The following is a 135155-nucleotide window of genomic DNA, read 5'->3' as shown; positions in this document are numbered from 1 at the left end:
TTTTTTTTTTACATTTTTGTTTGTTTTTGACCGAACAGTGTCTGATCTCAGTCTTATCAGTGATCATCTGCAGTAAACCTCCCACACTTGATTGTAGTTAATCTCAGTTATTTTAAAATACAAAACCTCCTCCAGAAAATTGAACTTTTTTAGCTATGGTTTGTGTTTGATGCTTGTGTTTTTACACTTATTATATTATATTATTATATTTATCATGTGCATGTTTTTAATTCTAACAGAACTTCAGCCTTGTTATTAACTAACTTCAGTCTGCACATGATTGATTATAGACGTAAAGGAGAATTATGTGGTTCTATGGATTGTGCTAACTTTGCACACGCTGTTGCAATTGTGCGTGTTGATTCGGGAAAGTGTGCACTGGTGCAACAGACAGTGAAGCCACCAGCTTTCATTTCAAAAGCTTGTGTCTGAGTAAACGTATTATACCAACAGAAATTATACCAACTTTTTCTTTCAGCTGCTATTGTGATTTTGGTGCATGGTAGGTAGAGGAATAAACCAGATGTTAGTGTTATTGTGGGATATGGATATTGTAAAACCCCATAAGTTGTTTTATGTGTTGTATTCGCTGAGCATTTTTTGAGTCAGCCTGTATTGCTAATTTTTGGAAAGTGTTTTAATGCCACAAAATCCTTTAATCTACTGAAGCTGCCCATTATCAGCACACATTTGTTTTTCCAAATCTGGGAAGTTTTCCTCTCAGTTGGCTGGAGAGAGCAGTGACTGCAGCAACACCATGTTAAGTGTCTGCCTCCATCCTTCATGTCTGCTCTTCCTTTTACTCCAGTTGTATCTCATACCTGCTCCTTTAATGTTGAATCAATACTGGGAATGGTTGTAAATCTGTAATTTCGATGCTTTTATATCAGTTGGGTGTTTCAGAAAATGAAAAAATAATTTACCTTTATTTGATACTTCAACTACGTTTTAATTTAACGGTAGGCGAGATGCTTTGTTGGGATTTCATACGTTTCTTGTAGATGTGATCTGGTTGACACTTTTGTAGTATTGTTTAAAGGTGTATGTAGCAAACGTCTGGAGTGACGCTTCTGGTTTGCCATTAATTTTGTGAGTATTTCTGTGTCTGTGCAGTTCATACACTTTTTGTGTTGTGCGTGTCAAGGGAAAGTGGTGTGATTGATTAGACATGTTGTGAACCATGTCTTTGTGACTCAACCGTCCTAGATACCACTATGTACATGTGCACAATGTTTTACCACTTATCCATGAAGAATCCTCTTCCTCCTCCATTTCCTCTTCCTCCCAGGATGTCAGGGTCACATCAAAGGCAAAGCAGTGACCTTTGACCCTGTGACCCCAGTTTAGCAGTTTTACAAGTGAGCAGGGTGAGAATCCATTAGCTACAGCAAGATCATCAACAACAACAACAATGATGACGCTGGATCCAAAACTGTAACAGGATTTTAAATCAAGGGGCTAATGGTGTTGACTTCATAATAATTACATATGTGGCCAAGCAATGTAAAATAATTCAACTGTTATTAACAACATTAAATTGTGACGTGATTATTAATATTATTTTTTGTTAGAATTAAATTAAATTCAAGTGATTATACAAAATTTTGACAGACAGTATCAGATAAGCTCTAATGGCTGCACTGATTACATATCTTTAATAAAGCACCTTTTTTGTCATTATTATTATTTCAAGGACACAATTATTTTGTACCTGAAAACCTGATGAGATTAGATTCAGATCCTTGTTTTCATAACTAATGAAAAATGATAGGCCAAACTGAATGGTGCTTAAAATGCTGAGTGCTGTGTGTGTGCATGCTGTGCGAGTACATTTGTGCTTGTAAATGCGGCTAACCTGCATTTAAAGCAGCCCTCAGCATTGCTCCCTGTTTTTGTCTTTTCACAATGAGTAACTTATCTAAACCATCCCCTCTTTAACACTCAACTTCAACTGCCTATTTATCCATTTTGGGTTGTGTGCAGCCAGTTGTTAGTATTCCAGTACACACCTCAACAAAGCCATTATCATAAAAACACACATTCACATGCAGATGGATTGCTCTTAGCCTCTTAGCTCTGCAGCTAATGGTGCTAGCCACTTAATTAAGGTCACTTATGGACAAACTCTGTTAGCATGGGCACTAATAAGTACTGCCCAGACAATGGGACTATGTGTGAGTGTGAGTGAGTGTGTGTATTGTAATGATATTACGGTGAAGCCTGACCTGCAGTCTCCATTACCTCCAGCTTATTGAGTGGTTTGTTTTGCAGAGTGCCTCTTAGAGGTGGGTATCATTGAAATTTCTCTAGATGGACAACTGGACACTTCAGAAAATGCAACACAATACTGACTATTTTGGGCTGAAGTGTGTGTGTGGCCCTGTTGAGGGGCACCTAGAGACAGAAAAAAGAGATAACTTGTCTGGAGTTTTCTCACCAAAACCCATGTGGAAACTGAATATCCGGCACATCGTTAATTTATAGCCCCCTGCTTTCCTACTCTTCTCCCTCGGCCCTTTTCTCCTGTCCTCCCTTCCGGAGCCTCTCCTCAAGTTGCCTCATCTAAAAACAATTAGTTCCCCCAAGCAGACTGGCCAACCAGTCAGGATAGATTGTGTGTGTGCAGATATATGTGTGTGTGTTGTCCCGCTGGGCAGCGTAACATTGGCCTCTAACATCACCACACAAGACGCTTCCGACGATGTGGTGACCTTTCACTTTTAGCAGCGAGGATGGGAGAGGGGGAAGCACAGGAGAGAGGGGGAGGCAATAAGAAGACCCTGCTGCCCTGACATGAAAGCTTAGTCTGGGACATAGGAAATGACTTTTGGCCTCAGTTAGTACAGTAGGTGTTTAAATCTCACAGTGTCTGGAGTGGCATTCAGCATGGAGGTTGTACAGTGTATGTAGTACCTGGGTATATTAATGCCATATAGAGTGAAAGCTATCATGCCAGAAATGTTTTTGACACTCGATTCATGTGATTATGACCCTCAGCCCGACATGTCATTTGGAAAGTATTTGTCCTAGTTCTGGTTTTTGAAAATCCTCAAATCAAACCGTGTTGCATCCTATGATATATTTATGTAATAATTCCACCATGTAACACCATGTTCTGTTGTATCTTTTTATAACGTAACAGAAAATAATGCAACAATAGCATGTAAAGTAATGTAACAGAAAAGTGTGGTGTAGTTTTAGCATAAGAAGGACACATAAAATACTTGATTTTCATTTGTTACGTTTTTCTGGTTCCACCACTTCCCTGTATATGGAGTTGTATTTATCTAAAAGTTATATTGTTAGAGTCATCCATTAGCCTTACCCCAACCTGCATGTCTTAAAGCCAGAGAACCCAGAGCAAACCGACATAAACATGACGAGAAAACGCAAAGTCCACACAGGATTTGGACCTGAACCTTCTGGCTGTGAGGCATCAGTTCTAACCACTGCTCCACCCATAAACTGTATCATATCATATTTTATTATACTGTTAAAATATTGAGTAAAAGTATGTAACTGTTACCACTTCTGGTATAAAAGTAGTATAAAGGTACTTAACAGAAAAATGGCCCCTGAGGGCTCTAACATCGCATCATTAAATTATTATTACTCGTGCATTGATGTGTAAGCTGCATTTTACTGCTGTAGAAAGTCACTAATTCTGTATAGAGCTGCAGCTAATGATTTTAATTATAGATCTATCTGCTGATCCATGTGTCAGCTGTTATTTTCTGGGTAAAAATTCAAGTGCCCATCACAATTACTCATCAGAATGTGTGTTTTGTCTACCCAAGAATTCAAACCACCGAATCGTTCAAAAGAAGTGAAGAAAAGCAGGAAGTTTGGTCATATTTAAACCACAAAATGTTTGGTCAAATTGTTAAAATTGTATTGCTTTATATTTTGATTTTGATTATTGATTATTTCTATATTATTTTATATATTATGTAGAACTGTATCATATCCTGCAGTACTGTGCTGTATCATATACTGGATTGTTCTTTTTAGAAAACCCAGTTTCACTCATGTGTTCAGCAGCCATTTGCTGAGAGACAGTGACTTATTGCTCCCCAGGTGAAAGCAATTGATTATGTCCTCACAGGGACACTAAAGAACAGCTGTTTCTTTATCTTTCTCCATTCACTTCTGCCTCCAACAAATCTCTCTTTCACCGTCACCACTCTTTTCTCCTGTTTCCCTTCTGTCTTCCTATCCCTCCTCTCCTCTGCATAGATTCTGTCCTGGATCATTTTTACCACCATACGTCTTTTTTTGTCATAGTTCAGGGCAGGGCACCCCCTTTGTTTTTTCTCTCATTTTCAATTGTTTCTGCATTTGTGTTCATGCATCTGCTGCAAGAGCAGTTTATGTGGTGTCATGATCGGGAAGTTCAGAGGCCACATAAATAGTTTTCAGAAGGGCCTAATCCCAGGAGAGAGAGAAATAGAGAACAAGATTATTAGTAAGCCTGAAATTTGAAACTGCACGTGAATTTAAGCTCTTAGCAGCGAGAATGAGCTGCTCCTTCTGTTTCTTTCACTCAATAGCAGCCTGGTATTGAGGCTTAATGCAGAGCGATATTTATATTTGAGACTAGCTAAGAATTCAAAGGTAGCTACACTCTAAAGCCTCTGCTAAGTGTAGTTTAATTAGGGCAGACATTTCTGAGCATGAAAAATGTACAGTAAATGAAAAATTTTGCCTTATGATATTTTTTGCCACACGCATATTAGATTTGCTTTGATACATTTAAATATAATGTCATTTAAACTGGAAATTAGACTTCACAGAGCATCGGAAAACACATTTATTTCATATTACCAATAAGCTTCACCCTAGGATTTCACTGCATTTCAGTATGATTCATTCTCCTGAATGTCCTGCGCTGCTGAAGATTTTGCATTAACAAGGTTCTGCTGGAGATGAAATAGGTGCCCTCGCCTCACACGCAGACTGCATCAGACTGAGGCAGCAATCCCATTTCCAAAAATCCATGTGAAATAGATACGTCAACACAAAACAAGCAGAGAGAGAGGCAGAGGAGATGAAGAGAGGGGGAGATGGGGGTGGGAGGAGATCCTGAGAGAAGGACTGAAGGAAATGGGGGAGATGGGTGGAAGGATAAAAGATGGATTAAGGTTGTGTTTCAGATTGGCAGGAGTGGTTGGTATATGCTGCATGTGTGTGTGTTTAATGTGTGAACAGTAAGCTGAGAGATGTGCGACTTTATTTGTTAGTGTTTTTCCAGCAGCCTGCCATTCCCCATGTCTCAGAAGGAAAAAAAAAAAACTTCTTACCCAACATACTTATCTTTGTGTGTGTGTTTGTGTGTGTGCAAACCTCCTTACATGTGATAATGACAGCTGTAATGCCGGTCTGATATCTACTCAGCTCTGGGACTTCAGTTGCATGTTTGTATCTGTGTATGTGTATGTGTGTGTGTGTGTGTGTGTGTGTTTTTGTACATGTACCTGAAACATGCACTTGGGATACACACGCTTTTAAAAGATCTTTGTGTGAACACAGGAACGTATCAGAGAAGGATAATCTTAAACGTGTGTGTGCGTGTGTGTGTGTGTGTGTGTGTGTGTGTGTGTGTGTGTGTGTGTGCACGCGTGCGTGTGCATATGCGTGCGTGCGTGCAGCAGGGGGAGCACTGTGTGATGAATGGTCTATGACAGGTGTTGGGGATGAGATCTCCAATTATCACACTTTAATACCTTTTTTCCTGTTCGCACATAAACACACCTCAGCGTACAGCAGAGGGGCAATTCAGGAAAGAGCGAAAACGTAGTGAGACAGAAGAATCCAAACAAGAAAGAAAAAATGGGAGTTTTTACATTTATGAACCTGTATCCTTTGTCGGTAAATAACTGTAAACTGTATCACTGCAGTAATTACCAAAACAAAAACTGCTGTTCAATCCCTGTGCAGCACCCAAATAATAGTGTATCAGTCTTTGTAAGTCCACAGTTTCAGACTAGAATCAGAACAGAACCATCAAAAACCTGCACAAATAAATAAATAAAAATTTTAAAAAGCTGTTTTCTGAAAAATGACATATGTTATATTTTGGTTTGGGTCCAGGTGGTATAACATACACCATCTAGGCCAGGAGCCATGTGTAGTTGGATGTTATACATTATGACATACAGATCCAAGACCCTAACCTGGAACCACTTAGGCTGAAAACAATCCAGACCTGGTTGGAGCTCAGCCTCTGGGAGCCGTGAAAACGTCTTCAGTGCTCAATGTTCTCTTTGAACAAATTAAGGTTGAAAAGCTGGAGAAGGAGTAAAATGGCGTATCTGTGTAGCTGTAACGACTTACACAGTATAAATTCAGCCTATGTCAGCCTTGTTTCTGGCTGGCAGGTGTCTGTAGAAATCCTATAAGACCTCAGAAAAAAATCAAACACTAGACTCAAATAACAGACACAGGAGCAATTACTGCTTATGTATATTTTGTGTTGTAGTGTTTGTCATGTCCTGTTATTTTGGTACATTTGTAATAAGAAATATATAAGAAATACGGCTTTGTTCCATAAGAGATTGGAAGTATTTCACAATAAAAGCTGCAGGAGAAACCGTGTTCATCACTGTAAGACCTTTAAAGGAGCACTCCATCAGTTTTACTTATGAAGTTTGCTTTATTGTCATGAGGACTACTTCAGCCTGTGGAAGCAGAAGGATTAGGTCAGGTTTTCAAAATAAATAAATAAAAATAAATAAAGTAACTCATGATTTTATTGGGTTGAGCTTATAACAGGCTGCATTACAAACTGGAGGCGTGGAGTTTGAGCGACATGGGCATTTATGAGGCAGAAGGGGTCAAATAGAAGACATTACTGAATTGCATCATGGGAAATGAAGGATCAAGTGCAAGTTCAGTAAACCGAAGAAGATAAAATATTACCTCAAACAGATCAAGGAAGTGCCACAAACACAAACTTCACATCTTGTTGCAGACACAAATTTAGATCTGAGCTGAGCTTCCTCATTCACATTCATGATGCTCACAGTTGATCTGCTGCTCTACTGTGGAAACCTCTCTTCCTTTTCTTTGCTGTTTCTTCTCCTCCTCCCTTGGTCGCTCTGTATCTACAACATCAGCAAGGTGCCAAATCCAAGCACAGTGACATCATCTAATGGAGACAGGAAGATTGGCACTATTCTCTGCCTGTCCATCATCATCACCATCCTCTAGGAGTGTTTTTCTGCTGTGTTTATCTGCAGCTGTGACTGATGGACAGGTGTGTGTGCTCCGTCCAAAACATACTGTACCAGCATGCACAAATATTTGATTGCTCCTCTATGCTCTTGGCAACCTGTTATTCACTGGAAAATCAATGTTTAGTGATTTTTTATCAATCATAAACAAGGAAAGGCCAGTGATCTTTCTCCTTTTTACTTTCCATAACCAACGATGAATTTCATGTACTCAGTGTATTATGTGTGAATCCAGGTTTAGCTTACTCGTCTGTGCTGTAGACATCCATTATTGACTGAAAATGTGTAAACACACATCAGTGCGCCAAACTCTTGGGTGACACATTTTTTTTCAGACCTTTCTCAAAAAAAGAGCTTGAAAGGGTAGAAATGGCCAAGACTTTTTAAAATAAAGAAGAGTCACCAGCATGATCTCTGCTCTGTAATGGTTTTCTGGATATTCCATAACAACCCATTGTTCTACTGTTAAGATGAACAGTTTACATGGCGCCGGTGACAAAATGCTATGTATTTATAGTATATGTCATTTTCACATTTTAACTTACATGGTGAGCACTTCAGTCATTGTCATACTGTTGATGCTGATGGAGCATTTTTGTTTGAAAATTGAATTAAAGCTCAAACCATTAAAGTATGTATTTGGATGACCAGATTAAACATACAAGACTAAAAACAAACACAGATAGGGCTGACATTCATTTACAGGGCCTTTCAGAAATACTACATTAGCACATAACTCAGCAGTAACTTCCAGCTGATGGCAGCTGCTGACTCTCTACGTGCTTATACTTTAGGGTTTCAAATGAAAGGAAAATAAAGTGTGTTTGTAAAAGTTCTTTTGTGATGCCAGTTGCTTGGTTGTAGTCATTACCTGTTTGTTTTCATGCATAGCTTCAAAAATGTTTGTGATGTGATTTTTGTTTTTTTCTGCAACTTTTAAACTTCAAATATTTAAATATTCAATCAAGAATAATTGTTGTTTTTCTTAAATGTGTTTGCTCATCTGACTGTTGATGAACTGAATGTCTCTTCCTAGTATTTCTAAGTAGACACAAACTAAGTGGAATCTCCTAAATAAGCTTAATTTTGCAGCCTCTGCATGTTTATATAATTATTGCACTTCCAGATTGTGCTTTTTTAAACCTGGAAAATAAATTCCATTCTATATGATTTAAATATACCTATAATAGTTCAATATAATTAATTTGCACAATAAATGAGAAGAAAAACACTGGTAATCACAAAGATAAATCTAAGGTAAATGACAGTGTAGCAGGACTTTAGATTATTTGTTAATTAATGGTTTGATTAATTTTCCAGTTTTCATGTTTTCTTCCTTGAACTTGACTCACAGATTTTGTCAGCCAATTTACAAGTGAGATATTTTTGTGTAACTTATCATCATCAGATACTAGTAATTATTCTCTGTAATTATAATTTTACTATTGTGTTTCTCAACAACTCATCTTAACTTTTCCTAGTTCACTGGTTTCTGTTAGCATGAACAGCAGACAGACATACAGAGCAGAGAGGCAGCATTCACCTCTCTACACTGAATGTGGAAAAATGAGAACCTGATTTTCACTTTGCTCTGTTGCCCCTTTTTGACTTTTTTGCTCCAGCTTTGATTTGGTTGCAGGATTATTTTCTGCAAGGTGTTTATCTAAAGAAGATATATGCAGAAGCGGTAGGGTTAATTAATGTGTCAGGTTATTTGTGAATGGTTATTGGACTGGTGAGACAACATGCAAGATGTGTTCTTTTGTTTATTAGCCTGCTGACAGGAACTGTTATTTTTTTTTTAAGCTCTGGTAGCTTTCATCTTCTGTCTTTATATGATGTTTACTAATGAATTAAACTATAATTCAGCAGTGGTTTGTCTCTTTGCAATGAACACTTTCTGTAAAATGTCCATGGTCTTTTACTAAATGCTTTAAATCTGAAGTAGCTTCAGCTTTTCAAGCTTTTAAGAACTGATTCACTGCTGCAGTCCAGCTACAAACTGTCACTGAATTGGGCCTTTGACACCATAAGATGGAATTTTCTCATGTCTATTCAATCCTGGTCATGTGTTTGCAGTGTTTGTACAGTTCTGTATGTTTTTACAGAAAGTGTGTGTGTGTGTGTGTGTGTGTGTGTGTGTGTTACTGGTGTTTGTGTTACAGTTGGACAAACACGTCACAGGCTCATGAACTGGCCATGATCCATGCTGGTGTGTACAGTATGTTTATCCATGACATGGTGCGTGTCTCCATGTGAGCATGACTGTGTGTTAGTGTAAATGCGTGTGTACATCCCTCAGCACCCATAATGTTTTTTTTTTTAACTCCAGAAAACAGGGGAGGTGAGCTGAGATTTTAGCCCCAGTTTGGGACTCTGACGATGAGGTAGCCAGGCATCCCGCAGGGCCTGTGGCTCCATGTCTGACTCAGGGAACGTTCCAGATCTGTGAAGACACACCCTCCATAGAGAACGGGTTTGTGTTTGTGTGTGTCTGTTTGTGTGTGCATCTCACTGATTAGCCTGACAATCTACATATTGATTTACTGGTCAACGATGTTCCCAGAATGACAGAGACAGATAGATGAGGAGGATGAGAGAGGAGGGAGCTTCATGACAGTAACAATCTATAGAGGGAGAAAGAACAACATGTTTTTCTGTTTGCATGTCTTAGTTTCTTTGGGCAATGACAAGAACAAACTATCACAGAGTTTAGTAATTATGAGCCGCTACCAGACTGTTAAGTGGGTGAGTGCATATCTAACACTTGAAATGTCAACTAACAATGAGTGCAATTTCTTTATTAAAGTGAAAAAAATAAATTTTTTCCATTATTAATCTTTCTGTGCTGTCAATTGTGAAAAGCCTATAAATAAAATATTTCACATGTAAGATAGACATGAATATTTTTAAAAGATGAACAAATAAAAGAAACAACTAAATGTCATGTAAAAAATAAGGAGAAATCATGCAGTTTGCAGCGCAGTCTGCTGAAGTCTTTGTAGAAATAAATTAAACTTGTTCATCTGTATGTTAACGGAGCAGAGGAGCCATTGTTTTGGGCAAAGGATGCTTTTATTGTGTTATTGTGTTATTGTGTATAATGCATTGTTGACTTTAACTCAACAAACACTTCAGTCTTAGATGCAGCATTTGGGTCGAAGTTGCTCTGTTCTTATCCTTAGTTTTGTTTTTTCAGTGCAAACATCTGACATCTCAGAAAAAAACTGCGTAATCAGTGATATTAATAAAGGTTAGAGTGCATTTTCCAGCACCAACACCTGATATTATACATACTGCCCCACCATAGATTATTAAAACCCTTAAATGGATCTGAGCCATCATTTTTTATTACTTCTGCTTCTCCTGCTATGATAAATCTAAATGTCTTCCATGAAATAGGCCTTTTATTATTTGCATTGCCCTGTTTTCCGCTGGATCCATTTAATTAGTCACTGCATTCTCATAAAGACAACTAGAAAATGTCAAAATTCACCAAATATACAATTTAATAAATAATAATTTCATAATAATAAACAGTAGTATTAATAATATAATGCACTTACAATAGCAATGGTATTATATTCTTATATTGTATATAATTGTATTAGATTATTTGACATTTTATAGACAACACCAGTGAGTTGTTTTACAAAATCCATTAGACTTTTTTGTTGGTATGCAATTACAGCATTAAAACTAAAAACTAAACTCTATGCTTTTTACTTTTTAAAGGAAACCATTTGAAAACAAAGAAATACCATTTCAGAGTTTATTCAGAGTTATAGACATGGCTCAGTCAGAGTAAGTCAAGAACAACAACAACCCATTTGTGATCATCCTAATGAATAAGGACAACACTAACAGGACATTCCTGCTTTTTGTGTTTATTATGTTTACATCTGTGTGTGCCTTGCAGTTTGGAGATTCTGCTGTCTTTGACTGTATGCTACCTCGTATTGTTTAAATCCTCCTGGGACCCATAATCCACTGCGTGTCTTAAAACATGTTTGTCTGTCTACATGGGTTTGTATCAGTGGGTACGTGTGTGTTGTTTTTGTGTAGTCCCTTGGTGGCTGTTCCCCTGCTGTAGACGCCTGTTCTGGCGATAGCATTGTCTCCATGTCCAAAGACCTGCCGGCTGCCCTGTTCCGCCACATCTTTATCATGCTAATACAGAGAAAGAAGGAACGAGGGAGGAGGGAGAGTCGAGGAGAAAGAAGGGTGAGGGAGTGATAGCTCGGCAAACAGAGAGAGATGGGGTAATTTTTCCCCTCCTCTCACTCTGTCCTTGTCCTTTCTTTCTCACCATCTCCTCCATTCTCTCCTTCCCCCTCTACTTCCCTTTCTTCTCGTCCCCGCACCCTCTTCATCTGCCGCTTTCTTATCTTCCCCCCTTACTTCTTTGATAATCCCTCCGAACATTGTCTTCATAATTACACACAACAATGATTCCCATCCTTGCAAGAGAAATGTGTGCTGTGCTTAGAGAATATTTCATAGATGAAGACCAGTGTGTGAATTAATAACTAGGTTCTCTCATATAGGCTTCCTTCTGTGTGTGTGTGTGTGTGTTTGAAGGGGGAGCACATAGACCCCAGTGTTGTTTTAACACGACTGTTACATTATGCATGCTGACAGCCCTGTCTGTCCCCATTAAAGGCCCATCTTGTTTCCCCATTATATCTGGTTTCTCTGTTAATAGAGCTCTTTGTGTGGCACTTCCCTTTATTCTGGGCGTGTTACAACAAAAAGGTCAGCGCCGGTACAACCTGCCACACTGTCGAGGCTCGCACGACACCCCGAATGACGACGACTGCACAGTCCTCGTCTCACAGCTCTACTTTTGGAGACATTAATGATGTCTTCTTTTGTTTTGTGCATAGATTAAATTTCTTTCTAATAGGAGGTTTATGAGTTGTAACTCATGTAACTGTAACAGATTATTTTATAGATTGTTACTAACAGTTAATAAGGACACCTATAGGTCAGTAAAGGGAAGCATCAAAACATTTTAATAAACTAGTTTGAGTTGCAGAATAAATGGAGAGTGGATGGTACGAAGCTCTTTGACCCCAGGTACTTTCAACATGAAAAAACATAAAAAGGACATGCGAGAGGCTGCACGGGTGTGGGCTGTTTCTGCTACCAACAAGAAGATGAAACACAACTCAGGATACGTCAGGGCAGCTGACTTAATATTGGCTTCTGCTCTGAGAGAACAACTCTGCAAAGTCTAGAAGATGATGGTGACAATCGGTTCACCCTTAGTCTGGATACACATTCTCATTCAATTCAGTGGGTAATGTGCCCAAACCTTCCACTTTCAAAGTAATTCAGTAGGCGTGTGACCTTGTGACAGCGCAAGAGGTGAAATGTAATTTGGAGCTTTATTCACCCAAAAAACAATGTCCATGACAAGCAATCACTTTAATAACACATTTAGCAGCTTCCCATGAACTGAGAAGTGCTTGAAAGAAACTGAGGCACCATCATGAGACCTGAACATACTGAAGTTACTCAAAAAAAAAAAAAAAAAACACAAAAAGGGGAACATCTACTGTCAAAAAGCTCAAATACAAATACAAGTTGTTTCTTCTGCTGGTAACAACACAAACTAAATTCAGGTTGAATTTTTGTTTCTACTGCAGGTTAGTTGTACATGAGCATCATGTTTTGCACACAGATCTACCCAGTTGACAGTTGACTTGTGTAAAAGAACTGCAGAACAGACTTGATGGACTGTTGCATTTACTCACATTCCTCACTGCCTTATTATAGAAAGAAATAACTCTTGATTAATGATTTTCTTTCTAATAAAACATCATGGTGGCCATTATAAAAGTTTCCTTCATCCATCCACCGAACTCATCAATCAGAAACTGAGCTGAACAGCTAAAATATGAAACATTTGACGTCAAGTTCAATTCCCAAATGAAATAAAGCCACGTCTGTGCATCTTGCCTTATTTTAGTACCCATAATTCTGTGGGTTTGAGGCATATTTGGACACATTTCTATTCCAAATCCTGTCATAACTAGAAAAATGCAGCACAGTATGTGTGTGTTTACATTTGCCTTGAATCCATCAAGCGGTTTAACGTAGCTACTACTTAGAAATCCTCCATCATCACAAATACTCTGGAGTGACTTCATTATAATAACTGTATGAAATAATATCCTGCTCCTGCTGCCATCTTTTCTCTTTATTCTCTACCCTCTTCCTCCCCTTCTGTTTTTTTTTTTTTTTTCCCTGGTACCTTTTTGACCTCCTCGCTTCAATCTTTTCCTCTCCCTCTCTTGCTGGAGTCCACTGTGTGCAGGCCTTTGCCAGTGATCCATGGACGGTAATGGCCATTCCTGCTGCTCCCACAGCACACACCATTAGTACTGGAACACCCAGACGGAGGGCGACAGACAGGGAAGCAAAGAAAGAAAAAGAAAGAAAAAGAGACTCTGAGAAAAAGAGAGACAGATGGAAAGAGGGAATATTTTGGTAAAAATAAGTATAACCATGAATGAAACTGAAAGCATAACAGCATGTGTGTATGGTGCATGGACGTGTGTGAGAGAGAGTGGATAGATCATTTCATGGTCAGGATTAGAGAGGGCCAGGTAAGATATCTTGTTTCCTGTGACCTGCTCATTGCAGGGTTTCCCACACTCATCACTTCACTCTATCACATCTCTCTTGCTGAGATACATATAACATACAGACATCGTTCCTGCCAACCCCCAACACACACACACACACACACAGCATTACATCAGGCACGTCCCAAACCTTCATATGCTGCTGAACTGTAAATCCAAATTATCTCCAAATACCTAATTCATACTATCACTCTCAGTGCATCCGTGGGTGTGTATGTAATGCTATATTCCTGTCACACTGCAAACTTGAGAGATGTGTGTGTTTCCTGTAACTCACCGTGGGTTATGATAACAACCGTTTCTCCTGTCAACAGCCCATAATGTCAGATTTACAGGGTTGCCCCCGGTAACCAGCCGGGCTGGTGTGGCTGAGTGATTCTACATCATCTGTCAGAGCTAGAGAGGCCATCTATCACACACACACTGGTAGTCTCTCACACACGTATCTAATGTGTCTCTCACACAAATCTTCAGTATAACAGGGAGACCATGTTCGCATAAATTACCCAGCACCCTATAGTCTGCTCCTTCCTTTGTCTCTCCCTCAGTCTGAAACTAACTGTCATCACTGGTTTGTGTTTCTTAGCTTGAAATGACCTATGTTCACATGTAGTGCCAAAGCTAGGAAAAGTCATTCTTGCAGAGCAGCAACAATTTGGAGAGAAGAGGTTGAGGTTTATGGTTGGCTGTTCGCTGATTTTGACTGAGGGCTTTAGCTTACATCTCAGGATTGTTCTGCAATTCAAATAGGTCTGGTGCCCTGGTTACTCCAATCTGGTGTTTCCCTGGTTGGAAGCTTTGTAAGTGGGTTTGCAAATAATCACATGATGCAGTGATGAAAATATTCAGATCCTTTATTTAAGTAAAAGTAGCAATGGAGTGTAGAAATACTCTACAGGTACTGCTACAAGTAAAGGTTTTGTGGATTTTCCACCAAAAACAACAAAGTTTTATGATTATATTGTATTTTGTATTATCAGTCATTAGCATCATCAGATAAATCTCACTGAAATATGGTGAAGTCAAATTGTGACGTAGCAGAAAATAAAAACACTAGTGCAAATACGTTAAAGTTGCACCTGCATACGTTATAGTCCTTGGTTAAATGTACTGACATCATCTTCCTACACCAGAGTCAGAACAAAAGCATGAATGACATAGTCATTTTTCTCGCTTGACAGAAATAACATCTTTCAAATTGTCAGAAGTGTAAGTTTACTGCTGCTGCAGCTTCTACACTGAACATGATGTTGACAGGACAGATACGTCAGTCACTTCTGATTGGTTTGGGTGAAATACCACCTCCTCCCAAACAATGAGCTGCTGACATGGCTGAAGAACGAAGTGTAAACAAAAAGGCAGTGGAGTCTGATTGTCAGGCTGTCCGGGCCGTTACTGGCTGCAGCCACTTCCCCAAGCTGTCTGAGCTCTTCTCATTTTCAAATCTCTGTGTTGTCATATCTGATCAATCAACTTTCTCCTCACTGGACTAACCAGCTGTCGCTGGTCTTTTTTTATTGAAAAAAGTGTAAAATAGTATCTAGAACAGTAAACACCAGCTGTTGCTGGTCGCTGTGACGCTCTCATCCATCCACCACATCACTATCACTGGAATCTCCAGAATTTTCTGGAAGATTCAGTTTCAGTTTTACATTTTCCTCCTGTCTGAGCTCAGACAGAAAGTCTCTGGTGATGTTTCAACAAATAATGTTACATATTTCTGATGCATTGATCCTTATTAAAGTCTCTCCTTACCCGTTGATGGTCATGGTGGTGAGCTTTTCTTAACCATAACGATTTTCTTAACCATAACCATAGTCGACTAATCATAACCTTAAGGAAATATTATGGATCAGATATTCACTGTCTATATGTTTGAAAGTTGGCCCTGAAAAAGGACTAGTTGTTGCAGCTTCTTTATTCAAGGCAAATGGCAGCTGTGGTCACATTGGCTTCACAACAATCAGAGATTATTGTAAACATGACCCAGGCTCAAAGAAATGTCAAAGTACGAAAATGTCAGTAGCAGTTTTTTAACAACCTTTTCCTTGTTTCCGTCTCTTTTTGGTGTAGTGAAAGTAGCACACCCTGACTAAACAGTAACAGTTGTGCCTTTCTACTCAGCTAATGTGATCAAAGCTGTGTTCTAACTGTTTTAAATGGGCCTCGCTGGCAGGCGTTTCCACTGATGTGAAACCTGGGGAACATATCAGAGGATTTGATCGTGCACCACATTCACATTCTGACTGTTTAGTTCTTATCACAACACACTATTCTAGATCTGATCTTGATAGACTATTTTAATTCTTATCATAATAGACTATTTCATGCACTGATGCCTTTTTTACTCCTGTGCAGCTGTGATGAGGTGGAATTGGTTTGTTATGCACATATTCTTAGTGTGCCTCGCCGTGCAGCAGGCAGAATTTTATTGTTTTCTCTTGTTGCCTTTTCTTCTCTTTAGTACTTTCACTTTTGTTGAAACAGCAGTGTTGCCCTACTTTGTTGCACTATCTTCAAATGCACGTGTACATGCATACACACAACAACACACATACACACACCCCAAAGGTTAATAGCTGTTGCAGCGGTGACGATCACTGATGATTGTCCACTGAAGCGCAACTGCTGTCTCTTCTAATCTTAAACACACAGTCAACACATGCACACATGCAGTGGGTGAGATGTTTATTGGGTTTTCTGTCGATGAATCTGTCAGCTGGTAATTTCTCCCTCCGTTAAAAGGTAGACAGAGGCGGAGTGGAGATTACCCAGAGTATTAAACAAAGCTTCAGAGGTCTAAGTGCACTGACCATCTTCTGGACCAGTGTGTACCTGTGCTTTAACTTTCACGTCTTAGCCTCTCTTGGCCCATCTCTGTGTGAGACTGATTCTTGGATGTTTAGTTCTACTGGTGGGCCTCAGATTTTACCCTGCAGGCCAACAGTGTTACCACTTTTACTTCTCTGCCCCTTCCTCTTCCTCACACTAATTTAATGTAATAAAATTTTAACTCTAAGTACCCTAACCATCGAGTCTGTAGAGATATTAGTCTGGCAAACATCCACTGAGACTCACACCAATTAATGAGGTAGACCCAGTAACCAGTTTATTAGGTACACCCAGCAAATGCTGTATAATATAGCAATCCTGCAAAAATCCTTCATGAAGGTGAGGATGTGCCCTTGTTCTTGGTGCTGTTTTACAGAGAAGTTAATTCTGCTTTATGAACACATCAGTCTATACCTAGTTTATTTTGGATTAAATGGTTTCCAGCCCTCTCATGTGCTTTTTCCTTCTGATTTTGAAATCAGTTTGAGTTTGATATCCATTTGAATGTTTTCACTTAATTTTCCATTTTCTCCGTTTGTTTTTTCATTTCAAGGGGCATCAGAAGGTGCTGGGGCCCACAAGAATGTGATATTTTCCCTTTTTCTAATTATTATTAAATTGGTGGACACGATTTCATAGCACATCCTGAGGATTACTGGCTGTTCATGTAGTGTTTGTGAGTGCTGGCACAGAGCTGGACCACTTTTACATACCCTCCAGGTAGCTAGTAGGTTTGGACTAAACCACTAATAGGGGATTTCATTCCATACTCCTTTGCATGTAAAATCTAGTTGAAGAAATTGTTATGTTTGAATATATAATTTTGCCCACAAATCACCAAGCTGTTGTTGACCAAATATCTATGCATTAACTTCAAGAAAAGATGTTTTGTCAAAACAGATGTACTCCCCTCTGCTCCCCAAACATGGTAGAACCAGGAAGTATAAATAGACATAAAATAGGCTGCACGTGTTTTTTCTGTGGAGCTGGGCAAAGGTAAGATAACACACAGATGTTGACTTGCTATCAAACAGTAAGCAGCTGTTTTCACTGACCATAAATAAACCTTATTGATAGTTTTGACCTTTGGTGTTGTCCAGTGCTATACTTGCTTTGCTAAACTGCTCCATGTTGTGCAGACAGGTGTGGAACAGGTGTCAGGTGTGGAACAGGTGTCACTGGTAAACATACAGTTTGTCTCTTGAATCAGTTGTTGGCATATTGTCCACTTGGTAAATGTGCTGTCTAACTGGATAAAGCAGCATATAGACAGTTAGCATGCCAGCTAGCTTGGAGAGTGATTGGGACTGCCTAGCTTGTTTGCTAGTGCATAGCTCTCTAGTGCTATCTCACTGTTTACAGGTAGTTTGCCAATGAGCCCTGTCAGCATCACTGTCAACAAGCTGCTAGCAAATTCTATTTCTCCAGGACACGTTTGCTGTCCCACTTTCTGGTGTAACAAGGCCTTAAAGGAAAAGTTTGACAGTTTCTAAAGTCTGTTTTTAAACAGCAGCTTAGTGCCTGTATGCATAGTCTTGTGCATATCATCCGTAAATACTTCAAAACATAAATACTTCCTGTGTGCTTACTCTGTGCTAAATGCATCCTGAACTTGACTGGATCTGATGTTAATGTGAGGCTTAAGCAGTGAGGCTAAACTAAACGATGTGAAAGTATCTTATTGTCTTTTAGGACAGTTGTTGGTAAACAATATCATGCTACCTCTAATGTAAGCATAGGTTGTTTTAAATGGGTAAATGAATCAACAGTAATACTGTTTTTCTAGTGTGAACAGTGGAGGCATAAGTCCAAACTTGACTTTTATGAATCTGTTCTTTGAGATCTGTTCCAAGTCAGAACCAGATTTTTACACTTAAGCCTGTTCACACTGTAAGTGGCTTAAGAATTGACTTCCATTGTTTGGATGAAAAGAGGTTAGGCCATAATGGTAGAACAATTATAACCCATAACAACGTATGTGCACTGCAGTCACCACCTGGGTGTGTGGGATATGTCATAATGTGTTATGTTAGTCACTGCCCCTCTGACAGCTCATGTCAATAGGTGGGTGATACAGCTGTCATCATATTGTGGTGTGAATGAGCTTGGCTCAATTGTGAGTCTGTATATTTGTACTCTGTGTGTGTGTGCGTGTCTGTGTGTCTGTGTGTGTCTGTGTGTCTGCAATCCCAGACGGAAGCCCAGAGGACAGATGGTGGGTTCAGACGCAGACTGACACACCGTAACCAAGCGATTACACACTCGATGACTCCCCCTGAAGAGAGAGAGGGGGCCCGGGGGGAGAAAAAGAAGCAGGCAAGAGTGATATTAGAAGGAGATGGGGGAGAAAGAGAAATAAGGAGGGAGAGAGGGGATCAATGCATGGGAAGTGTGGGATATCTGAGGACAGGAAAAGGTGAAGGGTGTTAAGTTTTTCCATTTACAAAGTCTAAATGTGTAAGTTGGCAAATAGGGACAGAAGTAAATGATGATGAAAAGATTAAGATAAAAGAAAAACAGAAGTTGAAATGAAAGAAGAAAGGGAGGGGTTTGGAGAAGTGGGGTGAAGGACCCTGCACCATTAGTGAGGGAGAAGAAGAGATGGTGAGAAGGGAGGAATGGATGGATAGGAAAACAGGTCTTTAGGGATACCGGATTACATGATAACTAATTAGAGTGAAGGATGTTGGAAACTCCCCTGATGAAACTGATATGTGATTGGTTTGGGGTTTATTCTGCTCACTGAGCTATCATTGCCTCTTTAACACACTTAAACATACACAGACAGTGATGAGGTTTGCTTTTTTTTAAAACTGGTGTGTTTTTATTTGTCACATGACAAATAACTCTAGTATGATTAGTATTGCATAATGCTTTAGTTTTCTGTTTGATCTCCTTTCTTGGAAACAATCCTTATAATTTCCCAAGAATTAGCTGATATTTCTATCTTCAAGGAAGGCCTAACTATTAAGGAAATGGAGACAATGTTAGTTATTAAGCATCAGCTCATTATATGAGTTTTATTAATAAAAAATGACTTCAGTTACAGTAGATTATACTACTGTATCGTGCTGATAAGTAAATGCTTTTATGGTGCATATTAGTTGAATTGCATGCTTATCTGTAGTTGTCAGGCATCAATATATCAACCGAGCGCATAAAAACTACAGCAGCTAAGACTTTCTCACGTTTCCTTTATAATTGACACTACATTACAAAGACCTTTGTAGGAAATAGTCCTGTAATTAACACCTAAATACCAGCTAAGGTTAAGGAAATTATAACAGTTTCCAGGAAATTAGCTGCAAAAAATTTAACCTGCAAAATGAAGTGTTGCCTAATATTGTGTCACAGTAGTACAATGGATGTATGTGAGGAAATACTGATTTTAAAGGACTAACTTTTTTTCTACTAAACACTGTTTACAGCAGTGAGCCAGACTGCAAATTAAAATCCCCAGCACACACACATGCACACACTCACACACAGCACCACCCGAGTCTAGCCCAGCCCAGGTCAGGTCAAGAAGGATCATGGGAAACCATTCCTGTGGCCCTTCTCACCTTTTTCATCTCAGAGCGTCTCAAAAACATCCCAGACATGGGCGCTCTCTGCTTGCCTTCCCTTTCTCTCTGTCCACACATGGACACACAGTTTAAACCTTCCTCCCTTCCCAGCTCTGAAACATGAAAGCCTCAGAGGAAATTGTCACATTACTGTCCAGTGACTCCTTCATTTCTGGACTTCTACAATCAAGTATTCATGTTTTCACTAGTAGAAGAGTAAAGAAAGACTGAGAAGTATGACAAAACTAAATTGACCTGTTTTAATAAAAAGGACTAAAAATACCAGAGGGAAGATAAGTCTGACTAAAACTCACAGTGAAGTTTGACTATGGTGATCTTTGACCATAAAGAAATAACTGACAAAACACAGTATTTCATGATTACCTGACTGACAACCTGTTATGTTCATGTGTGTGAAGTATATTTCAGATTAAACAAATGTTTTTGTTGCTCTTTTTACAGAAAGCGTAAGTAGGAAAATGGCTTTTGGTGTTGCTGTTGAACATTTTCTTTGCATCTTCACATATGCCTATGTGCCATTTCCCAGCATGCATCAGCTCCTTAGAAAAGCAGCAGATTTACCAAATTTGCTTCCTACATGTTGGTACATTTCAGCAGTAATGAAAAGGTTTTTGCCTTCTTTCATCCTAATATAGAATCATTGTGAATCTTTTAATCCAGCCCTGGGTGGACATTTGAAGCTGCTGGAGCAGATATTTACAGACTGAGGGATTAGGAAGATAGCTCTTATTAAAACTGAGTCTTCATCATTTGACTGTCATTCTATTTAATCATTCCTAAATGGACTCATTAAATTCCTCCTCTAAAGTGTTTTCCTCCAAACTCTGTGGCTTTGAGGAGTTACCCACACCCACACCCACACACACACACACTGCATTGACCCAGTCTATGGAGGAGACTTTTATCAAATGTAATTTATCAACTTTTTAATGTGACCAGGACTTGTGATGCAGTTAATTCTCCAAGAAGAATGGTATGAAATTTGTTTTGTTCAATAGCTGTAAATCTAATCAGGTTCCCATCAGCCTCAAACAGGTTTTGTTTAGGGCTAAATCACATGTGTTAGCATGCTGTCAACATAAACCAAGAAGGAAAACTGGAAACTTAGGAGGACCTGCATGATGAATCACATGGCCAACCCAGGCAGCCATGATTTTAGTTTCTATTCTGTTGCATGTTTACTAACAGAGGTGTATTTTGAAATTATAACATAAGGCTGCTAAAGGACCAATAATTATTGGCAAACTGACTGATGCCATTTGGCTGCCTCCATCTGTCACATTACCATCAGCATGTAGGTTGTAGCAGACCTGCTAAATATCACCCTTAACATAGTCATTGTGAGCATTTTAGCATGTAGCATAGGATACAGCTGCTAGTCAGAGACACAGAGAGGGAAATGTTGGTCTGTTGATTGGTCCAGACTGAAAAATCTGTCCACTGATTCATGGTTGCCAGAGGATGAAGCATAATAACGTTTGTTGATCCTATGACTTTTCCTTTGGCACCACGTTTGTGGTGTTTAAATATCTAAATAAATACAGCTGTCGCATGTCACCCTTGAGGTGACCTCTAATAACTTTTATGATTCTTTAAATCAGGTGAATATTAGATTTTATGCTATTGTCAGGTCAGTGACCAAATACCTGCAGAACTAGGGACATTCCTGTCAAACTTACTGAAGCTGTACTTTATATGTAGGACTGATCAGATATTTATTTAATATCAGTAGTTTGGTGAATCATTGGGATGATGTTAGCATTTGAGCACTGCTGTGCCTTAGACTGCAGCTAGCAGGGCTGTTGATGTGCAAATGCTGTAGCTTGAATGGAAATGCTTTTTAAATAACAGTATATTTTAATAACAGAGGCCTCTTGTCCTTTTTCTGCTCTCACCTTCCTCAGTGCTCCTCAAATGTTTTTATTCAAACCTCTCTTAGCCTCACCTGTCTTCTCTACTTTCTATCGCAGCCAAAACGGGTCATTGATGGTTAATAGATTTAGCCACTATACTGGTGGAGAGACAATGAGAGAACCATCAATTTATCCGCCGTTTAACTGCTCCAATCTAACCTCCATAAACTCACCCAGTGAAACTCATTTCTCTGTTTCCTCGCCAATCTGAAAAGCTATCATCTCGCTAATCTTGGGCTTTCAATTCGCCGGGGGACAGGGGGAGTCAGGCCAATCCCAGATCTCGGAGATGATCTGTTAGCCTGGTGTAAATGTTTATAACACGGGGAAATCTCCAGGGTTTATACGTTGATGCACATGCACACATGCACGTCCAGCCACACACATACACACACTTACTTTTTTTTTTTCTTCCTGTGTCTTTCTCTCTCTCTTGCTCTCTCCGGGGCATTTACAGGGATGTGAAAGCTGTTATTGGGCAGGTCAGTGGAGTGGAACTGTCAGATAATAGGCTAGTTACTGTGGCAGCACATGAATGAGGGATGGAACAGAGGAGGGAGACAGAGGGAATAGAAACGCTCAACTCACTCCTTAATCAGAAGGTAAACTGGAAATCTGGAGAGTTTAGACTCCCTGCTGAAACAGACAGAGGAGGGAGGGAGAGAAAGGGGGCAAGAAAAGTAAGTGAGTGAGCGAGATAGTGGATGACAAAGGGAGGAAGACAGAGGCAATGTGAATGTGCATGGAGCAGAGATAAAGATACAGAGAGAGAGTGTATTACCACTCCCCGGGAGCCAGGTGTTTATTTCTCTATTTGTAAATGGTGCCTTCATTACCCAGAGTTCAACAGGAGCAGGCTGAGCTGCAGCTGATTCAAGGTCAGGCTAATAAGACAGCGAATGGGAAGAAAGACAGAAGAAGAAACATAAATTATGTAATGCTCTCTACCACTCCTGCCCCTCTATCCTTGCCATTTCCTATCTGTCTCTGGTTTGCCTCACCCTCTCTCCCCTCCATCCCCTCCCATCGCTGCCTGCTCCACAGGGAACAGCACTCGTCAGACTCTCTCCCACTCTCTCTGATGGAGACTGACAAAGCCTGCTTTGTAGGATGACACTTGTTTGTATGTCTCCATGCATATATCCTCAGTTTGTCTGAAGCATTAGCCATCACTCGAGAAAACCTGTTCGCTGCATATATACACTTAGTTTACCATGTTGTGTTTTTGTGTTTAGGTGTAGTCAAAGTTTAACATCTATTCCCACATGTCCAATGTTCAACTTTTTAACTTTCTGAGAAGATAAACTAGTGTGTGGAAACTTCAGACACATGTATTAGTGATTTGTTAAGGTAGAAATTTCTGAAAAAAAAAGATTGCTGACTGTCTAATGAGCCTTTAGCCACACTATGTACTACACTGTCTGCTTACATAAACTCAATGCTTATTGCTAACAAATGACAATAATGTTATGCCCTAAACCTTTTTTACCTTGTCAAAGCACTTCTCCATCTTTTCAAGGCTATTTCTGTTAAATACAAAGCAAATTTTATTGTAATGTTGTATGATGCATTCTGGCAAAACAAGGACGTCTGCTGGGCTGTTGGGCATTTTAGTTAGTTTATGCATCAAAACTAATTCTCTGCATCCTTTGCTAATGATAAGGATAATTGGCTGTAATTTAACAAGTGTTTACAGTTTAGACATTTCATGAAGAATTCATGAATTAACTACACATTTACGTTTTTTTTGTTTTTGTTTTTTTTTTTAAATGTACTTTTATTTTGCCTCAGTTTGCTTGTAAGGGCATTATTAGGTAAATGAGGGAAGTGTTAATGAATATCAGGGTTCATTTAATAATTGGGGTTTTAGTTTGCATTCAAATTACTTGTCATCCACAATTAAAAACCAAACACTGGAAAAATGGATTCTTCCTTCTCCTCAGAATTAGTGTTGTTGGCCAAGTATGTGTGCACATACAAGGAATACAGGGAAACAACAAAACACAATAATGGTTGGTAAAATAAACATTAAGTATATAGTATGTCTTTGTGCATAAATAAATATAAAAAGCAACAATTATAACTCTTACATGTATATAGTCTAGTAAAACTGCAAATTACAGATGAAAACTGAACAAATAAAAGCACAGAAACAATGGCATCCACTGTGCCAGCCTGCATTTCAATTGACAAACAGTGTGGTTGAGTGGATAAATTGTTTAGACAGACAGACATAGCAGGTTAAACATTTAACACTTGATGCTTTTGTTATCAGACAGATGCACAAGTATAAAATGGTACCGTAATTGCAGGTCATTATGGTGCTTGTCATTGAAGGCCAGCAGTCCTGCTCAGCCTTTTTGCTGGGCGCAGTTCTCTGACCAAAACATACTGAATTTTGTGCACTACCTTTGGCTGTTTTTAAATGAAAGGTACATCAGAAGGAACATCTTTGTTTTTTTGTAAAGCTCCACAATATAACATGAGCAAGCACTTTTGGTGATGGAAATGCCAGTTGAGTTTGGATGTAGGGTACTTTAAATTTGTCCACATCACTGTGTACCTAGGCCTGGTCATTTTCTGACCTAAACAAGCCAACCTACACACATAAACACTCCAGGGCTCAATAAAACACTCAAAACATGCTTGGAGTATAAATCATACTTAGAATGTGAGACTATCTGTGTGCATGTGGGTGTGTAAGATAAGAAAAGATAAGAAAAGCTTCTTTTTTTTTTGATGCACACATGACTATGTGATATTGTAATAATCACACATTCTTTTGATGTCCTGCACTTGAAAAGGGCCCTCAATAGAGCTGTTCTTCAAACTGCTAATCTCTCAAAGGTAGTGAAGAGGAGGCGGAGAGGCAGACGGAAGAAAGAAATGAGTACGGGTGAGGAAGGAACAGGAGAAAGAAAGAGGAGGAGGATGGAAAGCAGGAATGGATGAGGAGATCAGTGTGAAAGAGGCCAGAATAGTGACGAGATGGAGAGAAAGGAGGGCAGAAATGAGAAAATGAATGAGAGGGAAAGTGATAAGAACTCTTTGCTTTTGAACTTGAAGAGCTTAATTTGAAATGTCAGCCCCCATACTTCCCCCCAGTCCTTCCACCTCCTCCCTCTTCCCTGCTGCACTCCCTCTCCTCAGAAGTCCCTGTTGTGCAGTAGTGTGGATTAAAATAATTAAACAGGCTCTGTTTTAATTAAGACAATAAAGCCAGGAGTCTCTAGGTAAGACCTGAGAGAGATTGAGAGAGAAAGCGAGTGAGGGGGATGATAAAGAAGTCTAACGAGAGCGGTGGGGCGATAGGAGGTACAGAGAGAGAGAGATATATTATCTTCATTACCTATCTATCTTGTCTGTTTCTGGGCCTGAGACTTTATTATCACAGTCTAAATAAGTATGTTTGCACTGGTCTTACATGCACCAAAATGTGTGTGTGTGTAGGACAGGTGTTGAGGGCTGCTTGGGTAATGGCTAGGGCCTGTATCTGAGCATGAATGTGTAAATGCATTTATATTTCTTTTCCCTAGACCTCTGGAGTGTGTGTGTGTGTGTGTTTCTGCGTAGCATGTGTGTGCGCATCTTTATTTCGTCTCCCTCTCAGCCCGCTAATGAAATATTTATTTATTTCTCAGAGCGAGGGCGCCGGGTGGCGAGAAACTCAAATGAAATGTCATATCTCATAGTGTCTCCTTGTGAGGAGGGAGACGGAGGGAATAGAAGAACAGAATTGCTATTGAATAATATACGGAGGATTCAGAGGGGAGTGATTACAGGATGAAGAGGGGGGAGATGTGAAGAGTAGGGCGGTGTGAGAGACTGGGAGGACAGGGGAGAAACAAGTCATTCATCTCACATCACTTATTGTTGTGTGTGTAATGTTGCTTCTCTGTCACATCATCGGCCTGCGGTTCTGAGCGTCAGATGTTGAACTCTGGACTGCTGAGCCCACTGTTTGCTGTAGTGCTCACTCACTCACACACACACTAACGTGAGCCACAACAGTGTTTTAACACAACCCATCTAGACACACCAGAGGGACCAGCTACCGCTTATCAAGCAGTAGCTGTTATCATTGCACTGAGAGAAGACACACGCACACACACACACACACACACACACACACACTGGGCTTTACCACCAACCTGGAGATTAGAATTTCTTAATCTTCTCTCAACCCAACTTGTGTTGCACAAACACGCACTAAAACACACTGTGCTGGTTCCTAACAGGATTCCTATGGGACTGCTACAACTTGCAACACATGGCGTCACCTGACAGATGGGAAGTGCCAGCCCAGGATACTGTCCTGTAGTCCTGCAAGGTTGTCTGCTACTGGTAGAAGGTAAACAGACGCACGTAACACAACCTTCCTTAAAAACAACAACAATAACAAACAACAACAAAAAGAAAACATTACTAAATTTTCTGTCTGCTTATTTCTGAAATCCCTTGCGACCTGTTTTGTTACTGTTCCATATTATGTTTCTGAGTTTATATTGCTGCTGCGTCAGTGTACCCTTTGAACTTTAAGTACTTTATATACTAGGGTTAGATAATCTGCAGCAATGCTTCATATTCTAAACATCATTTTGAAGCTTTCACTTCACAGGAGGAGCATGAAAAATGTAATGTAAAAAGTAACCTCAGCTGTGGGACATGTAAAAAGTACTACTAATGAATGTAGTAGAGGGTAAAGTGCAAAGTACAAGTACTTTCAGCTTTGTACTTGTAAATTCATGCTTAGTTAGGTTCCACCAGTGCTATGGAGAAAAATCAGGTAATAGTCGTACAAAAACTGCAATAATCTTTTGTTAAATTAAAAAAAAAATCATTAAAATTCCTTTAAAAACTCATAAAACACAGTCAAACCCACACACACTGTGGTGTATATACAGTAATAATACGTTACAAAGGGAACAGTCAAACTATCAGTGAACATGCAGATTAACTTGCCAATGATAGTGCTACATTACCACCCCTGCCAATCATGTGACTAGCGTCATGCAGATCATAGCAGACTATAGTTCCCCTGAGAGTTACTTAACACGAGCATACCCACTCCCTGGGCCTTTCTCACGACCCGGCATGCAGGTGCAAAAACACACTGATAAACACACAAACTGTAAAAACAAATGCAGGCTAATGACAGGACAGCTGCACTCTGCTCACCAGGGTTCTCTCCATTAAGACTTCAAGGCTTCTTTATGACTTTCCCTTAAGGAGTTAATGTGTCAGGGAGTGAGAGTGGAGGTGTGTCTTTAACGCCTTAGCATTCAATATGGCACGTGTGAGTCAGTTGTCCATCTGCCCAGAGATCTGCAGGACACATAGAGTGAACCAGCACAAAAACAAGTTAAAAAAAACAAAACATCAAGCATAAAGTAAGGTGCATAAAATTGTCAGTTGTTCATATAGAGCTGAAAAATGGAAAATCACCAGATTCCAAATAGCAGAAAAGACAAAAAAAAAAAAAGACTTTTGCAGAAACCCACTGAGCACTTTGCTCTGTTCAAGGAGAGAAGAGAATTAGGACACAGTTTTGGGATTTAAGTGTAGATAAGATACACTACGTTGTTTTTCCTTTATTAGTATTAAAAAAACACAACTCCCTCTAGGATTTTAGTGTAAGATCACCAATAAAATACTGAGGCAATGTTTGTGGCTAAAACGTCAGTCTGAAATGAATTTTGTGGATGAGAATATTGTTGTGCTGTACAAGCCAAGGGCAAGAAATGAGACTGTCACACGTACAATATTCAATAACAAAACCCATCACCCTCTACTGCAGGCCAGCCTGAAAACTATGCCAGTCAGCTATTGACACTTCCTGCAGTAAACCATATTATTTGCAGAGAGGTGAAGCCTTTCAGTTGTAATTTGGTGGAGTCAGATTTCTTTACTTATAATAAGCATTTAAATCATTTTTATGTATGCAGGTGCATTTTCTTAATGTGTGTGTTCTTTAAGGTCTTCTGTGAACTACAATAACCCTAGTTACTACTGTACATACATAAGATTGTTTCACTGAGATGAAATATCACAAGGCGAGTATAAAACAGACAGAGGCTGCATTGCATATTAACACAAAATACACATTACAGAGAAGTAAAATAGGTCTGAGTATACGCTCTAACTAAAGAGTTGCTTAATACGTAATTAGATAGCTCATTTGCCAAATCTAATAACTGAGACAAATTGTTATTAGAAATTTTAACCAGCGCTTTAAATCATCTTGTTGTTTGCCATTAAGCGTATGTGAAGACATGCTTGTCAAATACAGTTCTGACCTTTGGTACTTTGAATAATAATAATCCTGGCCACAAAATGACATTTGAGAATCTCTTTATGTGTTACTACAGTTTTAAGGTATTTGTACTTTACTTCTATTTACTTCTATTTTCTTCTACTTAATACTTTGACTTCACTACATATCAGAAGTATTGTAATACGGTAGCAATATTGTACTTTTTATTCCACTACCTTTATTCAATAACTTTAGTTATGTTTCAGAATCAGATTAATAAAACAAAACACAGTGCAATCATCAGCCTATTGATCACTCTGCCAGTATTATAAAGTCATTCTTATGATAATTATTACATTCAAAATATGTAATTATAATCAGAATCACATAAGGTGGGTAAATCATCTCTAGTTTTACCAGCTCCAACATTAAAATGAAAATAATATTTCATTCATAACTATAATCTAATGGTAGTCTATACATTTGTGTGAAATGTGCCATTCTGCAGAGTCCGAACTTTTAGTACTTCACATATATTTGATGCAAATACCTTTGTAAAAGCTTGTAACTTGAGTATATTTGCAGATTTTTGCACTGTCACTTCTGTGGATTTTTGCTCAGGACAACTTTCCCAACACAAATAGTGTGAAAGTATTTCTTATGCTCCAAAAGTATTTTTTTCAGAAACTGATGTAGCACAAACGGTGTCATCTTTTATAATCAGGGTCACCTTGTACTCAGGCCAGTAGACTGTCCATTGCTGCCAACTTCCAACACAGCTGCTACAGTTGGCACTCAACGTGGACGAACGAGGAAGCAGGGATATGAGCTACAGAGCGTCTGAGCTGTGCGTAATAGCCAATAGCTTCTATCCAAGGCAGCTAAAATATCATGTTCTGTTTACATTTAGGCAATTTTTCAATATTTCCCACCGAAAAGTCCTGGAATTTGTACATTCACCGCCCATGCTCACCCTGACACTGCTGACACAACTCTTGGTTCTCCTGGAAAAACTCTCCAGGATAAATGGTTGCGAGTGAAAGCCTCTTTTCTTATATATGAGCATTAAGACCTTTGACATGACTGAGAGATGTCAATGAACCAAAGACTTTTAACAGCAGTGTATACATTCAACATTTTGATGAATGAGGAGCCTGTGTACAGTGGGTCTCAGCACAGAGATTATCCTCTGCCTGGCTTCAGTCCAGGTGCTGTGGCTCTGGGTGGTACAGGGACTCTTTTTCTATGAAATCACTCTTTCAGGTGAATCTACTGTCAGTGACTCTTTTGCTTTAAAAATGGCTTCATTCAATGATACTTGTGCTTGGAAGGATGTGAGATTGAAATGTTCAGTCCTGCTGTTTGGTCAAATACACTACAGCATGTTGCCTTCTATTTGTTGACATATGCTGGTGTCTGTGCCTGCCTCATGAATAAAGTGAGGCTAGGATACAGCTACACAGAAGGATGGCTTCAGTCTGGTGTGTATAGAAAAGGGCGCAGAGCTAGTAATAGCAGCAGGCATGTGGGAGTGTTTAATGGAGAGTAGAGTAATTTGCGCTTTTTAATGATGATTAGAGGCGGAAATTGGCTCAGATTTACAGTGTCACTCACCATCGAGACAGAGGAGGGAGAAAATAGAATAAAGGCCTCTAAATTGTCTTTTACTCATGTGTGCGCACGTGCACATGTGTGCGAGTATGTGTGTCTGTGCACAGGTGTGAGACAGAGAGAGACCCGTAACGTACAACTGACCCCCCTCACAACACCCATCCACCCACACACCTCCGCTTCCAGAGGAAATGTATCACTTAAACCAACTGCAGCTCAGCTCACAGAACCTAATGAATCTGGACTCAATTTTACGCCTAGCTGCCTTTCCAACTGACACACACACACACACTCTTTCACACTTACACACACTTAAATACTGTGGCAAGCTTACCTATAGCGGGGTGGTTGTCTTTGTAATGTAAAGAGGAAATTGGGAAAGTTTGATTATGGCACTGATTGACAGAAGAGTCTTCACTGTCTTCTCGTCAATGCTTTATTCTCCTTTTGACCTCTACGTTATCCAACAAAAACCTCCTGACATGCAACTCTGTCCCTTCACAGCCCTTCATCTCTTCCTTTAACAGCATCTTTTCTCCACTGATCACATTATTTTTCCAAATTAATAGCATGATGAAAAGTGCAGTGGAATAAAAGGAATGTGCTGAAGTTGGTTTGTACAGTATAAGTACAAAATGCAAAGTCTCTTGTCCATGATAATGTTCTGCCTATAAAAAATGCAGAGTAGTGATGTTCAGAGTGAATCATCTTTTTGTTTACAACTAAATTATGCAGCCGCCAGGTTGACTTCTTATTTGGTGCTTGTTGTGGGAGAGTTTAGTTTTAGTTTCACTTTAGTTTAGTGTAGGTTTAGTTTAGTTTAGTTTTACTTTCACTTTTGTTTAGTTTAGTTTTACTTTAGTTTAGTGTAGGTTTAGTTTAGTTTTACTTTTCTTTTGTTTAGTGTAGGTTTAGTTTAGTTTTACTTTTCTTTTGTTTAGTGTAGGTTTAGTTTAGTTTTACTTTTCTTTTGTTTAGTGTAGGTTTAGTTTTACTTTTCTTTTGTTTAGTGTAGGTTTAGTTTTACTTTAGTTTAGTGTAGGTTTAGTTTTACTTTTACTTTAGTGTAGGTTTAGTTTTACTTTAGTTTAGTGTAGGTTTAGTTTTACTTTAGTTTAGTGTAGGTTTAGTTTTACTTTAGTTTAGTGTAGGTTTAGTTTTACTTTAGTTTAGTGTAGATTTAGTTTTACTTTAGTTTAGTGTAGATTTAGTTTTACTTTAGTTTAGTGTAGGTTTTGTTTAGTTTGAGGTTTAGTTTAGTTAAGCATAGTTTTAATTTAGTTTAGTTTTAGTTTGGCAGTTTGTTCACTCTGTTTACTTATTCATTTCAACAAAAAAAGGATTAACACCGCTATTTCTACTTTTATTCAAATGCAAATAATTTTGCTGCCTAAACAAATGCAGGACCAAAGGCTGGGTTGGATCTGTCTCCAAACAGAGCAACACCAAACCTTTCAAATCACTGCCAAAATTTGAGCTGTGGGTGGTGATGAGAGGTCTGGAGCCAGGTAAGCTTCCTACAAGTCTCTTCAAAAGCATTGTGATTTTTTTCAAACTGTGTGTCATTTTTTAAATGTTAGGCTAATTGTGAATATTTCAGATCAAAACTCCTCAGTTTGGTGAAAACAAGCCGGGCCCATACTGAACTGGTCTCTCACCTCCACTGAGGGCTCAGTGAGAGTGGAAAGCTCTTCAATATGGTTATAACAAAAATGACATTTAGTGTGAAATCACTCAAACAATTTAGATTACAGATAACAGCTTTAGAGGAGAGCAACCCTTAAAATACAGGTTTGTTCTGGTTCAGACAAAGCACCTAAACTATGTCTCACACACACACACCCACAAAAATCATGTCACATACATTTTGTAATTCTGAAGATGAGCTGTGCGACTTTTTTTTTTTTTTTTTGGTGGAGAGCCGTAGCATGCATTTCTCTATTAAGATATGTAAATTCATAATCTCTCAAAAGCCCATTTTTACATCCATTTCTGTCTGTCATTCAAACAGTCTTCATTCTTTCCTTCTGTCAGGTTTTCCCTCTTTTTTCTGCCTCTGTCTCGTGGCTTGTGTGTCTGTCTTTCTGCTCTGTCACCCTCTCCTCTCTGTTTCCATCCAAACAGCAAATGCCAATGAAAGAGACTTGTCTGGTCCCCAAAGGCCAATTGTCAGGCATAATTACCATCAGAGAATTAGAGGTTGAAAAAGCAGATTAGATTAGAGCATGTGTTTCATTTTTTCCTCCTCTTTGTACAATGTTCCTCTATTTTCCTCATTATTATAATATTAAAAAAGAAAGACACAGAAAATTAGAGTACAGAAAAACAATGAGGACAAATAAGTCTGCCAAAGAAACATAGCCTAACTTTGCATTAGGGCAGCTGTTTTCAGTGATTATGCTCCCTACCTGCCCCACACCAAACAGCAGACACGGTTACTGATTAGTGAACATGATGGAACATTTAGCAGCTAAAGAATTAGAAATTTCCCCCTGGAATAGGTGCACACTTTAAACAGGGCTATAAAATGGTAAATATTAGACTTCTATTCATCAGCCGGACACAAACATGACTCTAGATACATGATAATGTTGGTCTGTGCCTGCTAGATATGTAAATACGCAACAATTTTCTAACTGTTCTCAGACTTATTTAGTGCATGTTTTAGTGCTGTGACACCAACATTTTGTAAATTTGAAGTCGTCTGACAAATGGATGAATCAACTAATGATTTCAGTGCTGGTTTGCACTAATCGTAGATAGACTTCAAACAATGGTATGATTACAGAAACCTGCGTGCAGACACACACGCTTATTGATTGACTGGGCAAACCTGCAATAAAGCTCCCCCTTCTGCAGCTATTTACTGACCTCCACCAAACACACAGGCACGCAAACCATATAAGCACCAGCCCACACACACACACACACACACACACTTACACTTTTTCTAAAGCTACATCACAACCACAAACAAGCATAAGCACGATTGTGTTTGATAGAATGAGGAGTAAAGCTTGATTTGGTCCTTTGGCACCCTGGAGTTTGGATCCTGTCCCTACTCTTTGGCGATCCTCTGTCATTTCTGCTTTGCCAAGTCTGTCGTTCTATGTCTTACACACACACACGTTCTATGTCTTACACACACACACACACACACACAGAGCATGCCAACTGTTACACTATCCAAGCCAGAATGACCATGTGTTGTTGTATCCTTCTAATGTCTCCATCATAACAGCAGCACTTCTAATAGCACTAGATCACTTCTATGAGTCAACATGGTTTCCTTTCTTTGTTACCATCCTCCTCTGTTCTCCTCTGTTATTCAGATCAATAGCTCACTGACATCATTAACAAGCAGCAAGCTGATCTATATACACACGCACACAGACACACACACACACAGACACACACACACACACGCACACCACCTAGATTCAACACAATAATTGAAATATTTTCAACCTGATTAGGTCTGGCCTGCTGGCTGGGTCGGTTGCTAGGGCTGTGCTCCCTGGTTGCTAGGGGGAGTAAATAATCTGGCATTATTTGATTTCTGTTCCAGATATGAAACCGTTACCGCGGCGATTAAATGTCTCACAGCTTAGACACCTTGAGGGGAAAAAGACAGAGGAAGAGAAAAGGGAGCGAGACCGAGAGAGAGATTAAGTTGAGGAGGGAGGGAGGGAGGGAGAGAAAAGCCCCTTGTGAGAAAGAAATATGAGAAAAGGTGAGAATGATGATGCCTAAATACAGAAATACAGTGTGTTTGAGAGAGAGAATAACAGTGTAATAATGATGAAATGTTTTTCTGCACTTCCATGCCTCAGTTGGCTGTTCTTTCCTCCTGACGACTGACAGGTGTGTGTGTGTCTGTGCACACGTGTGACAATAAGGTGTTTATGCTAGCATACATGCACACTTTCCGATGGGGCTGAGAGGCATGCATCCTGGTGCGTGCGTGCTCTGGAGCTGTTTGCACTGTTGATATAGAGATGTCTACAGAGTCGCTGTGAGGGCACAGGGACCTGCCTACGCATGGGGAGCTGTGGGCATACTCAAATGTTTATAAAACACAAACTGAACCAAGTACTCCCACTGGAACACATGTTATACACAGAAGGAGACAAGCAGAGAGATACGTAAATACAGAGTGCATGGAATAACGGTTTTACTGATTTTAAAATTTTAATTGGTTAATGAGCAGATAGTTTTTTGCAAATACAGCCATGCAGGTAAAAGTGTAGCTGTTTTCTAATGTGTTGTATATGGGACTTTATGCTTAAAGTACTTGTATGTTTTATACATTGAGATGGACAATCTGACTGTGCAGTGTGATGCTAGTTATTACGTTGTTGAATTTTGCAAGTTCCCTCTGCATCAGACAAGTTTTCAAACATGCAACAGCAACTGGTAGGAGAGAAGCTGGTAATCTGACAAAGCAGCTAATAACTATGAACCATGTCTGAATGTAATAATCACAATATTAATATCATTTTTCAATATCAATATCTGTCCTCTCTGGTATTTGCTGCCACGCTTCAGCTTATGTGAAAGTGCCACTGGACGTGCATTGTGGAGATCAGCGTCAGTTTATTTTGATGAATGCCTGCTCAAGTCCACCTGTGCCAAGTTACTGATCATTTTAAAATGAATGAGAAGGATCTTGGTGCTCAGGTCAAATTGTGAACATTGTCCAGGTTTACTTGTTTCTTAATCAGATAGCTCACTAGTTTTTATTTACTTAGTTTAGTATATCCAAAGCACTAAACTGTGCCCATTTTTATGTTGAAATGTTCAGGTTCTTTCTGTTCAGGTGCTGTGAGTATCTCCCCTCTTCCCATTCCATGTTCACACAGTGTATTTTGACCTCTCACAGGCTGCGTGAAGCCCTGTCTGAGAGGATTACAGCAGTAAGCACTAGTATTTGTATGTAGCTGTCTATGACTGCCTTTCTGTCCCTCTCTCCCTCCCTCTGTGTGTGTGTGTGTGTGTGTGTGTGTGTGTGTGTGTGTGTGTGTGTGTGTGTGTGTGTGTGTGTGTGTGTGTGTGTGTGTGTGTGTGTGTGTGTGTGTGTGTGTGTGTGTGTGTGTGTGTGTGTGTGAACATTGTCGAGTGATATAAAGCTACTTGAACGCTCTGACAGATGGAGAGATGAAAATGAAAGAGGAACAGAAATGATTGTGTACCACTTCACATGAAGAGACCCAGACCGTTTTATGTCAAGCACCCAGAATAGTTCTATATTTGATCATGGACCCCCTTTTGATAAATTTGTGCCCTTATCCCACATCCACAATGTCACCAATCTGGTTTGTGGACTGTTCTGTGCTGACCAAATGCAGCTGGCGTGAGTGGCCTCGATTTTAACAGTGCAGTCCAGTTCAGTGTTGTAAAGCAGTGATACAGCTTTCACAAGCAGGCTCAAATTAGACCCACTGTTATACAGTTACATGAACGCATCTGTTACTGAAAGTCTTTTATTCTTTCAAATGAAAGAAACAGAACTTTTACCTGTAGCGCTGTGAATGGATACAACTACTAGTCAAAAGATAAAAACCACAGAAGCAAAGAAGCATGAAAATCTGATTTGGTTGTTGATGCTCAGCTGCTGCAAAACTTTTCTCAGACAACAAGCTTGTTAACCTTCTGACCTTCGCTGCATCGGTTGCTCAGCTAAATCAGAATTAACGGACTAGTAGTGACGTGTTGATTGTGTTGTTTGCTGTGCTAACATGAGGTTAGGAACCAAATCGGCAAAAGCTTTTGTTGTTGACTTGACACAGAAATATATAAATATATGCTGATAATGATGAGATCTAAAAAGGCTTTTTAAAACAGCCAAGTTCAGGAATTCTTCATTTTGCAGGGATCTTCTTGTAAAGCACCATAAATTGAAAAGTGACTAGAGTGATAGTGGATTATTCACTTTTCTGGATGTGAAGAAGCAATATCTTTTGGTTTTCAGTTTGTGATTTAAATGTCATAAAGTATGGGTTAGTATGACAAAGTTCACACAACTCTTCTGTTTTTAAGTTTCTTTATTTACTTTTTATTTGCTCATTATAAATCTTGGATTAACCTTTTGCCTTGTGAGAAATTTTCCTTTCTTGATGGAAAAAAAAAACCCTAAGTATTCATTGTCTTAATAAACAATTATATTATCTTTTCCACCTATAGAATGAGTAGAAGGGTTAAATTCTGAAGACAAATTAACCTTAATATCTGTCGGGTCACACAACATCTTGAATACCATAGAAACCAAAAGCTAAAATATATCAATACATGTCAAAATATTACTTTAATTGAGATATTTAGTGTGATGTATGTTTACATATAAAAATCCTACACTGGTCCTTAATTTTCTTTTGTTTAATAAGTATAATTATAAGTAGCATAAAACTGGCTGCAATGTGTTAATATATATCTATATAAAATGGAAAAAAATTCCCTTCTCACCCCTACGAGTGGTGTGTGTGTGTGTGTGTGTGTTTGTCTGTGTGTGTGTGTGTGTCTCAGTCTCAGGTCCTGGGAGTTTGAGGTTTCTTAGAAGTATCTTAGCTGTTCCTAGCACTGTGCTCTTCTGAACTCAGAGCTCATACATGGTTGTATATAGGGGAAATCAGCTTATTGAAGGAGGCCAACTGTAACTGTAACGTGATGACAGACAAAACAAATGTCACGTATGTTCCTTCTATTGGAATGATTCAGTCTTAGCTCTGTGATAAAAGTGGTTAATATATATATTATATACCAGATCAGCTCTTGCGACTACTGGACAAATAATTACAGAGCCATGTCTCCTGGCATTTAAAGTCCATCCAAAGATTGTCCAAGCTAAATCTAACACATAAAGGAAGCTGTAGACACTTCAGAAGGTGTAAGATAACCTTTACTTTAGTACTGTAACATCATAGACACATTAGTTACTGATTTTACAATCACTTTTAACTGGCATATATAGGGACACTATTTCAGGAACTAAACTGTCTCAATTATATTCACATAACCTAAATGGCACATGGTCTAATGCAAATAACCATAAGCAAACCGAAGCAATGTTCACCCACCCAGTTACAAAAACAGCAGACCTGGGTGAAAGATTGCCTGAAACACTCCTTTGATTTAGGCACAGATGTGGTACAACATCCTCACCTAGATATCACCTTTAAATGGTATTAATTAGTTTCATCCTGCTCTAGTAAACTGACTTAGCTCACCTGTGAATTTACACTTACAAAACAATAAGCTCTGACATTTAAAAACAGTAGGTGATTTCTTAAAAGCACAACGTCAATGTACCTTCACAACCACCAAGCAATTTATAGCAGCACAGCAGTGCACAAGACTTTACCACACAGCAATGCCAGGCCCAGTGTAAGAAAAACAACTTTAGATTAAATTAGTGTGTTTGTACATGTGTTCATTATGTACTTCACATAATCTCTAGGAAAGGGCTGTAAACCTTTAATTTGCTGGTATGGTGCAGTTGTGATAATGGTAGAGATACAGCAGCTGTGTTCAGCACAGTGGCTTGTTTTACTTTCTTCCATTGATGTAATATTAGTCACACTTTAGGGGTAGTTGGCTAACTGCAGTGAAAAGGATCATAGTGGGTTTCTGGCAGAAAGTACACTCCTCTAATTGCCTTAAACCTGTTTCTCCTTTCAACCAGTCAATATGCCTGCAGTGTATGTGTAAATGTATGTGTGTGTGTGTGTTCCACTAGTCAATAAAGCGTGTGCTAAGAGGCAATTGGTTGTTTTTCCCCAACTTGACACGTTAAATGCAGTCACACTTGAGGTAAACACACACGCTCACGCACACACACACACACACACACACACACACACACACACACACACACACACACACACACACACACACAAATGCTACGAGTCTATTGGGTAAATGGCATTGATTGTGTCCTGTTTTCAACTTATTTTCTCTCATAACCCCTCGGAGCTCAATCACACTCACTGACGAGTATGGAGAGCCTCTTAAATCACACCCAGGTGCAGCCACAAATATTTATTCATAAGTGCAAACAACAGAGCGACAATGTGCTGTTGTAAATGCCATTTATTGACCTAACTGAAAAATAGATGATGGAAATTTACTTTTTAAAGCCACTAGTCGATGTATTGTTTTTTCGCTTTCAGCCGATCAGTTTTGGTTCAGGCTGGTTTTAATTGGTTTAATTTTAAGCTGCTTGAATTCCACCAACTCCACTGATGTTTGTATCTGCTGACAAGTTTTGACTGGTCATACTTTGTGTGTTCACTGCACTTTGTTGGCAAATGAAAGAGTAAGTTCCATTACATTAATTAGCAAGCTTTTTGACTATTCAATACCAGTATTTATTTCCTCCTGCTGTGTCTACATAACTATTACCTGCCCTGTCTCCTAGGAATAGCGATCATATATAGTGCAATAAAAATGTCTTGTATTAACACAAGGAGGTCATGAGGGTGGATGGATGGCGGCTCTACAAAGTATATAGCTGTCACACCCATGATCGGGGTTCATATCTCTAATCCTGTCTGTGATTAGTTTAATGCAACAAAGCCACTGGCTAAGGTTAATCAAATGTAGATGTGTGAATATTGAACTGTAAGGTCTGATAATTTGCTGGAAAACAGTGAACATTTTACAGATATGCCCAGTATCCACACAATAATTTGCATTTGAATTTTGGCAAATGTCATTTCTAAGGGACAGAGATACCATTATAATATTTTATGGTTTAGGTAAGGGATAGATAACCATAACCACTATGGTTATTGGCAAAAAATTAAAAATTGCCTGTGATGGGACAAATGAAAATAAATGTAGATGCATTTATTGAACCTGAGCTGGTGTAATTCATGTTATTGTACCCAGTAAGTGTTTCTATGCAAACCTGATCAGTAAGACACTTTTTTGTCATAAACTTAAGTTTTATTAGGAAGTATTGTGAATATACTTGTTGTAGTTCATTTTACCAAATCTTTGTGGATTTGTAATGATAGTTTAAGATAAAATATTAAAGCTATTCACCACACACGATCAAGCTGGCAGTTACACAGCAAGGACCAGTGCTGTGAGGGTAACACTGTTTTTCAGAGGCAGGAGTGTGAGCTTTGACACCCTCACAGCGTCCAAGAATAAATGATTAGTGGAATTGGCACCGGAGAGGACAGGGGACAGAGATGTCATTATTTACGCCAGATTATGGACTCATACTCACACTGACTCACAAATGCATGCATATACACAGGCACACACATTCTTGCAGATGTGCGGTGGGTGATTGGCTTTTTATTTGGCAGGTGCCTTTAAATGCAACAGATACACTGTTGATTTATATCAGAGTGTGTCTCAGACTGTAGCTCTGTCGTGATTAGGGTTTGTTTTCAAAGTTTTGCTTCCATGTTTGACTAAGCTTACAGTAGTGTGGCTCCAGTGATGAAATCAGATGAATTATCTCAACAACTATTTGATGTATAGTGTCATTTGTGGTCTAAAAAGGATGAATCCTATTGATTTTGACCAAACATCTTCCTAAACAAAGCATTAATATTAACCAGTCTCATTAGCATTAGCTAACAAGTTAAACTACAGTAGTAAACACGGTGAACATTATGCCTTCCATTAGCTGAGCTGTGAAATATGAGAAACAAACAAACAAAGAGTTTTTATTGATTATGCATCACATATAGTATAAGTGGTTTAAAAGCCGATTTGACTGTTGTCATGCTATTGAATAAGCGTTACCTACATACAGTAGACGCACAGGACAGTAGGGCCCTAAAAATGTTACTACCTGTCATTGTGCAGCCACAGCACAGTGACCCATGGTGGATGTAGGCAGATGTAATGCAAGTCACAATCTTTTCCTCAATCTAACCAAGATGTTTTAATGTCTGAACATAACAAGTTGTACTTTAATCGCAATGACGTAACTTATGTAAAGCAGGCACTATGGGACAATAACAATATACTGAACCTTCCAATAGGTCAGTAGGGACTGACTGAGCCATAACAATAGTCTGATCAGAAGCTTAAATAGGCTATTCAATACCATTTTGATCTGGCGTTTAAAATCAGTTTATTTTCATTAATAAGCTTAGAATTACCCTGGAGTTGAATGTTTAGAAGTTTCCTTGGGTTATACTTGAATGGTATCATGGATGCTATAGGTCCTCTGCAGGTCCTTAGCAGCACTGACATTATGTTTTACATAAATCATATGTGTAAATCGAATATTACACAAGCACATGGCTTTCACTTCCTGCAAACATTGTTTTTGTTTGACATTTTAATCATTATTAAAGAAAAACAGTCCTCATGGGCTGCTTCACACTAAATATACACACTTTCATTAGTTACTTGCAGAGTAGTGACAAGTATGATATGAGGTTCAGCACTAGAGTCATGACCAGCAGCAGGGTGAAATAGTTTGTAGTTTTTTGTTGTTGTTTTTTTTTTATTATTCTTTGTCCTGTTTCCCTCATTTTTCTTTCTGATCATTTTTAATGCTCTCATTTTTCTAATGCGTTCCCCCATCTGTGTGCTACTTTGTTCTCACCCCCCCCCATCTTCTCACTCTGCTCCACCCATCCCTCTCCAACTCATTTCAAGTGAACATCCAGACATTTGTAGACTCACATCTGGAAACAGCATTTCGTTCTGGTTGAGTCTCAGGATGTTTTCACACTTCACGAGTCATTAACCTGCAGACCTGCAGGCCTCCCAAGCAAGAGAGAGGGCAGCAGGGAAGTGAATGGTGGAGGAGGTGGTGGACGGACAGATAGGGAGATGATACAGGCAGGAAAGGGAGAAGGGCTCGAAGATAGTCTGAAACCAAAGAAAATTGGGCACTCAAGCCCAACTAAAGTGAAAGTTGAATTACCACATTTAGACACTAAAATGTGCTCGATTCGCCAGACAAGTGAAGATATCTTCGTTCGATTTAATTGGTCAGTGGCAGTTTAAAACAGAGGCAGCTTTAATAGCTGACAGGTTTAAAAAAAAAAAAAAAAAAAAAGACGGGTCTCTGAGTTAAAGAAGTTAACATCAAAGAATAAGCAGAATATGGAAGATGAACAGAAAGATGTGTGAAGAAATCTGGAAAAACAGATCAGAGTGAGGACCAGGATGAGGGGTGATGAATTAAAGACTGGATTGTGTGGATGGTGTTCATGTATGTGTGTGTGCACGTGCATACGTGCGTGTTGTCCAGGGTGTCTGTGTCCAGCCCTCTGTGAGTAATGTGTCTGAAAGAGGAGCTTTCCTAATGAAACACTTTTCCCGGAGTGATAATTACACCAGTAGAAAGCAAGGACACCTCCAGTCAATGTGTGAAACTTAGCTTACTAAAACACAAAGTTCCTCCAGGGCTACTCTGTGTGTGTGTGTGCGTGTGTGTGTGTGTGTGTGTGTGTGTTCAGGACACACGTTTTCATAGTGTGTATCTGGGAGGCTGACATTATAAGCTTTGCTTAATAATCAGCCCAATAAGTGAGAGTAGACCTTCTCCCAGATGTTTGTATTTTTCTTTTCAGGGATACAGAAGCTGACATTTAAATGAGCAGAAGAAGCTGAATTAATTTTTTCACTTTCCATAAGCTCACTGTATGTCAAGGCTGCTTTCACTCACGGCAGAAATTATATTAACTTTACATTATTCCTCCCACCCTTGCTTTGGTTTGTTCTTTCCGTTTTCCTTGTCTGATTTCAATCTTTTTGGCACAGCTGACTGACAGCCTCTGCTTCCACTGCATGGCACAGTGGTTGAAATCTCACTGAGGGGCTCAATGCAGATAAGCACTGAAGATGTGGATAAGCAGTGACAGAGCTGGGGCTTAGATAGGAAGAAGAGTGGAAAGGCAAGATAAAAAATTTTTGATATGTATTGGAGATGCACAAATACACAAAAGATACCTGTGTCTTTAATGGAATTTGCGGGAAATCTTGTATCACACTTCAACAGCCAAAGAATTTAGTTAAACAAATCAGACCTAGACCAGCAGAACAATTCAATTATTCTGCGTGGCTTTAATAAATGTTTGATATGCATTACATGGGAACTTTTTAATTCAAATTTTACGATTTAACAGTTAGGGCTTTTTCCATTAATTCTCGACACACAAAGTTACAATTTGCATTCTGGGCATTTATTAAATAAATATGAAAAAACGTCTAACAAAATGATAGTAGGAGCAGGAAAGGGTGGAGATTAGCGCACACAAGTAAAACAAAAGTTTCAGCTACCGGTGCGTTTATAATACAAACTCCTGGGACGTGCACGCTGGGAACTGGCAGATGAAGTATTTAATTTTTTGCTTTAATAGATTTTTCTAGCTTTTTAGAAATATGCAAATGCCCCTGCTCCTTTAGCACATGCAGACTTTTCCACATGGTGTAAGCAAATCTCTCTGTTTGTCCTGCGCTCTCTGTTGATGAGATTCTGAGTTGTCTGTAATTCCTATAGACATCCATAATGTTTTCCATCTGACAGATTTACAAACAGTAGCATCTGGAGACTCTACTTGTGGGTGGCTTTAGCTGCCTGCAGAAATTCACGGATTACCACCCCCTGGAATTTTCCTACATGACTACTCTTACTATATACCATATAGAAGTACTTCTCTACTAAAAGTATTTTGTTATTATCATACTAAAGAATAAGGTTATAACAATAATTTAATTGAAAACACATTTCAAGAAAGGGTCCAATCAAACCAACAAATCTTTATTTACCAGCTGTACTTATTGTCTTTTTGGGGGACATTTGTCCTCAGTGACAAACCTTCACCTCTTTTGCAAGTTATCACCAACCCGTCATGTTTCATAACCTTTACTAAGCATTTTCTTTAATTACAAATAGATTCAATGGGGCACTTCAGGTTTAATTATCACAAGCCTTTTGGTAAAGATATGTAGGAATTGATGCGATTGCATATTGGTGACATAACTAGTCTGGAAATGTTGTGGCTTTGAATTTCTATGATACTGTTTTTGTTTTTCTTCTATAAACCATCTTGCTACGTGGTTTTATTTTTTACAAAAATGCACATGACATTTTTATGTAAAATATGATGCTTCACATGTGAAATATCCAATAATCACATGTTGCAAGTGAAATGCTGTTTCACATGATGAAGTCTGTAGATTTTTTTTGTTTTTATATATATATATATACAGTGGGTACGGAAAGTATTCAGACCCCTTTAAATTTTTCACTCTTTGTGTCATTGCAGCCATTTGCCAAAATCAAAAAAGTTCATTTTATTTCTCATTAATGTACACTCAGCACCCCATCTTGACAGAAAAAAACAGAAATGTAGAAATTTTTGCAAATTTATTAAAAAAGAAAAACTGAAATATCACATGGTCATAAGTATTCAGACCCTGTGCTCAGTATTGAGTAGAAGCACCTTTTGAGCTAGTACAGCCATGAGTCTTCTTGGGAATGATGCAACAAGTTTTTCACACCTGGATTTGGGGATCCTCTGCCATTCTTCCTTGCAGATCCTCTCCAGTTCTGTCAGGTTGGATGGTGAACGTTGGTGGACAGCCATTTTCAGGTCTCTCCAGAGAAGCTCAATTGGGTTTAGGTCAGGGCTCTGGCTGGGCCAGTCAAGAACGGTCACAGAGTTGTTCCGAAGCCACTCCTTTGTTATTTTAGCTGTGTGCTTAGGGTCATTGTCCTGTTGAAAGGTGAACCTTCGGCCCAGTCTGAGGTCCTGAGCACTCTGGAAGAGGTTTTCTTCCAGGATATCTCTGTACTTGGCCGCATTCATCTTTCCTTCAATTGCAACCAGTCGTCCTGTCCCTGCAGCTGAAAAACACCCCCACAACATGATGCTCCCACCACCATGTTTCACTGTAGGGATTGTATTGGGCAGGTGATGAGCAGTGCCTGGTTTTCTCCACACATACCGCTTAGAATTAACCCCAAAAAGTTCAATCTTGGTCTCATCAGACCAGAGAATCTTATTTCTCATAGTCTGGGAGTCCTTCATGTGTTTTTTGGCAAACTCTATGCAGGCTTTCATGTGTCTTGCACTGAGGAGAGGCTTCCGTCAGGCCCCTCTGCCATAAAGCCCCGACTGGTGGAGGGCTGCAGTGATAGTTGACTTTATGGAACTTTCTCCCATCTCCCTACTGCATCTCTGGAGCTCAGCCACAGTGATCTTTGGGTTCTTCTTTACCTCTCTCACCAAGGCTCTTCTCCCACGATTGCTCAGTTTGGCTGGACGGCCAGGTCTAGGAAGAGTTCTGGTCGTCCCAAACTTTTTCCATTTGAGGATTATGGAGGCCACTGTGCTCTTAGGAACCTTGAGTGCTGCAGAAATTCTTTTGTAACCTTGGCCAGATCTGTGCCTTGCCACAATTCTGTCTCTGAGTTCCTTGGGCAGTTCCTTCGACCTCATGATTCTCATTTGCTCTGACATGCACTGTGAGCTGTAAGGTCTTATATAGACAGGTGTGTGCCTTTCCTAATCAAGTCCAATCAGTTTAATTAAACACAGCTGGACTCCAATGAAGGAGCAGAACCATCTCAAGGAGGATCAGAAGAAATGGACAGCATGTGAGTTAAAGGATCAAAGGGTCTGAATACTTATGACCATGTGATATTTCAGTTTTTCTTTTTTAATAAATGTGCAAAAATTTCTACATTTCTGTTTTTTCTGTCAAGATGGGGTGCTGAGTGTACATTAATGAGAAATAAAATGAACTTTTTTGATTTTGGCAAATGGCTGCAATGACACAAAGAGTGAAAAATTTAAAGGGGGTCTGAATACTTTCCGTACCCACTGTATATACTGACATTTTCACATGTGATGTCTCACATGTGAAATATGGAAATTACCTGTGCTTCTATTATGTCCCCACGCAACATATTAAACACATGGTGCCCCTATTTTAAAGTCACATATGACTACAGAAGTTTGCCTGAATATTTGTTCATTCTTTGAGAGTGAGAAATTTGAGAGCATGAGCTGTGTGATTTTCAGATTCACTTATTCAGTTACTGGAGTGCAGGTCATAGAAACACAGAGCGAAAACAATCTGCACTGAATTTTATTAATTAAATCATTAACAAGTTTAATTAAAATGTCTAAACTTTTGATGTATCGATGGGATAGCTTCATCCAGAAAACCATAAGGATTTAGAAATAATTCATCATTTCAAAACATTTGCATTTGCTCAGTGATTATTCCAGTGTGCTCAGGAAAGCTGTGCCATCATTTTCGTAGTTATCCTGCTGGTTTTAAGACTCATGTTTCAGGAGTTTTTTGTTCTGTTCTACAAAGGTGATGAAAGTACTATGCCAATATGGCCGAGAACATACTGTACAAACATTACACCATGAAAACTGTTCAGCAGAAAAGAAACAGAATATGAAAACAAGTGGCACTGCTTTTAAAGAAAAGTGTAAACACTTAGTGGTAACCAGTGGGATCATTATATTGTTCTTCTCATTCCACAAGCGAGCTGAATGAAAGCCCTCTTATGATCTTTTCTGTTAGTTGCTTGATGGTTTTCAGCTGAAATGAGCTCGTCCACTGTTATGAAGTGCAGGTTGGACAGCAACAGCCACTAAATAGAAAGAGATGCTTCAAGTGTCTCCTGAATGAATCAGGTGGAAACAAACATCAAATCTTTTGTCCTTCTCTGCTTTATTGGATGGTGGATGTGGACTCAGGTAAAGGCACTGGAAGCAGCTGTACTCTGTTGTTATTTTGGATCAAAAATAATAAAAATATGGCTCATAAAATATTAAAAGCAATCAACATCCTCATCAACTGAAATATCATCTCACCATTGTCGTACTACATAAATCATTTTTGCAGAGTTGCTGAACTTTTGCAGAGATTAGTAGGATAATATTTAGTGTGCTATTCTCAGCCCGTGGGAGTCTGCACATACATAAATACACAAATCTCCAATCTTTGCCCTGATATCTGGGGGTGCTCTAAAGAGAGACTCTGTAACATCACCTGAGTATTGTGTTACCCTGAGCATATGACCCATTACATAATCTCTCAAACGACATATTTGACCTCACTGTTTATATTAAAAGCATATCCACTTCAACAGAATTCCCAAGAAATCAGTAAGTTACTCTTTTTTGGATTAAATACGATGTCAAAGTCAGTTCCATTTTGAGAGTCTTTTGTTCAACAACTGTTAAAAATCAACACCACTTTAGGAATATACCCGAATCGTCTGGATACGTAAAAATGATTAATCGTAAGTTAATAAAAAAAAATGTGTGCAATCTGTGCCAGGTTAAACATGAGTGGAGATAATTCAGCCTTCTACCTAATGCCATTACTGACATAACAAGAATCAACATCACCTTTTCTGCTTTAACCTGCATGATCCAAGAGGCAAATCAATTCAGATCTGTGTTGTTCATTATAAATTCTTCTTCTCAAACAAGGCTCTGAGTTTTCCAGCCTCAGCCCACAGTATGTGCTGCTCACAGAGGCCTTTCCAGCTGCAGTGCTGAGTTCATGTTTAGGGCAACTAAATTTTAGGTTTTGTAATTTAATACTCATTGGCACAAGCAGTTACTTCCGAAAGTTTTTCTTTTTTTTTTTTTTTTTATACACCCACTCCTGTACCCTTTAACTTTTTTATCGCTGAATCATATTTTAATGATGTTTTTCCATCATGTTGCTGATGAAGTTTCATGTAGATTCAAGAGCTGCAAGTGCTCAAACAGCCAGTTGTTAAATATCATTGATGCAGTTTTGTGCTGAGCAAATGAGCACTGAGCAAACTTGCTCAAAGTTCACAGGGGTACGCGGTTAGAGAGTTGTCTGATTAGTCACGAATGAAATAGGGGAACTGAACATGACACAAACACTTTAACCATAATGGCAGTGTTCGTTTATAGTTGGCACTGAGAACACTGCTGAGGAGTTATGAACTGCTGCCATTAATGCTTGATAGCAAAGTATTTGTGGGACTGCCAATGAGCAGCTCGAGCAGAAGGTCACATGGAGGCATCATGGACATTGTACGAGCTGCTAGTACAACAGGTAACACAAAACAGGAGTGGCTGCAGTCTCAGTGAAATGTATAATGTGTGTTCACTGTTGTACTGTGACTGTATAAACAAACTCACATATCCTCAGCCTTTATATTGCAGTTTCACAGTTCCAAAGGAAACCTCATGCTCCACAGGAGAGCCTTTTTTATTCGTGAGCACTTGTATATTTTGAGGAGGTGTGTACATGCTGTAGATTCATTTTTGAAGTATGCAGGAGGGCCTGTAAAAACCAGTTTGTTTGTTTTTTTCTGGCTCTGTCACTTGGCTGTTTGTCCTTTTTAAAATACACCGACAGACTGTATAATCTTAGCAATTACAGTAAGCATTTGCTGACTGCCATGGACAGTGGTCTTATTTGCAGAACTATCTTTCAACTGATACCTTTTCTTCTGTTTTGCAGTGAGCGATGGGCAATGAGACCCACAACCAAGCAATAAAACTTAAGAAATGACTCGTGTGGCTTGGATGGAAAAGAGCAGCTTATATCCCTGTGCCATATAACTAAAACCTAATGTGCTAACCCACAGAGTAGTTTTATTTAACCAGATTACTTTTTTGTCCAGTTTTAGTCATTGTTGAGCATTATGGTTGGTGTTAAAAGATAGCATAACTCACATTCTTAGGGGGATATCATGTCTTCCTACACTGCATTCAGTGTACAGTAAAAATCTTACCTTTAGTCCTCCAATAAAATGTCCTTTCCATTCACATAATAGATAAAATCATTTGCTGCAGTGTGTCGCATGGAAATCAGGCCTAAAACTGATATTTTCAGCGCAAAGTCAGTGAGTGCTGGGAACATAAATAACACAGCCAGACGGTTTCTGCAAAGGCTGCAAAAACACTGGTTGTACTGTAAATTTAGCGTTGAATCCCTAAACCCAGGCCCAGTTTGTAACTCTACAGGGAAACTAATCTATGAGAATGTATGTCTTTATGAATCCCACTGCCTGTGCTGAACATCCCAAGAGATTCCCAGATTGAAGTGATCACTGGAAAAATGTAGATTCTTCAAATCACAGAGCCCTGATATTGGTAGAAACAATTTCCATGCTCTATAAACAATGTGAAAATATTAGCCACATCTCACAAACACCCTGATCAGTTAGTTGCAGTATAACAGTTTTTATGTGTTAAAATTATAGATGAAAGTGAGTCATGAAAGTCATGAATTTTGAAATCCAATCACTATTAATCCAGTTTCCAGATTAGACGGTCTTTCAGCTGCAGGCTAATCAGCATACGGGCTAAAAACAACTGAGTCAGCACTGATTGACGGCTGCGTTTTGATTTACTCGATGTTTTGCTTTGGCAATTCAGGACACACAGCTAACCAATTATGCATTTGAAAACTTTTTACTGAGCCTCGATAAATCACAGCCTGTTGTTGCAGTGCTGACTTTAGCAAGCCTGGATTTAAAAGGGCATTCCACCAAGTTTACTATTGAAGTTCAGTTTATGATTCATCATATGTAAATATGAAATAGGTATGGACTCATCAGGCAGGCAGTCTAATGAATGTTGTTGTTGAGATGCATTATGGGAAATGTGCTGCTTTTGGAGGTTGACCTGTAGCTACTAGAGACTAATAGTCAGGATGTTTCTGCGTTGCCTGCTGTGATTTCTAATGTGGCCCTGTATGTCTCCCAAGCTTTTGGAAACACAATGCTGAATTGTTGGAAATCCCTTTTAGATACTCAGATACTTGGTGTGCAGTGGTGAAATATAACTGAGTACATTTACTGAAGTACTGTGCTTAAGAAAAATTATGAGGTACTTATACTTAATTTGAGTATTTCCCATTTTGGCTACTTTATACACATTTCCAAGAGAAATACTACACATTTTATCTCACTGGATTTGTCCGACAGCTTCAGATAGATTCAAACATATGATCAACACATAAAATAGGATGATTACAAACATTAGTTCCATCTCTTGATGACATGAAAAGTAAATGTCCTCCCACAAACTCCATTTTTTTCCCCAGTATTCAGCAGCGTTGACATCTTGACTTATCAATTATTCATCCCTGCTGTCGACCCAGCGTATAGTTAAATATGAATTCCACTTTACCGCAACAGTAAATGCTACAGTAATAATATTAGGCTAAATCAATAGGCTACAGAGCTGCAAAGTATATTACACAAGTACTGTACTTTTGCTATAGTTGTCCATTTCTTAAGTATTCCTTTTTTAACTGAATAGCCTAACTTCATCTGAGACCATAAAGTATGTGACCCTCAGAATAACCTGTCAAACCTTAGTTAACATTAGAAGTATTGAAATGTTGCTTATGTTTCAATAATAATAATAGCCAATAATATAACAGTCAAAATGAGAGCTTTTAATTTCTCTGTTTCAGCTGCTTCTTCTGTGTATTCTGCCTTTTTACTGAAGTAAAAGATCAGAGTACTTGCTTTAATAGTCATTTTCTGCAGTGTTGATCATGTGTATTTTTTTCTAATAACTTACCTCCTGCTGTTATTTCTACAGAGGAGTAAGCCTGTTGTTCCTTCAGCTAAGTGAGGACACCACTGCGCTCTGGATGCAACGTGGAGGCCACAGGCTCAGCTACATATAGAAATGTGAGGATACTATTGAGGATCAATACGTGATGAAATTGTTTTGTGTGTTTGAGTGTTTTGTCGGGGCGTGTGTCTGACACTTCTATGCTTCAGTTAACCCCGATCAGTTGGTGCCAGACCTCTACTGCACAGCCTCTGCTATGCTGTAACACAGTGTCTCTATGTGCGTGTTTAACTCTGTGTAGCTGAATCAATGCGAGCTCGGGGAAGGCGCAGTGGAGACGGGAGGTGGGTGAGAGGGGAGAGGGGAGGGTCGTGTGCCAGGCTCGTTCTTCACACTTTTCTTTAAAGGAGGGGTGTGTGCGAAATAATACCCGCTCATTAGGAGCGCGCATGGCTCCTGGTTAATTCATCCTGGACTGTCATGGGCTTGTGTACGACCCCCGGGTAACACATAAATCACACGCGGAACCAACCGGTGGACCGGCAAGCTTCATGCCCCTAACGCCGCTGATTTATCAACCAAATTACTGCGCGTTCTGCTCGGCCCCAACACTTTGCCGAGGAAATCACCGACTAACCCCTGAGCGAACCGATTTATTGAAAAGCTGCCCCCCTCCACCTCCATCTCTCCGCCCAGCCCCGCTTTCTGTGTCACTCCACTCATCTCTCACTGACTTAATTAAAATCTATCCCGTTGGCTCGTTGGCATTTATTACAACCACTGGGCTAATGAAACAAAGAACACGACAAAACCAAAGCTGCTTTGTGCCCATAAACGTTCATTACACCACAACACACAACACACTTCTCCTGACTATTGGCATTTAAACAAGGTGGGCTTACTGGGATGTTTGTGTTTTATTAGTCTAGTCAGCATCTAGAAACACTAAGAAAAGGTTTTCAGATTTTGTTTGTTGACACTGAGGATCATTGTTTGGTGTCCCACAGGGCCCCCTTCTGTGTGTGTTAAAATAATAACTGCAAAGTCCAACATTTTTTTTTTAACTTTAAATGTGTTTTACTTGTCCTCTGACCTAATTAAAATCAAATATGTAAAAAATATTGCCACAAATTGGGTTTGGACATTTAGTACAAGGGGAAAAAGACCTTGTTAATGCACCAAATAAAGAAAATATATTAGGCTTTACATGTTATATGAGCTATAACTGATTCTCATTCGCAGACAAAGACATGTACAGTATGTTATCCAGTGACATTTGGACCCCAGACAAACTGTAAAACTCCACCCAGAGAAATCCAAATAGACGTATTTAATATGTAGAAGGGTGGCGCTGTTTAAAAAAGTACTGCAATCACAGATCATAGGGATATTATTTGTATGTTACCATGTTTTGCAGCAGGGAAGTGATGTGACATTTCTCACTGTGGGTTTTTAATCGTGTTTAAAGCCATTCTCGTGAAAATATGAAAAACCATAAAGTTTCAGTCTGATTAATTTTAGGTTTGTTTCTGGAGCTGGTAACTACACAGGGTGAGAAAGGAACCAGCTACCATCAGATTTATACCCAAACCCCTGAACTCAATGCAAACACACATCAGTTCCTATAGCAGGTGTCACTGAACATTTAGTCATCAGGTGCTTATGACTGAGGCCTGACTGAGTTCAGATAAAATCAATGACATGATTTCGTCAAATCTGAACTTTTGTTTTTGTTTCGTCTCTCATATGAGCTACTTTAAAAAGGTAAAATTAGTGATCTTGACATAATAAACCGCAGTAGATCCAGCTTTCTGTCACTGTTACATCTCATTATGCGCCTGATGATGAATAATAATAACTTCATTTATATAGAACCTTTGAGAAGTGAAAACAAAGCCCTCATGTGCTTCACAGCAGTGATGAAGATGTGAGAATGGGTTGAAAGTTCCAGGAAAAACTAATAAGTGAGTTTTTATTAAGACTGATGTGTTTGAATTTAGAACAGATATAAAATAAGTCTGGGAAACTGAATTATGGAATAATAGACTATTCAGTTTGTACCAAAGACCTTCCACAATACAAAATGACATTGTTAGAAACCACTCTAGGCCTCTTATTATGAATATTTATAAAGATATGGACACCCTAAATATATTTGATCACATGTTGTCTCATGTCTGTTAGATGGACCCAGTATATCAGCATAGCACCGGTTTCTGAGTCAGGTCGGTCTAATAGAGGATCCCTGGCGTTGGCTGTAGGCCCATCCAGTCCGGATCAAAGACTCCTCAACATAAATGAGAAAAGCTGCTAATTTACTTCGTGGTGACGGAGAATCGTAGAGGGCCCGATTGTAATAGCTTCTTGAAATTGCGTCGATAATTAATTGTGCACATTTGTTTCTATTAAATAAGAAACGTTTATTGAAGAACTCAATTAGCGTTAATTAATCCTGCTTCTGCGTAAGAAAAACAAGGCGGATTGGAGGACTCTCTTCTTCTCTGACATTATTCCTCTGATTCGTCCTAACCTCAGGGTTTTTTCTTCACTCTTGGAGGTTAGACAGCCATTGGACTCTCTCCTCTCCCCTCCTGTTTTTTTTTCTTGCCTCCTCTTGAGAATTGGAAATGGGGGATGGAGACGGGGAATGTGGAAGGTGCTAAATTAGCTGGCTGATCCGCGCTCATTGCCGCATACACATCCCCCTATTACTGCGCCCCAGCGCCGCTTAATATTCCGGGCATGGCGGGCGCGTCTAGATGGCAGATTTATCAAATGGGAAAATGAATGTATGATGATCAGTTAAATTGAAAATCAGCGCCCGGGTGACAGGCCGCACTGACACCTCGGTAATTAGAAAGAAAAATGATGGCGTCCGAATGCATAATAGAGCAAAAACAATTTACGCTATCCCCCCACGCCGTAATGATCGCGCGTTCAAATTGAAAATTTCTCCCGGTTGAAATTGAATTCATAAAGTGTGATGCATGAGCTGCACGGTCACAGCGGGAGGGTCTGCACGGTCACAGCGGGAGGGTCTGCCCGGTCCGAGCTCGGTTTGATCGATTGGTCATTTATGTCGGTGCCACCAAAACACCTCTCTCTCTCCCTCTCTCTCTCTCTCTGTCTCTCTCTCTGTCTCTCTCTCTCTCTCTCTCTCTCCCTCTCTCTCTCTCTGTCTCTCTCTCTCATTCACTCTGAGTTCACCCAGTGTTTCATGGTGCAGCTAAACCTCACCTTGGATAGATGTTTTTCTCTTGTTTTGACAAGTAACTGCAGCTCAGTGACATTAAATCACAATTCTGAAAAGTCCTGTTAAAAATGGAAATATAAAACTATATAATGCTTTAATAAAAGCCCATGTGCAGCTGGAATCACACCAGAGCACGTATCTGTTAGACCTGCACCTCCAATAACTCAGTTTGGGCTAATCTTTTCATTACTGCCAAATTAAATAAAGCTACAGCAGACATATATTAACTATATCTTCCTTATTTAATGAAGCGACAACCAATTAAACACAGGCTACTGTAGATATAGTGAGCCACTTAAAGACTGGGCTGAAAAGGCTAATTACTGTGATTTCTACATTCACATTTTGGTGCTTCATCTTCAAACTGTTTTACAGTGTTTGTGCAGGATCAGATATGTTGCATTGGAGGCCTATTTTATAGCTTTTTGTAAATAACACTTGAGCCTGTGTCTTAAGGTAATCTCTAATTATTTGAAGCAGGGTCTATCATTTTAAAGACTCATTTTTTGGGTCGTGTCTCTTCCCACACTCAGCACACACACACACACACACACACACACACACAGCACTATAAAGGCCTTTGCTGAGGGGAGATCAAACCTATATTTTCTAATTAATCGCGCTCTTGAACCTAACATAGAGAATAAAAGTCGAAATTTACACAGCGCGCACAGAATGAACGATTTAATGTGATTGTTTCGGTCGAAGGGGACGTTTCCTCAGGCCTTATGCGAAAATAATGTCCTTATGAATTAAATAATAGGGTTATTACTTTCATTGATTTTAGCTGTCTGGGAATTTAGTGTTCAGCTTCGCTTTTAACCCATCCTCCTCCTGCTGTTTTTCACTCTCGTTCCCTCCTCGTCCCCTTGTCTAATTATTTTCCTATAAGCCCCCCGCTTCCTACAGCGCAAATAGCAGAGTCACTGAGCGAAAATTATGTAAATATTATTAAAGGGACTCAGGCACGGAAATTCATTTTAGGTCGGCGCAGCAAAGTAAAGCTCTGTCCCTCGGATCCCCCTCAATTTATTTGCAAATAAAGGCGAGGTGACCGGGAGGGATCAGGGATATTTAGCCGGGCTGTCAACACGGCTCCTCCGTGCGCTGGCTCGCCAGAATTAATGGTTTTAATAATTGGGATTTCAGTTTCCAGGGAATTGGTGGCGTTTACACTTCATAAGCTAAACACACTTTCCTAAACGGGGGGTGCGCGCACGGCCAGCGAGTGCACGTGGGCACACACCTGCAATATTTAGGAGAATTTGGCTTCTCCTCTCCCGGAACACAGCTCTAATTCAGCCATTCTTCACTTTATATTCCCACCTTTCTTCTTTTTCTTTGCGCTCAGCCAACATTTGGTCACAAAATTATTAATGCAGGCCTGGCACATCACTCGCCTGCTCTCTCCCTCTTCCTCCCCTATATCTTTATCTGTCTCCCCCCGAGGGACTCGCAGTCCTATTAGAACAAATGACGAGGGGCCCAGGCGCTTTTGTAAAAAGGCGCAGGCAGGCGGGCGCGCGCCTGTCCTATTATGTGCGACACATGATCAATAGGGCGATAACGCAGCAACATCAATATAAGCGACAGAACAATGAGGGATATCATCGAACATCTATCTTAATATAGCCGACTACAAGGGCCGTCTGACAACCGCGGCAGCTCATGAAAATTCCGCCCCACGAATCTACCATCTCATCCTCCTCCTCCTCCTCCTCGCGCTCAATAGACTATGCGCACACACGCATACGCACGCACACATACACGGTGCAGCTGGCGCGGCTATTATTTTCCCATTTCAATTTGACACCCCTGCCTTTCATGCTAATTCTATTATTGTAGGAAGTTTATGTGATTCTATATCACTAGAAATCGGTAATGTCTAATAACCCTTTGGGCTGAAAGGAGGGAAAAAACTGCCTCGAGACCCGCAGCAGCCAGTGGGAAAATAATTACTTTCATATCAAAACTCAGCAGGAGGCGCAGGGTCCTATAGCCCGCGGCCACTAACCTCATTCCAGCTCGGCCTTTCAAATGAATAAATTTGTTAAAGCAATAAATACAAACAGCCAGACGGACTTGAGCCCTGGCTCTGGCTCACTACACAGAGAAAAAGTGGGGATTCATCTGCTGTAACACGACAAAACTCCAGTCGCCATGATCCAAGGCCCTGCCACACAGCAACCCCTGTCTTCCCTTTCCCCCTCAGTGTGGCCCTGGAAAGACAGTGATTCAATTTAAACAATAACTTTATTTATCAAAACGTTTACATATAAATATTATTTTCTTGTTTTTACAATATCTGAGGATTTTTGTTGTGTGAGATGTTAATCGTAGCCTAGTTTTTGTTACAAGTTGGTCACCAAAAAGAGAAAAAGAACCTGCTTCTAAAGGTGTTTAGGCCTAAAGCCTGAATATGAAGATAGCCACAGCTTCTGGGGGCCATCTGGATTGATCACACTTTATGATTAAAAAATAGATGAGAATTAAGTCTCCTGATTCCTGATATGTTTTAGAGTGTCTCATCAGAGCTTTGGGAATGTTTGAATAGTCTGAGCAGTGTTCCTGGTCCTTTGTTTATGTTTGCTCCTTGCAAGTGTTAGTCCATATCGACATCCTCTCCATCTGTTCCGGGTGTTTCTTGACAGTCTGTGTTTGCCTTGAGACACTCGGAGAGGTCTGGAGATGCTCGCTCCTCTCTTGCACCCTTCTCTTTTGCACACTGCTCAGCAGCTTGGCAGCTATTGGTCGCTGCCTCCGTTTCAACTTTTAGACTCCTCTCCTCGCTGCTGTCACTGGACTGTGTGCAGGTCAGCCTGGCCAGAGCCGTCTGAGCCACACTGTTTGGTGGAGGAGAAACAGGAAATCTTCCATTACTGCAGTCACCACCACACTCCTCCATGTCTGTTCCATCCACTCTATTGCTGTTGTGATTGTGGTGATGCTGCGTGTTATGCTCCATATGATCCGAGTTTAGAGGCTTAGTGACATAGCTGGAGAGATCAGAAGGAGCAGGGCTCCCTTCAGTCGGAGCACACCTCTGTCCCAGGCTGAGCCTGTTAATGTTGTCCTGACACGGTGAGGTCTTCAGGGCTGTTTGGGGCACTAAAAAGCCCAGGGGCTGATGTGTAATCGGGTAAAGCAAGAAATGACCTTTACCCACCAGTGTCCTCTGACTGGGCAGCGAGGGAAAGTCCAGCTGAGCTTTACGTCGAGGTGTGGCGTCAGATAGGAGGCTCTCCACACTGAAAGGGTTTCTTTTCTGCAGGGCGGAGGACCTCGGGCCTCCGGGACTGGAGCTGTGCGTGCTGCCTGGAGAAACCTGCTCCGGTTCTCCTGTGGTTCTTTGGTTTTGGTGGTTTTGCAGTTGGCTGAAGTCATGTCTTGTTTGGTCACAGCTGGATTCAATTTGGTGTCCTCCTGCACCTTTTGTTGCTGGCAGTTCAATGTGAATAGTCCCATTAAGGTTTGAAGACTGCTGCTCGGTGTCGGTGAACTGGGAGACCCCGCTGTCACTCTCTGACCCACCAGGTGTGTGGAAGCTTTCACCATGGACAAGTTTGTTCTGGGACTTCAGCAGCTTCTTCTCCTGTTTCCGTTTCTTCTTCTCGGCCCGCTCTCGCTCCCTGCGTGCGATCTCCTCTGGGTCCATGGGCTCCCCACTGCACGTGGTCGGGTGGGAGTTGTGAGCAGGCCGCCCTGGCCCTTTCTTTGTGTTCTCCTTTTTTCTCCATTTAGCACGTCGGTTTTGGAACCAGACCTATGCACACATAAACACACATGAAATACACACATACACAGGTGGAAAACTGGCACATGGGAAGTAGTTTGCTTGAATCAAGGGCTTTCCATGCAAACATCTGTCAAACACCATGTTTAATGTCATGCACTGGTTTCTACAGTTTTGTTGGGACAGTTGCTGAAATAATTGGTCATTTGGAAGAAAATGATTTTAATAGTCCATCAGTTGTTTCTGTAATTTATTAGGAAAATGCTACAAATGTGCTTTTTTTTTTACTATTTTCTCTATCATCGAGAGAAAACATGAGTCTAAAGCATTTTTCATTGTTTTGTTTTTTAAACATTTTACAGACTAAAATATAAAAATAGCAAAGCAATAACGATCATTTAAAATAATTCTGCAGCAGTAGTTAGGATGGTACTGATTATATAAACTTTGTAAAACACAGCATTTGCTGATCTTTGGCTACATGAAAAACCCATGAATACCTCTGCAATGCAAACTAATCCAAAACTAACTCTACAATAAATTGTCTTTTTTTTAAAGTCCATATTGTTCATGTCTGACAATATGTCAAAGCTGATTTCATTAAACTATCTTGGCATTTTTAAGATCTATAGGTTTGTGTTGTTTTAGATCTTGTTCCTGGATTTAGATCTAAGGTGTTCAGAATATTTACAACCCCTTCAGACAAATAAGACACTGAGGTGGGCTACATTGGACAAAATGTTATTTATAGTGTATCTACAGTCTTAGACAATAACACACCACAGAAGTGCCATGGCAGAACTGATAAATCAGTGTCAAAATCATTATCCAATTCATACAACTGCTGCAAAAAATCCACAAAGCCTCAAACAAGAGAAATTTTTGACCTCTTCCTTCTTTCTTTGCTTAGTGGAGCAATCATCATCTGAAGAGCACACTGGGTTAATAGGTCATAGCGGTGGACCAGTAGATGCACAGATGCTCCAGTGTTAATTACCAATGAGTCTGTGTCAGGGGCAACTTCGCCAATTACGCCTAATTGTACCGTAGCTAAATCATCCATATCCCGTCTCTGTATATTCTTCCACACCCAGCCCTCCGCTCATATGAGGCTTAACGCTCGCACGACAATCCCCGGCTCTCCTCCTCTGCGCACCGAGCCAAGAGAGAGAGCCTCCCCCGCCTGAGAGCTCTCACTGCCCGGCCTCTGGGCGCGCTCAGAGCCGCATGTTCGGCGCTGATAACGCCAGGAGTTTAGCATGCAGAAACAGGATCCGCGAACGTTGCATAATAAGTATGGGAAACCAACATCATGTGCGACAATGGCGCTTCTTATGAATTGTTAATGTTCGTTATATCTTTGCCACACAAACCTGGTGATAAAGGAGCGTTAAGCAGCTTGAGGGAACAATAATCTGAGGTTTAGGAGCGAAATCCCCAAACAACATACAGCAACGGTGAGCTGCCTCTGTCCCGCTTTTACTCGATTCAACCATGCATGTAAAATGGTACTGGAGCACTGGAAAATACGTAAAATGTAGGCTCCATAGAATAGCCTGTCATAAAAACACTACTGTAAAATAACACGGGCTACCTAAATAATATGTAGGCTCCATCCCTTTGTTAGCCTACCGTGGTTGTTGTTGTTTATCAGTAGCAATATTAGTATTTTTAGTGGTAGAATGAAATGTTAAAGATGGCAGCGTTACCTTTAACAAAATTACATTTATTTTGCGTTTTGTTCCTTTAAAGTATTTGCCAAAAATATAATATTAAGATCTTGTATATTATTACATAGCCTAATAATTTTTATTCAGTTATTTATTAATAACCTTTTATTTTTATTTGTATTATTATTATTATTCAGTAATTCTATTCATACCTAACATATTCTTAAAATATCATGCTTTTCCTATCACTTTGCATTTATCATCTTCAACAACAACGCTAATAATAGCATCAGTAGTAGTAATAATCTAAAATTCTCATTTTAAATATTTTAAGTGATATTCTAAAAGTAGGTTATATCAAAACAAAATAAGAATAAAAATGTGAATAAAATGTAAATAATAATTCCATTAAAAAAATAATACGTTAAAGGAAGAATACTATTTTTCACCCCCTGGTTTGCTCAGTAAATAGCCTTGTTTTTATTAACCCATAAATCAATAGGTCGTCTCCATGCATAATTCAAGAGACCTTTTATTGATGCTTTGATAATTGACAAATAGCTATCTCACTATGGGGCAGGCCTTCATATACCAAAACAAAACAAACGCCCCCCTGATATTTTCTCATGATAGAATATTATGTGGATTTTAACATTAGTTTAAGATTGAGATGTATTGAACTAAAAATAAATCTGGGGGGAAAGCTCAAACCTCTAAGTAAGAAATTGATTTATGTTTCTTTAAATACGTGGCTGTTTCTTCGTGTCTTTACCTGAACCCTGGACTCCACGAGGTCAAGCCTGAGCGCGAGCGCCTCCCGCATGAACACATCTGGATAGTGGCTCTCGTTGAAAGCCTTTTCTAGCTCCTCCAGCTGCCACCCGGTGAAATTCGTCCTCGTACGTCTCCGTTTACAACCTGGACTGTCCTTATCCGGGTCCCCAGAATCTGCAGTTGTCGACGTGTGTGTTTGTACAAGCGTGTGTGTGTGTGTGTGTGTGTGTGTGTGTGTGTGTAAGAGAAGAGAGAGAGGTTCATAATTTGCTCGTAAAGCACCAGTTTAGTGTAAAACTCCCCTCACTCACACTTAGTAAACATTTAGTTTAAATTTGTGAACTCCGGAGAATCTCGCTGTAGGTCTGGGTCTTTAACAAACACACTCTGTGCTGTGTTTGATGTATTATGGGTTTTTTTCTTAGTAATTGCAAATATCAGTTTTGACCATTAGATAACGAAGAAGAAGAAGCAGCCTACATCAGATTTCTTTATGGTACATTTTCCTTATATTTTAGCGTTGTCAAGAAATACATTTAAAATATGCAAAAACCTTTGTTTTTTTTTTTTATTCACAAGCTCCAAAACTTTTTCCACATCAGCGTTTTCTCTGCAGGCTGAGTTTCTCCTTCTTCTTCTGTTGTCAAACACTGAAAATGTACCTTTCCCCCTCAGGGTCCACTAAAAACGACCAATAAAGCAAGTTACTGACGTTTCCATGCAAGTGTGTTAAGGACCTCGAGTCTCTAAATGAAGGCTGACTGACTCACTTGATTAATTGACCTGCTGATGAATCAGACAAAAAGATCCAGGCCTACCTGAGAGTTTGAACTGCTGGGTGTCGGACGACAGCAGCGGGTTGGAGCTGACCACCGAGGCCGAGCAGGAGCCGTTAAGTAATCCGTCTATAGAGAAGGGCACGGCGGTCGCGGACTGCAGCTGGTGTCCGCTGGCGAGCTCGTAGACGTGCTGGTGGTGGTGGTGGTGGTGGTGATGGGGTCCGAGCGCGTACGGGAAACCCACCAGTCCGCCCAAGGAGCCTCCGAACTGGGCGTGAGGATGCTCGAGTACCCGACTGTCCATGGTCGCCCGGGCTGCGGCGGGGCCGAAGTGAAGCTGCAGAGGGAGGCAGTGTGGCTGAACATGCAGTCAGAAGTCACGGAGAGGAGGAGGAGGAGGAGAGGAAGGCGCAAGGGGAGAGAAGGGAACCCAGGCAGACGGTGGTCTCCCGCGGCTCCGTGCGGTGTGTACAGAGAAGCGGCAGAGACTCGGGGCTCTACGAGGTATTTCACGTTTACGGTCCAGCCGAGATGTCAACCCTGCTCGTTCTCCGCGCGAGCCAGCTCATTAGGGCTCCTCTGTCTGCTCGCGGGACCAATAAGAGGCGTTAATCGCCCTGTGACGTCAGAGACGCGGTTAATGGAGTAACGGAAGGCAGAGCACGAGGAAAGAGAGAGAGAGAGAGAGAGAGAGAGGCACAGAGAGAGAGAGAGACCGGTTTTTGTTTCCGGATCGATCGCTAATTACACCTGGCGCACTCCTTTAACTCAGCCCTGTCAAAACAAGAAGGAAGAGGCTAAGCTGAAAATAACCCCCTCCAATACATTTCAGGAGTATCAGCTCCATTTCTGAGATGAGAAAACACATTTTCTTCTATAAACACGGTTCTAAAAGGTTTACAAGCTGTAATTAATGCGTTTTATTAATAGTTTAATCCATGCTTAGTGCTTTAAAAGCCATTGATATGAACAACTTTTGGATTACCAGGCTGTGGAACATCCTCCTCCACCCACTTTAAGGGTCTTCAGGGCACATAGGGCTCAAAGCCTTAGGGGGCCCTGGTCAAAAAACATCCCAGAAAGAGCCACGAAATGATCATGGCAATGCCAAACAACTATAGGCAAACTACCACAGAGACATAAAACAACCACAAACAGGTGCAAAACTACCACCACTACCATTAGGCCCTGTAGGATGGTCACAAAGACTTGACTTAATGAAATGAAAAACTTCCACCAAGAGATGAGATTACCACAAAGGTGACACAAAACTACTGGAACGAGGACCCAAACTACCACAGAGACACAAAAAGATGCAAAAACAATAGGGCTGCATCGTTTTCAGTCCTTTTGTGTCTCTTTTAGAGACGCACGTCTTGTTGTGTGTAGGGGAGATGAAATTCTTTAATAACATAATTATAAAACTTTAAAAAAAAAAGATTTTTTTCAGGTGATTGACTTTTGCAATCAACTCATCAGAAACTGGGGAACCTGAATCCCTTTAATAATTTCATACTAATATTTATAACACCTAATATAATGACTTATTATAAAGAACAAATAATTCATTTAAACAGGGCATAGTGCTACAGAAGTCATTATTCAAACAGCAGAATGGGGATTTTAAGTCTTGCGTACAGATCAACAGCTAATCTGACTCTATAGTTACACTTTAATGAGCCTTTTGCAAATGTTAATAAATAGATAGGCTAATAATTTGATGCAGCAGCACTTTTCCAAAGGGCAAGCGACCAAACAGCCCTCTAGAGAAGTCTCCTTAATGAATTAAAGAGAGTCTGTCCACCTGTTGTTAATATTGGCTCATAACTACTCTACAAAGTATTCTTAAATGACATATTAACCATTGATAAAGACATTCATTTCATCTAATACACCATTTATAAACTGTTCTTTCTCAGAAAGTGGTACCATTCTGACTAATAGCTACCGTTCCTCTCTCTCTCTTCCTCTCTCTCTCGCTCCCACATCATGAGTGTGTGTATAAGTGTTTTACAGGAGCATTCAGGGCCAGATTGATCCAATAACAGCGCCTTTATCATCCCCCTTTTCCTGAGCTGTCACATCGCATTTTAAACTACAAGCCTCTCTCCATCTCCCAGGCAGCCCCTCCTCCTTCCCCAACATGCACACACATCTCTCTCTCTCTCTCTCTCTCTCTCTCTCGCACACACACTCACTCACTCACTCACACACACACACACACACACACACACAAATTCTCCATATCCAGTGTGTTAGTCATCCTACCAAAGCCAAACTCTGCATCATTATTTTGATTTTTCACCTGAACAGCTTACATCAATGTTTAGTTGTAAAGTGGGTTGTAACCTACACGATCTGACGTTTCCAATACTTCAATACTCACTCATGCAGTCTTAGCATGACAGGGTGGTACAGGGTGGCTTTTTGCCTGAGTTTAGCCTTGAGCCTTCACCCTGGAGTCTGTTATTTGAGCAGGAATCCTTTGCAGCCTGTGCATTTTTGTTAGTTTCTTCATACATGGTTGTGTAAAATAAAAATAAATCACTAAATGAAAACAAAACAGAGTAAAATAAGAGCAACCTGGGTCTTATTTCAAGGCATATTTTAATTACCAATAATACTATAGCTCCATAGACAGAAAACATAAAAAAACCGATCATTAACATTTATATCACATTTAACGTAACCAAAAAAAACAAGGTATAAACCTACACAACACTGACAACTAAGCCTATTAACTAACTGACAAAACAATCTCAAACCTCGATTTAGCACTTGTTCTGGAGCTTTTAGTCATATCACATGATCTTCACGTCTCATTGCAGAGAAATTAAATTGCTGAATTTGTAGCATAGACGCCGATGTTCACAGCTAATTCATGAATCTTGTGATAGATCTGTCTCACCTCAAGGTTCACTTAGTTTATTTCACATGACAAATGAGCACACTCCACCTGCTCTTGCCTGACGATGGTGCGGTGATAACTCCAGAACAACTTCTAAAATGAACCTTGAGGTATGATTCTCTTGTCAACTGCTGTTTCCATGGACAAGAGGCTTAATTATTAATCAGCAGAGACCCAAAACAAATGCTGCACCCACTGAATATCAGGTATTTCAGGGTTTTGGCGGCCACAGAGATTCTCTGAACCTCTCTTCGCAGCTCTGGTTCCTAAAACAAACAGGCTAATGGTGTTCTCCATTATTCTTCAGAGAAAGATCACAGATTTACCAAGCAGGGACAATTTAAAGAACAATTAACAACCATACTAAATAATCTGAACTGTTGGGCCAAAGTAATCTGATTAAACAATTTAACGATGACCCCAACAGGCCCAACTCAGGCTCTTGGGATATTAAATCCCATAGATGCAAAGTCATCTTAGTTCCTGTGTGGGTCCTGTGTTTTTACTTTCAAATCATAGCACACACTCATATAGAATTAAACATCACTGGATGGTGACATTTGTGATCATTTTTATCAATAGTAGCAAACAAAAGTGTCATTTGTGTCCATGCATTTTCTAATTAAGGATGTACTGGTTTGAAGAAAGCTAAAGCTGGAATTATAACCCCTCAGGCTCTGATACTTTGCATGGCAGTTTTTGTCATATTCGTATGCAGTGTATTTATAACAGTGTGTCAGCATAAAAATACAGAAGAGGCACAGAAATGCTTTAAGCTAAATGCTAACATGCTCAGGATGATGATGCTAACATGCCAATGTTTGGCAGGTATTGTATTTACTGTGTTTTTTTTTTAATGTTTGCTAATGAGGACTAACCACAAGGCTCAGCTGAAGCTGATGGGATCTGATAAACCATGGGGGTAGATCAGAATTTTTATCTAATAGTGCTAGATGAAAAGTCCAGTTATTACGATTCCCATTGTGGGGAAAAACATTTTATGGCAGTTTGCAAGATGTTTTACTCAGAACCATAAATGTCAACGTCATAGTAACAATTACATACAAAATCCTTCTTAGCAACACTGGGCACACCACATTGGATATTTTAGGCTATGTGCCAGCAATGATGGCTATTTGGAGGTTAAAAAAAGACGATAAGTGCAATTAAAAATTCAAGTTATCTTGTTGAGTTAAGGGTCTTGTCTAATTGGATTGCACTGGAAAATGAAAGGCTTCAAAATTTACAATCATGGCACAGGCCAGAAGCAACTGGGTGTCCAGGTGGACGTCTTTGGGGACACTATGGAGGGAGAGGAGGGGAGTGAGAGAGAAAGATTATACATATAAATTGTAAACGGTGTCGCAGGGGCCAAATCTTGCCTGAGGCGGTGACTGCTTCATTTTGTGTTAAATTTCTTGACAGAAAGCCACCCGCGTGCTGGTGAATACTGAATGGTAATCAGAGCTGGTTGAATAAGTGCTTCCCCCTCCCTCTTCCATTACTGTGAATTAATTCGACTTTATTTATCCAATTTCTGGAGCTGACAGAATGTTAATTTGAGTTGAGATTTCTCTCTGCTGTTCTGCCTGTGACCCGTAGCCCTGGGATTGGCGTGTTGTAATAACCTGAATCTTTCACCAGAAGCTCCGATAATTGTTACCTTATTAGCATGTAAATTGTTTAATTAATATTATTATGAAGAACTATATAATCCCTCCGTTACTTGACCCCGAGTCCACACACGAGAAGGCTTTCTGAATTTCAATGTCTAGTTTTTAAATGGACTCTTTAATGTTGGCTGGTCGTCAGACTGTTATAAACCCCCTTTCCCCAATCTTACTGCAACTTTGAACAGCTTGAGAGGCGCTTTTGATGTCACCCTGTCTCTATCTCTCTTTTGCTCTCTGTTCCCTTTTTATTTCTTGCTGCTCTTTCTGATGTCTATTTATTTTCCTGCTGCCATTTTTGGACATCAAAATACAACGCCTTCTTGTCATTTGCTCATAAAAGCTCTTTTTTTTTTTTTAAGGTACCCCCCCCCCCCCCCCCCCCCCCCTCCCCCCTCCCACTTTCCCAGTGGCTGTGCGAGCCAAACACATGCAGTGCTCGATGAAAAGCAGCCCTTGACATAAGGTCCTAAGAGACCACAGCATTTAAATTTGCTTTTCTTCCTTCGTCGTCCTTTTTTTTTTTTTTTTTTTTTTTACTGGGCACGAGTGACATTGTCAGATGCTAGCTTTAATTAACTTGATAATAAGATGGGCGACTCGCACACAGGCCAGGGTTCGGCTTGCTCTGCCTCCACCCCTCTCTCCCTCTCATTTCTCTTGTGCAGGCAACACAACCAAACCCACAATTGATGAAAAAAAAACAAAAAAAAAAAAAAAAACACTGATATAAGCTGCTGTCAACTAACATCTGAGGTAGTCTATCTTTAAGGAAACACTGGTCAAAACAGACATCAACTTGTTTGTCATTTGTAAAGATATTATATTTTTGATCATTTGTGTGTCAGGCAGCTTGTTCCAGTGCCTGTCCCTATATTTACAGTATGTCAGCACAGAGTAACACAACAAACCCCTTGTATATCAGCTATTACCTGGAGTAAAATAGACAATATATCCATAAATGGAACACCCTGATTAGGTTGCTTCAATTAAAAAAAAAAAACTCTACTTTTTATTTTTACCTTCAACCTTTGGCAGCGAACCTTGATGTCAGGGTTGAGATAGGATCTTGACTCATGCATGATTTTGGAATCACCATGTGAGTTTTCTTTTCAAATCAACTGATATGTTGGTCCCATATATTTCAGTGAGTTTAAAGTCAATTTGACTATTGTCTTACTACTGAATAAGCGTTAACAGTGTACCGACATCAAGGATATAACTTAGAGCATGAGCCTACGGACCCACAACTATAGTCTCATAAAAAGCCCAAACAGTCTGTTGAATAGCATGAAAACATCCCAACCAGGTGCAATTTTAGGGATAACTACATGTATCTGAATGTGTCCAGTAAAAGTTTACCTTGCAGGCTAGCATAACCAGTTAACATACTTAAACATAACTAAATGTAAGCTGTTCCACTGCACTCACATTTCCATGGAGGCATGGAAGCGTGTTCATGCTGAAACATTCAGAAGAACCTAAAAAAACCTCTTGTTTTATTCCTGAAACATTCCTCACGTAGAAAAAATAAAACTGACCATGTGGGTTACAAGGCACAAACCCCCAATATGGCTCTTAGGAGGAATCACGTCATATTTATTTTTTAATTAGCCAACTAAGGTGAAGCAGTAGTGAGTTAATTACTCAATTACTGCATGCAAGTTAATTTTTAACCATCTGAAATGAAGTCAGTCATTATTTAGTCGATTGATTGATAATTAAGAGTCTAATCTAAATTCATTGTGAGTCGACCAGCAGTGAACGTTTGTGCAGCCTTAAACCAGGAAACTACTGTAGATGCAATTCCAATTAAAAAAACAGCGATTTAATGCATTGATGTTTGGGTGTTTTACACGCATCTTTTTCCTGACACATAATGGAAGCTTTTATAATTTAGTGACGGCAAGAACCCATTTTAGCTTCTACTCTCCATGCAATTAGAAACTTTTCCTCCCTCTAATTATGAGCCTAACTTTGCCTCTGACAGAATATTTGGAAGAAATGCAAAGAGTGATTGATTTTAAACTTCTTGTCTTTAGATTACCTCTTCTTTGATAGATTCCATGTTTGTACATATTTAAAATGAGTATAACCAAAGCCATACTTCCTCTGGAGCAATAATTCCATTTCAATTAAAACTGACTTATTATCACCCTTTCCTAAAACGTGCTTAATATGCCAACATTTTTTAATGCTTGAAAGAATCCAAAATGCTATTTTAATTGTTATCAGTAAGTTGAATCTCCCCCTCTCTTTCCCTCTCATTCTTTTTTCTGCCCACCCCCCTTTTTTCCTTGGCTGTCTTGGCACAAGCTGCACGGAAATAGACCTAATTAACCCCCCTACCCCGCAGGGAAATCCGCTATGCAAATTAACATTTTCAAAATATAGTAATGATATAATTTAAAAAATGGTGATGCCAATTTTTCATGCTCTGGCTCGAAGTATTTGCATATACATTTTAGCAGCCCAATCAATACTTTCCTCTGCATCTCTTGATCATCTGGAGTGCATGTTGGTGCGTGAGCGTGCATGTGTGGGAGGGGGGAGGGTGTTAAAACAAATGCTCAGATCTGATGGGCATAGAGAAAGAATGGATCAGCCTATTCGGCCACTGGCTGGCTACTGGAGCCCAGCAAAACCATCTGCTGGGAGAGAGATGGTGGAGGGGTAGGAGGAAGGAGAAAGTCCTCCCCTGCTTCCCAAGGAGCTCAGCTTAATGCTGCGCTGTAAACGAGGAAAGATGTTTTAATTAGGAAGCAGGTTCATGCGCATCTAATTTAAATCATTTTAATGAATGGCTCAGTCGGAGTAGTCTGTGTGCACTGAAAGAAAAGGTCTGATTGAAACAAAGGTGTTTTCTTTGGTACACATAGTTCATGTTTTTTCTCACCTCACCATAACCCATATGATTTTAGTTTACAGTGTAAGCACCATTACTATTACATTAAAAATACTGTTGTTTCTGTGTGTATTATTTGGATCACAAAGAGGTCATGGTATTAGGCCTGAACACTCAATATACTGCTGATCAGATGTGTTAAGAGAAAACAGTAGTAGGCTCATGTACTGTATATACGATAAGCTGCACTCTGTCGCAATTACTGCAGATTTTCTTATTCATATTTATTAGTTTGGGAGAGATGTGTAAATACATTAAGATTTCCATATACCATGTACTGTGACACATAATTTCTAAGTTAAGGCATTGCCCATAGCGAGGGATACCACAGGTCTAAGAGGATACAAAGTCGCAAAGCTGGTGAACCGAGCGAGTAAATTCGGTCATTTTTACATGTACTCAGCCAATCGAACAAAAAGTCAGTTTGTGCCTGAAACTGTATTTTCATCGGCACATTCTTATCACTTTCATTCGTGTGACGTTAACTCTGGTTTCGATTGGGTGGCACAGTGGGGCAGTGGTTAGCCCGTTTTCTCACAGCAGGCGGGTTCTGGGTTTGAGCCCATGGTCAACCAAAGGCCTTTCTTTGTGTGGTTTGTATGTTCGCCCCATGTCTGCGTGGGATCTCTTCAGGTACTCAGGCTTCCTCCCACTGTCCAAATACATGCAGCTTACATTATTTGCAGACTGTAAGTGGCCTGTAGGTGTGAATGTAAGTGTTAGTCTAACTCTGTGTCAGCCCTGTGATACACTGGAGATCTTCCCAGGGTATATCCTAACCTCCTAAATAATAAGCAGATAGATAATGGATGGATTTTCCAGGTAAGTATAAAATTCCACTCAAAGCCAAATGGGTTGATGGAGAATTTTAAGTGTATAGACTGTGATCCTTAAAGGAACATTCTCATCAATGTAAAACAAATATAATCACATGTATAACTGAGTCAGTAAGTATAGCACTGACTGTGGCTTGGTCATATTAAAGTGGATTGAATTTTCTTGCTGTGTTATATAGATGTATGGAGACCTGAGCCACAATGACATATCCAAATATCCACCTTACACGTTTGCATAGTTCTATTACTCTGTGTCAGGATCAAGTCTGACCTCTATTGTTGACAAAAGATTTGCTTTTTACACTGAATCTATAGGCTAAATTTGTTTTATCTCAGTTAGATGATGTACATCAAAGCCACACCTTGGGCAGCTCAAATGCAAGAATGAAACCATGGACAGAAAATGCACACTTTGGTCACCTGTTCACGTAGCATTCACAATGGGATTTTCCACAATGAAAGAAATGTGGTGGATACAGCATTTTCTCTTAAAAATATTTCTATTACTTATTGCCAGTGATCCTACTGCACCCACATGATTTTTAGTTTTCACATTTTCAAAACCTCAGTATCTGAGTTACTTTACAGGATCTTATTTGGGATGTAGTGTGCAATAATTTGAGTGTGAATAATCATAACAGCTACAATTTGATCATCAGTATTGTGGTTGCAAGATTATTGAACAAAGATATAAGAAAATATAATAATGCATTTTATCCATATTTCTTTTTCTTTAACGTTAAAGTTTTATTCGGTGAAATAAAATAAATTTGGTGGGTTTTTTTTTTAACTAGTCATTGTACAGCTGATGGCACGCAGCCACAGTGACGGGACAGTTAAAGCAATTAAGGCTCAAAGATATCAGTCAGTGGGAGCATATAATTTCACATAAACTGCCAGTCCACCAAGCACAGTCTGGTAATACCCTCTGGAATATCCCATCCTAACATATGCCTAATTGTTTACCACTGCGTGTTTACATAAATACAAAATGCTGCATGGAGGAGGGGCAGAGGGGGAGGAAGAGGAGGGTTTAGAGTCAGTACACTATAAGACAAAGCTGGAGAATTAATAACAATTTGTGGCAGATAATTACTTATCAATTAAAGCTGTTATCCTGCCTAATTAGGCAACGTTCATTAAATTCAGCCAATTTAAACCTTAATCAAAGTTAGCAGGGCCTGACAGCAGAGTATGGATCAATGGACGAGTGCCCCCCAGTGGATGAAGGGGGAAGAAGTCCCTCAGGGTTTGTGCGTGCGTGCGTGCGTGCGTGCGTGCGTGCGTGAGTATGTCGGAGAGAGAGATAGACAGTTTTATTGATTTTGATTTAGACGATTTGATTTTGTGTTGTCTAAGAATGGGTAAGTTTAATTTATATTCTAGGTGCTTATAAAGTAGTACCTCAAGATTTTAAAATATTAAGTATGAGTAAATGTACTGAGTTACTTTACACCAACTATGATGGTGGTAGTAGTTATTAGTTTAAGTGATAGTGGTAGTAGTCACAGTAGTAGTAAAACAGATAAAAGAAATACTCAGATCCTTTATTGAAACAAAAGAAGTAATATATATGTAAAGATTTATTACTTCTGTCTATATGTAAAAGTTCATTTGTTGTGATGGTATAGTTTGATTTGTACAATGGCATCATGTCTTTTTTTTTTTTAATATAAAAATTATTGATGAACTAGAGTAAAACAAAGTGTAACACCTCAATATTGAGGGCCCTATTAAAGAACAAATGTGGTCTATGTTTAGTTACTTTCTACAAATAATTGTCTTATTTATCTATTCATAGATACAAAAACTACACTCAGGCACACAATGCCTCCTGGTTAACACCCTCCTTCACCCTCTGCCCTGTCAGCTCTGATTTTAAAGCTTTCATTTCCAAGAACTGTTGTGGCCAATTGACAACAAAGCATGCGCTTCTCGGGCCGCCTCAGCACGAGGAACCAGTTAATTAATATTGGCTCTTGTTTGGTCTAGTTAATGAATGAGTGAATTATGCACCTCTGGGACACCGCCTCCCCAATCGGTTTAAATTATCCCCCTCACCCCTCATCCAACATTGTCCTCCAATTTCCCCACTGTGATCCTGCACTGATGGGGTCCCTGTCACCCACCAGACCAGCACACACACGGGAGACTAAGGCCCTCTCCATCTGTCTGCCTTTGTCCTGCTCCTGTATGTTTTAGTTCAACGTCTCCAACACTTTTTTTTTTTTTTTTTTAACTCAATGCTTCTGTTCAACCTCACATGGTCAGCTCAGGGTGGCAAATAACTTCCATCCCATTAACTTGTTTGAGAGGGGAGGCTAGTCAAACAAAGCCTGGTTGCAATCTGATCCCTTCACACACACACACACACACACACACACACACACACACACACACACACACACACACACACACACACACACACACACACACACACACACTCACACAAAGAAGCACAGGGTCCTGTTGGTTTCCATATTATATGAATTAACAGCCTCACAATTTGAAATTTATTTACAGTAACAAAGCAGAGTATTGTGTGTGTGATGTGTGAGGAGTGAATTTGTTATTTTTGTGGCATGCTATCATGAGATGCATGATGACGAACTGCAATTATCCTATGACTTTAAACTGCTTTAACAAACAGGGCTGGAATTGAAGGTTGGCCTTTGCTCATCAATTGTCAGTCATGTATAGTCTAGTAAAAGTTTTGTCATCCAATTATGTGAAAGGAGGTTCTGATAAGTAGTCCCAAAACTACGATCAGTCCTGTAGTGACTTGGAAATGTGTAACGTTTCATAGCATATATTATTCATGCCAAAACAGATTGTGAGTTAACATTGTTTTTCTGTCTTGATAAATAAATAAATAAATATGACCGCAGTGACCTGACAGTGTGTGATGTGGACTCCATTGTGGATCCAAGGCAGACTGTCCCTAAAATAACTTGGTTTTCGTTTACTCAGATGACTTAAACTCTGCTTGTCCTCATGGATCTCTAACGCCCCCATGTGGTGGACAAGGTGCAGTGCATTAATCTGCATCCTGCGGTCATGGACAATTCTGTCATGGACCTGAAAAAAAGGGGAGTGTGAAACACTACAAACACTACAGCACTTTAGATTGATCTTACTGCTGTGTTGTATGTTTCCTACTGTATCTGCTTCATAGCATTTTATTATTATATTAATTATTACCATCATTAGAGATTCTAGTAATATCTGTTTGTCTAGTTTTTGGTTTGTTTTGTTTGCCCTCCATCCAGGGGGAAGTTCTGTACATTATACAGAATACACGCATGTGAGCACAATAATAAAGAACCAACTCCTACAAGACAATGGGACTAGATTTCCTGTAATGCAGGGTGCGGTTAATATCTGGAAACAAAGTAATCACTGTGAGATGGTATCTTCCAGCTTCTTCCAGACTGAACACACCTGACCCACGTAATCAGCGCTGGGTAGGGCTGGGGTAGTTGGAAAACAACCAAGACACCTCACGTGTAGTATAGCTAACTTTAAGTCACTGGGAACAAGGGATCTTGTGGACACAGATTAGTAACACACATGAACGAGATGCTTAACTTTTATGATGAGGCTTCATCAGCCCACAGGCAAATTAGAGGCATCAACTAACCTGGACAGAAGAGCCGCAGGTCGGGCGGGATTCGAACGTGCAACCTCCCTCCACCCAACAGTTTTAGGACCACTTTTAAGGTTTAAGACGATCCATGAAAATTTTTATCTTCACTAGGATCTACTCTGCGCCAGGACTCCTCATGAATGTTCAATTTGGGAGGGACTTGGTTGCTGGTCCGGAGCGGGGTGGGGAGGGGCACAGGTGACACAAGTGAACCGCACACCTGAATCCACTTGTACTTAATCAAAGTCTTCCCTCCGTGTTCAAATCAAAGTCCAGGGTCCGCTCTGGCTTCCAGACGTGATGGCGGAGTCTCGGAGAGTCCAGCTGACCACTTTGTACTGTGGTGCACCTTCATACTCGGACCAGCTTGTTTCGGCCGAGCGGCCTCCATCAGGCTCCGTGTGTTCTGCAGAAACACAGACCGACACAGTCCGACTGGTCCTCGCCTTGTTTGAGCCTGACGAGCGCAGCTTTCCGGAGTTCAGCTACAGTCAGCTCATTGACAACAAGGTCAGAAAGTTCTTTCCTCATTAGCTGGGACTTCCTGCTGCAAACTCCACATGTCGTTACATGAGACCTGCAGGTCTTTTTACTGGACGTAGGGACATAGTAGGCTATAGAAACGCGTTTCTCTTTTTTATTATGCGCACCAGTGTCACCACTGGCCCTAATAAATAAACCTGGCCCGGTAGTTTAATGGTTCAAAGAGGAATTGGTAAGATAAAAGTTGTTTGCCACCATTGACTGTTTTAATCAGTGATTGTCTAAAGATGAGACAGTGCTGACCCTGGTTACTTTTATAGGTTTATCTTAAAATATGGTGTAATAGTTATTTTCATTGTCTATTAACTGGAAGTTGAGTCACAGATGCATGTATGGTCATGTGTGAGCAGTCCATGTACACTGGGATGGGCCCAAACTGCAGTTGAAGGATGTGAGAGTGTGGAGTTTGTAAACCAGGTCTGAGACTAGTTTCTGTCCTTCCATTTTGTAGATTAACCCATCACAAGAGAAAGTCCCACTGAGCAGATTTGAAGAGGAAGAAGAGAGAGAGAATGATGAGGTCGCTGTCATTGCAAGGAGGCTGGAGGAGAAATATGTAAGTGGCTGTTTAGAGGTGAATCACTGGTCAACAACACATTTTAGCAGGGACCCTTTGCTGTCTCCTTGAATGGAGAGAAAACCTTGTATGTCCTGTTGTTGTAGGGTGGCCAACCTAAGAAGAAGGACCGTATTCAGGACTTGATTGATATTGGCTATGGTTATGATGAGGAAGATTCTTTCATTGACAACTCTGAGGCTGTGAGTTATTGTTAAACATTTAAATTTCCCCCAGAACTGTCATGAATTTGTGTCTTTCTCAACAGCATCTAAATTTGTTGCATTCAGAAAGCAGAGTTCTGCCAAGAGCTCATTGATTGAAATATTTTAATATTGTTTCTGTAGTACGATGAGTTTGTTCCTGCTTCCATCACAACCAAATTCGGTGGCTTCTATGTGAATTCGGGCTTGTTGCAGTTCCGCCAGGCTTCTGACGCTGACGCCGAGACTGAGGATCTCTCTACAGAAGAGAAAATGCTCAAGTCCTCAAAAGTTAGTATTGTCTTATAAGAAGCATCACAAATCGTTTTGTTTTTTTTGTCAGTGTGTAGATTTTAGTTTAGTGCTGTTTTTTTTTTTTTTTTTTCATGATTTGAACTTGAATTTTTAGAAGCGTAAGCTCAATGGTGGACAAGTCAAGCCAAAGAAGAAACGGTGCAGTGAAGGTGGAGACATAGAAAATAACGTGGATCCCAAGTCGAGGTGAGACAAAGTAGCTTGACCCCTTTTTTTTTTGTTTTTTTTTTTTAAAGGCCGGTTTTACACTGACAGCAGTATCGTTAGTATCTTATTTGCCTCACAAAATAATTCTAATACCGGTCGTGATTTTATTTTGTAGCACCTTGTTTGAGAGTGGGATGAATCGTGAGATGAAGAAGAAAAAGAAGAAAAAGGCTACTGGCACATTAAGTGTCACCAACATGCTGAAAAAGTTTCAAAGAGAAAAGCAAAAAGAACGACAGAAAATGAAGGCGGCTGCAGTTGTGGACGTACCTTCAATTCCCGTGTGCCCGGCAGACGCAGCTGGTGGTGGAGGTTTAGGATTGACTGACCCCCTCCTCAATTTAATTGGATCTACCAATGAGCATGCTCTTATCCAAGCAGCCAGCACAATGGATTTTGATATTGATTTGGACTCTTTATTAGATGTCAGTGAAGAGATGTCATCGCCAAAATTACTTCCTCACCCTGCTACAGAGACAGAGCTTTTCCAAGCGACAGATAATCAGAGCCAGTTAGATGTTTCTGCCAAAGCCCAAACAGAAACTATAAAGACTAATTTGCAGCCAGAGGCTCATCCAGAGCAAATTCAGCTCCTTCCAGAAGCCACTTCTGCCTCACCTCATGAGTGTGTCCCTCTGCCACAGGGACTCCCCCCAGGATTGGAACAGAGCATTAGGAAACTCATGGTGGTAAGGTGTTATTTGTGTTGAAATATGTTTAACCTGTGACTAGCACCAGTTATAACTAGACAAATGCAGGATGGATGCACAGATTATATACACTAATTATTTTCAGGCCGCCAAGACCTCCAAGGGAGAGTCAAAACTCAAGTTCTTCACTCCAGAAATCAACTCAATCCTGCTCGAGTGAGTTACCCAGCAAATACTCAACCAGTTATTATAATAAGGAGACACACGTGGGAAACAGCTTTAAAATGGCATAACAGTGTTTGCATCTACCTTTGCTAATGTGCAGCCTTTCTTCTTTTCCATTGTTGTTTTAATGTTGCACTGACAAGCATCAGGCTGATCACAGGAGGCCAGTCCTGAGCCTAAATCTGACCCCATCTGTTCTATAACTGGCCCTAAAATCATTAAACTGTACTTCTGGTTTTACACATTTATATTGATGTTGATGATAGTTGCTCTCATTCTGTCTTGATCCAGTATTGAGTTGCAGTGTCGGGAACAGGGTGGCCCGTTGCGCTCCAAAGTGTACACCCACATGTCCTCCTTCCTGCCGTGCAGCAGAGATACTCTCCTCAAACGTGTAAAGAAACTGTTAGTCACACACAGGGTGAGCGTGCTTAACGCTGGAGCTGTTTATTACAGATGTGTGGATTGTTCACGTTTATATTTGATTCAATTCCTGAATCTGACACTTATAAGGAGGAACTCCCTGATGTGGAAGATCCTATGCAGAAACTTAAGATGGCCATTGGCAGAGCTATGCCTGCACAGATTGAGCATTACCGTGGAAAGTGCAACGCATACAAACTGTTCAAGGCTTCAAAGTAAGTATATTTTGACATGAGGGGAAAAAAGAAAAACTCAGAAAAATGTCAATTATGTAACATAATATAAAACAAATGGAAAGAAATGTTTTCATAATGAATGTTCTGTTATTTGAAAGTAAATGCTAATCCCCTTGTGTGGACGCATGTTTTTATACAAGTAAAATCTGAAGTGGTAAATCATGATTAGCTGAACAAATATGTTTGGCTTCAATCGTAGTAATTTTTAAAATGATTTTCTTAATTTGAACTGAGTCTATGTCCATCTCAGAGCAACAGAGGAGGGGAAAGATGCCAACCAGAGCGTTAGTGACGTTGCAGAGGACAATGTGGAAGAGAAAGGTGGCAAAAGAGGGGGGCCAAGGAAGTTGTTCACATGGAATGAAGAGATCAGGTCCAAACTGAAATATTAAATATGTATTTAATGATCTCATACTTGATATAACAAGCTACATGAAAACAGGGGCAGACAAATTTAAAATCAATAACCTTTAACACACAACTTTCCTTCTCTGAAAATTAAAACGGTAGCTCCACCTGTGTAAATTTATTTTCTTTTATGCAGGGAATGTTTGTGCCATGTGTTAAGGTCAAAAATGGACAGACATAAAGAGAAGAAAGGGAGCCAGGAGATGGAAGAGTATCTCAAGATGGTGCTAGACAATGAGGTCAAACCACTTTGGCCAAAAGGATGGATGCAGTCCAGGTATGCTGTCAGAAGTCTTTCACCGTACTGTACAGATCATGCAGACATGCTGTTTCTTTACATTCTTAGGGTGCTGATGAGGGAGAGCAGCAGATTGGTAGGCCCCTTAACGTCATTACAGTAAGTATAGCTGTACAAGTTTGGTTTTATTTTTAACCTGCATGAATTTTAAGGCGAGCTCTAACTGTTAAGTCTAATTTTTGTATAAGATCCAGGTCCACAAGTTATTTTTCATGGATTATCAAAGTTTCTCATTGAATCTTGTTTGCTCAGAATTAAGGCCAGACCTGAAAAGAGGAAGTCCTCTGCCAACGGTCCCTCCACAGTGTTGGATGTTCTTCAGGGAACTCCACCTCTGAAAGGAGAGCTCCAACAACAAATGGATATCTGTACTGATGGCTCAGATATCACCAATTTAATGCCACATGTGCTGAAAGAAGCTGCTGCTGTGAAAAAGGGGAATGGTACAGTAGGACAAGAGGTGACAGTGGGGGCTGGTTCCTCTTCATCTCTGGTGTCAGAAGAAGCGCTGGTCAACATATCTGCTCCCACTCATTCACTTCTGGACCTCCTTTCTGATCAAGCACTTGCTCAGGAGCAGACTCTCACAGTTCCTCAGGAGCTCCTAGCAGCAGCTGTTGCAAAATGCACGTATTCAGTTCCACACTGGAGCTTTAGAGTAGATGGCACAAGTTCTCCTCTTCCTCCTCCGCCTCCCCAGTCCAGCCCCATCAGTTTCCCAGCGACTGGGGTATGCCAGGAGGTTTTACCCCAGCTGCTCCAGGTTCGGGACTTCGTCAGACACATGGATGCTGGTTATGTGCAGGTCGTTTCTGACAAGGATGACATTGCCATGCAATGACAGCTCTCAAAAGGCAATTACAGCCAGTAAGTTTTATTTACTTAGTGTTGTTAAAACTTTAGGTGACCTTAGAGTTATGGAGTTTGGCAGAATGTTTAAAGGGCACCAACTTCTATTGAGTTGGGGGGTGTGCTAACAAGAAATGGATTTAAAAAAGGAAGGGTGATAGTTGATGCAACAGAAAATGCAATACTCACTTTTTATTCTTTACTGTACGGTGACGCAAATAACCTACATATCCCATAATGCAACCAATTGCATTTTTTTTTTTTTTTCCACCTCTATAGCTCCACAGCGTGACAAAAAACACTAAGTCAAGATTCACTTCAGAGCTTTCTGTGACAGCTGAGCAACCTATGAACAAGAGAGTTTGGCTTATGATATACTGTCTTATAAGTGTTTCTCTTGTTCAGTAGTTTTTAGACTGGATTAATTTTAGGTGTAAATTATAAACTCAGTTTTAACTGAGTTGAAAAATATCATGTATGTGCTAGTAACACATCTGTAATATTCTGTGAATGATACGTGTCGTCTTTTTCTCTAGGTGGAGCAGTATACTTGGAGTTGGACTGAACAGGACTCTAAGTAGTTAAAAAAAACCTAAACAGTGGTTATCTAGCAAGAGAAAATAAGCAAATATTAAATTTCAGTGGTGAAGATGATGTGTGCTTTTTGTGCTTACTTCTGAGTGTTGTCTGAAAAGAGTGAAAATTGGTTTTGACTCATGAAAGTAGAAGTGGCACTTTAATCAGTTAGGGAAGTGAGCTGACATCCTATAATTTGACAAAAATGAAAAGAAAACTGAGTCACTTATAAGTGAAAACTTTTAAAAATAAAATATTACATGTTGTATAGCATTTATTTTACACCCAATTGTCTTGTGGTGTACAAGCTTTATTGAAAGTGGTGCACGGTTTCAAAAGAAGCACACATTGCTAAATCCAGGATGTGTTTTCCAGCCAGCATAGTTTAAGTTTCAGACATGTAGTTGCAGCACTTCCAGCAGTTTAGACTGAAGGTGTCTGCCAGTTCACATATTTGCCATTTTTTCATGACTGTCCTGCAGATGTGCCTACTCTGACCATGTTTTGTAACTGCAAATATTCAAAGGCTGTTCATGTCTAGAGCGAGATAAACTGCTGTTGATTGTAAGATAGTTCTGCTTTTTTATGCACAGCACACAAATTACCTGTGTATGATGATATTGTGCTTTGCAATGTTGAAACTATTGACACTACACCTGAGAGGATCTTCAGATACAGAAACTTTAATACATTTGCACCAAGTGTTTTTTTTTTTGTTTTGTTTTTTTAAACACACCACTGTCACAGGTCTACACCAGTTTGATTGATTTTTGGTGTCATACAAGCCTGCAGTTTTCTGGAGTGACTGTTTGTCTGGAAAAGAATATATTGGCCTTTCTTGCTTATATGAAGAGTTTAGAAACATTAGAAAATGTACCTGGGCAGAAGCTCTGAAAGATTTATCTGCCCCTAAGCTGAGACTGGAGGGTTGAAAATGCACAAAAACACATTCAAAAGAGCTCTACAAATCTGTCATAGATTTTTCACAGCAGGAGCAGTTCATCCAAACAGCATGGAAAAGACCAATCACATTGCATTGTCTTAGGTTTTACAGCCAGATCCTCTGAATAAGCAGGACTACCAACAGGAGATGTCTACTGCATCTGTTTGTTGTTCCTAGAAAGAGAAAGAAACAACTTTGTCAGTGGAACCTTAAGCTTTTGCTTCACTTTTTACTCTAATTCAATTTTGATGATGCAAGACAGAATGGATCACTATTTCTCAGAAATTCAGCAAGAAAGACTCAAAACAAGTTGTAACATTTAATTGGATATAGAGAACAATTGGGTCAGTCAATTGCTCAGATTTCTTTTTGAAATTGCAATATTTATTTATTGTACAAGAAGATCATGTAAACCTACCACTGCCATCCAGGACCTCCACCTGAACAATGAAATGTTTCATTTTCAGTCCATTTGCATGGACTGTATAATTTCCAGCATCCTTTCTGCTGCAGTGTGTAGGTAGATCAATCACCTTCCCATCTCTGTACCAGGTGACTGATGGTACAGGGTTTCCTCTCATGTCACAGCTGAGGCTCTCTCCCTCTCTCACCTGCAGTTTCGCAGGACAAACGAGCTGTGGTTCAACTGAGAGAGAGAAATCACAAGTTGGGGTGAAGGAGGAAAAACATGATGCATCTTACACAAGTAAAGACTGAGGATGAGCAGAACAGAGGAGCAAAGAGAGATGTCACTCACAGAGGACTGATGCAGTGAGGTTTTGTGATACCATCACTGGAAGGTCCTGTGGTCCTTCAGGTCCCAGTTGTAGCTTAGCTTCACACCAGTACTGGGCTCCATTATCATCTTTACTGGGGCTGATTTTCAGAGTGAAGGTCTCAGTCACTGGTGTCTTTGTGGTTTTGTTGGACCGTATTTGGACTAGTGATGTTTGTCTTCTGTAGAAGGTCACAATGAGGTTTCCAACAGGAGCTACATCCTGGACTGTACACTGTAGTGTGTATTGACGTCCCTCAAACATCGGCCCAGTGTGATTATAAATGCTGATAGACACAGTGTCTGGAGGCTCTGTGGAAATGGATTAACAGTTAAAGCACCGAAAAGCCTTGATGCATATTCCAACAATTCAGAAAAACAAAATGATTAACTCACTGTAGACTGTCAGAAGCAGATTAGCATGGCACTGCCCTCCCTGTTCAGCTAGTGCGAAGCATGTCGGGATGATGTTCCACTCAGTCATTCTTTTCACATTCCAAACCAGAAAACTATTGATAGTGGGTGTAGGAGCATTCTAGAGTGGGAAAAGGTCACAAATCACAAAGCTGCTGAAATTAAATAATAGATTTTTTTTATTTGAGTGACATGAGATACGCCTGTGCAAGGTACCAAATATCTCAAGCCTGGAGTGCTAAAAGCCTCTTCCATCAGTGTCACTGTTGGCTGTGGTCACTTTGTGCAGTGTTGTAGCTGTAACTACATCCAACAGTGAAGTCACTTGGGTCCTATAGCATACCTGCATGCCGATAGGTTAACTAAAACCTGAGTCATGGAAACTGGACTGCAGCTACCCTGAGTGGGCTTTCAATAAGGCATCTACAGTGGGTACGGAAAGTATTCAGACCCCTTTAAATTTTTCACTCTTTGTGTCATTGCAGCCATTTGCCAAAATCCAAAAAGTTCATTTTATTTCTCATTAATGTACACTCAGCACCCCATCTTGACAGAAAAAAACAGAAATGTAGAAATTTTTGCAAATTTATTAAAAAAGAAAAACTGAAATATCACATGGTCATAAGTATTCAGACCCTTTGCAGTGACACTCATATTTAACTCACATGCTGTCCATTTCTTCTGATCCTCCTTGAGATGGTTCTGCTCCTTCATTGGAGTCCAGCTGTGTTTAATTAAACTGATTGGACTTGATTAGGAAAGGCACACACCGGTCTATAGAAGACCTTACAGCTCACAGTGCATGTCAGAGCAAATGAGAATCATGAGGTCGAAGGAACTGCCCAAGGAGCTCAGAGACAGAATTGTGGCAAGGCACAGATCTGGTCAAGGTTACAAAAGAATTTCTGCAGCACTCCAGGTTCCTAAGAGCACAGTGGCCTCCATAATCCTCAAATGGAAAAGGTTTGGGACGACCAGAACTCTTCCTAGACCTGGCCGTCCAGCCAAACTGAGCAATCGTGGGAGAAGAGCCTTGGTGAGAGAGGTAAAGAAGAACCCAAAGATCACTGTGGCTGAGCTCCAGAGATGCAGTAGGGAGATGGGAGAAAGTTCCACAAAGTCAACTATCACTGCAGCCCTCCACCAGTCGGGGCTTTATGGCAGAGTGGCCCGACGGAAGCCTCTCCTCAGTGCAAGACACATGAAAGCCCACATAGAGTTTGCCAAAAAACACATGAAGGACTCCCAGACTATGAGAAATAAGATTCTCTGGTCTGATGAGACCAAGATTGAACTTTTTGGCGTTAATTCTAAGCGGTATGTGTGGAGAAAACCAGGCACTGCTCATCACCTGCCCAATACAATCCCTACAGTGAAACATGGTGGTGGGAGCATCATGTTGTGGGGGTGTTTTTCAGCTGCAGGGACAGAACGACTGGTTGCAACTGAAGGAAAGACGAATGCCGCCAAGTACAGAGATATCCTGGAAGAAAACCTGTTCCCGAGTGCTCAGGACCTCAGACTGGGCCGAAGGTTCACCTTTCAACAGGACAATGACCCTAAGCACACAGCTAAAATAACAAAGGAGTGGCTTCGGAACAACTCTGTGACCGTTCTTGACTGGCCCAGCCAGAACCCTGACCTAAACCCAATTGAGCATCTCTGGAGAGACCTGAAAATGGCTGTCCACCAACGTTCACCATCCAACCTGACAGAACTGGAGAGGATCTGCAAGGAAGAATGGCAGAGGATCCCCAAATCCAGGTGTGAAAAACTTGTTGCATCATTCCCAAGAAGACTCATGGCTGTACTAGCTCAAAAGGGTGCTTCTACTCAATACTGAGCACAGGGTCTGAATACTTATGACCATGTGATATTTCAGTTTTTCTTTTTTAATAAATTTGCAAAAATTTCTACATTTCTGTTTTTTTCTGTCAAGATGGGGTGCTGAGTGTACATTAATGAGAAATAAAATGAACTTTTTTGATTTTGGCAAATGGCTGCAATGACACAAAGAGTGAAAAATTTAAAGGGGTCTGAATACTTTCCGTACCCACTGTACATCAGGCAGAAACACAGGTGAACAAGCTGAGACTCGAGATCCACAAAGGAAAAACCTGGTCATTCCTTATGTGTCATTTCAGAGATGCTTACAAGGATCTATCGGAATCACCACATACTGGTTCACTTCAGACCCACTAACATGCTGAGAGAGAGACTAGTTTACCCTAAAGATCGGACCCTAAAACAAAAGATGTGTAATGTAATATATGCCATCCAGTGTAAAGAAGAGTGGTCAGAACTCCACATCGGAGAAACCAAACAACCATTTAATAGGAGGAGGGCCCAGCACAGGAGGAGCAGCTCCTTGGACCAGAATTAGCTGTGCACCTCCATTAAAAGGACACCGACCACTCATTTGAAGACACTGGGTTCCAACTAACAAGCCTATTCAGGTTACGGGTGAAGTGGAACCAACTTGGAGGATAAAATTGGAGATCTCTAACCAACTTCCCTTACACTGAAGAAGCTACTCAGATGAGTGGTGAAATGTTTTGATATAATTACTAGAAGTCCAATTACCATGACTCAGCTTCTACGTAACTTCGCCTGGATGACTTCCGATAAGTTAAAATACTGGAGGTCAGAAAACACAAGACCGGAAGTGTTACTCAAGGTTTCTCAAATCGTATATCTGACAGCAGTGGTTCCCCTACCAGTGAGACTATCCAGCCCAGAAGAGAAAAACCCGTCTTTGGTACAGAGCAGTTAACTGTGACTGGATCTGCGAACCTACGATGGGAGAGTTTACACACAATTAGTTTTCACTGATTTAGACAGAAACAGGGGTCAAGGTGCATTTCCCAAACAAGTGAGTGGCAATGCCAAAAAAAGAAGACAGGTGAGGAAAGCTGAGCTGAGTAGAAAATGCTTTTCAAGGCCATTCAAGGCAAAGTCTTCTTGTGTTTGTTTACTATTAGAGCCTTTAACCTCAGCACCAGTTCTCGTAATCTTTGTCATTTTGCTTCCCTCTGGTTCCCCAGCCTTAAGTTGCTAAAGAAAACTTTACTTTTCTAATTTCTTTCTAGAAAACTGCTGGGTCCGAGAAAGGTGATATATAGGTTGTATATAGAGGACAGTCATACCTGACCACCAGTGAAGAGGGTGACAGCTTTATAGGGCAGCTGACGCTTTTTGCGGATTCTTCAATGACGCTGATGAAGTGAGTGATGGCTGATGGCCCAGTGAGAGATGGTAGAGATGAGAGGACTGCTGGAGTGGGCTTGGGAGGTGAAATTTGCAATGCAAGAGGCGGAGCAGGTGTGTGAATGGAAACAGGAGATGACAGAACTGAGGTCACAATAGGGGTCATTGAGTGGGAAAGGAAGAAAGACACAATAAGTCAATTAATTATATAAACTTATAAATAACAGTAAATATATCTTGATAGCCCCTCCAAGCCATTGTTTATTAGTGGAGTCTTACTAGAGGTAAGGTTTACATGACATTTAAGAATAACTCTCTTTAATCTTATAAAAATGAACATTGACTCTTGCTCTATTGGAGATCAGTGTTGCTGAGCAAAACCCATGGAGGCATATGTGATAATAGTACATGTTAAAGTACTTGTGATGCCAGATACACAATACAATGATGCATCTCTTCATATGTCTTATCTTGGTGTGGTAAGTTGTATGAACCTATGACTCATTTCCCCCTGTCTTATAATAATACAGGCAAGGGTCAAGTGAATTTTGCCATCTCGTGAAATAATACTCTTTTTAGCTGATCTACTGTGAACCATTGTTTCATAGTCCACTGAATACACCCAGCGTGTTCCTCTGAGGAAGGAAGGACACCCTGCCCAAGTCAAAAGAACTTGCTCCTCTTTTCAGTGACCATTGTTTGACTGGATCCTGAGGTTGTTCTCCTGCCTATCAGATGATCTGATTCACAACAGCTCACTGGTTTGTGTGTCAGCATACCAGCTGTCAAAAATTATAGTTATGTTTACCACCACTCAGCAAAATGGGTGAGGTAAGACAACTGCCAGGATCCATCTAGTCACAGTCTCATTCATGGAGTCAGAAATCAGAATCGAACTGGGATGACTGATAAACATCTGGGCTTGTATCCTCAACTAAAAATAACATCATCCATCTATAAATTATGCCAAAGGAAATGTCATCTATAACCATCCCTTAATTTTTTTTTTTTTTAATATATATATGTTGTGGAGTAAAAAGCACAGACATTCTTTCTGAAATGTGGTGAAGTCAAGGTACAAGTACTTAAGAACAGTACTTTGGTAAATCTGCTTAGTAACATGCATCGTAACAAATATTGTCATTCAGTTATGATGCACATATGCTGTATACATATTTATGACAAAATATTCTATTTGTGCTGTAAGCAGGGACTAAAACTTCCCCCAAAAGTGTTCGTATAGAAACAGTATACTGTAGTTCTTGGTTTCTGTGTGGGCCCAGAAGAAGTTCCTAAAAGTAGGCACTTTTAGACCGAGCAGTTTCAGGGAATCAGTTGCCCCCACTGAGGAATGAACCAAAGAACTGCAGGCTCCAAACTTTTGTCTTTGGGATACTTGAAGAGATTACTACTCCCTTTTCAGCTCTTGCTCTTGTCGTGTTGTTTTTATTATAGCTCAGACAAATTTGACTGAGAGTCCGATACAAACTTTGTATTACACCCACTGTCCAAGAAGTGTCACTTCCAATCTATGTTTTTTTTTTCTTGTGATCAACTGGAGATTTTACCTGTAATGCCTCTAACAGTTTCTAAAATAACATGACATGAGAAGTAAAATCACACCTAATTGACATTCACAACATGGGACAATGTTACAGTTAGTACAACTACATCCCTCAAGGCAGAATTTACTGTGAATCATCACAAGTCAAACAAAGTTTACCAGTTTAGAAACACCAGACCGTATCATGGCTGTTGCCACATCAAAGCTGCTTTGCTTGTGGTGTTTACTTTTATTATACCTGTACATAACATATGGAGCTGTCATTGCACTTACCTGGGCCGAGCAGGTGAAACAGCAGAAGCGTGATTGGGCATCCAGAGGTAAACATCCTTCAACAGTTCCCCTGGCTCAAAATATTGCCAGCTGATGGGACGTCTCTGTCAGATCCACGGTACTGGCTGTGTGATGCTGGCAGTGCCACGGCCCCAGACTTCTGAGAATACACTGGACACTTTGGGTGTTTATGGAAGTCTGAGTGTGTATGAATGTGTTTTTCTGTGTTTGAGTGTGATGACCAGGCAATTCCTTTGCTTTGGCCTCTGAAACCCACCATGGACGTTCGCTGTTGGTATATCAAGACAGGAAGGAAGGGAGGTTCAAGAATAATGCAGTGCAGTGCTGCTGTGCTGAGGGCAAGAATGGGTGTGTTTGCATGTCTGCATGTGTGTGTGTCTGTGTGTGTGGGCGCCTAGAGAGCAATGCTGCTGTGGAGCTTCTGAGAACAGTAGCATACTGAAGGATGAAGTGTTATCACAGAAAATAGCAGCTCATTGTATTAAAAACCGAAATTCCAATGTTTTTTCATTGTGACCTCATCAGCCTGTATTAGTAAAACTAATCGATATGCCATCGTTATCCAGACAAACACGTCCTTCTTATTATGTTTTCATTTTGTCAGTAGGCTGCATTCACAGTAATAGTGATGTGTCAGTAGTCACTGGTAAACGGATTTGAACTCTTACAGAAACTTTAATGTTGCCATGGATACGCCGTGTTAAAATGTTGACGGCAACATCTGTTCAGCATCTGGAACAATAGATCCGCCTGGAGAGCCTTTAAAAGTAGATGTTTGCCCTCTAAAGTCATATAATTACAGATAAAAACCTCAAATGTAGTTTTTATTGAATCATGCAACATGCCTCCCCACGTATCGATATAAAGGAAAAGTTATTTCTTTTATTTTAGGCCAACATTAAGGGTCTTTCCTAGCGCAGCATTAGGACAAACATTCAGACTCCGTGTCACTTTCGAAACTTCCTGTTTAAGTGGTTTTGTAAAATCGAAACTAAATCGCGCCATTTTCTGTAGGTTGTCCTATATTACGCTAACGCTGGGTCTCGCTCGGTTTTACGGTAAGTCCTTTGGGATTATGTCGCTACATTAAAGGGAGTTTTGGCTCCTTGGTTCTGTAAACAGTTTTACGAACTGTTTTACAAACTACATATGACACCTACCGTCCACGAACTGTCAGGTTCTTAACCTAGTAGCCTACACCTGGTCCGATTAAAGGACTGAAGGTAATGCAGGGGAAACCTTGAACTTGACAGCCACTGTCGTTATTGTGATCGGTCTATTATTCCCACTAATGATGACGCTTCCTGTCCAATGCATGACGGTACACCATGTAGTGGACTGACACATATCTGTATTAATACTACTTAAATGGGCTTGTTCTGTCAGTAGCCTGTCTTTTCCCATTAGGAGTGCTGTGATTAATTACTATAATAATTACTATGTTGTTTTCTAATACTGTGTAGCCTAAATTAGTTATTCAGTGACTTGTAGGAAAATCTTCCATCAGCAGGAACTGTAGTTTGTGTTTTTACAGAAACTCTTTAAAGTGGCATGAGCTGCTGTGCATCTTATGAAAACATGTAAAACGCATTGTCTAGTCAAAAGAATTGTGTTACAAGCCGATTGTTAATTTAGAGATGCCATCAAATAGCATTAAGGGAAATGTAAGAAGCAATAGATTTGGAGCAGGACTTATAAGTCAAAGCTCAAAGTCCTCCCTTTGCTGCTTCAGTCCACCAACCTTCTATTCCAGTGGATATTTTCTTTATTTGTTGGTCAGTATACAGACTAAATTAATAACAATAAGAAGAAGAATTTTCATTAATACATTAATAAAAACTAATGTGATGATTGGTGTATAATTGTTATTTTTATCTCTAGTCCTGCATGTAGCCTCAAAACCTCTCTAAATCCACTAATATAAAAAATGAAGTCAAATTAAACTAATTTTAGCTTCTGTCTTTTCAGTGAGGAGAAATGCTGGCCCAAGAGCTCCTCCTGGAGAGTCTGGAGAACTTGCGTAAAGATGATTTTGAAAAGTTTAAGTGGTACCTCTCCATGAAAGTCTTGCCTGACTGCAAACCAATTCCTGAGTCACACCTGGAGGATGCAGAAAGGACAAAAACTGTGACAGTGATGATAAAGAGCTATGGTGAAGATGGGGCTGTGAGCCTCACTATTGAGACTCTGAAGAAGATTCAGAACAACAATGCTGCAGAGAAGTTAGACAAGGCATATAAAGGTAAAAGTAATAAGGAGTTTTTAAAACTGGTGTGTTTGTCAAGCTAAACTCTGCTCCTTTCCAGGATTTATTTACTTATGTCTTTACCGATTTTCTGCTTTTGCATCTTTTTGTCAGCAGGAGGAAAAAGGTGTTGTGAAGGTGAAGAGGCCGTCACCTCCTCCTCCTCTGCTTTGGCTGCTGCTGCTCCTCCTCCTGCCACAGTGTTGGCTCAGCAAGGAAGTGTGATCATCGCCCCAACAGTCACTGGCAGCACCTCTGGATCATGGAATATAACTATCAACAAATAATGATTAGTTGATTATTGATAATAATTGAAATGAACATAAGCTCAATTAGACAAATGGAATTGAGTTGTCATGGTAACGTGTCTTGTGTGCATTTAAAAAACATGTATACTGTTTATCTTTCACACTTAGAAGACATTTAGAAGCTAATACTGAGATTGAGGCAGCTCTGCAAAGTATGTATCCAGTGCCAGTACAGTAACACATTTAATGAAATGTTTAAAGATCTTGCTTATCATAGTTATCACAAGAATCTTCTTTTCCTTTCGGCTGCTCCCTTCAGGGGTTGCCACAGTGAATCAACTGCCTCCATTTAACCCTATCCTCTATATCCTCCTTCACTACATCCAAGAACATCCTCTTTGGTCTTCCTCTAGGCCTCCTTCCTGGCAGCTCTAGCCTCATCATCATTTTACCAATGTATTCACTGTCCCTCCTCTGAACATGAACACAATAGTTATCACAAGAATGCACAACATAAAAAATGAGTATAGCATGATAATGTTATTCATGTTTTTGTGCGCATGGTGATATTCACTATCAACACAGCATTTAAAATTGGAGATGGATATTTGAAAGATTGATTCAGATACCAAAGTAGTACTTAAGTGTTGTACTGAGGGAGGATTTTCCAAAACCTGGCAAGCCACAAATTGTTCCTATGAATATTCTAGAAACTGATGTATAATCAACTAGTGCACATTTAAATAAACATTAATAAAGCCAGTAATTAGGTACAACTTCTAAACTCTTTATAAATTGTATTTGTGGGAAGTGGCACCAATTATCATAAGTTAAAACTGTCGCTACTGTTAGTACAGCTCTTTAATAAAGAATAAAAAATATATATTGTACGTGTTAAACATCATTGAGCTTTACAGACCTGGCAACCCATATATTTCGTCTGACGTGGACGGTGGTTCACGTGATCCCACACCATGTGACCAAATCTGGGCTAACTACTACAAGGTGCAGTCCGGACTTCGGAGTGGAAACGCTTGATGGTTTGACAGAAAACTGACGTTATTATGGGCTGTTCGTGTAGAGAGCGTTAATAACTCGAGTTTTTCCTGCGTCGGTAGCTTTTGCTGCGCGGCATCTCCAGCTGAAACATTTTTATTAGGGGGGACACGGATGTAGGCCCAGTCGGTGACGTTGTTGTCTGCACCTTGCCAAATGTTTAGCTCTTCATCTGAGACTCGGAAGCGAGATCTTACCATCAATAAGCTAGCGGCTATCTTGCGCGATGAAAGCCCAAACGAAGCGGAAAATGTAACACAAACGTTTATTGCGTATTACGTATATTAGAGCCGAAAAGCTTAAATCGGAGATTAGAGATTCGCCTCGTTTAAAGCTAACACTGCTAGCTAGCTTGCGCTTCAGCGGTCTGGCAGGATTGTCGCTCGCTAGCATTAGCAGGAATTTACCGTTAGCAGGTTTGTTACCGCCTGGTGATGGCTGCGGCGCATAGAGGCTGTGTTTTGGCTGCATATTTACTCCTGCTGTTTCTGACTGGATGTCTGGCGAGGATACACAAGCTCACCCTGAAGGTAAGCCGACAGTCTGTTCACGTAGGAAGCTAACATGCTAGCTAGGGTGTGATTAGCTTCAGTGAACATGGTGTCGTGTTGCGACAATGAACATTTGTTTAGAGGGAAAACATGGAAATAATGATGGGAGCTTATTTGTTGTCTGTCGCTGAAGGGGGCAGTTTAAACCGAAGCCCGATTATCGATAAACCTACGTTTTCTCCCAAATTCGAGGATGTCTTGCATTTTTGGTCGATGTAAACTAATATTAAGATTTTGGGTATGAAAACTTCTGGTAGAAACAAAAATAAAAAGTTCATTAGTTGCAACATCAAACTAAGGATCAACATGTGGCTGAAAAACCCAGTTAATCAAAGCTGAAGGGATTTACTGGTTGAATTGGTGCACCAGAGTAAAACCAGCTAATTGGACAAAACTAATAACAGAAGACCTCGACGCAAACAGCGGACTAATATTAAATAAGTCTTGCAAAGGTTCACTCTACATGATGATGATGATAGTCTTACTTTGATGTACACAGGCACTTGACGTCGAAACTGTTTAGGAGAAGCCTTGATTGGACATGTGGTTGGTGCTGCTGTTGAATTGCACAACACTGACAGTTTGCCCACGTCATTAACAATATGTCGGTGATGCCTTGCTAAATAACAGAGATGTCTGATATGTGCAAAGGTGTGCTGTTTGGGTTTGGGATGTCTGCATTTCCAAAACTTACAGATGATTTGACTGTTAACAACTTACGTTCACAAAAGTTTATTTTCTAACAGAAAACTTGCTTACTCACTTCATAAGGGAAAATCAAAAGCAAATGCGAAGTATTAGCACTGTACAATCACCTTAAAATGTCTGGATGTATGAAAAAGATTTATAATACATGTCTGAACTGCCTCTTCTTCTTTGTTTTATTTAAAACTGAATCCCTGGAAATATGCGTAGTTTTGTATGAAGAAAAAAAATCTGTTAATGAACCTGAGCAGTTCTGCGATTAAAGTGTTTTTAAAATTTGTTCTTTCTTCCAGAATGAAACTCGGTTTGCTGTCGACCTCAACAACTTCGGTTTCTATGCTAATGGGACTCTGGATGTCAACTTGCTTTATCTGCGCCTTCCAATACAGCTGGTGAACTACAGCGTGTACCCTGTAAGAAGCTTTTGTCATGTGTTTTTCTGGTTCAGCTTCTTAAATGTGAGGATCTGCTGCTTTTTGTTGTCTTGATTATAACTTGCTGATAAAGTGCAAGTTAAAATATTTCCTGACTTTTTAGAGATTAAATTAGCAATAAAAACAGATTAAAACTGGCACTTAGTGACACAGAGTTTCAATCACAAACTGTGGTTTTAGGGTCTCTAGCATAAGCTATGTTGAACAATGTAGGCCTGCTGTGTTGTGAATGGGCCATGCGGAGTGAAATATGCTGTATATAATGAAATCATGTGTTGACCACATTTGTACAACTTTCTTTAGGTTGGTTTCAGCCTCTCCAGGTCACGTGTGAATGGAGTCTTGTCTTACACGGTGAGTGCATCAAATCGCATATTTCATAAATATTTCTGATTATTACACATGGGCATTGCTGATAGAGTGATAAATCAGATTATAGATAATACAGGATAGATTTAGTGGTGGAGTGTGTGGTGGGTGGTCAGATGTGTTTGACTGGGATTATTTTTCCGTCCAGGCCGAGGAGACAGAAACATGCCCGCTCACTCTTACAAAGTCGACCAACAACGAGCCTCTCATACTTTTTATTATAGATGTCAACACACTCAGGTGTGTATGTTTTAGCTCCAGATTAAGAAGTGTGTTTTACTGTGCCCTGCCAGTCTAATGTGTATTCTGACTGTATATTGTGTGTGGTGTGTTTGTCTAGTGTCAATATGAGAGCCATGGGTGAGCAGAACAACCTCTTGATCACAAAGCCAAAGCCTGAAGCACCAAAAAGTCAGTGTTGATCATACTTTACACTTACAAAAACTTTCAGCGCTTTACTTTCCATTGCAGTCATTCCTTAAGCATTGCAATGAATGTTTAAATGATTTTACATCAACAGCACTTTGAATTGTGCTTCCTGTAGGTCAGAAGAAAACCAGGGAGGCTCCTGTTAATCTAGATGGGGGTAAACAATCTGAAAATACAGACAAAAAGGCAGAAAATACAGACAAAAAGGCAAAAAACACAGAAGATGAAGGGAACCACGACAAAAAGCTTGAAGATCAGAAGAAAGCTCAGACAGAAGAGAAGAAAACGCCTGTAGAAGAAGCAAAGAAACCTGAGGAAAATGTGTTCCATGTAAGAGGTTTTTCTGTATCTGCGTCTGTATTTGTGTGGTCCGTGCCTGAAATAAGTTTCTAATCTATGTTTGCTTTTAGCTGGAGAAGACCAAGCAGCTGACTATGGCTTTGGACAGAGTTAATGGTTCCTATAACTTCAGTGTAAGTCCACCTTTTTTAACAGAATATATGAAATATGTATGTGAAGCAGTACTCAAGTTGTTTTACCGGTGTCAGAAACTCTCTGTCCCTCCTCTGCAGTTCCACTTTATTGTTGGCTCTCTGGCGGAGGGTTTATACAGCCTCAAATTCCATTACTGCCAGAACAGGTTGCCTGGAATCAGGCTGCCCTACTCTTTCACTGTAAGTAAAGTCATTATATTGGTATGTACATGTTCAGGTGTGTGCATGTGTCAATCTAAATATATTTATTCTGCAGGTGGAAGTGAAAGAGAAGAATCCAGCTGGTTTTTTATCAGCAGCTGAAATTCCTTTGTCTCGCCTTTACATTTGTATGGCTGGAGTCTTCTTCACTGCTGCACTGGTTTGGGTGTACACACTCATGAAGCACAGGTACACATGGATGCTTACAGTGTTGAGTAACAGCATATAGCAACTTCTCTTTTTAAAGATGCCAAATCATTGTGTGTGTGTTAGACTGTTTGCAGTCCTGTTTTTGCATGTTCTGCTGTTACAGTATCCACATTATAACAAGACTACTACAGTCATGCTAGCAGTTCTATGCGACTGCACTTAGGCACAACATAGCTTTGAGTCAAATGTTATTTAAACCATGTCTCTGTCTTAGCCACACAAATAAATGCAGCTGTACTCATGATGGGTTTTAACATCTGACTGATAAGGCAACAAAGAAATCGGACAACAGAGTCTTTCTGCTGGCCTGGTCTGCATTTCATTACATACTGTATTGTGTTTTTCATTGATTGCAAGCCTCATTCTGCACCCAGTAGTTCACATGCTTTGAAAAAGTCAGGGCTTCATCCAGCATGTAGCTTCTGTAGCTACAGGTGTGTGAACCTACTGGGTCCAAACCAGATTAAAAAGAACTGAGGATGTTACTGGGATGTGGTAGGACATCTGAAAGGGAAAAGGTCACAATGAGAAAATAATTTACCATTTATTGTTGAAACATAAGTAGTGTTCTATACAAGCACATGATGATGTTGATGTTCATTGTATTTAGAGAACATGTATGCATAGAAAAATATGCAGAGAACTTGGCTGCAGTTCACTGAGAGGCAGTTATGGAGATGGCTCAAAACCAAAATTGTGCATGTGCCTAAATTTACAGGGATAAAATAATTAACATGCTAACATTTGAGTTCAGCTGAATTATAGATATTTGGTCTTGAATCGGAACAGATACATTTTGACATCTTTCCCTGTGGTCTTTTTTGCAGGTACAGCGTATTTAAGATCCACTGGCTGATGGCTGCACTGGCCTTTACAAAGTCCACCTCCCTGGTTTTCCACAGTGTAAGTGCACCATCGCAACACAGCAGATTATTCTCTTCTGTTTTGTCTGCTGTTTGTATTTGGCTTTTCTATCTCACTGAGGTCCATTTTGCCTGCACTGCTCATTCTGCTCACAGTTCACCTGGATTCTTTGTCTGTTAATAGCACCTCTCTCATGGTCTCTTTCAGATCAACTATCACTTCATCAACACTGAGGGGCATCCTATTGAAGGCTGGGCTGTTATGTATTATATCACACATCTGTAAGTCCATCTTCTCCAGGATATGAATTTTAATCTGATTTGTTTTTAATTTTTACATGAGTTTGTATTGATGTACTCTTCAGGCTAAAGGGGGCTCTCCTGTTCATCACCCTGGCACTGATTGGCACCGGCTGGGCTTTTGTTAAGTACATCCTGTCTGACAAGGAAAAGAAGATCTTCATGATTGTCATTCCTCTGCAGGTGTGCATGAGCATTAGTGTGTGATCATTTTATATTTGATGAATTGTCGATGACTCATCAGCTGTCTTTCAGGTCCTGGCTAATGTCGCCTACATCATTATCGAGTCTACAGAGGAAGGCTCCAGTGAATACTATCTGTGGAAGGAGATCCTCTTTCTGGTTGACCTCATCTGCTGCGGAGCCATCCTTTTCCCTGTGGTCTGGTCAGTGTGTGTGTGTGCGCGCGCGTGTGTGTGTGTAAAATGAAATGTTCGTTTATATAAAGTGATTGATGAATGACGACTAGTTTTGAGACCAGTGTATCTTATGTAATGTTTGCACAAGTGTGTGAGGTCTAGCTGAAGATATTTATGGCAAAATGAGGTTCACCTTCGGTGCTGTACAGTGCTAATGTGCTCTATTTTCAATGGATTTTATGGAAAAAATTAATTTACTTACTAGTGCCGGAAGAAAAGTGGTAATCTGAGCTTTAACACACAAAATTAATGGAGATCCAATTTAAGACCGAGGAGGTCGAATTAACCTTATATTCAAGATTGTGTTTTAAGGGATGGCAGAACAATAAGAAAGAATGCTGCTTCTTTGGACTTGCTGTGATAAAATAAATTTCACCTGGCAGGTTTTACCCCATGTCATGATTATTAATGATAACTAACCAAATATTAAATTTGCTGTCTAGAATATTAAAATAGCTGTCTGTACTGGTTTTATAGGTCTATTCGTCATCTTCAGGAGGCTTCTAGCACAGATGGCAAAGGTGAGAAATCTGAACAATTAGTCAAAAGCTTTTATGGGTTATAGCAATTTATTGTAACATATTGTATTAAATTTGTTCTGTGTCTGTTTTAGCTGCCATGAATTTGGAGAAGCTCAAGCTCTTCAGGCACTACTACGTGATGGTAAAGAGTCCCACTCACCAGTATTTTTCATCTGTCATTGCCAAACACAAGGAATTACGTTGAATACAGACGTTGTTATTGATATTTCTTCAGTATTTTTAAGTAGACATATTTTTATTTTCAGGTATCAAGCATTTTCTTAGAATGAATTATACTGAGTCATAGTGTTTGGCAAGGCCACCCCAGGCTTCTCAATTAACAGAATCACTTCTGCACAGCCAGAACAAAAGCTACAACCATGCATACTTTTTGACCTTTATAATGTATATTAGTAGACTTTGTTGCAAACCAGGTCTTACTAACCTTGAGCCATATCATAAGGCTACGTTTTGCATCCAGCTTTAAACTTTATGCATTTTTTGAAATTCTGTTTTCTGTTCTTAGATTGTGTGTTATATCTACTTTACGAGGATCATAGCCATTCTGCTCAAGGTCACTATGCCCTTCCAGTGGCAGTGGTGCTATGAGGTAAGACACTAACGCACAATAACAATCTGACTTTGGTGCTTTAAAGAGCCTGTACCTGACTCTGACTCAGCAATCACAGGGTATAACTGGCTGAAAAGGTTTACTTGTATGTATGTGTGATGTTTGTGACTGCATCATGTCATTAATTGCTTATCACAATGGCCAGGAACACCATTGTTTTCCAAAGAGACTTGATATTGGCATCACTGGGAGTAAGAAATGCTGCAGGCTCCACTCAGTAAATCATGTAACGTTTTGTATATGCTATCAACTTGAAGAATGGGAGGTGAAGATTTATGTTTGAATAGTCTGGTGCCAGTAATAAGAAGGGTTTGTCTGCTCTGGGAGCATGAAGCATGAAACCAGGCAAAAAAAATTACTAAATGTCTTACTATAAACTAAAAATGTGCAGGTAGCTATAAGCTACTGGCAGCTGTTGAGCTACACACCATGAGTACTATCCATGTTAATTATTGGAGCTTAACCTCTGTCATTAAACATTGACTTTCTCTTACAGTTTCTGGTGGAGGTGTCTACTCTGATCTTTTTTGTGCTGACCGGCTACAAGTTCAGACCAGCGTCCAATAACCCCTATCTCCAGCTTCCCCAGGACGAGGACGATGTAGAGATGGATGAAGTGTAAGTGTACACATACCCCACACTTACCCTTATAACCCTTTGAACCTATGGGCTGGTTTGCTCATTTGTCTGACACAATGCCTCTACCCAACACAGCAGCGGCTATTGGCAGCAGCAGCTTCAGTCTGTCTACACAGGATGTATTCAGTATTGAGAGGAGGTCAGCTGTGTTTTGGCAGCACTGTCCCACATCAGGCACTGTAGTTACACACATAAAACAGAAGAATATAGATCAAGTTAAACTAATGTAGTCTAATATGACAGCACTACAGTAAATCCTTCCTCATGAAGATAATGTTCAGTTTTTGTTGAAACGGTGTTAGGCAGACGTTTTTCATCTAAATGGTCATTTTTTGAACATGTGGTTTATGCTGCTGTTGAGCTGTATTTTGTTACACTGATGGGTGTGACTGATGCCAGACTTCAGCATCTTTTGGTGCACTTAATCACGTACCTTCAGCCATGAGTTGCTACACTCACTGTGTAAGCAGCTTAACTGGTTAAAATAGACGCTCATCTTTCTGTGATAGTGTAAAATAAAAGATTGAACTTTGTTGCTTGATTTTCATTTGCTTTTTTTGTGATATGTTTGAGATGTTTAGCTTTAAATATCACATGTTCATGATGGATATCAGAGATTATTTTCTTTAATAGTGCTGTGACTCCTCTATGTTTCTCCCTTTTTCAGAGTGACTGAGTCAGGTGCACTGGAGGGTATTTCCAAAGTGAAAAAGACGTCTAACGGACGTGAGCGTCAGAAAGAGTCCACCTTGTGAGCATGGAGCTGCACCTTTGGGAGGGACCCACTAAATATCCCCAGCTGGTACAATACGCGGGTGCACATGGACCAAGGCTGCCCAACCCCTAGTGAAAGCTTTTCTTTAAGGGATTGCAGCGGATGTGCCCACTACCTGGCTATGCAAAAAAAACGAAAAAGACAAAAAAAAAAGAACACACACACACACAAAAAGACTAATTCTGCATTTCCTCGACACTCCACCCAAAAACTCTAAAAGGTCCTGAGCTCCTGCCCCATGCATGGGTGGAGATATAGAAAGGAGCTCTGGTATTCTTTACGGTTTTCATTTTTCTCCCTCTCGTTCAGTCTCTTTTTCCAAAGATAACTATCATTTTACAGAAAGACTTCTTTTGGGTGTGTTTATATCAGCTATTTAAAACGGTACCTCTGCGAGCCTCTCAGCTGTACCTTTTCGTGTGTGTGTGTGTGTGTGAATGTGAGACAACACAAGATTTGAAGGCAACTTTTTTTTTTTTTTTTTTTTAATTTTATTTTATTTTTTCCTTCTTTTTGGAGACAATAGCCCATACTCAGGTAAAAGGCTAATCAGTATATATTTAAAATGTAAACATCAGTCTTGTCTCATGTTGTTTCTCTTTCCCACTATTCAGAGTCAGCATACTGACCATCAGTCAGTACACAACTTCACCACCACACACAATATTTTACTCTTTTCATATAGATATGATTAGTATATTGAAATATATGAATGTAAGGGTTTGCATATTTCAATATATTTACTTATTGCCTATTGAAATGTTATATTTCAGTATTATTGTTTTTGTTGAAGAGCTAAGAGTCTGTCACTTGGACCGCTGCTGTAATTTAGTGCTTAGTGGTTGAGGTAAACTCACATCTCTGTGAATTGAGCCCAGATGGTGCCATGTGGACCTCTTAAAGAAGAAACAGCTTTTTTTTTTTTTTTTTTTTTTTTTTTTTGATGGGTTTCTGAGCTAACCAGACACTGCTTGTGTTCAACAACGGCCTTGTGTTTTTCTGTGTGTCAGTTTTGGCCATGCTGTGCCACTCCAGGTAGAAAAGTGACCTAACTCATCAGTTTTGAATTATTTTTTTTGCTTTTGGTTTTAATCTTTTGCGCTTGATGTGAAATTTATTTTATTAATTATTGGTGATTTAACGGTTTATGAAAGATGGGAAACATGTGCAGCCAGACAGGATAGATGGCCGTTTGTAAATAATTTAGAGAAGACAATTGTTGATATAAAAGGAGGCACATCATTTCCTGAACACTGCGTTAGAGGCTTTGTAGACAGTGTTTCAGACAGTAATGACACAGGTTTGGCTTCAATGAGATTCTTTGATTCCTCTTCTAGATCGAGGGCAAAGTAAATATGGGGATTTAATAACAGACTGCTGAGATTTAACCCGTCCTGTACAGGGATGACACACTGCTGATGTGTCAGGTCCCTGGGGGGATGGGAGTTACCAGTCAGTAAACCAGTCGGGTGGAGGTTTATGCTTTGGCTGTTTGGTGTCTGAACTGTCACAATAAACCTGGTGTTCTGGAAAAGTCTCAGATGAAGCTGTTGTGTGTTTATATCTTGAGCCTGTTTGATTTTGTGTTTCCTAAGGTGTCTTTAAGGACACGTCAGTGATTTTTAATATATCATTTCCATAAAGGAGAACTTATAAAAGAAAAGCAGAAAAAAAAAAACAATGCAGAAGAGCTTTTATATTCATGCCTGGTACATGCCCTCATCTCTAAATATACATTATACATCTGCCTTCACTCGCTGATGTTGATGTTGTATAATCTGTTGAGTGCCCCTGTAAGAGAAAGTCAGTAATCAAAGCACAGATGAACACAAACTCCCCTCCCTGTCCATCTGATCACTTACTGCTCCTGTTTGCCTTGAGCAACAATTGTTCCACTGTGCTTTTCATGGCACGGTGCTGAACAGCTTTAAAGAACCATTAGCCTTTTTAAATGTTTGTCTGTTTCCTGAAAATCACACATATGCTCCTCCTCTACAGCTCATTTTGTAATTTGTGTTTCTGTGTTTAAGGTTATTGCAGTGGTTCAACAATCCAATCCAAACTATTGGTTTTCATGCAATTTTCTTATTATTCTGCAAAGTACTTCAGCATATTGAAGAAACCTCTGTGCAGTCAGTCACTGTGAACATCAGGTTTGCATTGATATTTGTCAAAGTTACATTAGCATTAAGACAGAGGCTTGGCTGACTTTCATATTGGCCAGCTGCAACCTTTGTTTCTGTTTGTTTGTTTTAAGATCTGTGATACCAAGTGTTTGTGTGTTACTCTCTGACTTAGGTCTGCTTTCCTAACCTTACACCTTTCACTATTTCTTATCGGAGTTTTAAAGGGCCTATCCCATAATATTGTAGCTTGGCAGCATTAATGCATTTTATGTTCCCTGTGCTGGATTATACAGTTCAAACAAGTTTCCAGATAGACCTGTTTTAATTAATATTAATGAATTACAAAAAATGTCAACAAAATGTTTTTTAAATCCTGTTTTAGTGAACTGGATGAATTTGGGGTCTGGATCTTTGAGTGGAAATGAGACTTGAAAACATCGTTTTGAACTCTGGGAACTTGTGAAGGTTATTATCCTACTGGCCTGTTGACAATTAATTTACTGAGAAAAGGCTCTAATTAATACATAATGAAAATAGTCGTTAGTGCTGAAATCATAGATACGATTCATGAAAACATCGAAAGATCTACGATTATTAAAAATAGCCGATAGAAATGTCCCTTATTTTCCGAGTAAAAACACAGACATTGTCCTTTAAAGTAGTTTTTCAATTGAAAACACAGCTGAGTGGTGTTATAGTGCAGACATGCTGCAGACATGCTGCAGCCAGACTCCCATGTTGGGCAGTGCCGGACTCCTTGTCTGTGCTGCAGCGCTGGAGGTGCGCTCTGGGTGAAGGCAGCAGCACGTGTCATCTGTCCGGTGCTGGTCCAGTACTTCAGTACTTCGCAGGAGGTGCCAGCTCAGCCCCTCCCTCCTGTGAGCTGCAGTCCGCAGTAAATGCAGCGGCTCCCGTCAGAGTGCAGCACACTGCAGTCTCCATCACACTCCTCCCTGCGCTCCCCTGGCAGGTGGAAAGGACGCACACGGGGCCGGGACAATGTGAGTATCAGAGCTTCTATATTTCTACTTCAATTAAATGTCACGCAGGTAGATTTGATACTTAATAATAATAATAAAGATTGTATGATATATATATTTTTTTATTTTACTAAGTGATGCGTCTTTTTTTAGCGACTTTTCTGCGGCGTCTTCGGCATGAAAAGTTTTTTTAATGCGTCATTGTTCGTCTATATTCATGGAAATCTGACATCTCACATTTATTACATGCTGAAAAACAGAACGACAGCACCGATAGAAAGTGGGCTGGCGATTGTGTTTATGAAGCATTTTATTCATCCTTAAAAACCCTAATTTCTCCTCAACTGCCTTGGTCTTAAATCCGCTTTGGCGAATGTTACAGAGGATGTAACGATGGCTGCTCCTCCATGACCTCAAAACGCCTTTGCTTTTTAAAAGACGGAGCCTGATGATGCAGCAGATCTCTCCCTCCCCTCTTGCGTCGCTCTAATAGCAGGGAAACGTGTCCCATTTCATCTCTGCAGAGCAAACGGCGGAATGCACCACTCTGACTGGCACGGGTGGCGCGCACACACGCACGTCTCAAATCCAAACTCATCAGAACCTGAGCTGTTTTATTTTCCACTGAAGACTCCAGTGGTTCTTTTATTTGTTCCTGTACAGTCAGAAGATTCCTAAAGCATTTGCCTGGTTATTTTTTTTTTTTACAGCTTGTTAAAGTTATAGCAACTTTTCTCATCATGTTCACCCTTTTCTTTAACTGCCTCACTCCTCATGTTTGGATGTTTTGTCCTTGGTTTGAAATGTGTGATCTGCTTCCTCAGGGCTTTCATCTCTCTCTTGGGGATTTTGGTCCTAGTGGTTTCAGCTGAAGGGAGTGTTGGGTAAGTTCATTGTTGCAGTCAGTTCTTCTCCCTGGACACCCAGTTTCACATCCGAATCTAAATTAAATGATCACAAATTCATTTGAAGGACACTCCTTTGTCCAACATTTCCCCACTGGGATGAATTTAAATGGCTTCAGAGCAGTATGACACAGGGGTGATGAGTCAATCATCTCAACACCCAAGTTCCAGCCACGACACCATTAATCTGCTCTTATCACAGCTCCTGTGCTGCAGAGATTTTGAGCCCATCCCGCCATCAGTGAGGTCGGGCACCAGATGTTACCGTCACCAAACAAGACATTGCATTGTCATGCCTCTGTATTTCAATGAGCTGTTGTGTCCTCTGGCCTCAGAGAGAAACCTCGGGTCTTCACAAAATGGACGTTTGAAAACAAAGGTGGTATTACTGCAGCTGTTGTTGCTGCTGCTCGACTGTGGAGCCGCCTCCAACAAAGTGTCAGAGAAGCCAAATCAGTGCATGTGTTTTAGTCATATTAGTGGCATGGCACTAGTCAGTTCTCAGCTTTGGTCCAGACAGAAATATGTGATATGTATTGACTGACTTCAGTGAAATCCTGCTTTTGCATATGAGTTTCTAGCATGACTGTAGTCTCTTAGTCTTTTGTTTTAGAATAGATTGTATTAGTATTTTAAAAAGCTTCACTCAGTTGTTAGAGGACCAGGCCCTGTCTTCATCCAAAGTTTCCATCATTGAAATAAAAAAGGACATTTGTTGGAGGAAAGTTAGAAGTATGTGTGGACAAACATATGGCTAGAAAAAAAAAAACTAATTCCATTCTCATTATATTGTAGACCAAGTACCAACACCAGCTTCTGCACAGAGTCAAAGGAGTGTCTCGAGTATGAGCTAGTCTGCAAAACGGATGAGTATGAGGTGAGTATGAGTGAACCGCACACACACACACACACACACACACACACACACACACACACACTACATGTTTGTCAAGCTTTTATTTCTCACACAGTTGGTCTCCCATCCTCCCTGTGTGTTCAGGTGCGACACTACAGCCCCACTCGCTGGGTGTCAACAGATGCTGAAGCCTATTTCATGGGAGTGGGTGCAGCCATGGCCTTCAGGAGACTTTTCCAGTACATCACTGGAACCAACGAAGGAGGTCAGGACAGAACTGCAGAGGAAGATCAGCCTCTGTAGAGTGTTTGTGTTGCTTGTTTTCGTTCTGAATGTGCACGTTCTGTGCACAGGTGTTCAGATGGAGATGACCGCCCCTGTCCTGGTCAAGATCCCAGAAGAGACTAAAATGTGGGAGCCAGCCATCTACACGCTCAGCTTCCCGCTGCCGGCAGCCTATCAGGACAAGCCCCCCACACCCACCAATGACAAGGTGAGCTGAGCCTCATGGGGGAAGAGGGAAGACAGAGAGCTTTCAGGTTCAGGGTGAGGCTGAAGGTGAACAGAGATGGTGAGCTGGCCTCACTAGACAAATGCTCTCACCCTCTGTGTGTAATTGGATCAATTATTGCTTTATGATCAATAAACAGTGTTCAGTGCAGCTGGCTCCGGTGCTGCAGAATGGAAACAGTGCTGCTGTGCGGTATCTGCTTTACTTCGTCTCCTAGAGTTGTTTTATTCATCTGAGTTGGTAGAGAAATAAAATACTCAAACTTAGAAACAAAACTGAATCAACAAAATTAAAACTTAATTATATAGTGTAGAAAAAACATTAACACATACATATCCTATTGATTTTATTTTATTTTAAGTCCATTAATTGTTTACAAAATTTATCCCAAAAAGCTTGTACTACATTTTCTTTAACATTATTTGTGAACTGCATAAAGACCTTCATTTAATCTACGTACTTTATGTAATTACATTTGTGACAGTCATTTGAATACTGTGCAACATTGATCTTCCAATACTTCCCTTTAGTTGACTTTTCAAAAATGTCTTCACTAAGCTTAAGTGAATTTAAAAAATCCCAGCATCTCTCTGTAGTCACTGGGTCAGTCTACTCATCTTAATAGTTTCACTTTCTTTTAGTGCGTCTTCTTGGAACAGACTTTTCTTTGTGCAGTGTTTACGGTGATGTGCTTGTTGTTTGCTCATGTTCCATCTGTGTCTGTCACAGCTGTATTTCACCGAGATGCCGGAGATGGATGTGTACGTGAGGAGTTATGGGGGCTGGATGCTGTCGGTCACTTCTAGGTTTCACGCCCACATGCTGACCAAAGAGCTGGAGCGATGTCGAGGTTCCTACAACCACAGCTACCACTACGGAGTCGGCTATGACAGGTAATCCACACATCCACTATTTATTTTCCCCTTTGTTTTTTGGGGTTTTGTACTTGATATTTGAAAAACAACAAATTGTTTTTATTCTGCATAGTTTTCCAACATTTGGCTGCTAAACTCTTTTGGGTGTCACCTAAATGACATAAACAGTCTTAATGCACTGAAGAGTTGCTACTGAGTTTAAATGACAAGTGCACAAACCTAAACTTTACATTTAATTATTAGGTGGGGCAGCAGCTCCATGATGAACATGATTCTGACTCTGTGTCTGTGTCTGTGTCTGTGTCTGTGTCTGTGTCTGTGTCTGTGTCTGTGTCTGTGTGCCCGCAGTCCCTTGAAACTGCTGAACAGGCACAATGAGGTATGGTATGTGGCCGTCGGCGAGCCGGTTTGCACTGACCCTCAGGAGCCGACCCCTGCACACACACCCAGGCCGACTCCGACCGACTCACCCACAGCCTCTCCCTCTGACCCCCTCCCACACACACACTCTGATTCACTTTCACTCACTCCCTCCAACTTGTCCTCGAGTACAACAGTCAACTCCTCTTCACAAACAGCCTCTGGCACACCTGCTCTTCCCCCATCTAATGCTCCACCAAGTCCTTCATCCCACCTGCCTGCTGAAGCTGCGTTTGACCATCCCACCATCTCCGCCCACAACCTGTTGGACCAAACGACCAACTCCTCTGATCCCACCTCTGGAAGTCCATCCCTGGAGCCCCTGCCTGATGCTGCCCTGTGGAACAACACAGCCCACAGCTCTGTGGACACACAAGCTGACAGTAACCCTGTGGTCGAGCCAGATGCCGCTCATTAACTGCCTTCACGTTTGCTTTAAGCAGCCATTCCAGGTATAACATGGAATCTAAATAGAAGCGAAACAGTTGAGTGAATGTGTGTAATAGATGGACATGCTGTTCTCTTCCTCCTTATCTCTGTGTTCCTGTGGAATTCACCAACTCCTCTTTATGGCACTTAATGTTTAACTATATGTTCTATCACAGCTTTGCAGCTACAGCTTCCTGTATCAGCAAACACATGCCTGTACACTTTAATGCACAGCAGCCTCATCACTTAAGATCTATATATATATATTAGTTAGAGTTTAAGGGTATTGTATTTATTCCGTCTGCTGAAGACAGAGAACAGGTTTGACCCAAAAACTAATTCAGTATCTAATAATGGAAATCTGTGTGTAATTGATATTTAAAATGAAAGACTAACAACAAATTGGTGAATCATTACAACTTCAATGTACATTTTTAACATAATGCTAATGCTAAGATGAAATTTCTAAATTGCAAAATTTTTATTTTGACAAGTTCGTTTCCTGTTTAAAGCTAAGCAAAACAAAACAGCAGTAAATATTGTAGTGTCTTTAAATTACAGTTAAGTCAAACCCACTAAAGCGTAAAAATTTAATATGTACAAGAATTGTTTGGTTTTTTTTTTTCTTCTAATTTACATCAAAATGTTTCAGAATTTTAAAAAAAATGACCTGGATGAGCACAGAGCAGAGGATTCATACACAAGTCTGATCAGCTGATCAAACTAATGTTTATATAGGAGGTATCAGTTATTAAATGACATTAGCTATCTGTGTGTCTCTAAGGTAGAAGCTGTATGCTAAAAGGAAAGTGCAATAAATAAACCATAACAAACTACTGGACTTGTATTGTTGGTGCCTTGGGACTGATTTAAGTTGTTTAAGCAGGTCATTGTGTGTAGGATTTGAAAATTCCTCACTGTGGTCTTATCTGGTGGTGGGATCAAGGAAAAACTCACCTTCACCTGCTTGTTGAGGAAAATCTGTCCACTAAACTTTGTCCAGTCCTGTGAAATGACCTTGTTGTCGACCTCACTTTTCTCTCCAGTCTTTGTTGGTGGCTCCAGGACCTGCACCTGCTCCAGGTAGGCACTTTGTGTTAACAAGTTTATGTGGTAATATCGGTGTTGTATTTTTACAATTGTTGTGCTGCCCCCAAGAGGCCAGAAATGTATTAATGCAGACTTATAGACGTATCTGCAAACAGATGCAGCAGATATTAGTATTAAGGTTTCCATTGTGAGCTAAAAGTGAACAGCACCACTTTTCCCACCACCAACTGAGACTGTGCTGCTGAGACTCCTCTAAGAAGCTGGCTGAGAGCTACTGGTCAGGACAGGTCAGTCAAATTTACCCCAAATGTCTGAATGTTGTTGCCAACCCCCAACTAGTGTCGCATCTTCTGCGCTGCTCTCAAAGTGTGATCATTCAGTGTGAGGAGGAACAGGTCGTGTCAGTGAAACACCAAACTAGAAAAAAACTGAACACAAGTCAGGGAGGACAAAGACTGAGGAACAGGAATGAAAGATCGAGAGAGCTTGAACAATGGAGTTTAATCCTGTTATTTCGTACATCAATGCTGGTTAGAAACACACCAGTTTAATTGTGTGCACTTTAAGTGTAGGGATGGGGTTTGATAGCATTAAATCTGAATGCAGTTCCAAATCTGCTTATGGAATCTGAACCATTTTGACTTCCTTTTAGAAACTTCTTAGGTAGTTTTGTTTGCTGGAACATGAAGACATCTTAGTTAAAGAAAACAAACTGTTTTGTTTTCAATTAGAAGTAGGCTACTCCCCCCGCGACCCAGAATCCTTACTTAGACCAACTAAAATCACTGATTTCTCTAAGTAAATGATGCAGATGGTGAATTTGCTGTTTCTCTGCTGGATGTCACACAATGAAGTGTAGTACCTGAAGCAGACTGAGGCAAACTGCTCATCCCCAGGTTATCAAAAATGTCCTGTGACAAATTATATTGCTAGGACCTAAATATTGTATTTCACAGCTGCTGCACTGACTTAACCATCCTGTTGTCTTTGGGTCAATTTGACCCATTTTCCAAAGTTAATGTGATAACTTTGGTTCTCTTCCACATAATTAACTAAAAATGACACGGATGTGTAAAATATATGTTCATATGTTGGAAAGAAGTTGACTAAAAAGGGAGAACAAAAGGTGTGTAGTAAATTTGAAGACAATACGACACACCTTTTGTCTTCACGGGTCAAATTTACCCATTTTGTTTTGACTGCTTATAAAGCATGAGGTATAAAATGATCACCAATTTTTTACTTTCACCTTTTTAGTGAACTTGTTTCCAACATATTAACATATATTTTACCACATATTAACTTTTGAAAATGGGTCAAATTGACCCAAAGACAACAGGAGGGTGAAAACAGTTAAGTAAAGCTGCTCCACCATATTAAGTCCTGCAGCACCTACTGTGCCTGTTGGCACATTTGTATACATCACCATTTATTTGGCAAATGTTTGTATGGAAGGAAAACATGAAAGCACACTATGTAAGGTATAAGCTGAAGGAAAGATGCCACAGACTTTAGCAAATCCAGTTATTTTACCAACGTGGAACATGCTATCAGAACCCATCCCTCACTGAGTGCAACAGTCCATTTAAGTACTGGGACCACACATATGCTACCAGTTCAGTGCACAAAAAAGTTTTGTCTTTAATTGGCATCTGATGCACCGATGTGTACCTATTTAGTTAAATCAAACCACAATTTTCCAAGGTGCTAGTTTTCTGAAAAAGTTTAGGACACATCCAGTAAATAACCATTCATGCTGTGGTACTCATCTGAAAACCACGGACACATTTACAGATCTTTGACTCAGTTAAAAAAAAAAAAAAAAACACAAAGCTGCGTCTGCTCTCTTCATCATGCTCTTATGGCTATCCTAATTTTGCAAAGCAAGTGTGCTGTGATCTACCTGCTGACAGTTATTGGTAGAATTACACTTTACATTTGTACAAAATAAAGGTCCTGCCAGTCACTCTGACATGAGAAGGCATTTTCTCTGTTTGGCTTAAAGTAGAACAACTGGCATTCTACTTCAGGGCTTCAGTCCACAGAGCCAGGAAGGGATTAGACAGTAATCATATGTCTGTGTTTCTCAATAAACATAATAAATGTCACTTTTCTTCTTAAAGAAAAGTCATTGGATGAGTTTGTACTTCAAACAATGAAAGTATAAATAATGAGACTTTTTAAAAGTAACTTCCTTGTGCATTTAGCCTAACATTTTACAAAACCTTGCTCTACCCTCTGGATTTAGTGCCTGTTTTCTGTGTAGGCCATTAAAGTTGTGCTGTTAATTTTCATGCACATAAAGGGGAGTACAAAAACATCTTTAACCTTTTGTATTTCTAGTCAAATCTGAGAGGTAAGGTGTGTGTGTGTGTGTGTGTGTGTGTGTGTGTGTGTGTGTGTGTGTGTGTGTGTGTGTGTGTGTGTGTGTGTGTGTGTGTGTGTGTGTGTGTGTGTGTGTACGCACGCCTAAAGGCTGATCTGTGTGCATATAAATAACAGTATTTCAAGACTGACTAGTTTTCACTATAATTACAATTTGATTATAGTGTTTTCGTTAATCATGTGTAGCTGTGATGTTGTGTAATGCTCCTCACTTGGAAATAACTGCCTTCTTAGTAATGCTGGCTCTCCTGCTTCCTCCTCCTCCTCCAGTGCCTCCTCCTCCTTGCCAAAGATGGCTAGGAATGGTGAAAGCATCCACACTCATGCCCATGGTTTTAGAAGGGATGGTACTAAACTGCTTCCTGTCTGAGCTGTATTTGTAGATGGACTCCACCTGGGTGGAGCTAATTGTCCGTGGGCCCATGCCAGCCAATCGTATAAGCTCCTGGGAGTCGGGGTTCATGGTGTAAACGCCCCTGAACTGGCAGCTGGAATCACGGAAGAGGATGAGGAAATGATTGGCAGGACTCTTCTCCATCTCCTGAGGTTGGTACATGGTGGAAGTAAGAGAAAAGACAAATGCAAAAAATCATATTGACATTTTAGTTTTCATCTACTACAAAATACTGTGATTAAGTAAAAACTGAATCCTCTACCTCAATGATCTTGTTTTTTTGTGTCTCATTGACCTTCCCAGCCAGGCAACAGCGAGACAGAGCATTGTGAATGATAAATTTGTTGGACTTGAAGCTTGGTTCTTTGAAGAGCTTTGGACCTGGAGATACAAAATACAATGGTAAGTATTTTTGATAATGGAGTAGTAGTACCCAAAAACAGATATTTACTGTGTAGTACTATACCTGTGTATTCCAGGGCAGGTGAGTTTCCATTGGAACCACTCTCCCAGTCTTTATCTCCATTCTGATTGGCCAGTCGACGTGGCGTCACACATCCTGAAGGTGAATCAGGACGGCTGCTGCAAAGTAGTCAAGCAATGAGCCAACACACAGTCATGTACTATACTGAGGATACAAAGCACACAAATGCGGTCTGCAAAAACTGTGTGCTAAACTGAAGCAATACGAGCATCTTCTTTGGTATAAAAGCTAGAACCTAAAAAACTGGCTGTAACCACAAATCATTTAATTTACATGAGCATAACTCAAGGAACAGTACATGTATTTTAAATGCCCTCGTGACACAAAGTATCATCCAGAACTAGCTGTAAAATAATTAGCATTTCAATAGCATGTTTACATGGTATTATTGAGGGCTCATGCAAAGTTTAGCACAGAATTAATTCTGGCACATTACATTTACCTAATGTTAGCGCCTTAATGTGCACAGCTACTTACAATTAGCATGTAACATTCTTAAAATCTAAAAATCATACTAAGAATTTGACGAACCAACTCCTTACTGCTGTACCATGGAATCACTGTGGCTAAGAGGTAAACACATGACGTGCAGCTTTGTACCTGTGGGGTTTCTTATTGGGGTCACTACCACCTTTTCCTGGATCATCTGTCGCTGCAAGGTTGAGGGACGAATGAGAGTAGACTTTGGTCAACTTAGAGCCTGGAGAAACAGAAATGAAAACAGTTTAGCCACGTGAATCATACACTTCACATATTTGATTTATTGATTACTTTTCTTCATGTTTGATTTTACCAGTTGTTCCCTTGGCTGGACTCAAAGACAGCTGTGTTTCCTCCCTGGTCATGCTGCGAGGCCGAGAGCGGGCTTTCTTAGCCGAAGGTCGTCCTTGATTGGAGGATTTCTGCCGCAGAACTTTGTCCAAGTCGTCCATGATCCGGAGCTGTTGCCGCCGTGCGTACTCCCCTCGTGTGAAATCTCCACGGCGAGCTGGAGTAGCAGGAGGTGTGGGTGAAGGGGAGGTAGTGCCAGCAGGAGGCGTGTTGGAGGGAGAGGCCACTCTCTTGTCCATGGATGCTGGCCTGAAACCAGGGAACCAGGTTCAGTGTTAGTTGGCACATGTACAAATTGTGAAGCACCGTAGAGTTTTATTTAGTTTTATTCAGTATTCAGCGCACTCTATGAACTATGCCAGCCACATTTCTAAATGTGGGTATTTTACCTGTTTTCCCTTTCTTGCTCATGCCACTGTCTCCTCTTCTTCAACTCCTCAGTTCTCTTCTGCTGTCTTTCCAGGAAGAGAGCTTTACGTTGGGCCATCTCCCCCTCACTATGTACATCCTCCTATAACCACACATGCACCAGGTAATGTACCCAAAGACTGACAGAATTCATCTGCATAAAACAAACCCCTCCTTCTCCTCCAAGCACTAACCTTAAAGAAGAATCCTATTCCTCCTTTGGCTCCCAGCTCATTCTGTTCTCCACTTGGTTCTGAAGTCTCTTCTTTTTTGGATTGAGTTTGCTGTTCTGGCAAATCCTTGGCCTCCATGGCCAGATTCAGTTGCTCTATTGGATCAAAGGGATCTGTGCTGAGTTCTCTAGCAGGTTCTGCAGCAGATTCTGTGTGGTCGCTCATGGAATCAGAAGAAAACTCCTGTCCTTCGTCAGTTGGTTCATCACTGCCCCCTTCTGGTCCTCCAAGAGATGACAGTGACACTTCAATCAGACTGCAGTGCTTCCCTGGATCTGCCCCTCTCCCTCCTTCACCTGTGCTGTATGCAGCAGACAGAGACAAAGTCTCACTCTCAAATGAGCACTCTGAAGGAGCACCAGAGCTGCTGCCACCAGTGGCCCTTTTACGATCTTGTGTGGGCTGCATTAAGACCGGCAACCCTCCGACAGCTTCTACATCCTCCTGTTCCAACTCCAGGCTGAACTGGGTGGGTGTCTCACTAGAGCCTGTGTCCGAGGTGCTTTCATCAGGGTGTGGCTGTTGGGTGATCTGAGGAGCCTCTTGAGGAGTCTGAGGTCCACCTATGCGGAAAGAAGAGGTAGTCTGTACCTGACACTTGCTGGGGGACACACGCCTCAGATGAGGGAGGGTGTCCACATTCTGAGTTGGTGTTAGGACACGATTAAGTGGTGGGAACTTGAGTTCAGAAGGCCGTGGATGTGGCTGATGATGTGGACGTGGATGGTGTTTGGGGCTGCGGGGAGCGGAGGAGGAGTGGATCTTAGTGCGAGGAGCAGGGCAGGAAGAAGAGATCATAGTTTTTGGTGAGGTGGAAGAGGAAATAACGTGAGAACGCCGTGATGGAGAGGAGGCAGAGGAAGGATTGGTACTAGCAGGAATCACCCAGGCTTTACTCGTGCTCCGTGTGGGAGTCTTGGTTGGGGTTCTTGGCGGTGTCTTTGTTGGGGTATGAGGGGGAGTTCTGGGTGGTGTTTTGGTGTTACTTCTAGGTGTTGATTTTGGAGTAGTTTTGGGTGTATTTTTGGGCCTTTGGTTGCTCATAAGTTGCTGTTGCTGCTCTGTAAGCTTCTGCATGTCCCTCTGTAGTGACTGTAGAGCATCACTCAGCTTCTGCACCACTTCATTGTACTCCACCAGGACAGCTTCACCTGCTTTCTCTTTTGCTGGGTCTTTCTTACTGTCGATAGAGAATGTTACCTGCTTCTCCAGCCGCGGAGGATTGGATGCAGATGGTTTCTCCTTCTCCTTGTCGCCATCTTTCTCCTTTTCTTCCTCTTCCTTCTCCTCCTCCTGTTTCAGTTGCTCCTCCATGCGTGTAAGACGTTCCTCCAGAGTGAGATTATCCTCCTCCGCTCCCTCCCCTCCTCCCTCTCCTTGCTCTCTTTTCAGCTGAAGAAAAGCTGTTTTTCCAAGCCTCTGTCTATGCTTGGCAAAGATGGCTTCAATGCGTCTTTTTTGGGCTTCAATGCTTTTGCGTTTTTCCTCTAGACGAGCCCCCAACTCCCAGGCCTCAGAGCCTGGTTCAGGGCCCCGGGGGCCTGGGCTGCCCTGGCAGCTAGATGCCCCTGCTGGAGTGGAAGGTGTATGTGGAGTTCCTGGAGTTGTTGGGGTAACAGCAGAGGCAGACTCCTCTCCCGGAGCAGCGGGGTGTCTTCTTCTGTTGTCTCTGCGCTCAGCAAAACTCGTCATTCGTGGACTATTGCTGGTGCTGTGGTTTCCCTGGCAACCGTTACTGGGTCGGATATTACCAGGGGCATTTCTAGGGGTATCATCCGATGCTTCAGAGGAGTCGACACTGCCATCTCGTAGTACAGAGTCATCATCACGTGACATATCAGAGGATCTTCCTGATCTCTCCCTCCTCTCTCCACCTCCTTGCCTTTTATTATCACCCACTTCTCCTCCAACAGGCCGGTAGAGGACTCCAGAGCGAGAGGGAGCAGAGCTACTTAGTTGGGGATTATCCTCTTCGGGGGAGTGCAGGAAGAAACCAGCAGGTGCTCCTTCAGGACGTAACCTGGGCTCCGGTCTTCCACTCAATGCACCTCTTCCACCTTTGTCTGCCATCCTTCCCTTCTTCCGATCTTTACTGCTGGGAGTATGGACCACCTGTAGTGCCTCCTCAATGGTTGGCAGTTCTCCCAGTGGTGCCGTGTGGGCATAAGGGCCCCAAGAAGACCGCTGTGATGGGGCTGAAGCACTGACCAGATGGCTCAGGTCCTCTGGAGGGCTGTATGGGACTCGAGTCATTCCTGCTGCAGTCACTGGTAACATCATTGCAGGGATGCCGGTGGTGAGGCCGTCCGTGCTGACAGAGCGAAACACAGAATCTATTGGGTTTCCCATCACAATGTCAACATCACTGTCCAGCCCAAATGGGATGCTGAAAGTCACTGCTGACAGAGGACGACTGCAGAGAGGCGGGTGACGACGGACGAATGGACGAATGGACGAATGGATGGGGTTGTGCCAGACAAGTATGGAAAAGCAGAAACCACAAAAGCCAAAGTAAGAAGATTAAAAAAACTTAAGCTAAAATATGAATGCAACACAACATTTACTATAGAAAGTGTATTTACCTGATTTGTTTCTTTGTCCAATTTTTGTTTTCTGAAATAAAACAAAATATAAATGAGTCCATAAGAGTCTGTTTCCTTTCAAAGAAACACATTTCTCTCCATTTCTTACCTGGTGACACTGGAGTGGAGATGGGCACAAAGGGTTGTTTGAAGATAAAGGAGGGAGAACCACTGAAACCAGACAAAACAAAAATATTTCAAATGTAATGTTTCACATAAGTGTGTTACAGCTTTCTAAGATTGAAACATTTATGTCTACATTTTCTTTCTTCCTCTTGGCTTGACTGTGTCAGACGTTTGGTATGATTTAGTAAGGGTTAAATTCAAATGCTGCAGTAGTTCAGGATCAGTAGTTAATTCCTGGTAACCTTTTAACAAATCTGCCAGATCTAAAAGGATCTTTACACTGCCAGTACGAACGTAAAAATGTCTGTTTAATTTTAGGCAACAAATCCAGGTGGTTGTTAAAAAGCAGCGTAATGATACCAGCAGAGAACACAAGCAGTGTTTCTGTACCTGTTGCTGTTTGCACTGACAGGACTAGTGCAGTCCAAAAACCCTGAGACATCTGAAAGACACAAGTTCTACGATTTCACAGGCTGATCATCGATATGATATTTACCCATCAATATTTTAACAGACAATGCAACAATACTACAGGCATGAGGGGCAAACTGTATATCACACACCTGTGAGGTCGATGGGTTGTATGGGCTGGACAAAATCAGGCTTCTTAACCTCAAACCACTCCAGCAGCTCAGCTATGAAGCTCATGATGTTCAGCTGAAGGAAAAAGGCACATTATTACTGTAGGTTACCAAAAGGGGGAGAGACTTGTGCATGATGTCATATTTCAGAGGCAGATTCAGCAGATGTGATTTTTTGAGTGTTGCTAACTAACATTTAGGGGGACTTTGTAAAAATGTGAACGGCAATAATGCTTACATGCAAAACTGGGGGAGCGTAGAGCAGGTCCTCCACAGCCAGGGGGCAGCAGCTCTGTAAACTGCTCTCACAAAACTCCTTGATCAGCTGCAGATTGTAGAGACTGTCAGCCACTGACATAGTGTCCTTCAGACACACATCTGGAAGGAGGGGAGGCAAGAATACATAAACATATTAGTATGGAGTGTGTAATGTTCATATATGTGTAGTTTCTGTCCCCAAGCAAATATCAAAAATACAATATATGATTCAGTTCAATGTGTTTTGTGAATTAAAATATAATGTTGAAATGATTATACAGATCTATTAACAGGAAAAGTTTCAAGATTCTAAATGAACATAACGTATCTTTTTTTTTGCATATTTTTTTTAAATGCTGGACTCATCACTTAAGCTGTTCCAGTGCTTGGATACATACATCAGCCAATTATAAATATTTAATCTTCTAACATGAACTTCTATGCATGTGTGTACCGTCTAGATGCAGCAAGCTGGGGCAGTAGTAGTGCAACACAGCAGCTATAGCACAGCCATTAGACAGATCTTTGACCGCAGAAACCAGAGGGAAAGTAGGAGTCAGCTTAGATTGCACTTTGTCCTTCCTGTAGCGTATCTGGCAAAGAAAAAGAGGGAAGGAAGAGGAAGAAAATAAGAGACAGAAGATGGTAGAGGTGTGCCAAGACAAGTAGGAAATAGCAAATGGGGGAAGTGAAAAGAGAAGCAGGACCATACATATATGAAAATAGATGTACATTATTCGTACAGTATATACAATGACAAAAGAAATGCAAAACCAGCTAAACTGGTCCTTCTTTAGCCAATAAATGAAACCACGGACTCAAACGGCAAAGCCAGCCAAACTCCAGGAAAATTGTAAAGAGCAGAAAACCCACAGAAACAAAGCACAAGACCAGGGATGCCTCAACTAATATTTACACACATACACACCAACCAGAGGCTGCAGCGCAAAGCTTGAAAAGGCTTTACAAAAAAAAAAACAAAAAGACATAAAACTAAAAAGAAACTATGTCTAGAAAAATGTCAGTGATCTTGAGTGAAAATGAGAAGGTGTTTTTGGTGGTGTCCATGCAGCAGAAACAGGCACTGACGACACTGTGACCCTTCACTTCTAACTAGTTCAAAGGTACATAATCAGAACAAATCTGAATTTCTATCTGCTTTTTTAAATGTGCACATGAGATAAAATACACCCCAAAACAAGACAAATGCTGCATGTCTAATTGCATCAGCCGTAACACATGGTGAATGGTGTTGTGCAGCCATGTTGCAGGAGGACCAAACGGCAAGTTCAACATTAACATCCAGATTTATTATCCCTCCTTTAACGTGGCTTCATAACGTGTTAAAAAGCTAATGAGTTTTAACTGATCCATCCAACCTCAGGGTTGGAGTGGTGTTAGTTTGCAGTCAGTCAGTCACTGGTCAGCGTGTGAGAGGTGTGGCGATTGGTCAGTCTGTCTGTCAGTCAATGTGTTGCTATGGGAGACATGGAGGATGAGGGGCGAGACAATAGCGAGGTGTTATACATTACCACTGGTGGTTTATTCCCCGATTCCTTCAAACAAAAAGCGATAGCATGCTGGATGGGGGATGGCAGAGAGAGGGAAACAAGCATAAATGACAAGGGGGCCGATCATTATGGGAACCGCCACACCACAAAGTCACATGGCACTGCTCAGGGAGAGAGGAGCAATGAGAGGAGGAGTAAAACGAGGAGAAGGGAACAAACAGAGGGAGCACAGGAAGTTTAATAAACAGCGAGGAAGTCATTTCACTTCCCTCCCCACTGTCCAACATCTCCTCCTCCCTCTCAGCTCTGATAATCTGGGCAGTTTGAGATGAAACCGATGACTGAATGTAAGTCAGAAACACCCTCAGTGTCCAAAACATCATCAGTTAACAACAATAAGCAGTTACAGGACATTTCAGTGGCATTTAAATGGTCAGTTAAAGGGGCCAGCAGATACTTCAATGACATATCTGTCATACAAAAAGACACTTTTCATAACAGGACAGGTATGTGTGGCATTTCCAGCAGGCACAATAATGTCAGCCATAGCAGATGGACAGACTCAGGGAGAAAGATAGACAGGAGAAGAATACACTTACGGGGACTAGTTTCCAGTACCAACGGGTGGACTGACACTGCCAGAGAGCATGGCATGACAGAGACACACCAGGGGAAAAAACAGAGAAGCAGAGCAAGGTCGATGTTAGAAGCTTCAGCAACATGACAACAGTAGGTGAAACACTGCTTCATGGCAAATCATCATGCATTTGAGTGCGAGTGTGCTCTCCTTACCGTTTCCTGAGCAGGCTGCAGGTCTGTACATGTCTGAGACTTTGGAGGCTCCTCTTCTTCTGTGTTTTCTCTTAACTTCTGGTTCAGCTGTAAACACAAAACAACTACTGTTAAAGAACAAAATATAAACAGAAAGCTGTGCAAAAAGTGGAACATTGTCTTGTCTTGGTTTTAAACTAAAAAACTGTGAATCTGCCCTTTAATCACGACTGTGAACACAGAGCGCAGCATCATTGTTCGTCCTCTCACCCTGTTGACCCAGAATAGCAGAGCATTTTCCCATGGAGCCCCGACGCCCATTTGCTCCGCCTCCACCGCCATCTTCACCTGGCCCACCATCTCTTTGGCAGCCAGTGACATGAGGGCGTCAATCAGAGCCAGGTGGGATTTCTGCACCAATCAGGGACAGGAGGGGCAGTTTAATCAATAACATAAACAAGAACTGATCAGGAGGAAGATTCTCAGATTTGGAAAGTGTGTTTACAAAAATATTAGTCCAGTACAGTTTTGTATTGCTAGTAATTTACTTGAGTATTTCCATTTTAGGAAGCTTTGTAGTTGTACTCAAATACATTTCATACTTTTGAACTTTTGAATGTTTCAATTTTCTGCTTGAGAACATCCACACAGCAAGGTGCTTCACCAGGGCGGCATCAGATGGAAACAGCCTCAGCTGAAAACATTTGAATGAGATTTGATTTACTGGAGAGTTGAAGATGTTTTGATGATGTTTGAAAGTCAAATAGGTCCATTAGACAAAAAAACACCATGACACTGAAAAGGACAACAAAGGAACAGATGGAAAGAACAGTGAGTGTGCATTGTGGTGACAATAAATGTAAGTATTTCCTCCACCACTGTGAATCCAGACTGAAAGTAAAGCACATGCACATAGTCTCACGTACTGTCTTGATCGGGACTTTGCTGAGGTCCTCCACAGTGACGTCTGCATCCTGGACCTTTGGAGGGAAACCTTTCTTCATGAGGAACTGCAGCAGGGCCGTGTTGTCGGCCGGGGACTCCTGTGAAGCTTGCAGAGGTACCCCGTGTGCCTGGGCCAGCAGGGCCTGCGTTCGGCAGTAGATCTCCGGGGAGAGAAGCAGCTTGGACACGGCCGGCTTAAGGTGCTCTTGTTCATACTGGTCCTTATAAAGTGGCTCCCGCAATTCCACAGGAATGTTTTCTGACAGAGACAGAAAGAGAAAGAAACTATTGTTTGAGCTTTTTAGCAAAGCAACATGGCTGTGGTTGCTCCACTACGTTGGTACAGGCCGAATGAAATTTGTCCAGACATTCATGGTCCCCCAGAGAATGAATCCGACATCGAACCAGCATGTTGACATGTTTAGATTATAGTGAAAAGCTTTTTGGATGCATCATGATGACATTTTGCATGGTTCCCAGTTCCCTACCATTAACATTTCCAAGTCCTCACAATGTTTGTGAACTATCTCAATAAATAGCAACAACATCCCAATATTCTGCTCTTCAACTGGTACAAATTTGTGTACAAACATATACAGAAGGAAACAAACTTCCTACAAACTCAAGAGCTCAGAATAAATATTTCAGTGCATGGTGCCAGTTCAGAGTCCGCTCATTACTGTGGGGAGGTACACATTCATCTATTAAAAGTTCTTCTAAGCTGCATGTGAGAAGGCACAAGACCATTGAGTTGATGGTGTAGATATTTCTTGCCTTCATGCAGAGATAACAGATGGGAATAAATGAATCAGCATTCCTCCATTGTTCTCAGGGAATGAGGGGGATGCAGAGAACTGCTTTATCAACATATTGTTCCATGCGGTAGAGGTCACAGAGGCCCCTGCCAAGAGTCTGCAGCCTCCCCATATTATCTGTTGTGGAAGGGAAAATGAAATAACTACTAGACAGAAGGGAAGAGATTTCCCCACATTGGAATCTAAGTGACGGTAAGTGACAGTATCTGACTGCTGCAAAGAATAATGCCATCATCTGCATGAAGAGCCCAGCTAGGTTACCCAGACATGAATGTGTATGCATGTCAGGCAAGTCTCTGATATGGACCAAGCTCAGACCAATGATAAGTGGGTCATTTCAGAAACACAGAGAAGACACACAGAAAACACACACTTTCCTGACTGGCCCATATTCCAACTCTACAGCCTCCGGGCGGCTGCACTGGGGCTCAGGATAATCCTAAAGATTGGACTGGACTTCTAGTAGGGAATATCAGACTCTTCATCTCTTCTAATTACTCTTTCAGTCAGTCCTCTTTTTTTTCTATGCTTTTACCATGTCCTTTCTACTTCTTTGCACCCACTATGACTCCTAATGAGGCCTGCAACTCCTCGGTCTTTCTTTGTCTCTGTGACCTACTGTTTTTAAGCCTTTCTTACGTAACTACCTCCCATCCTCTCCTCCTCGTCTCTGCTCCAATGAGGAAAAAAATCCCTGCAATAAATTTGAAAATCTACTACAAAAACAAGAGTTTGAATACACACTCCACTGCAGCGTTGCACTTTGGAGTTAAACCCATGTCTTTCACACTCTGGGGCACCAGGAGGAAGTAGGACTGCCATCACTATGGAAACGGTGGAAATGGAAAGCGGTCATTCTGTCCTGATCACAGCGGAGGCCATGAGACCAGACTGCAGATCAGGACCCAGCTAACCCAGTTAACACAATACTAATGTAATATGGAACAAACAGAAACAGTCCTGTGGAGCTAAGACATTGCATTACATGTTTACACTGCATAACTTTTACAACAACGTTCTAACACATGCAAACATATTTTTTGAGCTGCAACTAATGACTATTATATTAATATCTCAAAACTTTTTACGTCAACTATAAAGTGTCTTACCAGAAAAAAAGTAACACTGTCTCTGGATAATCTGCTGATCTTGCTGTGAGCAGATGCATATTTGTCTTTGCATCTCTAATTTAGTCCTGTTATTTGGTCAGTTGCAGTCTCTTTAACATCTAAGCTGTTTTATGAGTCAGGATTACATCAGTATATTCTCTGCTAATTTATTCTAAGTCTATTTCATGTTTGGTAGTCTATGTGTTTTAGATTTGACATGCTTCCACTTGACAAAGTAAACGCGTCTTACTAGCATCATAACAGTCCTAGACAGTCCTAAAGTGTGTGATAATAACGATAAGAAACCAGGAAGAAATGTGTCTGACGATGTGATGGTTTAAAGTGGTGGTTCTTCGGCCGTGTCAGGTAGAATAAATCTGCGCAGCATTGAGAGCATGTGTGGTGAATGAATCCCATATGTGGTTTTATTAGTGCAATTTTCTTCGGGGCTTCCATTAAAATTCTATGAGGCCCCACTGGGCTTTTTCCAGTTGACAGACAGTGAAGCCTCCCTGCTGAGCGGCTTTCAGCTCATCTCTCCCTCTGTCCCACTGACTCGCAGACTGGACTCAAATGCAACGTGAAATTCTGTCTAAAGTTATTACTACAGCAAAAAAGTATCATGACATTAATGACAATGCATGCTCACTATTGCAGTTTTAGTCTAGAGTGTGACATCACTGTTAGTCATGAGCGTGCACGCAGCCAGTGTCACATCATTGGTATCCACACTGCTATGAATAGACCGGGGTGGACAAACGAGGAGAAAGAGCATAGACAGTGACCAGAATTAAGTCTGAAGAGAAATGAAACATTTTTGTTAATTATGAAACAAAAATGTCAAATATCATATGATGTCAGGATCTCAAATGTTTTAAATTCAATATATATTGAGGTTCTGGATTATTGGGCAGACAAAATGATCTGGGAACATCTACCGTCCCTTTGCTAGTTTTTTTCATGTATAGATTAGAGATGTTATGATAGATACATAATGAAGGTAGCTATTGATTGCAGCTCCAACTAGAGGTGCCTTGCAGTGTGATGTCATCCAACACATTACTGCCACAAGCTGAATCAATAGTGTCAACAAAACCAGTTTCTAAGCTTCAGGGAGGTGTGATTTATAGTCCAATCTATATTCCTACAGATTTACTGACCACTGAAAACTGTTCTAGAGCATTTACATGGACAAATATGTGTCTACACTACTGACATGCAGTATTTTGGAAATAATGTCTAAAATATTCTAACGCACTTAATTTGATGCATTTGCGTCAAATAACACCTGAGACCCTCCATTGTCCTGTAGTGTGTCACCTTCACTATACTGCCACGAGACGTGCGCGCGTAACACTGACACAAATATCATGCGGACCTGACCTACATAAACTAAACACATCTTTTTATTCAATTAGAGCCTTTAAAGCCATTTGTTCTTTCCTGCTGAGCTGCTGAGCGCGTGCACGGGCCTGATGTGGCGGTTCTGACAAAAGGCTTTGTGTCACTGCTGCAGAGATGACAGACCCAGATCCCAGATCCTGCATCACTGAGGAAGCCTCACATTCATCTTAATAACTGGATGGAAATCTGATTGAGTAATATGGTAAAATACGGTGTCGGCATCAAAGCTGCACAGTGAGGGGGGGCCGAGCAGGTTCATTACAAGCATCAGGGCAGCGGTTGAGAGGAACAGATGCTGGAGGTTCCCCGGACGCCAAATAAAACCAGAAACGTCCAACTCCGAGCTCCATATATAGCAGGGTAAATTATTAAGCGCCCCACCCTAGCAGCGCCTCAGTGATGTGCACAGCAGAGTCTACCTGCGGAGCCGTATGATTTCGACAGCAGCCACCGGACGCTGGCGCAGATCTTGGCCCGGTTGAAGTCGTACTGGTCCAGCGGTTCGATCTCCGGCACCGAGAAGGTTTTCTTCATCGCGCTGGGAGAGTCCACCATGGCCGCGCTGTGACGCACGGAGGACACGGAGGCAGCAGCTGCAGCACCGCACCGGGAGGATGTGAGGAGGCGGGATGGAGGAGGGGAGAAGGAGGAGGACCCTGTGATGCAGACAAGCTGAAACAAATGCTGAAGCTGACAGAAAGTTAAACAAAGGTTGGCTGATATTAGACCTGAGACCTGAATCCAACATCAGTTAAAAGATATGAGGAAGAAAATACCTCGTTTATGTCACCAACCGGCTCCACGCCCCCATAAGCGTCACATGTGGACCAATGGGGATGTTCCCGAAAAATTTGCTTTTCAAATCCTTCATGTGTCTGTGAAGCGCAGCAGCAGCAGCAGCAGGAGCAGGTTTGATATTTGTCACAGCCACTTGCTGAACGAGAATTCATGGCGACAACAGCGTCTGAGGGCAGTTGGGAGCAGAAACGGCAGGAAATACTAGTCCACCTCATCCACACTGAGGTGCACTTGAGCAAGGCATGGACTGCAGGCCACAAAAGACCCGGTGAACGCAACTGTGGAAACAAATTAAGCTTAAGGGACTGAATATGAAGTTTACAGATTACACTCTGAACAGAAATCTTCAAATGTAATCACCTCCACTTTCATCACAAACCATCCACACAGCAGAAAAACTCACACATCGGTTTTCCCTGGATGTTTGAATCCATACAGTCAGATAACCTACAGTTTTTTTTTTTCTTTCTTTGTATTTGGTCAGTGACTAAAATGATTAATGATACAAAGTGCTTCCATCACTGACCACTTCTCTACAGTATAATAATGGGCACTTAGTGTGTCTCTGATGGTATTCAGTAAATCTATGGCGATCAAACCTGACAGAATAATTGACATCCTACATTAGACGAGGCCGCTGGAGTGTAGCCTGCATATGGAGAGCAGCTCTATGGAGGCCCAGAAGTCCAGGCCTCTAAAGCAAAACCTCTGAAGTGCTGGTTAACAAAACCTCTTTATGCTAAGGATCCCTAAATATGGACTATACCACAATACTGAGTCTGAACATGTATTTATTTTTCTTAGATTTACCTGTAAGTCAACAGCTGCACAGTGAACTCATTCCAGAGTTGACAGTGTCTATTACTAATGCATGAACAGCACACTCAAGTTCAGGTATAGATTGCAGCTATAACAGAATCAGGAGGGGGCCATGTCACAGAAGTCTGCACAAGACAGAATCCACTCAAAGGTTACGAAACTAAATGTAACGGCAGAGGAAATGTATTATACTGTCTGTGTAGATCAGCACAGCCACAAGTGAAAAAATAAACATCATGCAGCAGCACAACTTTCAAAGTGTCTATTCAGAGGTTAACAAAACAAGCACCAACAGTGAAACCTCTTTTTTTGAAGTGATAGGTTATTATTGTATATTATAACATCCTGTTCAGGTCTACAGGTCACAAAAACAAGACAACAGGAAAACCGTGCTGATCACAACATCAAAGCTTCTAATTTGCTGCTCGGAGTCAAAAAGTCAAAACATACAAGTGAGAGGAAACCGCAGGAAATGCCTCAAGAAAATGTGTCAACTACAAGAAACTCAGTCTACAAGACCTGGAGGAGGGAGCAGGGCGGTTATGAGTTCACAAAGGTATTTTATACCCATCTAAACACACTGTTGCACAGAAGATGATCTAACATGAGTGAAAGAATGAACACACGAATGAATGAGTGACTAAGCTCCTGGTCAGCCTTCACCGGACTATGACACCACGTCGTCAGTGAGATCCTGCCACTTGCTGCTGGGCCCAGCTGCTGTGGGAGAAGTCAAAGCAGAAGAAAAACTGCTAAAGTGCAAGAAACAAAAGAAAATCAGTTTGAAAATCAGGAGCTACTAACTACCCCCATATGTTTGAACTTTGTGCTGTGTTCAGCAATGGTAATGCACCAACGGGGCCCAATAGTGACAACAAAGCCTCTAGATTTTACTTTAGAATCTTTTTCCTTGGATTTCCCAAACATTGTTGTTTCACATGTCAAACATCTACACTATTATAACGGGCCTAGTTCACAGCTATGACACGTGCAGATGAAATCATTTTGACAGGTGACAGAAAAAGCACAGCATGAATAATAAAATGAATTAAGGCTGTTTTCAGTTCAGCTGCTTCAGTGTCAGGGCCCCGGTTTAGTGCATCCTGGACCACTTCGTCAGTACAGAGCCATTGTTAATGTTGTGTGGCACAGGGGTCTCCAACCTTGGTTCTGGAGCACTCACTTACTGTCCTGCTTGTTTTTCGGGTATCCTTCCCCCACTCACCGCTGATTACCTGAATCAGGTGTGTTCAGCCATTCAGAAGCTGGAAGGGCAGGGCTAGTTGGAGAACCTGCAGGACAGTAGTGCTCTGGTTCTGGTCTACGCCTATTAAGAATGTAACAGAACCAGTTTGTCCATTTTCAGTTTGGTAGTTCACGGAAACGAAAAAAACAATGCGTCTTCAATTGCAGAGTTGGATGGACGACAGCACTATCTGATCTGAGCCCTCACATTATGATGAAGGTAACAACCTGCCTGGTTTTATTTTTAGACTCAAGCTCACTACGAGTACTCCAATTAACTACACTCCTGCTCTGACTGTAGAAAAAAGGTATGTATATGTACATTTATGTGCATGTAGGTTTGTGTGTGTGTGTGTGTTGTGTAAACAAGAGCACATGTAGACTCTACAAACCTCTTTCTTCATCTATGGTCATTAGTTGTCAGCAGTGTAACGTGTTTCAAGTCTTTTCATCCTGTATTAAAAATGTTTGTTTATTCTGATACTATTAAAACATTTTCAGTAATCTATTAAGATGATGGGAAAATAATTGATTTTACTCTTCAAGAACGGCTAAACTGAACATTTTAAACTTGCACTACTTTAAATTGCCACCTGTAAAGTTGAGAGGGAATTCATTCCACATAACTCAAATAAATACTCAGCTTCCTAAAAAAAAAACCTTTAAACCTTATAAACTGACCTCTCAAAGAATCGTAAGCAGGTAAATCACTTGTTTCCTTCCTCCTGCAGATCAACCTGCTATGGGTGGCTCCTCCTCTAAAAGGACCTTTTTCTGGCAAAAGAAAAAGAAGTCACCTCTGACCAAGGCCTTGAGTCAACTGAGGAGGGCGCTACCTAATAAGAAACAAAGGAAGAAGAGTATTCTGTCACTGAATAAACTCAACCTTGACCACCTGAAGAAGAAGCATTCCCAGAAGAGATTCTCCTTGCAGACAGAAAAGAAAGAGCCAGTACCACAGAAAAGATTCTCTCTTGGTAACATAAGGAAGGAGTCGATTCAGACCGCTTCAGTGGGAAAGAAGGAGAGGGAAGGAGGAAGACTGGGGAAAATAGGAGAGAAGATACAAATGAAATTCTCTCAAGAACGTGTTAACCCGAAGGAAACAAAGGAGGACAATGAGCCAAAGGGCCCAAAAAAGAAGCAAAAGTGTCTAAAAGCAAAAACGGTGCGATAATGAGATCTGTTCGTCCAAGATCCAAAGTAAATGGAAAACTCAGAGAGGAAGAACCTTGACTTTGACTGGAAGACAAAAACATGTCAGCAAAGAGGCCACAGAGAAATAACATGTATTCAAAGCGTTTAATGACGTCACTGCCACTTACCGAGAACGAGAGACAGGAAACCAAAATCGAGCATCAGTTAGAAATGTTCTTTCCATTTTAATATCTTGTTAGTTTTTCTCTGCTGCAACATGTTGTGTGCACTCTGTCACATTTAAAGATTGCATTGAAAAAGTCAAAAAGCATTTCTGGCTGCCATCCTAATGGACAACGACAAGCTTTATATTCCCTTTATGGTGATTTTTATTTTCTTTTTTTTTTTAAAGTCACCTCTAATGGCAAATCTTCATAAAAGCACTAAATCCTGTACATAATATTTACCATCATAATGTGATCATAAATAAACTTTTATATTGCAGATAATTTACAGAGGAAAATATAAGCAAACACCATGTTTTGTGCATATTATCAGAAATATACAAATAAAAACCTTGAAAACAAACAGCTCATAGAACACACAACTATATTTACAAATACTTTTAAGATTTAGAGCACAAACAAGTTATTACCTTCCATGTCAGCATGTTCACCTTGATATTAATGAGAAAATGTGCATCCTGACATGCACATCAGGAGATTTGTGTCTACTCCAGTTTGTGAGGGATATAAAATGATCCAACATCTGTGTTAGACACTAATAAATGAGGGTAAAAAGGGTAAATATCATACAGCTAAAGGTTTGGAATGATCCAACCATTACCATAAACCAAAAAGAGACTTTGGGTCCCACTTTGTTACTTTATTAACATTAAATCATTGATTGTTGCTTTCAGACCAGAAATAAGCCATTAATTACAGTAGCTGTAGGGTGGACAGGTTGGCAACAGTACCTTTAGTCAGAGTTTATGCTTTTTTAGCATCATACATCTTTTTTTTTGGTTAGTTCTTTCATTTTGCTCGACAGTTATATTGTGTTTAAAAGGTCAAAGTGTAAAATTACTGTCTATACATACTATAACTGTCACATTTGCAATTACATGTGTAACAAGGGTTTTAATTAAAGAGTCAAATGGTCTATCAATAAAGGCAAATAACATCCACACCACCAGTGACATTAAAAGTTGTTGTATATAGCAGACTAGGTCACACTTCTGAGTGAGCAGCAGCGATAAATACTCAGCTCTAAAGAAAAGATTTGGGTCCAAACACAAAGGAGCAGTCCTACATTAACTACAGCTTGGTAAATCACTGAGGAAGTTACACTTTTCTTGCCAGATGGCAACTGAATGACAAAGCACTGGTAACTTACTAATATTTAGCCCATTACTCACATTTTATAACTATATAATTATAAGTCCAGTCTGAAGTGGCACTGGGTTTCCTTTAAGACATTCAGTGACCACAGCTCATGTCTTAGGTTCAAACAAACCCAGGTGCATCTAACTAAAACTAAGGCAGTCTAATACCAAGGCTCCTGCAATATATAATTTCAACCTTCATGAAGGCAGGATTTATTACAGGACTGTTTTTATTTACACTGTATTAGTTTTAGCACACACACACATGTGCACACGACTCTATCATGCAAATGTCTCTAAATCCATCTGTTATTCATTGCACTTCAGTGGACATATTTCTGCAACAGTCCACAAACTTTTAGTCATTTCTTCCAAGAATGTTCCAGTTGTTTAATGGCTGTTAGTGTCACTAACACTAACAAGCCAGTACCACTTTTCTGTGGTACTGGCTCTTCTTCCACCAGCTGTGTTGGTAAAAAAAAGAACTGGCCGGTAATTTATGTCCAAGCAGGAAAAGAACTCTCTCATAATGTATACATGGCCCCGCAATGGGGAGTTTGCCTCTTCATGTTTGCAGAAGATCAGTGAGGGCGTGCAATTAAATTAGCAGACATGTCCATGATCCCGTTGGCCAACCGATACTAGACGCTTGCTAATTCTTCGTTGCTCCATATTGAACTTGGCTGTATCAGAAAAAGAGAATAAACTCGTCCACTGGGAGCAGAGGTACAAAGAATAAACAGTTTCGACCCTGTCACAGCAGTCTGTCGGGTGAGGAGAAACATGTCTTTAAGCTTGTTTACGTAGGCAGACACAGATGGTACATGTCACTGTCAAGTGTGTACAGACATGCAAGTTGTCCATCTGTGTTAAAAGTTTATTGTTGTCTTTCAAGTCAGTTCCAGTTTTCTTAAGAAGCAGGCATGTCTTCTGAGCCCCCACGGATGAGAGGTGCCCCGTTGCTCCCCTCTATCGGCACAGCAGTACGAGACTTATAGTTCTACAGACAGAGGTGGAGAAACAGATAAGAGTATGAGGCAAGGGTTGAAATCAGGTAAAGATTCAAGAGGTGGGGAAAATAATAAAGAACATGGATTAGGTGCAGCAGAAAGTAACAGGAAGTGAAAAGGAAAGAAGGAAAAATTGTGTTAGTCATGTCCAAACTAGTAAAATGAGCCAAACTAAAAAGCATGAGATATGAAAACATGTTTATCCCCGAGCCAGTGTTTCCACACAATCTGATATGATTCCAAAGGTAAACCTCCCCGGTTATCACCAAGAAACAATCACATTGAAGAGCAGACAAAGTGGCCAGCAGACAGACAGGACCAAACACATGAGATGTAGACATATTAATGCATTTATTCATATTACTTATAACAATGTCTGTACAAAAATAAACCCAAAATAATATAAAAATGTTTCTGAACTGTCAAAATAATACCAACAGTTAGCCTATAATATGAAAATAACTAGCAACATGACGCTTTATCTGAAATCTGAAGACACAACATACGTGGAATATAATTATGACCTTAATAGCTTCTTAGAATTGAATTCCCTTTAAAAGTACTTACAGTTATTGATTTGTGATTATCCATAAAAAATTTAACACTATGTTAATTGAGTCACTACATATTTTACTATCGACTTATTTTCCGAGCTTAATGTCACTAACAGAAAATATGTTAAATGTTTCTGTGGCCTCAGTGTACACACTCAGAAAGGCCAGTGCACACGCACACACACATACACGACTGCACTTCCTGCTAGTAGCAGTAACAGGTTGCATGCGTGTGTGCGTGTGTGTGGATGAATGATCCTCCAACATTCACACATGCCACAGTAACAAGTCAGAGGAAATGTGGCAAGAAGCATGACCCACTCTAACCAACAACACACATCTGGACCGGTTTAAGATTGTACAACACGCAAACATTAGCCAACAGCACAGAACACAAGTGTTATATTGGCGTTCACTATACTGTAAATATGCATGGCAGCGGGGTGATTCCTGGCATTTGGGCCATTCCAAAAACGAACCGGTTCATAGTATGAGGCAGTGTGACCATTAGGGCCCTGGTTCACGGACTCTACGTTTGATCAAGGCCACTCCCATTAATGTCTTGCTCAAGCTTTCCACATTTGACTTCCTGGCCAGATAGATTTTCATATGTATGGAATTATTTGTGCGTGCATGATGGGATACAGTTTGATCTTAGGCCATAATTATTTGCATGAGAAAAAAGTCAGTAGGAGAGGTTATGATTTTGTCCGTATGTGAATAATAACAAAAACAAATTTACTGATTAAAGATGTGATTTGTTTGTGCTTGATCATTTCCTGACAGACTAAAACTTCTGTGCAGAAATATTTCCCTATCGCACCCTGTGCTCCGAGCCGTGAAACACATGGCACACAGGAAGGAAAAGGAAGACGACACCATGTTAAACCAAAGACAAAAAACGGTGGTGAGCTGCATGTATCTATAGTCAAAGTCCAGCAGGAAAAAACAGCACACACACGAATCAATAAGAAACAGTTTTAGCTCTATTGTTTCTGTGTTCAGCATAAAGGAGAACAATGCAGAGATATTAGAATTGGTTAGTCTCAATATTGTCATTTCAACAGACTGCTGATAGAAACTCCTTATTTTTCACTGAAAACAGCAAATGCCACCAAAGGGTGACAAGTGTGCAGCTGCAGAATCTGACTGAACACCAACTTAAAGACTAGAAGTGAAACAGCAGTCTGTTCCAGTGTTTTGTTCTACACCACAGTCTTTCCACTTGTCTAAATACTACAGTGAGACAGGAACCGAAAGGAGGAAGTGCATGGATAAGAAGTCTGCCATTAATCTACGCTGTATTTGATTACATATTCATGTCATTGGTCACAGAACAGCAATAAATCTACTTTCACCAGTCACAGGAGTCAGTGCTCTTAGTGGTTTCTCCTGTGCAAGTTTCTGTCACAGACTTATAACACTGTCATGCATATGTTCTGCTTTGTTTTATCACTAGTTCACATACAGTATGTGGCTTTCTGCAACGCACAGTGAGGTCTATTGTACACTTTTTAGGCTAGAAGCCGCTCAACAAGCCACATTCATACTGCAGGCTGTGCTGTCAAATAGGTCAGATAAGCACCAGCTGACTGCAGGCACTGCAACATTATTCTCTTGCACCAGTCGAGCCAGCAAAACCACAGGACTGTAGAGTTTATATTATATATAGTTTATATTTCACAGGGTTCTCAGAGCTTCTTTTTCTTTTAAAAGCAGAAGAAAAATTATGTTTTCAATAAAAAGGAAACATGAAGGGTTAACTTTACTAGCTTTAGAGACTTTAGACCCTTTCATATAATAAATCGCATTTGCATCTAATATCCTGTCAGGGCTGCAATCGGTTGATCTGACTGTATAGATTATGGAAATACCCATCAAATACAACGCTATCTGAAATGTATTTCTTTTAAGAGTTTCAGAAAAACTGTTGTGGACATTCAACTGATTTTTACTAGAGTTTATTTCGTCACCATGTTTGCTGTAGCAAAAAGATGATGACGACTGCAAAACAGAATACTGAAGAACTCCAGTGACCACATCAACTTCAGCTCAGCTTAAAGGGAGAAAACAGAAGTAACTTTGCACTCTTTAAACCTACATAACTCTTCTTTCTTTGTCACAGCAAAAAAAGAAAAAAAACCGGGAAAGCAACACTGACATAACAGCTACTTATTGATATGGCAAACCAGCAGTTAGGAGCAATGTCATCATTCATTTTGAGTCATGTTTGTGGAGATCTTACTCCCTTTTAGCTGAGTCCCCACTAGCTCGTATAAAACATATCTGGCTCTCGGCTGCTAAATGTTCACCCACTCTTCTTTAACTACACCCGTTTGCCGTTTGATGCTCAGCAGATAGCACACAGCTGCATGCTATGGGCAAGAAACAAGGCTGTGAGAGTGGTGAGAAAGAACCACAGCAGAAAAAAACCACAACAGTAAATTCACAAAGCGAGCAGCTAAAAATGAACGGAAAAACACTATCAAGCAGAAAAGAGCTGTGTGACTATGAGCGACCATGCACACACTGTTTACACAGTTTCATCTGAAACACCGGCATTGTGAAAATATCATTTGTTCAGGTACTGAGAGGTTTTGTGGCAGTTTGTTTTAATCTGGTTTGCACATTAATGTTTTTACGTTTGATTTTAAAATCTGATTCTAAATTGTTTATGTTCGATGATTTTTGGAGCGTTTGGAGTTAGAAATGAAACCAGAACTAACTAACTGGAACACGGTCATGTCGGGCAGGTTGTCAATTTGTCATTGCATCAAGCAGTTTGAGTGGGCATTGTCATGGTCATACTGTGTGAGGCGAAGAGCAAATCATCATTTTATGTCTACAGCTATTTGTTATCAAACGTCCTTAGTGCGAGCAGTTGTTTTGTTTGTGACTGCGGACGTCGCCTCCGTTGCTTTCGGACAGTACCTCGTGCTCCAGGGTGTTAAAGTGAACTCCAGAGTTGTCCTGGTTGTTTTTGCCCCGTCGGCACAAGTAGCACAGGAGCTCCTCGAAGGTCCTCCTCATGTCATTGTCTCTGAAGGAGTAGATGATCGGGTTGAAGAAGGAGTTGCACTCGGCCAGTACCAGGAAGTACTTCTCGTACTTCAGAACCTCACACTTTTCACAGCCCACACCGTCAAGTAGCAACAAGACCAGGCCAGGCGTCCAGCAGAGCACAAAACAGCCTGTAGGGGCAGGATGAGGAGGGAGAGGGTACATGAGGTCATTTGAAGACTTGTACTAACATCAAAAATCATCAAGAAAAATCACAGATTAAAAAAAAAGGAGTAACTGAGGAAAGAAAATGAACAGAGCTGTGAAGAATGTGAAGAAGTAGGGGGGAGCACAGGGAGAAAGGGAATGTACTGTAAATTCCTCTGTAGACAACACACACACACACACACAAAGTCCATAACATGTCAGCATGTGCACTGGGTTTAGTCTGTGATCAGATTTCATTATCATAATATTGAATTATACAGTTCAGGAACTCAACATTTGAAGCATGTTCAGCATTAATGTATGCCCGTATACAAGCTACAGACAGGAAATGTGAAAATGATATGGTAACGTAGTGCATTCCTCAGCATCGGACCACAACATGTCAGCCACATGCTGAAATACACATTTCACCTCAAATACACATTTATAAATAAAGTGGCCAAATAACAAGCTGTAGACGTAAGAAAAGCCAAACGTGGTGTCATATGTGCAGGAGAAGAGATGTTTGGTCACAGTAACTCAACTATGCAGCTGTGTCAGGGCATGCTCAGGGGTTTTACTTGCCCTCCTCACATGCCAGAGGTGCTGAATCCTGGCTGCTGAGCGACGGAAGAAAGTTGTGTATGATTTCTGAAACTTTGAGGAATTTAATCAAAAGTTGAAAATGCAAGTGAAAAAGCACAGGATGCTGGGAAAAGAGGGCAGAGGAGTGAAGGTGGAGCACAGCCAGTTTAGACAGAAAACAAACGAAATCGGCGGGAGAAGGAGTGAATGTGTGGGGGGGGTGAAGTCTGGTTTAACGAGTACAGACAAGCTGAAAGAGGAGCATGCCCGTCAGTGTGAGAGTGCAGTCATAGGTTTAACAGGCTGCGATGTTTCTCATTTTATTCTGTAGAGAAGTGAGCATTTCCCTGAAACCTGCCTGCATCTCTTGTACAAAGCCCTACATGGGTACATGTACATGTGGTATGGGGTTTGTACCGTTAAAGACCCTAAAAGCCAAACCAAAGAGGTTTCAGTGTTTTGTGTGTTCCTCTCTTGTGGGTTTTAAGTGGGTCACACTGCTGAGACTGAGACACAGAGACCAGTGTCAGTTAGTGACCAAGACGGGAAAAAAAAACCTTAAAAGTACGTCTGAAGCAACTTTAGATGGTTCATTGAATTTCACACTGGAACTCAACCTCCCCTGTTATGAATGAAAACACACAATGGATGAAAGTACGACCTGACTTTTAAAAGCAGAAATGAGCTGATCTAAAAAGATTTCTCTGTTTAATGCCCAGCCTGTGATGTGTATATGTAGATATGTGCGTTTCCTCACCCAGGATCATGGAGACAGTCTTCATCAGGTTGAACACAGTCTCTCTGTGTCTCATCTGGCTGGTGTGCTGTGACATCTGCTTGCTCTTGTGCCGCACATAGAGAAAGATCCTGGTGTAGACAGCGACCATAATGGAGAAGGTCAGCAGGTTGAGAACGGCCCAGAACACCAGGTAGCTGCGGCTGTACATAGGTGCCATGGTGGAGCAGCCTTGCAGGTCACATAGGCAATTCCAGCCCATGGTGGGGACCAGGCCCATGACTATCGCCACCAACCAGATGAACAGAATGATGATGAAAACACGCCGGGTGCTCATCGTACTGTGCAGCTGCATGTTGAAGATGGTCTGGTGACGCTCCACGGCCACAGCCAGGAGGTTAAGCACTGAGGCAGTCAGGCTGGTGTCGACCAGCCCCTGCCGCACAAACCACTGCAGCACAGAGAGCTTAATGGTCCACGGACCAGTATGAAACATCAGGTGGAAGTAGGAGACACCTGTCGAGAAGAAAGCTATTACAGACAAACTGAAAACAGTCACAGAGTATTTTATACCACTGTTAGCTATTTTTATAGCTAATAACCACATCCACAGATACAGAAACACAAACAGTGGGGTCAAGTGACACTACGGTATGTGATGGCAGCACCCACAACCACCACCACTAAAGCCTACACACCAGCAGAATCTTGATATTCCTCATTGCAGATTTACCTGCATTGATACACTGACATTTACAGCATCACAACCATCATCCAGAGAGCTACTGTACACTGACTACTGCTTCTGTCAACCCTGCATGTAGCACCCAGTGAGTGAATCAGTGATGTGGCAATATGTGACACAGCCTGTTAATGTTTTTCATTGGTCTGCTAAAAGATGAAACTGCTATGGTTCATTTAGAAAACACAGCACTGAAACAAAGACACATGTTTATTGTGTTGGTTCTGAACTACCAAAGTAAAAACTGTACCTGCAAAGAAGTCTGCCAAAGCCAGATTACCCAACAGGTAGTAAATAGGAAAGTGAAAGCGCCGGTTTCTCAAAATAGCCCCTATGACCAAAACGTTGGAAAGCATGACGATGACGCAGACCAACAGGCCCAGGGTGACGATCACATAGTCACGACTCCTCCACTCCTCACTGATGTTCTTGCCACTCTCGTGATAGAAAAATTTGACACTTTCACTATAGTAGCATTTGCTATTGTTGTCCTTCATTGTAGCCATGTTGAGATATCTGGCAGGTGTCGAGAATCAGAAATAGGACCAAAAGGTGAGCTGCGCTGCAGACAGGAAGGAGAAGGAAAGGAGTAGGACGTCAGTTAAAGCAGCCCTCGACGGTGGGTTTGAGGTCAGCACGCCATCAGCTGAACAGGTGAGGACTGGAGGGATCCGGGGCCTTCACAGTACAGCTGTCTGGAACACTGGACACCTGTCTTCAATCTGTGAACAAATACATCAATAGTTTCCATCAGTAAACACAACCAACAGACATGACTTCCATAAATCCAAGGTCAAGCTCCCATATGGCAGAGCTCTAATTAAAACAGCAGATCTCAGCCTTCAAGAAACACATTTGAAATGGGCCAACAACAATGAGCTTTAATCCTCTATTTACGATAAACACGACTCCAGACTGTATGGTGCGTTTTTGAGTGAACAACCCTCCTTTGCATATTGTCCATTTTTCTGTGTCCGTTGACTCCATGTTCAACTCTTTCAACAATGGAAATACCAGCACAGCTCCCTACAGCAGAGACACACCTTGCAATTACACAATCCAGCTATGTAACTCAATCTCAATCCAAACATGCACAACACACACACACACACACGCACAGAGGGAGGGAACATCATCAGTGACCCACTCTCCTGCCAAGGGTGTGTGAAGTGAAACATTAAATCAAATGAGCCGAATGTGGAGAGTTTAAAGCTCAGAGGCTTGAAAATGAAACGATCGATGACATATAACTGCAAGAAAAGGGTTTGACTAATGTAATAATGTTAAACAGCTCTGTACACTGGGAAAGGCAAAACAGCAAGAAGTCGTCTTGGGGGAACATGAAAATAGTAATAAAATGTTTGTGGTGTGTGAATGAACAGCGTACTCACGTTCTTACCCTGGTGATTGTGATATGCATATGAAAAGAGACGTGCGCTTTGTACTGAAAGGGTTTTTTTTCCATTCCTCTTGAACACCTGCCCCCGTCACCAACACACACACAGTGTGTGGTGTTAGAGATCAAGGTCATGTGCACAGACATAAATGTGAACTCTTCTCAGGGTTTTACACGTCCTCTCAAACTCTTTGTATCTTTCAGTTACATGGGAACAATTAGCACCTTGTGTTTACAACAAAAGGTCTAGGAGGTAACAGGCAAACACTTCACTTTCCAGCAGACATTCATTAAAATTATGCCTCAGCTTTTCAGTCTTTCATGCTGCAAGATATAACCTGAAGGGAAACACACCATGAGTGTCTAACGTCTGAACACATGCACCTACTTTTCTGCGTGCAGCACTCACATGTGTCAGGCTGATCAGGAAAGAGCTACTCTTAAAAAAGACTGAATGAAAACCTCTCCTGTTCATTATGCTCAGTACCTGCACTGATACCAATCCATAGATATCATCAGCGTATTCCTAAACCTCACATGTACCATTACTGAGAAACGTCAGCTCATATTTCATCATATTCCCTTCAGCTTCACTTCCTTTACTATGAATATGTGTTGCACTAGATTTTGAATCAAACAACTCTGGATTTAATTGTGACACCACAGCCACTGATCATCTGCAACAGCGTAATTTGCAAACAATCAAGCAGCGAAGCACTGGATTAGGATCTGAAACGTCTGTAACCAAAGGTCACAAAACAACAGAGCTCTGGTTCACAGCAGTGAAACAAACTTCTAACTACACAACCTTAGAGCATAGATAGACAGCACAGATCAAAATGGAAGTTATCTTTTAAATGCTTCTGAGTTGGTTGGGTGCAACATAAAAAGATCTTAGCTCTCATATTTTCACAATTATTAGTTCCAGTTTCAGCTTGCAAAACATTCTCAGAAACTCGACCAGACAAAGATTATGTGGTCACAGGTTTCAGAAATTTGCAGCTGCAATCACAGGATGTACAACCACCGATACCAACTTAGCAGCACAGGATTCCACAGAAACTGTCTCTATTACAAACACTAGACACTACAGACGCATCCAAAAACCCACCGCAGCTACTGACTACCTGGTGAACATAGTGGAGCATTTAGCAGCCAAACGACTAAATATTTGGTCCAGACCAAACCCGAGCTACTGCACATTCAGACTGTTAGACAGAAAACTTTAATGGTACTGCTGCTCAAAGGAGTTTGACATTTGGGCAACACACTTATTGTTCTCCGGTCAAAGAGTCAGAAAAGAAGACTAGTGTATGGAAAATATGGAACTGCAGTCAGTTAGCTTAGCTCCAGCTTTAGTACCTCTTAAACATGAAACTTTTAAAGATAAGAGACGTTAATTAAACGACATACATCCCAACTTTCAGGGGAAAAAGCACAGAATTCACTGTCTGCCAGAGAAAGACGGACAATGCTCTGGTACGGGAACAGTTAAGAGGACAGGTCAGATGCAGAGACAACTTCAGGAGAGTTGGATTTTCTACTTTTTTTGCTTGATTCTTGTTATTTACCATGCCAGTAAATTCCACTCTTTGTGCAGGGGGTATTCCAGCAAGCAGCTTCAGTGAAAACTCTGAGCCTGTTAATCCAGACTTCAGGGAAATGTTGGATTAAGTGCAGAAGTTTAGATCAAGGGGAGACAACTCAAAATCCTAACTGGATATTAGTTTGTTATTTTTCCTCTTCTATAGTAGGTCAGTCATCAATGTGGTTAGAAAACCAGCAGCTTACATCCACATGGTGGATTTCTCCTTCGTTTCCAGTCAAATCCACACACAGCGTTTGTGACTGTGGTCAGTAAGACAGTTGTCAGGTGGTGTCTCCTCCACTAAAACACACATTACTGTAATCGCTGTCAAACAGAAAAAAGTGCGAGGCCTAAAACAGGAATCATTTCTCATAACGTGACTGGTTGAACCTTTGGAACATTTGTGTCATAGCTAACAAATGATAACAGAGATAACGTGTTGGGCCTCTATCAACATATCAGTGAGTTCAGGGTAAATTAGAGACACCCCTCTCTGAATAATGCAGCACAGCCTCCAAAAAGATAATAAGCCTGAGGCATCACTTTCTAAAACACCAACAAAACCTGAACATTATCACCTTCATCTTTATCACAAGACAATGCAGTAGTTTTAGCTGGGTGTGCCAAATAAACTGATAAGTGAGTCCAGCTTTTCAGATTGGCTCATTCAATTTGTGGATATATTCCTAAAATTGACCTCACAGTGGAATATCCCTTCACAAAGGCAAAAAGATTTGTTCCAGAAACCAAGTCCACTGTGGTCCTTCCACCCTGTGTGGCCCTTGGGGACTGCATTTACACGACCGAGTGTTTCCATGCTTCATGTATCAGTGTTTGTGAGTCAATGGAGTGGGCTGAGTCAGTAAAACACCAGTTTGAGTCAAACCGGTCTTTACCAGAGCAGCCACACCCGAGTCTCTTCTCCCTCCTCCCCTCTCTCCTTCTCTGAAACAGTCCCAGCACATCAACTTCAACGAGCACTGCTTTGGGACAGAAAGATTTACACAACACACACACACACACACACACACACACACCACAGCCTAAATCCAATACTGAAGTGGTGAAAGTGCATCAGAGATGATCGATTATGTTTGTGACCTTAAATTCCAGGTAAACATGGACATTCTGCTGATCTCCTCAGGGTGCCCGGTCTCTGAGTCTATTTGTTTTAATTTACTACCTCCTCTAGCGTGTCCTTCCAGCTATGAATTATGGGAACACTGGATATCAACTGTAACTGATTAACTTAAACCATTTAATCACACAGATTCATGCACAGACACTTTTTCGCTAATCAAACAGGATCATGACACCGTCTGCAACCAAATCTGTAAACTGCACAAGAAGCTTTTCTTTTTTTTTTTTGAAGTACAGAAAACTTGTTCATGTGTTTTTTTTTTTT

At 40.6% G+C, this 135155-nt stretch overlaps 7 protein-coding genes across 14 annotated transcripts in view; 3 read left to right on the top strand and 4 right to left on the bottom strand.

The window, feature by feature from the left end:
* The first annotated feature begins 17663 nt into the window (after positions 1-17663).
* Positions 17664-77744, top strand: LOC113128364 (ubinuclein-1). 2 transcript variants are annotated; one of them, XM_033325301.1, is made up of 16 exons: positions 17664-17713; positions 26456-26568; positions 72056-72294; positions 72779-72883; positions 72991-73086; positions 73231-73377; positions 73496-73587; positions 73724-74297; positions 74404-74474; positions 74775-74904; positions 74997-75121; positions 75393-75515; positions 75687-75827; positions 75897-75947; positions 76101-76715; positions 77234-77744. In XM_033325301.1, the coding sequence occupies exons 2-15, from the start codon at positions 26505-26507 to the stop codon at positions 76687-76689; spliced, it is 2547 nt and encodes an 848-aa protein (XP_033181192.1). In that variant the 5' UTR covers positions 17664-17713; positions 26456-26504; the 3' UTR covers positions 76690-76715; positions 77234-77744. The 2 variants fall into 2 exon arrangements, with proteins under 2 accessions (XP_033181192.1, XP_026159432.1); XM_026303647.2 differs by having other exon boundaries at positions 75687-75947.
* LOC113128365 (homeobox protein unc-4 homolog) lies at positions 55466-60123 on the bottom strand. The gene is made up of 3 exons (XM_026303649.1): positions 59859-60123; positions 59039-59214; positions 55466-56626 (listed from the first exon to the last, which is right to left on the bottom strand). The coding sequence occupies exons 1-3, from the start codon at positions 60121-60123 to the stop codon at positions 55466-55468; spliced, it is 1602 nt and encodes a 533-aa protein (XP_026159434.1).
* Positions 77745-77867: 123 nt separating the features above from the next.
* On the bottom strand, positions 77868-85645 carry LOC113128366 (vascular cell adhesion protein 1). The gene is made up of 8 exons (XM_026303650.2): positions 85631-85645; positions 84450-84738; positions 82552-82756; positions 82123-82198; positions 79388-79526; positions 78974-79303; positions 78635-78862; positions 77868-78389 (listed from the first exon to the last, which is right to left on the bottom strand). Exons 2-8 carry the CDS (start codon positions 84502-84504, stop codon positions 78322-78324), a joined length of 1101 nt encoding a protein of 366 aa, XP_026159435.1. The 5' UTR covers positions 84505-84738; positions 85631-85645; the 3' UTR covers positions 77868-78321.
* A 2298-nt stretch (positions 85646-87943) lies between these two features.
* On the top strand, positions 87944-97097 carry gpr108 (G protein-coupled receptor 108). Its single transcript, XM_026304090.1, has 18 exons — positions 87944-88549; positions 89569-89688; positions 90013-90063; positions 90227-90318; positions 90419-90489; positions 90623-90837; positions 90918-90980; positions 91080-91181; positions 91258-91391; positions 92240-92315; positions 92484-92557; positions 92641-92758; positions 92831-92961; positions 93472-93515; positions 93608-93657; positions 94042-94125; positions 94643-94764; positions 95453-97097. The coding sequence occupies exons 1-18, from the start codon at positions 88454-88456 to the stop codon at positions 95538-95540; spliced, it is 1731 nt and encodes a 576-aa protein (XP_026159875.1). The 5' UTR covers positions 87944-88453; the 3' UTR covers positions 95541-97097.
* Positions 97098-98604: 1507 nt separating this feature from the next.
* On the top strand, positions 98605-103398 carry soul5l (heme-binding protein soul5, like). The gene is made up of 7 exons (XM_026303590.1): positions 98605-98687; positions 99491-99550; positions 100367-100448; positions 100572-100692; positions 100781-100920; positions 101668-101831; positions 102162-103398. Coding segments are annotated over exons 1-7 (1059 nt in total). The 5' UTR covers positions 98605-98685; the 3' UTR covers positions 102652-103398.
* Positions 103399-104198: 800 nt separating this feature from the next.
* On the bottom strand, positions 104199-119272 carry LOC113128333 (calmodulin-regulated spectrin-associated protein 3-like). 6 transcript variants are annotated; one of them, XM_026303583.1, is made up of 17 exons: positions 118969-119272; positions 115203-115480; positions 114547-114687; positions 114298-114384; positions 112449-112587; positions 111975-112114; positions 111719-111812; positions 111546-111597; positions 111139-111200; positions 111030-111060; positions 108409-110860; positions 108196-108317; positions 107769-108055; positions 107576-107675; positions 106958-107073; positions 106754-106872; positions 104199-106638 (listed from the first exon to the last, which is right to left on the bottom strand). In XM_026303583.1, exons 1-17 carry the CDS (start codon positions 119102-119104, stop codon positions 106306-106308), a joined length of 4689 nt encoding a protein of 1562 aa, XP_026159368.1. In that variant the 5' UTR covers positions 119105-119272; the 3' UTR covers positions 104199-106305. The 6 variants fall into 6 exon arrangements, with proteins under 6 accessions (XP_026159368.1, XP_026159369.1, XP_026159370.1 ...); XM_026303584.1 differs by having other exon boundaries at positions 106958-107070; XM_026303585.1 differs by having other exon boundaries at positions 108409-110758.
* Positions 119273-122831: 3559 nt separating this feature from the next.
* lpar2b (lysophosphatidic acid receptor 2b) overlaps positions 122832-135155 on the bottom strand; it is a 13888-nt gene continuing 1564 nt past the window's right edge. For both annotated transcript variants that reach the window (XM_026303214.2, XM_026303213.2), the window contains exons 2-5: positions 131017-131488; positions 130046-130540; positions 128428-128687; positions 122832-124932 (exon numbers count right to left, since the gene is read on the bottom strand). In XM_026303214.2, the coding sequence (XP_026158999.1) occupies positions 124843-124932; positions 128428-128687; positions 130046-130540; positions 131017-131272 (1101 nt within the window). In that variant the 5' untranslated portion in view covers positions 131273-131488 and the 3' untranslated portion in view covers positions 122832-124842. The remainder of the gene's footprint in view (positions 124933-128427; positions 128688-130045; positions 130541-131016; positions 131489-135155) is intronic.

The sequence above is a fragment of the Mastacembelus armatus genome, chromosome 1 (assembly GCF_900324485.2).
Source record: "Mastacembelus armatus chromosome 1, fMasArm1.2, whole genome shotgun sequence".
Lineage (NCBI taxonomy): Eukaryota > Metazoa > Chordata > Actinopteri > Synbranchiformes > Mastacembelidae > Mastacembelus > Mastacembelus armatus.
This window is presented reverse-complemented; position numbering and strand designations above follow the sequence as displayed.

What these genes read in the sequence shown, in the direction of transcription:
- LOC113128364 (XM_026303647.2), top strand. Translation starts at nt 26,505, where the DNA reads ATGGGAAGTGCCAGCCCAGGATACTGTCCTGTAGTCCTGCAAGGTTGT. An exon ending in AACTGTTAGTCACACACAGG is followed by an intron (nt 74,905 to 74,996) that starts GTGAGCGTGCTT and finishes GACACTTATAAG; the next exon opens with GAGGAACTCCCTGATGTGGA. An exon ending in GGCCCCTTAACGTCATTACA is followed by an intron (nt 75,948 to 76,100) that starts GTAAGTATAGCT and finishes TTGTTTGCTCAG; the next exon opens with AATTAAGGCCAGACCTGAAA.
- LOC113128365 (XM_026303649.1), bottom strand. Translation starts at nt 60,123, where the DNA reads ATGGACAGTCGGGTACTCGAGCATCCTCACGCCCAGTTCGGAGGCTCC. An exon ending in CCAGCAGTTCAAACTCTCAG is followed by an intron (nt 59,215 to 59,858) that starts GTAGGCCTGGAT and finishes CGACAACTGCAG; the next exon opens with ATTCTGGGGACCCGGATAAG. An exon ending in TCGTGGAGTCCAGGGTTCAG is followed by an intron (nt 56,627 to 59,038) that starts GTAAAGACACGA and finishes ATGTGTGCATAG; the next exon opens with GTCTGGTTCCAAAACCGACG.
- LOC113128366 (XM_026303650.2), bottom strand. Translation starts at nt 84,504, where the DNA reads ATGTTTACCTCTGGATGCCCAATCACGCTTCTGCTGTTTCACCTGCTC. An exon ending in GTTTCACCTGCTCGGCCCAG is followed by an intron (nt 82,757 to 84,449) that starts GTAAGTGCAATG and finishes TTGTGACCTCAG; the next exon opens with TTCTGTCATCTCCTGTTTCC. An exon ending in GGAGGTCCTGGATGGCAGTG is followed by an intron (nt 78,390 to 78,634) that starts GTAGGTTTACAT and finishes TTCTCTTTCTAG; the next exon opens with GAACAACAAACAGATGCAGT.
- gpr108 (XM_026304090.1), top strand. Translation starts at nt 88,454, where the DNA reads ATGGCTGCGGCGCATAGAGGCTGTGTTTTGGCTGCATATTTACTCCTG. An exon ending in AAAGCCTGAAGCACCAAAAA is followed by an intron (nt 90,490 to 90,622) that starts GTCAGTGTTGAT and finishes TGCTTCCTGTAG; the next exon opens with GTCAGAAGAAAACCAGGGAG. An exon ending in ATCCTTTTCCCTGTGGTCTG is followed by an intron (nt 92,962 to 93,471) that starts GTCAGTGTGTGT and finishes CTGGTTTTATAG; the next exon opens with GTCTATTCGTCATCTTCAGG.
- soul5l (XM_026303590.1), top strand. An exon ending in TCAGCTGAAGGGAGTGTTGG is followed by an intron (nt 99,551 to 100,366) that starts GTAAGTTCATTG and finishes ATTATATTGTAG; the next exon opens with ACCAAGTACCAACACCAGCT. An exon ending in TACGGAGTCGGCTATGACAG is followed by an intron (nt 101,832 to 102,161) that starts GTAATCCACACA and finishes GTGTGCCCGCAG; the next exon opens with TCCCTTGAAACTGCTGAACA.
- LOC113128333 (XM_026303583.1), bottom strand. Translation starts at nt 119,104, where the DNA reads ATGGTGGACTCTCCCAGCGCGATGAAGAAAACCTTCTCGGTGCCGGAG. An exon ending in GAGCAAGAAAGGGAAAACAG is followed by an intron (nt 108,056 to 108,195) that starts GTAAAATACCCA and finishes CCCTGGTTTCAG; the next exon opens with GCCAGCATCCATGGACAAGA. An exon ending in CCCAATAAGAAACCCCACAG is followed by an intron (nt 107,074 to 107,575) that starts GTACAAAGCTGC and finishes ACTACTTTGCAG; the next exon opens with CAGCCGTCCTGATTCACCTT.